The 144,179-nt window shown below is 28.7% G+C and overlaps 8 protein-coding genes across 8 annotated transcripts; 4 read left to right on the plus strand and 4 right to left on the minus strand.

Annotated features, from left to right (window-relative positions):
* Positions 1–230: 230 nt before the first annotated feature.
* LOC124911634 (vicilin Jug r 6.0101-like) lies at positions 231–2,101 on the plus strand. The gene is made up of 2 exons (XM_047452140.1): positions 231–649; positions 694–2,101. Exons 1-2 carry the CDS (start codon positions 231–233, stop codon positions 2,099–2,101), a joined length of 1,827 nt encoding a protein of 608 aa, XP_047308096.1.
* Positions 2,102–13,778: 11,677 nt separating this feature from the next.
* On the plus strand, positions 13,779–15,089 carry LOC124911644 (vicilin Cor a 11.0101-like). The gene has a single exon (XM_047452151.1). The coding sequence runs from the start codon at positions 13,779–13,781 to the stop codon at positions 15,087–15,089; it is 1,311 nt and encodes a 436-aa protein (XP_047308107.1).
* Positions 15,090–29,215: 14,126 nt separating this feature from the next.
* On the plus strand, positions 29,216–30,511 carry LOC124911655 (vicilin Cor a 11.0101-like). The gene has a single exon (XM_047452162.1). The coding sequence runs from the start codon at positions 29,216–29,218 to the stop codon at positions 30,509–30,511; it is 1,296 nt and encodes a 431-aa protein (XP_047308118.1).
* An 11,618-nt stretch (positions 30,512–42,129) lies between these two features.
* On the plus strand, positions 42,130–43,113 carry LOC124911663 (adenylate isopentenyltransferase 3, chloroplastic-like). Its single transcript, XM_047452175.1, has one exon. It carries the CDS (start codon positions 42,130–42,132, stop codon positions 43,111–43,113), a length of 984 nt encoding a protein of 327 aa, XP_047308131.1.
* A 9,364-nt stretch (positions 43,114–52,477) lies between these two features.
* Positions 52,478–53,173, minus strand: LOC124911673 (probable serine/threonine-protein kinase clkA). The gene has a single exon (XM_047452184.1). The coding sequence runs from the start codon at positions 53,171–53,173 to the stop codon at positions 52,478–52,480; it is 696 nt and encodes a 231-aa protein (XP_047308140.1).
* Positions 53,174–66,885: 13,712 nt separating this feature from the next.
* LOC124911682 (TBC1 domain family member 5 homolog A-like) lies at positions 66,886–67,902 on the minus strand. The gene is made up of 3 exons (XM_047452194.1): positions 67,879–67,902; positions 67,733–67,799; positions 66,886–67,658 (listed from the first exon to the last, which is right to left on the minus strand). Exons 1-3 carry the CDS (start codon positions 67,900–67,902, stop codon positions 66,886–66,888), a joined length of 864 nt encoding a protein of 287 aa, XP_047308150.1.
* Positions 67,903–81,319: 13,417 nt separating this feature from the next.
* LOC124911708 (TBC1 domain family member 5 homolog A-like) lies at positions 81,320–82,114 on the minus strand. The gene has a single exon (XM_047452221.1). It carries the CDS (start codon positions 82,112–82,114, stop codon positions 81,320–81,322), a length of 795 nt encoding a protein of 264 aa, XP_047308177.1.
* Positions 82,115–122,257: 40,143 nt separating this feature from the next.
* On the minus strand, positions 122,258–123,280 carry LOC124911718 (TBC1 domain family member 5 homolog A-like). Its single transcript, XM_047452231.1, has 3 exons — positions 123,257–123,280; positions 123,111–123,177; positions 122,258–123,036 (listed from the first exon to the last, which is right to left on the minus strand). Exons 1-3 carry the CDS (start codon positions 123,278–123,280, stop codon positions 122,258–122,260), a joined length of 870 nt encoding a protein of 289 aa, XP_047308187.1.
* Between the last annotated feature and the right edge of the window lie 20,899 nt (positions 123,281–144,179).

The following is a 144,179-nucleotide window of genomic DNA, read 5'->3' on the forward strand; positions in this document are numbered from 1 at the left end:
GAAACATTATTATAACCTTTGTTGTTTTCTTGTTTGTCCTGTCTCACTCAATACGCGGCGATCGTTCCTTAATTTACATGCATGATGACACCCGTTCTTCTACATGCATCAACCCTTACGTGTACTATTTCATCCCTATCCTTCTTTACTTTTTATGTATAAAATAAGAGAGCTTCATTCACTCTTAATCATTCATCACCCACTACCTGTACCTGTTCGATAAAGTAGCAATGACATCCAAAGCAAGGCTATCCCCCTTTGTTTTCTTCTTCATCTTCCTGGCGCTAGCTACTACTCTAGCTATAGCCAAGGAAGACCCTGAGCTGCAGCAGTGCAGAGAGAAGTGCCAATACCAAAGGGGTTTCGACCAGAAGCAGAAGGAACGGTGTGTAAGCCAATGTGAAGATTACAGCAGACACAAACACGGTGGTAGTAGCCATGATGACTTGTTGTGGGGGAAACAGAAAAGCCCAGCGGAGAAGCTGAGCGAGTGTCGTCAAACATGCGAGAGAAAAACTGATCAACAACGTCATGATTGCAGAGACCAGTGCTGGGAGGATTACAAGAGACAGGAAAAGAAACATGCCGGCAGCAGCAGCGATGCAGAAGAGTTTAATGTAATTCATCCCACAAGGGAACCCGAAAAAAGGTACTCTCTGATTTTGATCATAATATCTGCATGTTGTCTGATAGATACAGAGACAGATCTCTAATCATAATTCTAATTGTAATTGTTTCAATATATAGGTACAAGGAGTGTATCGAACAGTGCAAAAGTAAGGAGGGGAGAGACATAGAACTGTGCCATATCCGGTGCGATAAGCAGAGGAGAGAGGCGGGGAGCAAACATGAGAACCCAACTCACCGAGGAGAGGAAGAGGAAGGAGAAGGAGATAAGAGGGAGAGGAATCCATACGTGTTCGAAGATCAACACTTTCAGACCAAGTTTGAGACAGAGCATGGCAGAGTTAGGCTTCTTCAAAACTTTGCAGAAAGGTCAAAGCTACTCGTCGGCCTCATCAACCATCGCGTCTCCATCCTCGAGGCGAATCCCAGCACTTTCATAGCTCCATACCATACTGATGCCGACGGCCTCTTCTTCGTGGCCGAGGGTAAAGCAACTATAAGCTTGGTTCGTGAGGACAAAAGGGAGAGTTTCAATCTGAAGAGGGGAGATATCATCCGAATCCCGTCCGGTACAACAGTCTACATGATAAACAGAGCTAGAAACCAGAAACTCGTTGTGGTCAAGCTGTACCAGCCCGTCTCAACCCCAGGCTATTACGAGTCATTCACCGGTCCCGGAGGTAAAGATCCCGAATCCTTTTTCAACGTTTTCAGTCCAGAACTGCTCGAGTCTGCTTTCAACGTAAAGAGGGAGAAAATCCAGAGGGTGTTTGAAAAACAGAACCAAGGAGTGATCGTAAAAGCTTCTGAACAGCAGATTAAAGCCATGTCACAGCACGAGTCAGGTGGAATCTGGCCATTCGGAGGCGGATCGAAGGGTCCTTTCAATCTGTTCGAGAAGGCTTACGCCTCTCAATCTAAATCAAACCAATATGGACAGTTGTTTGAGGTTGCTGCCGATGACAACAAAGACTTGCGCGAACTGAACGTTGGCGTTTCCTTTGCCAACATCACCAAAGGATCGATGACAGCCCCATTCTACAATTCCAAGGCCACAAAGATAGTCTTAGTGATCCGTGGTGAAGGTTACTTCGAAATGGCATGCCCTCACTTGTCCAAATCTGGACAGCAACAGAAACAACAACAGCACTACGAAAGAGTGAAAGGGCAGCTGCGAAAAGGTGTCATCTATGTAGTACCTGCCGGACATCCTGTCATCACGGTTAGTCATGGCAGTCAGAACCTGGAACTTCTCTGCCTCGAAGTGAACGACTTGCAGAACGAGAAATATACATTAGCTGGACGGAGGAATATAATAAGGCAGCTGGAGAAGACTGCGTTGGAGTTGTCTTTCGGTGGGGTACAGGAGAAAGAAATCAGGGAAGTGTTCGAGAGCCAATCCGAAGAGTTTTTCTTCAAGGGACCATCTCAATCTCAGCAGATGCAGCAGGAAGATGGTTTTGCTGCTGAATGAATCAGTTTGAGTTTGGCCTAAGGTTTTGTGATCTTTCCTTTAAGCCTATGTAGTAATGTAATCATAAAGAGGGTGTGGTGTGTGTTCTTAGTTGATGAAAGCATCTCTACACATGTGTAATCTTCCATGATCTTCATGAACATAAATAAAATAGAGATGCTACTTTTTTTTCCTGCATTTGGGTGCATGTGAAGGAAGGAACTGAGAAGAAATTTTGTTGGAGGAAGAGATCATGCTATAGAAATAAACATTGTTCTACTGGTCATCTTACTAATATGCATAGATTTCCTTTTTCACAAATCACTTCAAAATTGATAAATATTTCATCTTTCTTTGATGAAGATGAATATATTAGCTGTGATAGTCATATAATTTATGTTAAGATATTATTTGGTTACTGGAAAAATTAATATCGTTCATTTTTTTTCATGTTTGGTATGGGTTTCAGAAGGAGGATTCTCTTTAGTCATAGCCTGATTTATTTCAATTCATGTTTTCTAAAGTACACTATATGCACAGCATTAGAAGCAAAGTATTTTCATCTTGCGATGAATTTTGAGAACTTCTCATCGTGCATCTATTTAACATCTTTCAGCTTCCTTTCGGATTTTCCAATGTGTTGTATATAGTGAACCTATCGATGAATATCTCAGCGGTTTCAACGAAGGTTTCGATCATGGCTATGTCCTGTTGGTGGTACTAATGAAGAGTCGAATCAGTGAGGTATCTTAGAAGTATTTGATGCATGATTTCTCTTACAAGTTGTAGGTGACCAAAGGTACCTACGTACATTTTCATGTACACTTGATGGTCCATTTTTCCATCAAATTTATCGAGCGACGACATTTTCAAATTACGGGGAATCAGAGCATTCTCGGCGTCTATTAGTCCAACCTTTGAAGTATCACGAACTCTTTTTTCCTTGCCCTTAGTCATCTTTTGGTACTGTTCTTGAACTTTAAGAGTTATAGATTCCAATTAAGTCATTTTCGTGTCATACATTTTTGTATATTCGTTGACCCGAGCAGTTAGGATTGGTAACGAAAGTGTCGGCATATTGTGCCTCATTCCTTTCTCCACGAGCTCCTCCCATTCCTTCTGGCCATGCTTACTCCGAAGTCGGTTGATAATTACTAATTTAATTACCGAATATCGAAGTGAGAGTTTTGACTACTGAATTTCAAAGAATCGGTAATCAAAACTCCAAATTAGCTGAAATTTGGTTGTAAAATTAATGACATGGATCTATTATTTATTTATTTATAAATTCCCGTAGATAATAAGTTAATAATGTTTGAAACCGTTAAAACAAAACCTCATTTTATACAACTAAATCAATAAAGAGCCCCAATTTATAAGGTTTGAAAAAAAGAGGTTTGCGATTTCAATTGTCTCCTGATAAGGAATTCCAATTTAACAATTCAGCCATTTATAAATATAGTTATCACGTAACATGACTTCTTAACGTGGTTTTGTTGTTTGGGCAGATCAAACAATGAGTCTGAATAATGTAACCATGTGAGTCTGAATAATGTAACCATGTTTTTGTTTCTAGTGACATTATAAGAGAGTATTTATTTACCGGTAGTGGATAGGGGTTAACACCACAATAAAATGGAAAATATAAAATAAATTAAGAGTTTTTTCTTATCTCTACAATGCTTACATCCTGAAGGACAACTCACATCGCCAAAAAGAAGAATCGGTCTTGTGCTTCTAGGTCTACATCTCACACCATCGCTCGAATAGAACATATCGTCATTCCATATGACGAATATTTGCACATATTTGAATAGATGTGTAAAGTGTATCTTGTAATACATTTGCTACACATCTTTAAGTAATAGGGTGTTTGTTCCCTTTGCAAATAAAGTCTCACGTAAATTAATTAGATATATAAGTTTCACATTTCTTTTACCTTTTTTTTTAAATGTAAAATAATTTTAAAATATGTTGAATGACCAAAAATTTATTTTGATCTAAGTGTCACGGGTTGAAACTCGACCCGTGTGGCACTAGGCTAGACCAACTCAGAGTCTAGCTAGTAAGCTTTTTTAGACAATGCAAAGAGAACTTAGAGAGAGAAAGAGCTTGAGAATACGATTTGTATTGATTGAATATTTTGTATTTATAAAGTACCTTTGAGATATTTATAGGGCTAATTACAACTACTACATTTATGATATTAACCAACTAGCATATTAATGATATAATACCCAACTACCTCATTAATGATATTCTCTCAAGTACCTCATTAATGGGCCTACTACCCAACTACTACATTAATTACTCTAGGACATTCCTTCTCCAATGCTTCTAGAATATTCCTTGTAGTGGACTTAGACGATTAGGCCTCCTTTGGGCTAGGGAGATTAGCGCACTGTGAGGCCAAGACTAAATGAACCTCTACATCCCATTGAATGAACCGTGACACTAATGGGCCATAACATTCTCCCCCACCTAAGTCGTGGCCGTCCTCGACTCGACCTTGGACCGGTACCCTTAAATCTTCTGTCTGAATTGCCACAAGTGATCCTTTCTTTCCTAGCTATTCTTGACATCGGATAGACCTTCCCAACACACTGCTCATTTTTAAACGGTCCCTCGTATCTGTGCACAAGCCCTTAAGCTCAGATTGTAGAGACTTACATTGTTGCGGGCATAATTTCCCCATTCCTCGACCCCCTCCTTAAACCCGACTGCACACCTCTTTAGATCTTCCCATTTCTTCATCTTCTTGGTGTCTTCTTATAAAGATGCCTGAGTAAGATCTACTTTCTCTCTTAAGGATTTGGCGAGAGTGAAGGTGGACTGAATTTGACCAACGTAACTTGTGGCCAAACTTTGTGGAGTTGATGGTTGTGTGGTGTCTTTGTCCTTGAGCCCTCTAAGGCCTCTACACACGCTATCTGGACTTTCTCGAGTACTTCATCTTTTCTCTTGAACCCGTCCTCATCATCCATCCTAACAAAAGTGGAAAATGTCTATTTCCCACGTTTGCGACCTCGGATGAACCGCATTACTAAGAGCATGTCCATTCCCTATAATTCTCTTCTTGTTGGTATCACACCAGTCTTCCTGTGATCCAAAATGATTAAGGAATTAGAATAAGGCATTATACAAGCATGTACCTGATTGAACTACTATAGTCCCAACACTACATCGTAGTCATCCATAAGGACTAACGTAAACGAGACTGTTCCCTTCTATTCTCTAATCCTGGTGTGCACTTTCTTAGCCTCTCGGTCATCAGCTTGATTGTTATATTCACGAACTTTACCATCCCTCTTGTTGGGTGGATGCGAAGACCCAACGCCTTATCCACTCCTTCTCGCATGAAATTATGAGTAGTTCAAGTATTCACTAGTGCTTTGATGTTCCTTTCCTCGATTAAGGCATCCACGAACATCGATCCCCTCTTTGTTTCCTTGATCGGTTCCGCAACACTAGCCTTCACAACATTGAGCAGTCTTAAGGATCCTATTTGAATCCCTTCCTCCTCATCGGAGGACTCAGTTTCTCGAACTGCCGCCACATTTTTACCTTTGAATGGGCACATGAACTTTATGTGGTTGGTAGCACCACAAATGTGAAAAGTTCTTGGCTCACCCGATTCGTCGGGTTGCCTTCTCGAATTGTTGTTTGGCTGCCAATTTTTCGGTGGGCGGTCTCCCCCACCTTTCTCATTATCATGTGGGCGGTCTCCCACACCTTTACTTCATCATGTATGATGAGCTATGGTCTGTCCACGGACACCTTGAGCTCGATCAGCCTCTTCACAATCGTAATTTCCTTAGAGACGTTCTACACTTTGGCTCTTTGCAGTTCTAACTATGTCCAAGTTTTTAGGCCATTAACAAACGTGAATAAAGCCTCCTATTCTGTTAGACTAGGTAACTCAAACATCAATTCTTGAAACTCCTTCACATACTATTTGAATGTCTTTTTCTACACAAGTTGACTTAGTTGTTTCCATGCCTCAAAATCGGCGTTCTCTGGGAAGAATTGACACTTGAACTCGATCTTGAAGTTTTCCCATGTTTCCATACTCAACATACCTCGTTCAATTTCTGTTTCACGCCTCTCCACCATAATAGTTCCATCTCTATCAAGAAGAAAGGGGTCGTCTGCAACTTGGTGCGATCATCAAGTATGTCTGATGCTCGAAAATGTCGTTCCATGTTCTAAAGGAAGTCCTCAACTTCCCTTGCACTCCTCGATCCTTTGAACGAAGTTGGCTTGGGAACATCCATTCAATGAGGTGCCGAACCTCAAAGTTGCCCTCCATTCCACCCAATCCGACCTTCCATCGCATCGAGCCTCCCCATCATTTCCCTTCAGAGAGCATTGATCATCGCATGGGTTTCTCCTTGGATTGTCTCGAGTCTTATTGTCGGATATCATTAACCTCCTCTTGAATCGATCCCAGCACTTCGTCACGAATGCTACGATTCGAATTTTTATGATCCCCATGACCTCATTCACCAACTTTTCACTTATCTCATCAAATAACGTCACTCTATCGGGCACCGCGCTAAACGCTTCGAGAGCTTCTTGGTGCTCGCTCATGCGTTCTTCAAGCAAGGTTACCCGCACTTCCATGACAACACCTCTTTCGACGGACTTATCCCTCTTGAATCCCTTGTCCTTATGTTTGCTGGTCGAAACCTTAGTGACGATAGTAGAACTTAAATCTATCTCTTGCAGCTTGAATGAGGAAGCACAACCTTGCTCTAATACCACTTATAATGGGTTGAAACTCTACCCGTGTGGCACTAGGCTAGATCGACTCAGATTCTAACTAATAAGGCTTTTTAGACAATACAAGAAGAACTTAGAGAGAGAAAGAGAGCTTGAGAATAAGATTTGTATTGATTGAATACTTGATGTTTACAAAGTACCCTTGAGGTATTTATAGGGCTAATTACAACTACTACATTTATGGTATTAACCAACTAGCATATTAATGATATAATGCCCAACTATCTCATTAATGACCCTACTACCCAACTACTACATTAACTACTCTAGGACATGCCTTCTCCAATGCTTCTAGAATATTTCTTGTAATGAGCTTACTTAGACGATTGGGTCTCCCTTGGACTAGAGAGATTAATGCACTGTGAGGTCAAGATTTCAATGAACCTCGACATCCCTTTGAATGAATTGTGACACTAATGAGGCGTAAAGCTAAGCCTCATAAGTTCCTAGCAGAGTCGCCAAAAAAGATATAACACCTTGATTTCTCAACTTTCTAATTTTTAAAATTTTATTTTTAAAAGTCTTTTTTCACGAATTAAATTTTGAGAATATTTTAAATAAATCGAGAAATCAACTTTTAATTATAGTGTCCCCACCGAATTTATAAAAATTAGGAAAATTATTTTCCGCGTATTTAGACGCATCTTTTAGAGATTCTGTTTTCCGGTTCGGGGTTGGTTATATTCGGGATAATACTTTCATGTTTATTCTTCCGTGTTCATAATAATGACGATCTCTACTTTAAATTTTTTTACTAGTTATTAAAATTTAGTATTTTACACTTTTTATTTTGATATTCTAAATCTTAATGATTGAAGATATCCAAATTTAGGGTTCTTCTTATATTTTTTTTAAGTATAGAAGTCCCAAGCATGCAACTTTCATTTTCTCTCTCCACTTGTTCCCCAACTAAGGAACTTTTTATTTTATTTTTTATTTTTTATTTTTTCGTTTATTTCATCAAAGGCCACGTACGCAACCCTTCTATCCAAGTTGATTCAACCAACCTTAGCCGCCTAAACATACACCTGCTTTACATTACATGCTGTGTAATGTGTTCTAGGTAGTTTCATTTAACCTTTTTTATTTTAATTTTATATTTATTTTGTCTTTAATTTTGTTTTAAAATATTTATATTGGAGATGTAAAAATTAAATGTCTACTTAATGATTATCTGATAATAGAATATTTTTTTTTATTGATTTGGCATGTTAGAAAAATCCTGAAGGGATAAATGATTTGATATAGATTTATGGTTAATGATTATGTTTTGTACTTTAATATGTTCATTATGTTTTGTACTTTAATTTGTTCATTTTATGTGTTTGAAAATTTATAATGTATTTTTTCTTGTAAGTTAAAACTTTTCATTAAGTATTTCATTGTGAAGGTTGTAAATATTGTAGGTGGATGGATATAAACCAATTAAACATAAGCTACAAGATTGAATGTCATAAGTTAATAAAAAAACATTTCTTTATGAATTTTTTTATTAATTAATTTATTTCCTTTTTTATTTTCAAGTTATTTCATCGACATGATTAAAGTCCTGTAGACAAGTTCTAACAATTTTTAAAATTTGAAAATGCTTAGCTTAGATTATGTAACTAGTTGATCTTTTTGTAATATCTACATTGAACTTGATTTGAATTTAAAAACTAGTATTTTCTTTGCATACTTGTGGGACTTGTGAATTTAAAAACTACATATGTGTTTTATTATTTTCTTGAATGTTCTCTTTATTGTTTTCATATATGGCAGTATCTAAAATCTTTTACTTTCTTTTCTAAGTTAGAAAAGTAAAATAAAAATAAAAAATTGTTAGAAAAATAATTAATAATGGCATAGATTATCCTAAGTAAATAACTTAAAAACACATAGCGTAAAATAGTATAAAATAAAATATGTTTATCAGCGTATTTAAATTTTACCGGCTCAAATTTAAGCGTCACTCCCACATTTTGTCTCATCCGACACTATATTATGCGCCGGTCAAACAATTTCCAACACACAAATCGCCAGTAAAGTCCCATTGTTGGGTCGAAAAAATCATTATCTTGTTTCAAACCATTGACAAAATTCTGAAATAGTCTGGAAAGCAGCGAAAAGGCACAATTAAATAAAAATATTCTCTCATGCAAAGGATTCTCACTTTATCATTTTTGCTTCAATTTTCCAGTTTCTCTGGTTTCGAATGCTTTAACACCGACAATGTTTTATTTTTTTACGAAGGCGAAGTCAATCACTTCTCTGGTTTCGAATGCTTTAACACCGACAATGTTTTATTTTTTTTACGAAGGCGAAGTCAATCACTGAAGAAGCCTACAAAATGTGTTTTTTCTCTAGAGTTTGTCCATCTTAAACTTAACAAGAATCATAAAATTGGTGAGTAAAAATATGTAGGGACAAATCTATATAGGGGTTCAGTCCATCCAAAAAAAAATTAATAAAAAATTATTTTGTACAATAAAAATGTGACAATACTCCTAATTTAAAAAAAAATCAATATAATTCACTATTTTATTTATCTAATTATTATATTTTGTTTAGTTAATTATTAAAAAAATAGTAAAACTTACTTTTATTCACTTATTTCATACAAAATTTTTTCGTTATTTATTTAAGCCACACTAAATGTTTTTCAAGTTCACTCCACCTTTGAATCCTGAGTCTGTCTCTGAAAATATGTACATTAACTTTTCAAACATGTATAATTTTGAAGAAATCGAATTCATAGGTTGCAACTTCACTACAATAAAACATATCTTCAACGACCCTTATATGTCAACGCATATTAAGCGTTGGTAAAAATCAAAAAAAGAAAAACCTTTGCCAACCCTTATACATTTACAACAACCTTTATTCATTTCTTTTATAAACATAGCTGACAACCTTATTTTAACTATACTAAATTTTAATACTAAATTTTAATATTCTTTATGTTTTATTTTTTAACTTTATAAATATTTTATTTCAATGTTTTATTTTTTTTTAAAATTAAATTTGACTTAAAATTTTATTTAAACTAAAATATAATTATTAAATTTTTATAACATAATTATTAAAATTTTATAACATTAATTTTTTTTTATTAACATCTATCTTTTAATTAATTATTATTTAAATTTAATTAAATAAAAAATAATATAAACTAAAAATAAATTAAATTTAAAAATAAAAATTTAACTTATAAACTTTTTTTAATTAGTAACCATCTCAGCCCAATTCTTCTTCTTTATAAAACTATACCCTCAACCCAATTCTTTTTTTTTTCCTCCCTCACTAAATCTTAATCTCACCCTATCCCAATTTCTTTTTTCTCCCTCTCTGTAAAACATTACCACTCTCTCGCGCCTCGTTCTTTCTTTCTGTTACCGAAATTCTAGGTTTATTTACCTGCCTATCTCTGAATGCATACTTATCTTGCGTTGATTATTTTAAGGTATGTGATTCTTCTTCTCGGTTTATTTACATGCCTATCTTTGAATGTTTACTTATCTTGCATTGATTATGTCTATCTTCTTTACATTTCTGAACAATATCCAATTCTCGTAAAAATAGGTTGCAACCACATCATCTTCTTAACAGCTTCTGTCACATCAACATACTTTGTCTCACAACTAGAAAGAGTAACATCCTTCTACAATTTTGAAACTCAACTAATTGCAGTACCTCCTAGAGTATAGACGTGCCATGTTGGGCTCTTTCTATTATCAACATCACCACCAATGTCAGCATCAACATATCCTTCCAAACTCATATTAAACTTTCAAAAACACAAAGCGAGACACATACTTCCTCTTAAATATCGTAGTATTCACTTTACTGCTTTCCAACATTGTCTACTTGGGTTTCTCATAAATCTACTAACAACTCTCACTACATGTGATATGTCTGGTCGTGTGCAAACTATCACATACATAATATTACCAATAACAGAGGCATGCAAAACAATGGTCATGTAATCTTTCTCATTCTCTATTGAATGCGACTGATCTTTGGATAGTCTAAAGTGACTAGCTAAGATGATAGTAATTGGTTTGCATCGTACAAGTTGAATCTGCTAAAAACTTTCTTCACATATTCTTCTTAGAAAAGTTTGAGAAATTCTTTATCCCTAAAAATCTTCATCCTAAAGATTTGTTTTGAAACACTCAAATCTTTCATTGCATACTTCTCAGATAACTATTTCTTCAGCTTGTTAATCTTATACGAGCTTCTCTAGTAATCAACATGTCATTAACGTAGAGAAGCAGAATAATGTAAGATTTATCAAATCTTTTGATATAACAACAATGATAAGTTTCACACCTTATAAAGTTGTTACCTTTCATTAAGCTATCAAATTTAACCAAATTACTTGGGAATGTTTAGAAATGCTCATATACTCATTTAGAAACTGATTTGGATCATTATTGGGTTGCAATTCTTGAATTAGAGCTCAAGAACAATAATCTATTTTTTTTTTTATTTTAAAATTGAAATTGAGTGGTTCTTGTTTTTATGAATGGATGCATTTTAATTCGACAGAAAGCTTCTAAATCATTACAGGATTGTTTTCAATCAACAAATTGAAAAATGACACAGTATATAAGAATACTCGAATTCAAGTGTATAAAATTTGATTTTTGTTTGTAACTTGTATTATAGATAGAATGAGAATTTACAATTGGAATACAATTAATTATATGAACTTATGGAAGCTTTTTGGTGAATTGGAAAAACACTTAAAGGCCTCATTCGAAAAAACTTCAAAAGCGAAAGCTTGAAGGTGACATTTATTGACGGATTTCTGTCTAAAAGTTTCTTCTTCCTCCGGAGTTCTCCTCCCTGTTTGGAATGATGATGAGAAACTTTTATAACAGTCGTAGCTCTGGATGTTCAGCCTACCCCCTTAAATTTAAAAAAACTTCAGTTGTAGTCTTATTTCTTCGAGTGCCACATTCTCTTCTGCCGGTCATCGTGAAACCTTAGGGGAACGGGGAAATAATCACATAATTATTTCCCTTTTTGAATCATGTTGTTTGATTGAGTATCCAAGGAGATACTTATTTTTAATAATTTTCAAATGGAGCATGCGAGATGAAACTACAGGTGAAACGACGCCGTTTTGGTGCTTGGGCGATCCCTTAGATGCAGGCGATGGCACATTTGTGCTGACATTCGGGCGATGAACGTTCCGCGTTAACCTGGGCTCTGTGCGCACTGAACTAGGGATGGCAATGGGTGTATGCCCGATACCTGTGGGTACCCGATAGTCGGGTTTGGTTATTTTAAATCGGGATGGGGTCGGGTCGGGCATGGGGAGGGGAAGAAGATACTCTGTCGGATACGGGGTCGGGGATGTGGAGTGTGCGAAACCCAAACCCGATACACGATTATATTAATATTAATTTTTCTGTTTATTAAAGTTTAATGTGTGTATTTTCAATTGCTTTATCATTACAATTATATCATAAATATATTATTTAATTTGATCTTATCCACATCGTCATAAATACACTGCACTCCAATTTTAAATTTCTTATATTCCCTAAAAGAATATTTCTTTATATTCAACTTCAACTTTTATTTTAATAACAAAATATTATTTCTCTCATGTTCTTCATGTTTAATCTCTAAACATTTTTCAATTTTTATTTTTTCCACTCTAGTTTATCTTTTTTTAAGACCTACAAAATATGTAGGTAAGTAATGTTTTTATTTGTAGTTTTAACATTTTATATTATTAATTTTAAAATTATTTATTAAAGTTTTGTTTCTTTTTTTCTAATATTTATAATTTTTAATCGGGTAATGGGGTACTCGTGGGATCGAGTACCCGACGAATCGGAGATGGGGATAGAAGTAGAGATATTCGTCGGGTTCGGGATCAGTAGTGAAATGAAAATCAAGTTCGAGGATGTGTACTTAACTACCCGTCGGTAGGGTATCCGTTGCCATCCCTACGTTGGACCCTTCAGCTACTTGACTTGCCTTTTTGCACCTTGAGTGACCTTCTTGGCTGGGTGTCTGGCAATGACGCTGTTTTCCCCATTTGGTTGGCTGTGGCCGGTTGCTCTCGGTGGTTCGGTGGGCGTGCATGGAGGTCGCCAAATAGTACGTATTTTATTTATTTTGGAATTCGATCAATAAAACAACGTTTTTTAATTTAATCTTGTGAATTGAGTCCCGTATATGAATTTTGTGAAAATAATTTGGTTAACTTTGAAATATTTACAAATTATAAGTGGAGAGATTATGTGGCCTCGACTCCCAAATCGCTTATCTGCATAAATGAAAATTTGGAAGTAAAAATATGAATGTATAGAGGAAGCATTCTTGGTTGAATTAAAAAGAGCTCTGTGTTCACTTTCAGGATTTCCTTTAATTTGTTGATAGAAAAGAAAGCCTATTTCTAAAGAGCAGAACTCAGAAGAAAAAAAAAAAAAAAAAAAAAAAAAAAAAAAAAAAAAAAAAAAAAAAAAAAAAAAATCTGTCGAACCAGTTTTGGTTTCTGAAAATAAATAAATAAATTTTGATAATTCAAAAACTTCAAAATAAAGTAATAAAATAATTAAGTATTGCATTCCAAACCATGTACAAATTAAAGACGTAAGTAATCTGGCATGCAAAGCAGGAACATATATCCTCTCCGGCTTAACATAGACGTGGGTCTGTCCAGATGCATACGCTAGCTCACGGATTATCTCTTTGTTTGTTTTCTAGCTTCAATTTATTGTTGTTTTGTTCTTCCGGCGGCGACAGCTGTTTTCCTCCATGCATGCAGTAGTAACCATCTACATTACGCGTGTAACTTAGATTTCATTCATATCCTTTCACTCTCTCTAGCTACTAGCTAGTCTCTCTCTCTATATATATATAGATAATGTTCTCGATCGATCAATATATCATCATCACCATCTAATTGGTAAAAATGGCAATCACAATTAGGAGCATATTTCTTTTCTTCTTCGTCTTCCTAGTGCTATCTACTTATAACCTAGTAGTTCATGGACAAGACAGGGAGGAGAGGAATCCCTACGTCTTCGAAGACCAACACTTTCAGACGAAGTTCGAGTCGGAGTATGGAAGAATTAGGCTTCTTCAAAACTTTGCCGAAAGGTCCAAACTACTCGCAGGCCTCAATAACCACCGCGTCTCCATCCTCGAAGCCAATCCCAGCACTTTCATAGCTCCATACCATTTAGACGCCGACGCCCTCTTCTTTGTGGCCGAGGGTAAAGCAACTATCAACTTGGTTCGCCAGCAGGACAAAAGAGAGACTTTCGGTCTAAGGAGGGGCGATATCATTCGAATCCCTTCCGGTACAACTGTCTACTTGATTAACAAAGATAGAAAAGAGAAGCTCGTTGTGATCAAGCTCTTACAGCCCGTCTCAACCCCGGGCCATTTCGAGGCATTCTCCGGTTTCGGAGGTAAAAATCCCGAATCCTTTTTCAACGTTTTCAGTCCAGAACTGCTCGAGTCTGCTTTCAACGTTAAGAGGGAGAAAATCCAGAGGGTGTTCGAAAAACAGAGCCAGGGAGTGATCGTTAAAGCTTCGGAACAACAGATTGAAGCCATATCAAAGGAGGAAGAGGCAGCTGGAATTCGTCGGCCATTCAGAAGAGGCAGTGAAGGTCCTTTGAATCTATTCGAGAAGCGTTATGCCTCTGAATCAAAATCAAACCAATATGGACAGTTGTTTGAGGTTGCTGCCGATGACAACAAAGACTTGCGCGAACTGAACGTTGGGGTCTCCTTTGCGAACATCACCAAGGGATCCATGACAGCTCCGCTCTTCAACTCCAAGGCCACAAAGATAGTCTTCGTGATCAGAGGAGAAGGTTACTTCGAACTGGCGTCCCCTCAATCTCATGACCACCAAAAGCAACAAGATGGCAGCACCAGCTACGAGAAAGTGAGTGCAAAGTTGCGAAAAGGAGTCATCTATGTAGTACCTGCCGGACATCCTGTCATCACGGTTAGTCATGGCAGTCAGAACCTGGAACTTCTCTGCCTCGATGTAAACGGCTTGCAGAACGAGAAAAATACATTAGCTGGACGGAGGAATATTATAAGGCAGCTGGAAAAGACTGCGTTGGAATTGTCTTTTGGCGGGGTACAAGAGAAAGAAGTGAGGGAAGTGTTCGAGAGCCAATCCGAAGAGTTCTTCTTCAAGGGACCTTCTGAGCAATCTCACCACAAGAAAAGGCAGCAGCAAGAGGATCAAGATCAGATCTAGAACTGTTTGAGTTTCACCTACCTAGCTAGTAGCTAGCTAGGGTTTTGTGATCCTTCGTGACCGCGTCACTCTTGAAGAGTAATGTTTTTTAAATAATGTCTTGTTTCTTAAAAAGTGGATAAAAAGTGTATGTGTGCACTACTTCATGATGTTGAACATAAATAAAATATAGATGGGCACGAAAATTCCAGCTTTCAGTTTAAAATAAAATATTTCCTCAATAAGCAAACAAGTAAACATAGTGTTTATAGATTAAGAACTCTTAAAATGCCAAAATGGGTTGTTCCTATGATTCTCACTTAGAACTATGTAAGCAGAGTAGAAGTAGCTAGGGTCAATCATTTACTGTTTTAGTAGTTGACCATTAAGAACTATTGATCCTGTTTTAGCTTATGCAAAACCTTGGTAGCATAAGAATCTGAAAGAAATTGGAGAATTAATTAAGGAGAAAATTAAGACATTATTTCAAGATATTATATAATTTATTAAAACAATATCTTATAGTAGAATGATAAGAGTGCTACTCAACAAGTGTAGACACCTCTTTTCACATCCAAATAATTAAAATAAAATAAATATATTTGACCATTTTTGTACTTGGACGGAAATCCTAGAATCCTGTTCATACGTGTCTGTCAATGATTTTATAAGAAATACCAATTGATAGTATTTTAACCAAACAACAACTAAGTATAGTATAATGTTTATACATAATAAGAACTAGACTAGAAATTTAAATTAAATTATTAATTCATAAACACGGCTCTTTTTAAATTATTAATTCATAAACACGGCTCTTTTTAGCGTATTTTGGGTTAATTCAAATATCACTTATTAAAAATGCTTAAAATTTAAGCAATAGACTTCCACGATGACTCGTTCAAAAAATTGTGAGGTTTGAGTATAATATTTCTTTTTGTGTTTTCGAGAAAAATGTTATCCCGGCCTATTCTTTGAAAGGATAAATTACAAATTTAGGACTTTAGTTGAAAAGTTTTGTAAAATTTAGAATTCTCTTAATTTGTTATTATTTTAAGGACTCTACTTATTATATTTGGTTAGATTTTAAGACTCCTTTTCTACTTTTAAAATAAAATTCTGTTAAAATAATATTTATATTATTTATTTAATATTTTATTTTACACGTCATTAACTATTATATAATTCTAATTTATTTATTTTTATAAATTCATCATTTGTTATATGAATTTAAATTTGTTGTTTTAAATGATATGTTGCATTATCTACTACTTTTACAAAAATTAATTATTTTAAAAAATAAGTCAAAAGTAAAAAAGAGAAGAAAAAATCACATATTATATTTTGTGAAGGTGGTACAAAATGAAACATAAATTTTGGAACAGTAGATATCATATGTTTTTCTCTCTCCGATTTTCCCTCCTCTCCAATTGGATCTTATTATATTATCAGAGGAGGCTTCACTTGCTGCAAGCACATTCTTGTTACTGCGCATGTGGTCTCATTAGAAACTACATTAGACATAGCCCGTCGCTTGAGCATCAGAAACTCGTCCTCGACCGTTCTATTTGTTATAGTTACCTCCGGTTCTGAGATCACAAACGGTTTCAGGTAGTGATCTCCAATCATTCTAGACATCACTACAATGCCAATCAGTCTTGCTTCGTCCTAGTATATAACGCCCTCGTCTGCTTTCTCGATCCAGCTCATCCGTACGATCAGGCTGGGAGCAGATTCAATTCAAAGATGAAGAGGATAATAACATGATAAACATTCGCAGCAGAACGGATCTCTCACCTTATGATCGGAAGATAGAGGAGTAGCGGCGACGTTCCTACACAGTACGACTCGAGAGTCGCCGCAATTGGAGATGACGATCTTCTCCGGCGTGAACAACGTCACTGCGGCGGTCAATCCAACTGCATCGCACCTAGGCAGTTGAAGCTCACATCGGCAGTTAGAACTCTAGACGTGAACCACCGCCTCCCAAGGCCGCCTATTAGGGCGGTGGCCAGGTCCCCAAAATTAAGAAGGCAAATTTTTTTTATGCAGTCCTATAAAAAAATTAGGTTTTATGTTTATTCTGCTCGGCTCTCTCTCAGTAGGTGACTCAAAAGTTTAATTAGATATTTGAATTTTAGGCCCCAAATCTTAGATCGCTCACTTGCCGCCTTCCTATCCATCCGCGAGAAACTCTATTTTTAAAATATAGGAGCAATGAGAAGAAGAAAAACGTGTCATTCCAAATACTTTAGGTTGAGCGTATGCGCCGATCAAACATGCATCAAAGGAGGGAAAGTGATTCATAGCCCACATAATTAGATCCAACCAATCAAAATGTGTTTCTATCGAATGTATTAATCGAAATGCATGGTAAAACTAAAGAGATTAAATATACAGAGAAAGGTGTTCTATAGAATGTCTATAACATACATTGTATCTTGGAATACCCATACTAGATTAACTCAAAACGACCATGAAAAAGAGAGTTTTAAGAATTATTGAGAGAATGATGCAAAATCTAATAGAAAAAAAAGGATGAGATGGTACAGTAGCAGGTGGAGGAGGGGAGTTGTTATTGGCTTGAGGTAATTAGGTGTCGGTGGGAGGAGAGAGAATGACAGAGGGCGGGTTGAAGACGGTAGAGCTGAGGTTGCTAGTGGATAATGAATTTGGTAAGTGAAATTTATTATTATATCTCTCAATGATGACATGTAAAATAAATATATTAAATAAATAATATAAAAAATATTTTAACAAAAATTTATTTAAAGTAATGGGGTTAAGAAGGGAGTCTTAAATCTAACCAAACATAAGTAGAGTTCTTAAAATAAAAATACATTAAGAGAGTCTTAAATTTGACAAAATCTTTCAACTAAAGTTCTAAATTTGTCATTTATCCCTTTGAATTCAAGGCGCGACTCTTCGTAAATTTTCAAAATTCGAGCAAACAGACACTTTATTGACGACCGACTCGAAAAAATGTAAAATTTTAGTATAATATTGTCTTTTACATATTTCAGGAAAACGCTCTAAAGGCCAAGAGAAGAAAATAATTTTTTTTTCGAATGATCGTCGGAGAACAACCGTGCACGGAAGTGAATGGTGGTCGGCACTAGAGCATGACGCTCACTTGTCGGGGAACGACGAACAATGGGTGGGGTCAAACCGAGTTGAACCTAAGTAAATCGGGCGTTTTAAGGTTGGTCAACGATGGTCAACCTTGAGTCAACCCACCAGGCTTGGTCAAAGATGCGGAGACCGCGTCATCTGCCTTCTATTGAGTCTCTTGGTTATTTTAGATGATTCAACTTGGTTTGGAAAGATGGGAAAGTGCTCTACAAAATATTTCAATCTGATTTTGTAATAAAATTTTCGAACTCAACAACATTTCGAAACCAGGGGAAATGGCCAAATTGGGATCCATTTTTAACACACATTCACTTAAAAATTCATAACTCGGGTTTTAGCGCTTCAAAATTAGTTAATCGACCATGTATAGAAAGCTAACACATATACCGTGTTGAGTTAATGAGCCTACACTTATAATAAACTCTACAATTGTTAATTAGAGTTTATTGGTTTTGTAGTTGGTTTTGGGTTTGGGCCTAACCAAGAGTTTTTTTTATGTTTTATTACAGTAATGTTTACCCTATAAATATGTGATTATTAAGAGTTTACATAAGTTAGACATAATTCTAGAGAGATAAAGTGTGAGGCAAAAACTCTGTATTCATTCTTCTTCTTCATAGTGAAATCTGGTGACGACTGAAGTGGACATAGCTCAATTTGAGTGAACCACTATAAATCTTGTGTCTTCTTGTGTTCTTCTTTCTTGAGTTTTTTTTTACAGATCGTTTCAAGTAGGTTGGATTTGAGAGATACAATTCCTAACAACTGGTATCAAAGCTTCTAGGCTAAATCTGAGCATTGGAAACGATGGCAAGAAAAAACAGTATAGGACATGGGATTGGAAGATTCGATGGGACAGATTATGTCTTCTAGAGGATGAAGATTGAAGATTATCTCTATGGAAAGAAGCTTCATGTTCCTTTCAGTGAGAAACAAGAGAAGATGGATGAAGCTGAATGAAACTCTTTGATAGATAGGTTTTGGGAGTTGTCCGATTGACGCTAGCCAAGACGGTTGCTCACAATGTAGCAAAAGAGAAGCACCATAGGTCTAATGAAAGCTCTTTCTGATATATATGAGAAACCATCTGCTAACAATAAAGTACAATTAATGAAAAAACTCTTTTAATTAAAAAATGGTTGATGATACTTGGTGATTGGAATAAAGTCCTGATTGTGAGAATGCATCTGATCCCTGCAAAACGAAACATAGATATCTAATTGAGGACAATAAATGATTCTAAATGATCAGTATCTTGTTTGTTTTTGTTTGATATTGGGTTTGTAAAGAGAACGGAAAGGAAGAAAGGTAGAGAAAGAAATTTATTTAATAATATTTTGTTTTTAGATATATTTATTTAATAAATTTTAAATATCATCGGATCGGTTTCGGGTATCCAAATTATTTTTGCCCGATCCATATATGATCCGGAAATTCGGTAAAAATATCGGATCGGATCGATATCCGAATCTGATCCATCGAATACTGATTTTTTCGGATCGGATCTTTCGGATCGGATTTTTTGGGCACCCATAGTCACTGATGCGTTATTTATGTCTGTTGATAACCCGATAGATTCATGGGTTTTGGAATCGGGAGAATCTTTCCACACCACTTTCCACAAAGAATTATTGGAGAATTATGTGGCTGGAAACTATGAGAAAGTTTATCTCGTAGGTGGTGAGCCACTGAATATTGTTGGCATGGAGGACATCAAATTGAAGATGACAAATGGTTCTGTTTGGAAGATTAATAAGGTGAGACACATTCCAAGTTTAATGCGCAATCTAATTTATATCACAACTTGATGAAGAAGGTCACAATTTTAGTTGTGGAAATGGTGCGTGGAAGGTGACTAAAGAAGCAATAGTTGTTGCTCGAGGTCACAAAACTAGAACGTTATACATGACTTCAATTTTCAAAGAAACAGTTGCTGCTATAGTTGATGACTCGAAGAACAATGAGTTGTGGCATTGCAGGTTGGGGAATATGAGCGAAAATGGGATGAAAATTCTTTTGAAGAATAGATAGATTCCATAACTAAAGTCTACTAAACATCAGTTATGTGAAAACTGCATTTTTGGAAAACAGAAACGGGTGAGTTTTTTAAAAATCGGGAAGGATCTTAAGAAAGAAAGGCTAGAGTTGGTACACACTAATGTGTGGAGACCTACACCAATTTTTTTCTATTGATGGATCACAATACTACGTGATGTTTATAGATAATTCGACAAGAAAAGTGGAAGGCTTTGGTTGAAAATGAAACAAATCAGAAGGTTAAGTGCTTGAGATCCGACAACAGAGGTGAATATATCAATTCATATTTCAAAGAGTATTGTGTTGTGAATGGGATCAGTATGGTGAAGACTATTCCCGAATTTTCTCAAGAGAATGGAGTAGCTGAACGAATGAATCGAACATTGAACGAGCATTCTAGAAGCATGAGATTGCATGCAGGGCTGTCTAAAACATTCTAGGAAGAAGTTATCAATACTACTGCCTATTTGATAAATATGGGACCATCTGTCCTCTTGAATTCAAACTTCCTGAAGAAGTCCAACGCAATAAAAAGGTAAACCTTTCTTATTTGAAAGTGTTTGGTTGTTTATCATATGTTCATGTTAATTAATGTGATAGGAGCAAGCTTGATCCAAAATCTAATAAATATTTTTTCATTACTTATGGTGATATTGAGTTTGGTTATCGTTTTTGGTATAATCAAAATCGGAAGATCATTCGTAGCAGAAATGTTATCTTCAATGAACAAGTTCTCTACAAAGATTGTGTTGGGAAGACATCTGATGATTCCAATTTGGAAGAGACTAGTATAGTCAATTTTAGAGAATTTTTAGCTGAATATATACCGATTGTCGAAAAAGACCAGTGTGTTGTTAAAGATAAAATCGTTGAGAATGTGGACCTAGAGGCAAATCAACAAACATCGGTTATACAGTTGAGAAGATCGTCAAGGAATCGAAAACCAGTCAAGAGGTGGTCTCCCTCTCTGAACTATATCTTGTTGACAGATAGAGGTGAACATGAATGCTATGAGAAAGTAATACAATCTAATGAATCAATTAAGTGGGAGTCTGCGATGAAAGATGAGACGGACTCTTTGATGTTGAATCAGACTTGGGAGCTCACTCAGGTACAAGGGAAAGAAAACGCTTCACAAAAAATGGATTTTCAGGATTGAAGAAGAACATGATAAAACCATGAGGTACAATGCATGATTGGTTGTGAAAGAATTTCAACAGAAAGAAGGTATTGACTACAATGAGATCTTCTTTCCAGTAGTTAAATTGATGACAATCATAATTATTTTGAGTTTGGTTGTTAAATAAGATCTTTATCTTCAACAAATGGATGTCGAAACTGCTTTTCTTCATAGTGATTTAGATGAAGAAATTTACATGCGACAACCAGAAGGATTTGAAATCAAAGAAAAGATGAGCTTGTGTGTAAGTTTCAGAAGAGTCTGTATGGTTTGAAATAGACTCCAAGGTAATGGTACAAGAAGTTCGATAACTTCATGAAAAGTAACAATTTTCTGAGGTGTGAAGCTGATCATTGCTGCTATATCAAGAGGCTTGATAAATCATACATTATTCTGCTCCTCTACCTTGATGACATGTTGATTGCTAGAGAAAGCTTGTATGAAATTAACAAGCTCAAGAAATAGTTGTCTGAAAATTTTGCAATGAAGGATTTGGGTGCTATAAAACAAATCCTTAGGATGAGAATTTTAAGGGATGAAGAAGTTCTCAAACTTTCACAAGAAGAATATGTGAAGAAAGTTTTTAGGAGGTTCAACTTGTATGATGCAAAACCAGTTACTACCCCCTTAGTTAGTCACTTTAGAGTATCTAAAGATTAGTCACCTTCAATAGAGGAGGAGAAAAATTACATGGTCAATGTTCCGTATGCCTCTGTCATTGGTTGTATTATGTATGCGATGGTTTGAACAAGACCAGACATAGCTAATGCAATGGGAGTTGTTAGCAGATTAATGAGAAACCCAGGTAGACAACATTGAGAAGAAGTAAAGTGCATACTACGATACTTAAGAGGAAGTACGGGTCTCGCTTTGTGTTTTCCAAATTCTAATATGGGTTTGGAAGGATATGTTGATGCTAATAATGGTGGTGATGTTGATAGTAGGAATAGCCACAACATGGTAAATTTATACTCTGGGAGGTACTGCAATCAGTTATGTTTCAAAATTGCAGAAGATTGTTGTTATTTTCAGTTGTGACGCAGAGTATGTTGATGTGACAAAGGCTGTTAAGGAGATGATGTGGTTACAACCCTTTTTGCGAAAATTGGGTCAAGACTACGAGGGAAGTGTGTTGCGATGCAATAGTCAGAGTGTCATTCATTTGGCAAAGAATCCAGTTTATCATGGAAGGACAAAGTATATACAGATTCGTTATCATTTTATTCAGTCAGCTTTAAAAGATTGAGTATTAGCTCTTGAGAAGATTCCTAGGAGTGAGAATCCAACTGATATGTTGATGAAAGATGTGACAAATAAAAAATTGAAGTTGTGTGCAACTTCAGTTGGTCTTCTTCGTTAAGACACCGAATGAAAAAACGCTACTGATTGAGAGATGATGAAGTTAGTCTCCAAGTGGGAGATTGTTGAGTTATAGAGCCTACACTTATAATAAACTCTACAATTATTAATTAGAGTTTATTGGGTTTGTATTTGGTTTTGGGCTTGGGCTTGACCAAGAGTTATTTATGTTTTATTATCTGATTGTTTACCCTATAAATATGTGATTATTAAGTGTTTACATAAGTTAATCATAATTCTAGAGAGATAAGGTGTGAAGCAAAAACTCGGTATTCCTTCTTCTTCTTCATAGTGAAATCTATTAGCAACTGAAGTGGACGTAGCTCAATTTGAGTGAGCCACTATAAATCTGTGTCTTGTGTTCTTTTTCTTAAGTTTTTTTACAGATTGTTTCAAGTAGGTCGGATTTGGGAGATACAAATCTTAACATACCGATCGAATGACACATGTCTCAGGTTGTCACTCAATCTCTAGGAGGCCTTCCATGTTGACACAAATGGACCTATGTGCACTAGTCGAGAGCTCGGGAGCAAAATGACTATAGGCTTCACTTAAAAATTCATAACTCAAAATTTACTCAACCTTTTGGGATGAATGAGCTACCGTTGAAAAATCTACGATGCCAACTTTTGTTTGATAACAAGAAGGACTCGTGATTCTATCTACAACCCACGCTAAAATCTTATAAATTTTAATACATCCCCACCACCACACACATGAACTTTAATAAATTATAGTTTTAATAAGATTTTAATTGTTTTTAATGATATTAATAATTTATATATATTCTATTTTTAACTGTTACATTTAATGATAATTCAAATTAAATATTTTTAAACAATAGTTTTATTTTTAAAATTTTAATAGTATTAAAAATGTTAATTTATATATAATTTTATTTTGAATAATTTTATTTATAAAAGATTGTTATTTAAAATGTATATAATTTAATTTTCTTATTTATTAGAATAAGTTTATAATATAAAAAAGTATTATATATTTTAATAATGTATTATCAGAATTATTAATTTTATTGAAATATTTGAAAAATCAAATATTTTAATTTTATTGAAAACAATTAAAATAATATAAATTAAGTTAATTATTAGTTATTTTTGCTTAAATATAAGCATGTATTTATAGTCCCTATATATATTAATTAAGTTTAAAATATCTCCCTATTTATTTTTGTTTGAGTTGTTCATTATAAATTTATTTTTATTTGAAATTGTTCCTTATACATTTATTTTTGTTTGAATTTACCATCTAAATATTTAAAATCATTTAAAATATTATAAAACCATTAATTTAGGTTGAAAACAAGCACACATCCCACTTATACGTGGTATATCTATTTTCTATTTTCTAAAGTCTACTACGAATAAAACATTACATTCGTCTTAAAATGACTTCTTCATCTCCATTCTCAAACGACGATGTATCTATTCTGTTTCATTTCCACACAAAGAAGTTGTAGACTAAGGTGACGACGATGTTGTTACTCATTCATCTCCTCCATATTTAGGTATTGTGTGTTTGTGTTGTGTTGCTAATTTTATCTTTTTCAGAATACACGTAAATTTATTATGACTATACAATCAAAAAGTAATTTACAAAATATACTAAAATATTAAGTAAAGTCAAAAAGAAAAAAAATCTTCTTGTATTGTTCTAAGACTTGTGATAATCACACTTCCCTTAAAACATTTCTATTGTCTCCCATTTGTACTAGAGATTTTTTTCGCCAGTGACGGCTTCCCAGCGTACAACAAAACCTGCAATGGTTTAGTATAAAAAAATCACTATATAACTATAACCCCGGGAAAATCCCTATAGGACCCGTAGCTTAACACGTGTTTGGAGTACACGTGGCAATACAGGGGACCTAGGGTGGCTCAATGTACGATGATTTCAACCTTGATTTACATGCCAGAAATCTGTAAAATAAAACATTAATATTAAAGATTTTGATAGTACCTATCAACTTTTAAAATTAATCATATAAAATTAATTAATTTTTATTCAAATTTTAATAATCTAGAGATTTTTTATAATCAAATGATACTCTGATTTGAAACCCGATTTAAATTAATTTAACATAATTAATTTAAGAAAATATTTTTATTTGAAGACAGAGTTGCCAATTGATTTTAGAAAAATCAATAAAAAAAAAGGTTTACGTATACAAACGTACTTTATACTAGAGTTTCATTTTTTGTTCAAAGTTTGGTGATAATCGAGAAAGGACTTTCGTGTTTCATCATCCATACCCATCCGAAAACAGTATATACTTATAAAGTTTCTTTTAAAATCGATTGTATCACGTTTTAGTTTTAACCGATTATTCTTCCGGTCCTAGTCATGCTTCTAGATTTTAGCTTTATCTAAAATATTGAAACATAAATATTTAAATGCTGGTACTTGTTGCGGATGATAACTAGGGAGGAAATACCTGAAGAATAACAGTCATTTTTAAAGGCATTAGGGGTTTGGAAATAAACACCAAACAAGCCTTTGTTGAAATATTTTTTTGAAAATATTCCAAAAATATTAAAAATGCATTTTCTAATTTTTTTTTTGGATTTTTAGAAAATGATTTGAAGTTCCAAAATTACAAAAATAATTTTAGATTTTAAAAAGTGGAACCAAACATGCATTAGGACCGGAGTCCTAAGGCTTGGGTCTAATGTTATTGATCGGGGTCCGGAGACACCCGGACTGGGCTCGGGATCTCTTGGTTTGAGTGTCGGAGTCTCTCGGTCGAGGTGTTAAGGACTCTCGGTCCTTAGCTAATCTTACTAGTTTAGGTGTAAAAACATATCGGTCTTGGACTAGCCTAGGGCTAGGTTTCACGGTCGAGGTGTATAAACCACTCGGTACGGGGTTATCTTTAGGCTAAGTTCCTCAGTCCTTGGTCTTTGGGAGGCTTGGTCCTTGGTCTTCAAGAGGCTCGATCCCGAGTCTAGGATTCTTGGTCCTAGGTCCTAGGAATCTAGGTCCCATGTCAAACCTTTTGGTCCTACGTTTGAATTCTATCGGTCCTAGGTCCGACCTCTCGGTCCCAAGTGAGGATTGTTAGATTTCTCGGTCCTAGTTCAAGAACATCAGTCGTAGGTCTCGATTCTAACTTAAGAACACCAATCTTAGGTCTCGGTCCTAACTCAAGAACACTGGTCCTAGGTCTCGGTCCTAGTTTGTTTTTATCGGTCCTTGGTCTAATACTTTGATCCAAGAGCTTGGGTAGCTTCACAATGCTCCTAAAATAGATTGATCATCATCTCAATGTATGGATCGACCCGAATGATGATTAATTTGTTCAAAACAGTTTATGATCAAAATTTGAGTTTTTTATTTTAAAGTTATTTTGAGGTGAAATGACATATGCACTAGCTTCCCTAAATCACATATACTTGATTAGTACCAAAACAAGAATATTAGCGGTTCGTTTTGACCAATTCAAGAACATCAAATTTTTTATTTTATTTGAAAATTTTGATTTTGTTCAAACATTATCAGAATGGATCAAACATGATCCAAATAATTGTCCAATATCATTACAATCATGTTGGGAAACTTTCTAGGCTATGATTTGATCAAATTAACCCAAAAACAACAAACCCATTTTTTATTTTGAAAATTTAAATTTGGGTTTTTGTTTATTAGATTTTTTCATCGATTTGATCATGTCTAAATAATTTATAAATGATCATAGAATCAATATTCAATCATCAAATCACATAAACACCAAGCATACAAGCTTCTATAATTTGAAATATAAAAATTTCAAATTTAAACTGTAAATATGAAATAGATGATGATTGGAACATTACCAAGGAATGAAGAACCCTCCTTGATCCTAATGTAAGCTTTCTGGATGCACAGATCCAAGCTTCCTAGCCTTAAACAGAAATTTCGAAAAATTCGAAAGCTTCAAGCTTGCTTTAATAGCGAATTTTGAATTTCTTTGATTTAAGAGAGTTGTCTTGGTTGGTTGGCTTCAGAATGTCTTAGGGAAGGTATACTACTCCTAAGTCGATTCACGAATCCTAGTGGCTTGAATCGGCCAAAAATCATTAATGACTTTTGACTATTCTTGGCAAGTGGTTGCAAGAGTAGGGTGATTCATCCCTATTTTCGTAGGGGAGAATGATCACACTCGTATGATGATCATTCTAGCTTTTGAATAGTCAAAACCATTAACAAATGGATAAGTTCTAAGAAGCCAAAATCGATTTGGTGTTCTTCATCCTTATCTGCTTGGTGATCGCGATGAAGACAAAGAATAGGGCCAAAACGATGTTGTTTGGTTGGAGTCATTGCGCTCCGTTGACATTACATTAGGCACTGGCATTTTCGGCTAACGGGATCAACGACCCATTAGTTGATCCGGTGCATCACGTGAGCGCTCCTCCTTGGTTACAACCGACTACATGGAAGGCTCTAGCGCGTTGGATGAGGACCTGACATTCATCCGATTGACGCGGCTCCTGCTGCATTGAATTCATCTATTTTTGGCTAAACCGATTATATATATATATATTATTTTTATTTAAAACCTTAAGGGTTTATTTGAAATAGATATTTCTTTCACTCTTTATGGCTTTAATTTTGATCTTTTTAAATACACAAAATATTAAAATAAATATGGAAAATATTTTATCAATTTATTTATTTATTATATTTTTAAGATTTAAATAAATAATTCTTTTAAGTGAATTGGATACAAAATTCACTCTTATTTATTTATTTTTGTCTTTTATTTTTTTAAAATTTATTTTGAGACATTATGGATACAACATTTATCACAAATAATTTTATTTCTTTTATTTTGGCCTTAACTCTTAGTTAATTTGATTAATTAACACATTAATTAATCCTAATTAATTGTTTTAAATAGGTTTTTGGTCATGGAGCTAATTATTTTGATCTTATTTATTTAAAAAAAATTCAAAATAATTATATTAATATTATAAATTGAGATGTAAATTTTTAGAGTCAGCGAATTTCAACAGAAAAATATAGAGTCAAGAACTCGAAGAACACAAAATAAAATAAGGACAAAGGCTATTGGAATTTTAGAGTGTGAAAGGATGAGATGATGTGCAGAAAAGAATTGGAGTGATAAGCTATATATAACCGAAAAATAAACCATTAAAATTAAGACATTTGAAGTGAGTTCTAATGGTTTTGCAATGAGAATCAAGTATATGAGAAGACTAAATACATAAGAGTTAGTTTCAAATGATACAGTGTTCAATTTGGTGGGAGCGCAAAGTGGTTCTTCTTCGTGTGATATTTTGTGTGGGTAAGATATAGATAATTTTAAGGTTAGTCATTGCTACTATTTAATTACGGAAAATACTCCTTACGATCTCATATGGGGAGAAGTTGTGGTACTCTAAGATCCCATCGAATACCTTGTTTTTTGGATGAAATGTAATGCATGGAGGAATTTTTATAGATGATAAATGTATGAAAAAATGATATATTATGGCGAGTCGTTGTAGAATGTGTCATAAAGAGATGGAGTCGTGTCTAACTTGCTCTTACACTATGATATGAAGTGGTTGTGATTTGGATATTATTATGGAATACGAGTGGTATTCAGTGGGCTATGCCAGAATCTATCGTTAGCGGTTGGAAAATGTGGATATAGACGGTGAGCTCGGTCGGTGTGAGTCGTTGAACCTCTATCCTACTTATCTTTTGGTGGATCATTTGTTTTGAAATGAACAGTAGAACGTTCAATGATCGATGTCGACCGATGCATTTAAAACATAATTATATTATTATAACAATCAAGAAAGTTTCATTGGATAAACCGGTTAAGGTGGTCGAAAAATTCATTTATCTTCTCGAGTACCTCTGTGCTCGTTAAATTTGTTTTTTGTTTATTTCTTGTCTATTGGTGAATTTTTTGTGTTAGTGTTTTATAAATGTTATTTATTTTATTTTTGGTAGCACTACTCTCATTTATATAATTTTACAAAAGAAAAATCATTTTCAAAAACTTTCTTCATATACATTAAATTTTGGTTTCCAACAAAAAAATTATCATTAAAATTGATAAAGCAAAACTTCGAAATAAAATAAATCAATATTTATTCAAAACCACATACAAATTCAAGACGTAAGTAATCAGGCATGCAAAGCAGGAACATATATCCTCTCCGGCTTAACATAGACGTGGGTCTGTCCAGATGCATACGCTCACGGATTATCTATTTGTTTGTTTTCTAGCTTCAATTTATAGTTGTTTTGTTCTTCCGGCGGCGACAGCTGTTTTCCTCCATGCATCCACATTACGCGTGTAACAATTTTATTTCATTCATATCCTTTCACTCTCTCTAGCTACTAACTACTAGCTAGTCTCTCTCTCTATATATAGATAATGTTCTCGATCGATCAATATATCATCATCACCATCTAATTGGTAAAAATGACAATCACAATTAGGAGCATATTTCTTTTCTTCTTCGTCTTCCTAGTGCTATCTACTAACCTAGTAGTTCATGGACAAGACAGGGAGGAGAGGAATCCCTACGTCTTCGAAGACCAACACTTTCAGACAAAGTTCGAGTCAGAATATGGAAGAATTAGGCTTCTTCAAAACTTTGCCGAAAGGTCCAAGCTACTCGCAGGCCTCAATAACCATCGCGTCTCCATCCTCGAAGCCAATCCCAGCACTTTCATAGCTCCATACCATTTGGATGCCGACGCCCTCTTCTTCGTGGCCGAGGGTAAAGCAACTATCAACTTGGTTCGCCAGCAGGACAAAAGAGAGACTTTCGGCCTAAGGAAAGGCGATATCATTCGAATCCCTTCGGGTACAACAGTCTACTTGATTAACAAAGATAGAAAAGAGAAGCTCATTGTGATCAAGCTCTTACAGCCCGTCTCAACTCCGGGCCATTTCGAGGCATTCTTCGGTCCTGCAGGTAAAGATCACGAATCATTTTTCAACGTTTTCAGCCCAGAACTGCTCGAGTCTGCTTTCAACGTTAAGAGGGAGAAATTCCAGAGGGTGTTCGAAAAACAGAGCCAGGGAGTGATCGTTAAAGCTTCGGAACAACAGATTGAAGCCATATCACAGGAGGAAGAGGCAGCTGGAATTCGTCGGCCATTCAGAAGAGGCAGTGAAGGTCCTTTGAATCTATTCGAGAAGCGTTATGCCTCTGAATCAAAATCAAACCAATATGGACAGTTGTTTGAGGTTGCTGCCGATGACAACAAGGACTTGCGCGAACTGAACGTTGGGGTTTCCTTTGCGAACATCACCAAGGGATCCATGACAGCTCCGCTCTTCAACTCCAAGGCCACAAAGATAGTCTTCGTGATCAAAGGAGAAGGTTACTTCGAACTGGCGTCCCCTCAATCTCATGACCAACAAAAACAACATGCCTACGAGAAAGTGAGCGGGCAGTTGCGAAAAGGTGTCATCTATGTAGTGCCTGCAGGACATCCGGTCATCACGGTCAGTCATGGCAGTCAGAACCTGGAACTTCTCAGTCTGGAAGTGAATGGGTTGAAGAACGAGAAAAATACATTAGCTGGACGGAGGAATATAATAAGGCAGCTGGAGAAGACTGCGTTGGAGTTGTCTTTCGGTGGGGTACAAGAGAAAGAAGTGAGGGAAGTGTTCGAGAGCCAATCCGAAGACTTCTTCTTCAAGGGACCCTCTGAGCAATCTCACCACAAGAAAAGGCAGCAGCAAGAGGATCAAGAACAGATCTAGTGTTTGAATTTCATCTGCTATCAACTAGCTAGGGTTTTGTGTGATCCGAGCAGTGTATTATAAATAATGTGTTGTTTCTTAATTAATGAATAAAAAGTGTATGTGCAGCACTACTTCATGCATGATGTTGAACATAAATAAAATATAGATGGGCAAGAAAATTCCAACTTCACTTTTATAATTAAATATTTTCCTCAATAAGTAAAATAAGCAAATACACGGATTAAGAATTTTGAAATTGCTAAAATGTGTCTTGAGAAAGTTACTCTCACTATTCCGATTTTTATTTTTATCTCATGTAACATTAATACTGTAAACGGTGGTGGTGGGTGTAGAGTTGAAGCTAGGTATTTTTTTTTTTTGTTTTTTTTTGTTGGGTTTCTGATTAGGTTTGGTATTAATAAGTGTAACTGAAAAATTGATTTTAATTTATAAGTTTATTTTATATATATTAGCTTTATAATATTATATTATATAATTTAAATATATTTTTTTATTGAATTAAAATTTAATTAATATTTAATTATAAAAAATTATATAATAAAAAAGTTAATTTTATTACAATTCTTTAATATTAATTATTAATTTCATTTAATATTTATTATTAATGCAATTACAATAGCAAAATTATTAATGTACACGAGTTTTCTAGGTCACCAAAATTTGGAATTTAGTGAATCTATAAATACATGTACACATTTTTGCTCCCTCGTTATGATGCATGTTTTTTTTCAAAATATAGTCATTATCATAATTATCATCGTTAGAGTGATCGTCTTCGTTATTGTTATCTCCACCTTTATCAATAACATGACGTCTCACAAAATTAAAATTATTTAAAATATTTAATTGTCAAAGTATGTCGATAATGATACTCTTTTAATTTTATTTTAAATATAATTTTTTATTTTTTAAAATAATTAAGGTAATAAACCGATGAGATGGAAATTGAAAAAAAAAATTGAAAGGGAAAAAAATAATTAATATGAGAGATGAGAGAGATAGATAGTTACTTGGATGAAGTATGTATAATTTAAATAAATTAATAAATAATATAGACATGTAATTCATGTGGTATGCCACTTAACTTAATTTTTAATGTTTATGTCCATATTTATGTTAGTTTAAATAAATTTGTTATATTTTGTCAAGTATATAAACAAAATATTTTCTGGTACATATATATTTGAAAAAATTATTTCCTACATTAGCAGACAAGGAATGATTTGATTTTTTTTTTAATAGAAATGACTTATAGTCATTTAATTAATAAAACTCAATAAGAGAAAGTGAGTTCAAGAGTTTTTTTTATGAAGATAAAAATATACTTTTATCCTAATTTGAATCAAACAATAAGCAGCAAACATTACAGCAACAAACATTAATAACCATAAAACAGCAAACTAAAAACATCCATGTTTGGTTTTTAAGACTTCCTCAAATGTAATTTTCTATTGTTGACATAATTCCAAATTTGCCGAAGTTATAGGGATGCTCCGCCATGTGTGAATTATGGTTAGACCATCAAAGAAAACATATTCGTTCTTCATTCTTTCTAGTCCTTCAAAATATTCTACAGTTTCTTTCGACGCAGATTTAATACATTATTGCTCCATAGAAACATTTGAATACATTAGCTTTGAATGTATTTCCTTTAGTCTTCCTTAGCACAACCTTCTTAATAAGATTTCAATCCTTGGGAAAGCTACCAAAACTGAAGTTATTAGCATTTTTTTCCAAAATACTTTCGTATATATATATTCCCCGAGGATATGAGTTATTGTTTCCTCGTGTGTTCGAACAGAGTACAAATCTTGTACATGGAAAAGTCAAAAACTTGCTGATCTTATCCCTTGGCAATGACTATTTGTCTCAACGCTAGCCAAAGAACAATTCGATACCGGGGTATATAATTTTAGTAGACCAAATTAAACACGATGCCTCCGAGGTTTTGGAATATGTATAACAGTACTTTAAAATTTAACGTTTTTTTAATTCTTACCTATTTTTATTTTATTTTTTATTTTAATATTATAACTTATTATTAAATATATTCCAAATTTAAATATATATATATATATATATATATATATATATATATATATTCAAATTATGATTTATATATAATATAATAAATATTATCCTCACTTAATATTTTTATAAATAATTAATCAATACATAATTAATTTAAAATATCTTAACATTTACACCATAATAACTTCATAATTAATAAAAATTATTACAATAATCATATTTTAAAATGAGTGGTGATCTTGGTGAAAATATCACTACCTCTCATACCAATTTTTTTGTTGACTACAAATGATGATAGTGAGTTATTTATCTTAGTTCAAAGAGAATCGTTTTGATCATATTTATTTTTCTTCTGAAAGTAGTTTTTTAAAGTACTTTTATTTATTAATAGTAGATTTGATCATGTCAAAAAATAATTAATTTTATAATATGATTATAACTTATTATAATGTATTTAAAATTTACAAATATTAAAAATAAAAATATAAAATTATAAGTTATGATAATAATTATATTATATACTGTATCATAGTATACAAAAATAAAATAAAAATAAATGTATAAATATAAATATAAATATAAATATAAATATAAATATAAATATAAATATAAATATAAATGTAAAATATAACATAGCCAGTACATGATCGGCCGAGAATCATAGTCTATGTATTTGCTAAATTTGACCACCCAAGTACTCGTGACAATACAAACATTTTGAACAAAATAATCATGATTAGCAACATTAATCATTATTATAAATTTTAGTGTTGTATACATGTAGTGACATTTCAAACTAAAATAAAAGACTACCATGTTTACTCATAAACAAAGAAAAATGAAATATAGATGTGTTGAGTTCCCATTTAACTTTTATGGAGCCTTTAAACCTTAAACATATTCCTCATCATTACCCAAAAGATGGAAACAACCAAATATTCAATTTTGACCCTTCAAAAGTGAAAAATAGAACCTTGATCATGAAAAGGGTGGTATATGTAGCTAGGTAGGGTAACAAATAGGTGGCTACCTCAATTTCCTCAACATTAATTTATATATCAAGTAATATGAATTTGACATAGACTCATGAGTTAATAAAAATGATGACATGACTTTTATCGTGGTTTAACAAGATAAAATTTGGCTACGTCCACTAGAATAAAGAATCTTATTTAGGTGAACAAAATAGAGATTACAACATGATAGTCTATGGTTATGACACGACTTTATATAACACTCGGTCCTCCAAAACCCTAATAGATATAAAACTGGAACTGAAAACGATGCTTTCAAGACAAAGACTTCAACTTTCTAAAAGTGTTCAACTACACTTTTAAATAAGCCTCAACTATGTCAACACTAATATCTTGGCAAAAACTCTCCAAAATATTATAACAATATTTTTTTAGTTATATTATCATAATAAAATATCATATTTCCTTTTGTGTTAATCTTATTTCCTTAAATCAAGATTATACACTAAAAAATATATTTTCTTTTTCTTCAATATTCTCTTTCATTGTACCATCAATTCAAGACAACTCAACAAATCTTCACATTTACTTAAATTCCCTAAATACATTAATCAATGCCTAGATATTCTATCTCCTCCTTCTCTAATCTAGAGTTGGCTTAAATAATTAATTAATAGATGCATTCGTCAATGTTGGATGGCCTAGATGCATTCGTCAATGTTGGATGGCCTAGATGCATCCATCAATGCTGGATTACTCAAATGTATTTGTCAATGTCGAATGGTTCTGATACATTATTCAATTACAAATGGCCCAGATGTTTTAGTCAAAGCCGAATGGACCAGATTCATTCGTCAATTCCAGAGATGGTCTAGATGCATTAGTCAATTCCAAAGGTGGCCTAGATGCATTAGTCAATGTCATATGTGGCTCAGATGCATTAATCAATGTTAGAGGTGTCCTAGATGCATTGGTCAATGCTAGAGGTGACCTAGATACATTAGTCAATGTCAAAGGTGGCCTAGATGAATTAGTCAATTCTAGAGGTGACCCTTATGCATTAGTCATTGTCAAAGGTGGCCAAGATACATTAGTCAATACTAGAGGTGACACAAATGTATTAGTAAATTCCAAAGGTGGCCCATATGCATTAGTCAATGTTAGAGGTGACCCATATGCATTAATCAATGCTAGAGGTGGCCTAAATGCATTGGTCAATGTCAAAGGTGTCCCAAATGCATTAGTCAATACCAAAGGTAGCCTTGATACATTACACAATTTCAGAGGTGGCCAGATACATTAGTCAATGTTAAAGGTGAACTAGAGGCGTTAGTCAATGTTAAAGGTGGTCCATATACATTAGACAATGTCAAAGGTGGCCTAGATACATTAGTCAATGCTAGAGGTGGCTTAGATGCATTAGTCAACACCAAAGGTGTCCTAGATGCATTAGTTAATGTTAGATGTGGCCAGATGTATTAGTCAATGCCAAAGGTAACCCTGATACATTAGTTAATGTCAAAGGTGGCCCTGATGTGTTAGTCAATACCAAATGTGGCCTAGATGTATTTGTTAATGTTAGAGATGGTCCAAATGCATTAGTCAATGTTAGAGGTGGGTGAATATCCCCAGCCTCCATGAGATCCTAGGTTCGAGCCCGTCAGGCGACAAGTTCTACGCCTAGTTAAATGGTTAAGTGTGTTTGCGGGTTATGTGCTTAACCCAAGGGAATTAGTCACACTCTAAAAGAGAATCGAAACTCAGCGTTCTAAAAAAAATGTTAGAGGTGACTCAAATGCATTAGCAAATGCTAAAGGTGACCTAGATGCATTAGTCAATGTTAGATGACCTAGATGATTTATCGTCTCTCACTTCTAGATCAAAAGTTGTCTCTAACACAACTTAACAACTTCTTTATTAACCCACATATTCAAGTCTACTAAAAAAATCTCCACTTTGACTTGAATACTTTAAGATATCTCATATGTATTTAGGGACAGACCAAAAAAATATATGTAGGTAGACTTAAAATAAAATTAAATGACGAGGGAAAGATGAGATTTAAAAATATCATTGCGGGTAGGAAAATATTGTTATTATTATTACTTTTAAAATATTGGTATATGTCATATTCATGATGTTAATTTTTTTTTAAAATTAATTATTTATTATAAATATTATTTAGACATAAAACAAATAAACACAATTTGAGAAATAAAAAACTTAAACAAAAACTATCATCTAAATAATTATAATCAAAGAAACTTTAAAATATATATACATTAATAATAATATGAAAACATATCAAAGTTTGTTTTCTTCGAAATTTTTATCCAAAATTTAATATTTTTCACATTTCACATTATTTATCTAATCATTTCTTTTATCCATAAAATAGTAAGATACTTTTTATTTAATATTTTTTATTTTATCTATATATTTTATATATTTAAAAGTATAATTTTATCTTTTTATCTGATGTATTTAAAAGATAAAATGATTAACAAAATTTTAAAAACTAATATAAAAACAAATAAAATCAAATAATTTTTTTAATACAAAACTCAGCTAAAACTAAATCAAACAAACTTTCCCTCAAATCTCACATAAATATTAATTCTCTCTTCAATTCTAATATACAGATTCAGCTAAAAATTTATTCTCTATATATTTGATGCTTTATATATATATATATATATATATATATATATATATATATATATATATATATATATATATATTTGGGGTGGGCTTAAGCCCACCTAAGCCCAAGCGTCCATCCGTCCTGTGTATTACTCTTCTTTTTTACCCCGATGATGACATCATCTACAAGACACAATATAACATTTGAATGTACCTTTTCATCTAGAATAACAAACTCATAACAAACTCATCGGTTGTCCTGCTCCTATTGAAAACTTCAGCAACCCTTATAAGATTTGTTGTTTCATCCGAGCTCATATTTTGATATATCAAACTACTCCTCAATAATGACCATCTCAACGGTTATTTTTGTTCCTGTCAATAACTTCAACAACCCCATAAGCCCAATTATTTAAGTAGAGTCTGAATCTTGATCTGTCATACTTCTTCTCGAGAATGACCATCTCAATTATAATTTCTACTCCTACCAACAATTTTAGCAATCTCATAAGCCCTGTTATTTCAGGAGATTCAACATCTTGATATTTCATACTACTCCTCGAGAATACCATCTTCACGGTTATATTTTCTTCTATCGACAACTTCAACAACCCTATAAGACCTATTGTTTTAATAGAGCCCATATGTTGATCAATTATTTTATTCCTCCAGCATGACCATCGCAACAGTTCTGCTCCTATCGACGACTTTAGCGACCTTATAAGAAATGTTATTTTAGAAGATCCCGCATCTTGATCTTCCACATCTTTTTTTTCACCAAAATTCGTCGATCTTAATTCGTACTATTGTTGTCTCAATTAAAAACAAATCATCGAATTTAACTTCGTCTCTAATACTATTTTATTGTAACGGGAATGCGTGAGACGACGTCAGAAATAAAAAGGATGACATGACTTTTAACGTGATTCACCAAGATACAAACTTGGCTACATTCACCAGGAGATAGAATCTTATTAAGGAGAACGAAGTTGACATTATAACATGATAGTATAGGGTTATGACACGAGTTTATATAACACATGATCTCCAAAACCCTAACAGATACATAATTGAGACTGAAAACAGTGCTCTCAAGACAAAGACTTTAGCTTTCTAAAAGTGATCAATTACACTTTTAAATAAGCCTTAATTAGGTAAACACTAATATCTTGACCAAAAAATCTCCAAAATATTGTAACAATATTTTCCTAGTTATATTTTTAGTTGGGGAAAACGGTTTAGCAATATTTCACTAAGAAGCCCAAAAAGTGAAAGGGTCAAGAATCAAAACTAGACAAACTCTAACTTTGATTATAAGATGACAAACAAACGACCTTAGAGTTTCTGAATTGTAACAATCAAACAACATTACAAAAAAAATAATACAATTAACGTTCTCAATCTTTGTTGTTATTTCCATATTCGCCTAGTAGGCCATGTTTCTTTCTTGCACGTTTCATTCCTCGCTCATAATTCACGAAATTTGATTGAATTGTAGCAGATGATGATGCATGTTTACTCCCATTGTTTAGCCTACCTCTGTATGAACATGTATTGATTTGATAAATTGAATTCGTTTTTAGAATTTCAAAGTTTTTACCAATATTTTCCTTTACTTCACTTTTGCGTGTTTGAGGATCAACAACCATAGTTTTCTCATCACTCTTCTCCTATATATCATTTGCTTTCTTCTTTTGTTTGTTCCACTTCCTTATCTTCAGATTGAACTTCTTTAACATCATATGTTTCTTCAATTTCATTGATTTATTTTTTTCTTCTGATTATTCATTCTTTCTTTCTCTGCGTTTTTCTCATTTTTGTCTTCTTTTATCATTATAATTAGGGGTGTTCATCGGTTCGGTTTTCGGGTTATTCGAGTTTTCGGTTCGGGTTCTTCGAATTTTTATTTTTTTAAGCAAATTCGAAAACCGAACCGATTTGAATAAATTCGAATTCGGTTTATTCGAATTCGGTCGGTTCGAATTCGGTCGGATATTCGGTTTAGACCAAATATAGAACATCACCTACCCATAAGATATTTTTTTTAAAAAGAGTTAACAAAATAAATAAGTTGTTAAAGAGATCTTATCTACTTAAATTATAAAAAAAATATAAATCACGCAAACTTAGCTTAACGCTAATATATATTCGACAATTAAACGACGAAAATAAAATAGTGTCGCCGACGACAATATATGGCGGTTGAGACGTGTTGACAACTAGAGAAATTGGAAAATGAATTAGGGACTATGGATTTAATGTAGGGATCTAGTAGGAGGTCCATGATAATTTAATATAAATATGTAATAAGTTATATAATATATAATAAAAATAAATAATAAAAATGAATTCGGTTTTCGGTTTGGTTTTCGAGTTGAAACATAAACTCGAAAACCAAACCGAAAACCGTATTTGAATTCGAATCGGTTTAAAATTCGATTCGAAAACCGAAAATGTATTTCGAATTCGGTTTATTCGAATTCGGTGAATTCGAATTCGGTCGGATATTCGGTTCAGACCAAATATTGAACACCCCTAATTATAATTGACTTTTCAAAATATGCTCTTTCATTCTTGATTTTTTTTCCGTTTTATTTTTCTGTTTTTTCACTTCCTAAACTTTCAAGATTCTTTTTTATTTTAATTTTATTTCCTTAAATCAACCTTTTACCTAATATATATATATATATATATATATATATATATATATATATATATATAGATAAATTTGGTTCAATATTTTCTTTCCTTACCTACCATCAATCTAAGACAACTCAACAACTTTATTTAAACTTCCACCTAAATCAATTGGCCCATTGAAGCCACTAGTGGAAAATAATACTAACGAATTCACTTTTATCATAATAAGTATTTTACCAATTATTATAAAATTTAGACTAGAACACTCATTTATATTAAATAACTTTCATCTTAACTAGCATACACACTCTTCCTATATAATTCGGATTTGTCTAGAATTAGTGTCAATTTGCAATTCTAGCTATTATCTAATTAACTAGGTTTAAAAAAAAAAGAGAAAAAAGAAAGATATATATATACTAAGCCTCTAATTAAAAACCTAAAACACAATCATTTAATTTAACTTATATATAATTACTTTCATGTACAATCCATATTCATTATTTATTAAGCCTCTCATTTCAGGATTAATATATAACAAAAAGGCTTTGAACGATGAACATGTGATAATTCGTGTAATAACTTGATTTGTAATAGTATTGTGTTACTCTACCGTATATAATATTTTGGTGGAGTTGTAGTTTAATGAAAAATAGTCATTTTTTCAATAAAAATAAATCTGGAATGTCTCAATCAAATTAAAGGTTACCATAAGAAGTCGGCTCAAAACTCTTTAAGGTCTAAGAAGACTATATTTTTTTCTACTAAGTTAAGATTTTTTTGAACTTTATTGCGCTCCTATCTCCACTAAAAGATTAAGAAGAAAAAAAATAAGAATATAATGATTTGACTTCCATTATAGCACATATCATACAAATGATTATCCTCTTACTTTTTCTAGTCTTTTAGTACTCATCCCACAAAAGAAAGTTATCACTTCTCATGGTGGAAATGGTGGGTTAATGATCAGCTGAGTGAATGATGGATACAATTTCCCCTATCTTCTTATATTTAAAAAAAATTGCAATAATCCCATTATATATATATTTATAACATAAGTTTCGATTCAATATTAGCCTCCCTGGATATCCTAGATTCGAGACCGTCAAACGCTAAGTTCTGCTTATCTGTTGGATTGTTTAAGTGTGTTTACGGGTGATTACTTACTTACCAAAAAAAAAGGAAAAATAAATAAAAATAAAAATCAATTCAATGTTATGACTCATCTAACCGGCTTAATTTGTTTTTGTTTTTATTTTTTATTTTTTTATGTAATTGAACTCGTAACATTTCAGTCTTTTAAGTCAACTCTTACCAATAGGCTACCTTAGTGGGATCTAACCGACAGACTTAATTAGTTATTAACAAAAACAAACTCATTATAATAATAAAGTTGAAAAATGAAACATTTAGTCGACAATCAGCCGTTTGTAAGAGAAGTTTATTAATTAAATACCATCTGATCTAATCATTAACGCGTGGGGTGACTGAACATGCTAACAATTAACATGAATTTTATCGAATAACAAAATTTTCTAAACACCATGCTTTAGTTTAAATCATATTGTCCCTTCATGAGCATTAACCTTGAACATTAAACTATAATCAAGGTAGAGAGGGCGTGCCTCTGTCAACAGTTTTGTTGGAAACAAAACTTTTGTCTTTATATTGATCATCGATCATGCCATAAAATGGTGCCAGCATGTAAATCCATTATAACCTAAGTTAATTACTAATATAGGACGCCACTACCAAAAAAAAAACAGCTTCAACAGGCGTGATCAACTTACCTGGAGCATTACTGACAAAATTAATTAATTATTCAAAATAATATAATACACTTACTTGAAATGAGCATCTTCTCAATTTTGTTTTATGTATGTAACAAAAAATAAATTAAATAATAATATGTTTAATAGACATGTACTTAATACCTAATTAAATCTAAAATAAAATTATTAGGGTTGTTAGCAACTTTATTCCAAACATCAATTACTTGCCCATTTTTCAATCTATTTTCAAATTTCTTAGTTAGTGATTATAGGTTTAATCAGAAACAAAATTAATATTCTTTGTCATATTTTAAATAATAATAATATGTTTAATAGACATGTACTTAATACCTAATTCAATCTAAAATGACAATTATTAGAGCATCTCCAGCGCATGACCTGTGCCCGCATCGTAAAGCGTGGAAAAGGGCAAGTCATTGGTTTTTTTCATTTTTTTTTTGCATTGTAGATAAAAGAAAAAGAGGGTGTCCGGTCATGCCCTCTTCTGACTTTTTCATAATTATATAATATAATATATTATATAATATAGGAATATTAGTTATATATTTAATTATAATATTTTTTCCTACTATTTTTAAGTAACATTATAATAACGTTAAATAAATATATATTCTAAAGTTTTACTATAAGATAGGAATATTAATTATATATTAAATTATAATAAAATTAATTATATATTTAATTATAAAAATATTATAATATATTTTAAATTATAAAAATATATATTTTAAGGGTGAAAATTTTAAATTCTCCTATAATATATATAATACAGGAATATTACTTATATATTTAATTAATAAATATATATTTTAAATAAATTAATATATTTTTTATTAATTATATTAATTAAGACGTGAGTTTAAAATCAAATTAGTTATTTATTTAAAATAGTATAAATAAAATTTATTATTTAGATAAAAGGGCGGAAGCATTGGATTGTTTTGGCCAAGTACAATATGTGCCCGCTTTTCTGCTGATGTGTAATATTGATTTCACAAAATAAGAGGGCAGAGGTCTTGTGATGCTCCTAGGTTGTTAGCAACTTTTTCCAAACATCAATTACTTGCCCATTTTTCAATTTATTTTCAAATTTCTTAGCTAGTGATTATAGGTTTAATTCGAAACAAAATTAATATTCTTTGTCATATTTTAATGAAGCTTAAGCTTGACTCGATAACACGTGTAAAAGTTTTACTTTTCAAGAAATCATCAAAAGACTGATTTTATTAAAAATAAATGTAGGGGGTGTTTAATTAATTAAACCTCCATCATTCAACATATTTTTATAAGCATGGGGACTAGAGATAAATAAAATAAAAATATATGTCCTTTTAAAATACATCTTTTTAAAATCCACTCGTGCAACTAGCAAATGAAAATCAATATATAGAGAGATTCGTTATATAAATAGCTAGAGGTTGCTCTCATAAGAGCATCAATCTTGACTCTTTCTATATCTTTCCATGCAGATTCTTTAATTCACGTCAAACATTTCATTTTTCTCAATCTCTTATAAGTATCTAGTTATTCGAAAATGTCGACGAGTATCATGTGCAAACAAATGATTAAACCTTTGTTGAACATTACCTCTGGTGGTGTCGGAGGAACCCTAAACCTACAACTCCTCCGAGCTCAAAAGCCGAAAGAGAAGGTGGTGGTTATCATGGGAGCAACGGGAACTGGCAAGTCCCGACTATCAATTGATCTCGCCACACGTTTCCCCGCCGAAATAATCAACTGTGATAAAATTCAGGCATACCGTGGCTTAGAAATAACAACCAACAAGATAACCGACGAAGAAACGCGTAACATACCTCATCATCTCCTCGGAATAATCCACCCGAACGAAGATTTCACCGCTAATAACTTTTGCAGCATGGCCTCAACTGCGGTCAGATCCATAACAACACGTTCCATGCTCCCCATCATCGCTGGAGGATCAAATAACTATATTGAAGCCCTAATTAGCGACCAAGAAAACCAATTTCATTCCAAATACGATTGTTGTTTCATATGGGTAGATGTGTCCTTGCCCGTTCTTCATTCCTTCGTGTCCAAACGAGTGGACACGATGGTCGAGAAGGGAATGGTCGAGGAAGTGAGAAACATGTTTGACCCAAGGGCAGACTATTCAATTGGAATAAGGAGGGCGATTGGCGTGCCCGAGTTCGATACATATTTCAGGATGGAACATTCTCTTGATCACGATGAAGAAACCAAAATCAAGATTCTAGATAAAGCTATAGCCAATGTCAAAAGCAATAGTTGTAAGTTGGCTAGCCATCAGACCGACAAGATTAATCGGCTCAAGAATGTTATCGGTTGGAAGCTACACCGAATAGATGCCACAAATGTTTTCATGAAGAAAGGAATAGAAGCGGATGAAGAATGGGACAAGCTTGTACTCGGACCAAGCAGCATGATTGTGCGCAAGTTTCTTTTCGGTTCTGGTTACATGGTCCATCCTGGTTTAAGACAAGCCATGGCGGCTGCGAGATCAGTAGAGATGGTTAAATAAAATACTAGTTATAAATGCATCCAGAATCGAAGGGGATGAAGTATGGGAGAAGCTTGTACTTGGACCAACCAGTGGATTGTGCGCAAATTTCTTTTCGGTTCTGGTTACATGGTCCATCCCGGTTTAAGACGAGCCATGGCGGCTGCGAGATCAGTAGAGATGGTTAAATAAAATACTAGTTATAAATGCATCCAGAATCGAAGGGGATGAAGTATGGGAGACGCTTGTACTCGGACCAACCAGTGGATTGTGCGCAAGTTTCTTTTCGGTTCTGGTTACATGGTCTATCCCGGTTTAAAACGAGCCATGGCAGCTGCGAGATCAGTAGAGATGGTTAAATAAAATACAAGGACTTATAAATGCAGGCATCGAACAGTTTTGTGATGTTTTGTTGTCTAAAGTAATGGTAGTTCATATGAGTATATGACACATGCATGCATTTAAAAGATTTTTAGGGTGTTTATTGATTATCTACTCACCACCAATTGTGTATCACATAGGTTTGGGGAAAATATGGGAGAAAAGTCAAATGTAGAAAAAAAAAAGAAAAAAAAAGTTTGTGGAAATTGTGTAGACATGAAGAAGAATTTTAAGGTCTCTATCACCTGGAAAAGAAATATTTGTTGGAAAGTAAGTTTGCATATCCATTATTAACTCGTTTTTATTTTATTTTTAATAATTTGTGTGATAACTTGTTTCAAACATATTTAGATGTTTCAATTTTTTGTCACAATAAAAAATTACTTATCATGAAGTAATGAAAATAATTCCAGCCTTTTAAAAAAAATGTGATTAGTGTAGTTACTCATAATCTATATGAAATGTTCAATAATTTGCCAATTAATTATGTTTATACCAAATAGAGCAGCACACTTCTGTATATCTACAATATAGTTGAGCATGTATCAATCCAAGTTAAGGCTTTTATTTGATACCTCTTCATGATGAATAACACATCTTCTTGTAATCTATATGATTTGAAGTTCTTTTACTTAAATGTTATAAAATAAAACTAGATATCACTTCATATTTTTAAATATTCATGGAAAATTATATAAATATTAGTTATTTAAGCTTAACGATATAAAATATTTTAAGAAAAATTATTACATTTTTTTAGAACTCTGGGTTCCGTTTCACTTTTGAGTGGATTAATCATAATGAATTAAACATATACTTAACAAATTAACCAGACGAATGAAACTCGAACTTAAAACCTCATGGAGGCTAGGGATATCCACCTATTTTTGTTGCTAAGTTAGAAGAGAGAATAACTAAAAAATGTTAACCATTGACCAAAGGAAAAAATAAATAAAAAGAACACATTTTAACGAGAATAAAGGTCCTCGAGAAGTTCAATAAATTATCTAACTGTCTCAACCGGTTTATCCAATGAAATATCACCGGTTATCATAATAATATAATTATGTATTGAACGTATCAATCGACAATGATCACTGGACATTTTGTGGTTATTTTAAAACCAAATGATCCACCGGAAGATAAGCGGGGTAAGGTCCAACGGCTCCGACCAACCGAACTCACCGTCTCCATCCACATTTTTCAACCGCTAACAATAGGTTCCGGCATAACTTAAAAATAAAGTCAGATATTACTTTATATAAATTAAAAATACAAATTATAATAAATACAAATACAAATAAGTAAATAATATAAGATCAAACCAGTGAAAACTCAAAATTTAATTAAATAAAAACATAGAATAAATCTTTTACTGCGATTTTAAAAGTATGTTACAATAAAAGAGGGAAGAAAGTCTTATTCATTGTAAGAAATTTGAACTAAAATAATATATTATAAGGTTTTAAGTTCATTTTTATCATTCCGAGTGATTGAAAATATCCATGGGTAAATATTATTTCACATGGAATAAATCTTTTATCAGATCTACCACCACAATGGAATCCTTATAAAGCTTTTGAGACCCTACTAATATAATGAAAAAATGAGTTCGATTTAGTTTGCTGTTCAAATAACAGCTTTCTGATTAGAAACAAAAAAAAAAGCCTTGGCTATCTTTAAACCTCATAAAGTCTGATTAGAAAGAAAGGTTAAAAAGGTGAAAGAAGTTGATTTATTTTCAAGTAGACAATGATTAGTGGCGTTCGCATGACTTATAATAGTAATAGCCAATTTCATATGTGCAAATTGATGAGGATGATTAATAATTCCAGCACCACTATCACAAAATAACCATTTTTTGCTGTAAAAAAACCTTCAATATAGTTCATCTTTCTTTTACAAAAATATAAGTAGGATTCAAATAGCTGCATGCACTAATTAAGACTATATATATGAGTCTGGCTAGCAATAAAGTCTGATTTGATTAAGATTGAACCATTGTCAATCAAACCATCATATATTTCTCATTGGAAATCACATGGCCAATATGTTATATGTGCATGGAATCCAATATGAAACCCTCTAAAAGTCTAACTAAATTATCCATTTGTTATCAACTTTTCATAGTAATCATATTGTTCATTTTAAGAATTAACTTGTAACATTCTTTTGTGTAGAATGAGTAATGTTGGAGGTAAACACGACTTTCTAAAATATTTGTGTGGAACACTGAATGTTAGGGCTAAAACGTGGGTCCATATGGTAAAGAAATCACAATCAGGACTTCGATGATTGAATTGTAAAAAGATTTATTAGAAAAATGAATAAAATCTTTATAGAGATAAAAAAATTGAATGAAATTCTGTCTATTAAACTTGTGAAATAAGAACACGATCACAAATTATATATAGTAAAACAAAACCTAGACATTAAATAAGAGAACAAGACTTTCTAAAATATTTGTGTGGAACACTGAATGTTAGGGCTAAAACGTGGGTCCATATGGTAAAGAAATCACAATCAGGACTTCGATGATTGAATTGTAAAAAAGATTTATTAGAAAAATGAATAAAAACTTTATAGAGATAAACAAATTGAATGAAATTCTGTCTATTAAACTTGTGAAATAAGAACACGATCACAAATTATATATAGTAAAACAAAACCTAGACATTAAATAAGAGACTTGAAGAGTCTCATTTACTAGAGATAATTCAAAAAATATGGATAATCGAAGAGACTCTTGAATAATGAAAAGACACGTTTATTATTATTATCACTTTAGCTTCTAACACTCCTCTTTAAAGTGATGTCCGATGAAAATAGTCCCAACTTAGATCGTAGATCTTCAAAAGGACCTTTAAGTGCTTTCGTGAAGATATCAGCAACATTATCTTCACTATTTACTATAACAATCTCAATGATTCCCTCTAATGTGTTTTGTCCTCGCATGAAACACAGGACTTGAAGCCAATTTAATAGCACTCAAATTATCTCCATGGATAGGAACTGGCTGATCAAACTTGACATGAAGGTTCTTGAAGAGTCTATGAAGTCATATGCACTCATGTGATGTGTGGGCTGATGCTTTGTATTCCACTTTTTTCGTAGATAAGAATATCGATCCTTACTTACTACTACTCCAAGATATGCTAGTATTGTTGTTTTTTGGCACAATTAGAATGTCACATCGAAAGATGATGAGAGTGAAATTAGTTTCTTAGTATATAAAAGAAATTATATTCACAATTAGAATAAATCTCATTTCGGAAGATGATGGGAGTTGGGGAAGTTTCTTTTAAGTTTCTTAGTGTATAAAAGAAACTCTCCCCTCTTTGGTTTATTGCACCCAATATTTGTATCTCTTCTTCCTTATTAATTGACAGCCTTAGTGCTCAGAAACGTATGCAACATTTTGGCCGAACCCGTTATCAAATTTTATTAGTGTATTCTTTCGTTTGTTTCTTCTTTTGTTTCTATCAGGGTTTTTCCCAACAAGTGGTATTAGAGTCGAAGGTTTGTCTTTGGCATGGCAACTGAGTCTTCAAAAGGGATGTCAACTCTTTCGTCATCCTGGACGAGGACACCGATGTCGAATTTGAAGTTTGCGGTGGAAATCTTTGATGGAACTGGGCATTTCGGCATGTGGTAAGGTGAGGTTCTAGATTGTCTTTTTCAACAACGTCTAGATGTTTCTATTGAGGTCGGAAATACATATGGTATAGAAGAAAAAGAGTGGAGTATCATGAATCGATTGACGTGCGGAACAATTCGATCATGCATGTCTAGAGAGCAAAAATATGCTGTGAAGAATGAAATTTATGCACAGAAACTGTGGCAAGTATTGGAGGACAAATTTCTGAAGAAGAGTGGTCAGAATAAGCTCCTTATGAAGAAGCGGTTGTTCCGGTTTGATTACCAGTCATGTACTACTATGAATGAACATATTACTAAGTTTAATCAATTAGTAATAGATTTGTTAAACCTTAATGTTATGTTTGAGGATGAAGATCTTGTTTTGATGTTGCTATCATCCCTTCTTGATGAATTTGAACACTTAGAAACAACGTTACTTCATGGGAAGAGAAATGTTTTTTTGATGTTATAAGTTCTTCTTTATATATTCATGAATTGATAAAGTAGGATAAAAGGAAAAACAAAGTAGGTACAGAAGATGAAGCATTGATGGTAAGGGGTCGTCAGCAATGCAAATAAAAAGGGAAAGAAGGAAGATCTAAAAGTATAGTTGCCAAAGATGAATGTGTTTGTTGTCATGAGAAACGACATTGGAAGACTAACTGCCCAAAGTTGAAGAAGAAATAGAAAAATTATGAAGATGCAAATGTTACAGAAAACAAAGGTGATGTAGATTCAGAATACTCTTTATCGATGTCACACACAACATCACATCCTAACGCGTGGATATTGGACTCAACATGCATTTATCATATGACACCAGTTCGAAAGTGATTTTTGACTTTAAGGAACTAGATTGTGGAGTTGTTTACATGTGAGATGCTAGTCATGTAAAATAAAAGGGATAGGTTTAATCAAGCTGAGAAATGATGACGGATCCACCAGAATTATCAAATGTTTGGTACATACCAAATATGAAAAAGAATCTCATTTCTTTGGGGGCCCTGGAGTCAAAAGGCCTACATGTGAAATTGGAAAATGGAATTCTTATGGGTAATATTTGGAGCGCTAGTGATGTTGAAAACTATCAGAAAAAGTAATAATTTGTATTACTATCAAGGTAGTACAGTTAATGGGACAACAAGTGTATCAACTTCTGGGAGCAGTAAGGAATTAAAAACAACAAAGCTATGGCATATGCGATTGGGGCATGCTAGTGAGAAATCTATGCAAAATCTTGTCAAACAAGGATTGTTGAAAAGTACAAAAGTTTGTAAATTAGATTTTTGTGAACATTGTATTCTGGGAAAACAAAGGCGAGTAAAATTTGGCACTGCTATCCATAACACCAAGGGTATTTTGGATTATGTGCACTCAGATGACTGAGGATCTACTAAGACCCCTTCTCTTGGAGGTAGATATTATTTTGTTATTTTTATTGATGATTTTTTACAGAAGAGTATGGGTGTTTACTATGAAGAACAAAGATGAAGTGTTTGAGATTTTTCTTTAAATGGAAAACTCAAGTTGAAGACGAGACATAAAGAAATATCAAAATTCTCCGAACTGATAACGGTGGAGAATACAAGAATGATCCATTCCTGATAACGGTGGAGAACTATTCTCATATAATTCATCAGCATGATGAAAAGAACTCATACTCGATGATGTATTTGGCAAAGAATCAATAGGAGCATCTTCTTCATTTTTTAGAACTTCATCCATAATTTATGGCTTCTACTTCCTGGGATTGGTAAGAGACCTGCGAGTTCGTCTATCAGACCTAGCCTTGCTGCTTGTCGATGGCCCCTTCAGCACATTCTTAGGATCATCAGAGAGGACTTGAAGGACGCCCCTTTCCCGATTAACAACACTGGACGGGCGTGTACCAGTCATTGGAAAGATCAAGCGCAAACTGCCTAATCTTCAAATCAACCACAAAAGTTGGAATTTTACAGCAAAGGATGGGCGCAAACAGCACGATTGGAAACCAATCGCATCGGAACAGGGGCTTGAAGATAATTGCTCAAACAAAAAGGGTTTAAGCAATTTTGGAACGATTTGTAGCTACGAAAGCTTCCTCCAGACCGAACACTTTATTCAAACGGCGAGAAAGAAGTTCAATGGAGATCTACCCGCGCCTCACAGTGTAGTTTGATGTCCCGACCGAGATCCGAACTAACCTATAAGCGAAAAGTGAGGAGAGGAGGGCGACTGACGCCGATTCGACGTTAGGTCTCTATAGAAGGGGGTTTTGACGAAATGCTCCGATCGACAGTAGGAAAGAGACGCACCTGCTGGAGAAATTTGAGATCATTCCGACGTCGGAAGCTCTGGAGGCGTTGATGTGCCAGTCGTGCCCGAAGTGAGAAAAAAATTCTCCAGAGAAAATTTCTCTCTTTAGATGCGTTTTTCGAATGTGATTTGATATATTTAGTCAATGTAGTTAGCATCTACTTGATAAATTTAGATAAAGAATATTTAAAAACTGTTTAGTGGATATTAAGTTATTTAAGAAGTTCGACGGACGTTCAATTAGAGTTTAAGAAGATTAGATATAGAATTGTCAGTTATGTCAACTCTTTTCTTCTGAGTTATCAAAGCTACTCTACCTAATATACATATATATTTTTTTTTCTCTTTTTCTTTTATTTTACTTTCTTAAATAAATAAATATTTAAAATTATATAATTATTATATATTAAAATTAAATTAGGAAAAAAATATTTTTAATTAAATAATATATATATATAAATAAAGAGAAATTTGAGAGAGAGAATGATGTGTCACTACATATCACTATCACTGGTTGAAAAAAGGATCAAATGTGAGGAGAGAGAAGAGAGATAAATTATATTATTTTTTTGATTAATCAAATTGCGCCACATCATTTTCTCCCAATTCACTCCCTCAAATTCCCTCCCCAATCATTTCTCAAAATAAATATATATAATAATTTTTAATTTAAAGTAATTTCTCTATCTAAATGTATTTATCTTAATAATTATGTTCTCTTTCCTTTAATATATATATATATATATATATATATATATATATATATATATATATATATATATATATATATTTCTTAATATATCTTTTTTAAATTGTTTTAAAAAAAATGTAAAACGATATCATTATTATATATCGGAAAATAAATTATGAGATAAATATTTTTATATATATATATATATATATATATATATATATATATATATATATATATATATATATATATATTGAGAAAAAAATGAAAATAAAAAAATTATTTTTTTAATAAATTTATATAATATATTGAGAAAAATTAGGATAAGTAATTAAGGTAATTTATTTTTTCTAATTTTTTTAATTAAAAAAATAAATTAATTAAGAAAAAGGAATGATGATAGTAAAAAATAATCTTATCATCAATATTATATAAATATTTTTTCTCTTAATATATGTATAAATAATTATTTTTTTAACATATTCAATTAAAATATGATATACATATAAATCAAAATCAAAATATGATATACATATAAATTAAAATATATATAATATATATATATATATGATAATAGAAAATATATATAGATAAATATAAATATAAAACTCAAAAATTTAATTAGTATTTAAAAAAATAGTATGAAAAAGTATGATATAAATATTTATATATAATAAATAAATATGTAACATTTTATATTTATTATATATTAAAAAAATAGGAGAAATATTTTTATTTGAATTAGATATATATATGAGAAAAAAGTTAAATTTTATTTTTATTAATAAATGTATATAATATATTAAAAAGAATTATGATAAAAAATTTAATTATTTTAATATATAACAAGAAAATATTTTTTATTTAATATTAGGATAAGTGATATAATTATTTTTATTATATTTTGTATAAGTATGAAAAATTTATATAATATATATAGTTATTCAAAATTTAAATTATAAAATATATATATAAATAATTTCAACCTCTTACGTTTAATTTGGGTAAAATAAATACAATATTTTAAACTCAAATTATTAATACAATATTTTTATTTAATATTAAGATAAAAAAATATAATTATTTTTATTATATATATATATTAAATATGAAAATTTTATATAATATATAATTATTAAAAATTTAACTTATAATTTATACATAAAATTATAAACACACCCTGATCAGAAAAACTAAAGATTTACTCGAGTAATATAGGGCCTAAGTCCAAGATCATGCCAAGATGTGAATGACTAAGTACAGTTGGAATTGAGAATGCTCAGTTAATAATGTTTATTGAAAGATAGTTTAAATGATATATATGAGTGCTAAAGATTTAATAATTCATTTTTTTTGTTAGCATTAAAATTATTATTTATTTATGTATATATATATATAAACTATAAAATATAATAAATATTTGTTATTTTAATTATATTTTTCTATATAAATATGTTAAGTTTTAAAGTAATCAAGATTTTTTTATTTTTTTATTTATTATTATACAAAACAAAATAAATTATTATATAATTGAAATAATATTAATTACCATATCTTTTTATATTTAGTTATATATATTTATTTAAAGGTTGGTAATGTTTGAAATGAAATTAATAATAATAAAGTTCGAAAAAATGATATTGGTGGTTAAAATATATAAATCATGTTTGCCCCAATTAAAAATATTTAAAAAAGAATGAATATTAATATTTAAGGGTACTAATATTAATATATTTTAAATAATTTTGAATGTACATTTATATATATATATATATATATATATATATATATATATATATATATATATATATTTATATTTATATTTATATATATATATATATATATATATATATTATAACATTATTTAAACTAAAAAAAAATATTATGTATTTGAAATAATATTTTATAAATACATAATATTTTATAATTGATTAAGAATATAAAAATAAAATATAAATTACTATATATTTTTTATATTAATTATTTATATATAAATATTTTAATTACTAAAAATCTATAAAATATAATAAATAGATAATATATATTCAAATAATAAAACTAAAAACTATATTTAATATTATATTTTGAAATATTTTAAATATATACTAAATATTATTTATTTTAATTTATATTATTCTCTATATTTTTTACACAAAATACTCGAGTATTAAATTTTTATTATTTAATAAATTTTATTTTTTAATAAATAAAAAAATAATAAATATATATTTTTAAATGTATTATTAAACATAACATGATATTAAATAAAGTTTGAAATTCAAAATGAAGTTGTTCATGCATGCATGCATGCATCTAATTAATTAAATAAATAAAGGAAAATAAAAACCAAATGAAGTAAATTTATGATGATGAAGATGATCACATAATGAAGCAACCATCTGGATTCTGATCATTATTGTTATAGCCGCCGCCACTGCCACTGCCACTGCCGCCGTGACCACCCATGTTATTGTTGTTATATGGCATCTGATTTCCCCCAGTCGATGGTGGCTGCTGGTAATTATAATCAGAAGAAGAAGAATACTGAGCTGGTTGATTGTTATTATAATTATCAGAAGAAGAAGAATACTGAGCTGGTTGATTGTTATTATAATCAGAAGAAGAAGAATACTGAGGCTGATTATAATTATTATAATAATCAGAAGAAGAAGAATACTGAGGAGGCTGATTGTTATTATAATAATCAGAAGAAGAAGAAGAATACTGAGGAGGCTGATTGTTATTATAATCAAGGTATGGATTCGGATAGTTATTTCCAGAGGCATATTGATGTTGATCATAATTAGTGTTGTTGTTGTTGTTGTTATATGGGGGATACTGCACCGAAATAAATTGGTCATTTGGGCCAATTGGAAAATCAACAGGACGTTGTTCATATACAGCAGATGGAGGAGGACGGGGAGGTGGGAGAGGATCGAAGAAGTCTTCTTCTTCATTTGCGCCGCCAGCAGAGGAAGAAGAAGCACCCTTCGATTTGGACATGGATTTGGATTTGGATGACTTGATCTTCAAAGAAGACTCGCAGTGTGCATTTATATCAAAATACGTCTGCATGTATCTTATCATCTCTTCCGGTTTCATCTTCGCCGTTATTATTATGCGCCGCTTGTCATCCAAAATTTTGACATCGTACACCTCTACACAAACAAATATCATTACGGTTTTATTATATAAAAAATATATTTTCAAAAGATTTTAGTATAGGAATTTACCATCGAGACTTAACAGCGCAGCCTTAAGTGTTTCATTGTTCTTGGCAGGGTCCAGGGTATAGATAGCCTTTTGATAGTAACAATTACAATAACAATAATAAATAAAATATCTTAATAAAATAAATAAACTTAAATAAGAATATTACCTCATAAGTAGAACGTTTAAACATTGTAACAAAATTAATAAGGTTAACTGATGGTTGATGGTGAAGAGTAATAATGAAAGAAACCATATTTATAAAGAGGGATATAGTTATTTTTGGCACTAAATATATATTTTTACTTTATTTAAGAATATTGTTTTGAATATAAACCATACTAATGAATAAAATAAAATTAATATATATTATTATAATTAGAGAAATCAATAAACAATATTCTAATTAGGTTTATTTTGTATCCTAAATTAAACTTTATATTTAAAAGATTATATACAAATTTTTCATTTTGACTATATATAATATATATAAGAGCAAATAATATTTTATATATTTAAAACAATAAAATCAAATACAATTCTCAAATAATTTTTTTTTAAATACTATAATTTTAAGATCAAATTCAAATATATTTTCATGTACCTAGTTAATATTTCTCGTATAGCTATTTTATTGATGTTTTTATTATGTATGTATTAGTTGCAAAAGATTCAGTTTAATATATAATAGTTTAATGACATTTTTTAAATTTACTATTTAATAAAAAAATATTAACTTTAATTAATTAATTGTAAGAAATTAATTAAAAATAAAATTAATACATATATTTTTTACTTAAGATAATCAAGTTCATCATTATATTTATACATCTTATTTTTGCAAAAACAAAATATGATAACAAGTCAATTAAAATAACGTTTTAAATATTTTATTTTGTATCCTAAAATACTAATTAGAAAAGATTTACATATTAATTTTAAAATATACAATTTAACTGTATAATAATAAATAAATATTATTTTATTTTTATTCATTAGAAATTCTCTAATATTTTTTAATTGAAACATCAATTTTTATGGTGTACAAGCAGTCAAGCACATATAATTTTATAATATTCTTCCATAAAATTCACATCGCGGGGTGAAGGTTCGATACGTTTCAACTTTGCTTTGTGTGTCAGGTGTCTTTTAAAAGAAAATATTATTTTAAATGATTTTTAAAATAATATCGGGGAGTTTTTGAACTTAATCATCATGTAAAACTAATTAATTTTGTTCAAATTTTAATAATCTAGGGGAATAACAATTTGGTTAAAACCCGGTTTAAATTAATTAAACATAACTAATTTAAAAGATTATTTATTTGAAATTAGGGTCGACAAATGATTTTAGAAAATCAATAAAATGATATGTGTATAAATGTATTTATATTAAAATTTATGTAAAGGGGTTCGTATTTTTAGTTACACTCAGGAAAGGGCTTTCGCGATATGTCATTCGCACCCGTCAAAGGGCAGTTTTAAAATTTTAAAATAAACAAAGTCTAATTATTTAAGATTTATTTTCTATAATTAGTAGTCTGTGGTCCTAAATAAGGATATATTTAGATTACGTAAATAATTGTATAAAGTTATTTAAAAGGCGTACTTGCGATTCCGTTAATATAATACTGAGTTAAAATCTTGAAAATATCATAAAAGTGTTAGAATTTATAAATAAATTTCAAACAGGGACTTAGCCAAAATATTGGTTTATGAAATATTCTAAAAATATTTAAATATCATTTTCTAACATTTCGGGATTATTTAAAAATGGATTCGGTATCCAAAATTACAAAAATAATTATGAATTTTAAAAATTGGAACCAAACAGGCCTTAAGACCGGAGTCTTAGGGTCTAGGTCCGGTTTTGGCGATCTGAGCTCGGACGGGCTCGGTCGAGACCGGGGTGGTCTAGACCAGGACTCGGGAGCAAGGGTCAAGGGATCGAAAGTCTCGATCCTAGTTCGAGAGGCTCAATCACAAACTCGGTCTGCTCGTTAAGGGACCGGAGGGCTCGGTCCTAGTGTTCAGGAGGCTTGGTCCTGAACTCAGGTTGTTCGGTCCATTGTCTGGGAGGCTCGGTCCTAGGTTTAGGTTTCTTCGGTCGTGGACTTAAGAAACTCGGTCCCATGTCAAACCTCTCAACAACTCAATTAATTATGGTTAGTCGTATGTGTCACGAGAAAGTTAAATCGACAACTTAATTAATTTTGCATTGTCGAGGGGTGATTAGTATATGGAGTATTACTAGGATTTATTGAGTGATGCATAAGTATTTTGGTAGATGTTGAAAAACTTGGATTAATAGGACTAATATGGTAAGCCTACATATTTGAATTATTTTTTAGTGGACTATATATTTAGAGAAAAATCGTCATAATTTTAATGATCGTATAATTTTAATATGCATATACCTAAATAAAATTAATAAATAAATAAAAATAAATAAAAAAAATAACAAAGAAGTAATAACCCTGACTTCCACTCTATATATTAAAATTATGAAAAGATAGTAAAATATTATTTAAGTTGGTAGACTTTCTCAATTGTTAAAACTAATACTTAAGAACATTGTTCAAAACTATGATTATCTATTATATAAGTGAAATAAGTAAATAATATTACAGACTCAGTCAATTATGAGACCCATATTAAACATTAAATATATATAAATTATAAAAATATAAGATTGCGGTTTGTTCATTAAAGAATTTCCAATATGACATTTAAAGAAAAAAAACATACTAGTCATATTATTGCTCTCATATTTTAATTCAAGTGGAAAGGACTTTTTATAAATATATGTTGATGATATATCTATTTATAACTTTATTAAACTTTAAAGTTAAATAAAGACCAAAAATTTCTATTTAAGACAAAAATGCCTGTAGGTGAGGGTTTTGTTCGAAGAGGGTTTAAGGTTTTGAACCTTGAAAAATTCTTTTTGATTTATTTATTAGTATAAAAAAAAACAAAATCAAACATTGTATACTTGAAATAATATTTAGAATTTATGATGAATTTTACAAGAAAAATATTAATTATCACATCTTTATATTTATATTTATATATTTATATATATATATATATATAATATGTTTGAAATGAAATTACTAATATTTGAGTTCTAAAAAATGATATAGGTGATTAAAATATATAAATTCTAGTTTTCTCCGAGTAAAAATATCTAAAAAATAATTAATATTAATATTTAAGGATAATAATATTAATATTTAAGGTTATTAAAATTAATATTTTTTAAAATAAAATATATTTGCATGTTTTAAATAATTTTAAATGTATCTATATATATATATATTTTAAAACATTATTTAAACTAGAAAAAAATAATATTTTTGATTTATTTAAAACAAAATAAAAATTATATACTTGAAATAATATTTTATAATTTATTAAGAATTTAATTTTTTTTTTTATAAATTACTACATATTTTTTATATTCATTATATATATATATATATATATATATATATATATATATATATATATATTATTTATAATTTTTGAGATGTTAAAAAATTGTAAAAAAGTGAGGTACAAAATAAATATGATGAGAGGTACATTTTTTGAAAATGATATTGGTTGATTTAACAATGGTAATATTTAATAAAAATGTTTGAAAAGAGAGGATACATATAAATATTTAAGGTAACTAATATTAATGTTTTTTAAAATAAAATTTTAAACAATTTTTTTTTAACAATTATTAATATTATTTTTTAATTATAAGATGTTTTATAATAAAGAATTATGAAGTAAAATGATATTTTATATTAATTAAAATAGAACTTTTTTTGAAACTATATCTTTAAGATCAAATTCAAATATATTTTCATATACTTACTTAATATTTTCGTATAACTATTTTATTGATAATTTTTTTTTTTGTGAAAGACGATGTAGCGTCAATAAAATAAAAGGCACAAAAGGGAAAAGGAGTTACCTGAGTTCAAAGTAAATCAGACTAAAAACAACCGATTGAAGTAAAAAAAAAGATAAAAGATAACATATGAGTATTAAGAATTAAAGTGGAATGAAATTAGTGGTTATGGTGACTTTCTCGTAAGCGATGTTCCAATTTTTACTGATTAACCAATTCTTCTCACATGTAGGAATACACATCCACGTTCGGATGATAGAGTTGTCGTCGGTGATAATATTATTTCAGACTGTAGTTGCATTGTTGCGGACTCCTGAGAAGGCTCCAGCGTTCCTCTCCATCTAAATGTGATAAACAATGTTGACGAAAAAACACTTGAAGATATTGGAGCTGAAGTAATTGTCTTTGGTCTTTATGATGGCGAGGTCCTTGATGTCGGTCAATTCGTTTGGGAAGTTGAGAAGGCTCATAGATGCGGAGAATCTACACCAAAGCAAGGAGGTAAAAGGGCAGTACCCAAGGAGGTGTTCAATGAACTCATCATTTCCCAAGCAAATTAGGAAATTAAGATCCGGGATGCTCATGTACTTCTTGATTCGATCATGGGTATTGAGTTTCTCACGGAATGTGAGCCATAAAATGAATTGGTGTCAATGGAACACTTTGGTAGACCACACTAAGTGGGAACGTGGGACAATGTCCTTATGATCATGAACACAATCCCAACTAGACCCTGAGTCAAATCTTCCATTGTTCTTTACACTTCAAACACGAGAATCCTCATGGTTATTTAGATGATAGGATGAAAGTGCATCAAAGATTCTCACACCTTCTAGAATAGTCCTTAGAAAGTTGTTCCAATCACCGCTTTTGACTTATTGAAATGTGGTCAATTAACATTCTCGCTTGATTTGAGTGATGGAGAAGACACTATTATGAAGGATGGGTCTATTTTTGAACCGAGGGTCATGCCAGAACAGAGTGCTATTATTGTTTTCAATTTGAATATTGATCATCTTGCTCGCGCTGTCTCTGAGCTTCAGAATTTTTTTAAGGGACCACGCAATATCCATTATGATCTTGCATGTACATATACTGATGTCTTTTTATATGAACCTCTACTGTGCACATCATGTTTCTTTTCCAATGCCCAAAAATGCTTCTAGGTGAGAGTTTTGTTCTAGGAGACATTATCATTGATACCGATTCTGCCTTCGTTTTTGGGCTTGCATGTGTCCGTCTATTTGATCTTTTTTCTACCACACCTCTGAGTTTCCCAAATAAAATTTCTCATAAGTTGATTCAATTCTATCAAGACTTTCTTCAGGAGGACGATCTGCGCTCAGTATCCGTTAATTTTATTGATGTTTTTATTATGTATTACTTGAAAAAGATTCAGTTTGATATATAATAGTTTAACCACATTTTTTTAATTTACTATTTAGTTAAGAAAATATTAACTTTAATTAATTAATTGTAAAAAATTAAATAAAAATAAAATTGATACATATATTTTATTAATTAAGATAATCATCATTAAATTTATACATCTTATTTTTACATAAAAAAAAATATGATAGTAAGTCATGAATTACAATAACGTTTTAAATATTTTATTTTGTATCCTTCAAAACTAATTGTAAAATATTTACACATTAATTTTAAAATATACTGTTTAACTCTATAATAATAAATAAATATAATTTTATTTTTATTCAATAAGAATTATCTAGCATTTTTTAATTGACACACTAATTATTATGGTGTACAAACAGTCAAGCGCATATAATTTTATAATATTCTTCCATAAAATTCACTGAATTAAATATACAAGAAAATTAAATTTAACTTTGTAACTTCAGGAATCGCTCCCTCATCCGCAGCTTAGAATGGACACGTGGGTATATGGGGAATATCATTAAGTGGTTCAAAGTTCGATGTGTTTCAACATTATTTTGCATGTCAAATTTCTTTTAAAAAAAAACATTATTATAAATGATTTTTTAAATAATACCTAGACGTTTTTTAAATTAATCATGTAAAAATAATTTATTTAGTTCAAATTTTAATAATATTAGGGAATAACAATTTGGATGAAATCCGGTTTAAATAAATTAAACATAACTAATTTAAAAGATTATTTATTTGAAATTAGAGTCGTCGAATGATTTTAAAAAAACTAATAAAATAATACGTGTATAAACATATTTATAATAGAATTTCTGTAAAGGGATTCATATTTTTGTTTACGCTCGGGAAAGAGTTTTCGCACTATGTCATCTGCGTCTGTCAAAGGACGATTTTAAAATTTTAAAATAAACAAAGTTTGGTTATTTAAGATTTATCTATAACATTTATTTACTCAAAGGTCCTAAACAAGGATAAGTTTATATTACGTAAATAATTTATACAAAATTATTTAGAAGGGCGTACCTACGATTGTGTTGATATATTACTAAGTAAGAACCCTAAAAATATTATAAAAGTGTTAAAATTTAAAAATAAATTCCAAACAGGGCCTTAGCCAAAATATTGGTTTAGGAAATATCTCAAAAATATTTAAATATTATTTTCTGATCTTTCGGGATTCAGTATCCATAATTATAAAAATATTTTTGGATTTTGAAATGTAGAACCAAACAGTCTTAGGGTTTTGGTCCGGTTTTGGCGATCTAGGCTCGGTCTAGACCGGGGTGGTATGGACCAACGCTTGGGGGCAAGGGTCAAGGGAATGGAAGGCTTAATCCTGGGTTCAAGAGGCTTAGTCACGAACTCAAAGTGCTCGATAAAGGTACTGGAGGGCTCGGTCCTAGGGTTCAGGAGGCTTGGTCTTGAACTCAGGCTGCTCGGTCCTAGGTTTGGGAGGCTCAGTCATAGGTCTAGGTTTCTTCGGTCATGGACTGGGAAGCTCGGTTCCAGGTCAGACCTCTCAACAACTCACTTAATTATGGTTAGTCGTATGTGTCACGAGAAAGTTGAATCGACAACTCACTTAATTTTACATTTTCGATGGGTGATTAGTATATGAAGTATTACTATGATTCATTGGGTGATGCCTAAGTATTTGGGTAGATGTTGAGAAATTTGGATTAACGCGACATATATGGGAAGCCTACATATTTGAATTATTTTTTGGTGAACTATAAAGTTAGAGAAAAATCGTTGGACTTTTAATGATCGTAGACGTAATCGTCCGATGCGTATCATTCATAATTCTATTATTATTATTATTATTTTTAAAATTCATTTCAGAAAGGCAGTAGATTGAGGAGTTAATTAGTTTTCTAGATTACTTATAGAGCTGGGCAAAAAATCGGAAAACCGGTAACCCAACCGAACCGATAGTTAACCGGTTTCATTTTAATGGTTTATTGGTTAACTAGTTCTAACGGTTCCAATTAATCTGTTTTTTACCTATTAAACGGTTCGGTTTTCGGTTTCCCTATTTTTCTAATCGTTTAACCGGTAAACCGGTAATAATTTAATTATATATTTTTATATTTTATAATTTGTATTAGTCATTTTATAAATAATTTTTATAGAATAATTTTTAAAAAACATTATAATTTATATAAAATTTTAAAAAAACATTATAATCCATAATTCAAAGTTCAACTTCACTTTGTGTTTTAACTTTCTCTCCAACACATCCAATACGGAAATACATAAAATCAAAGTTATAAATTATAATTTACCGATTCTATTTCCCGTTCTATCGGTTGAGAAGGAGATTCTATCATATTCGCTTATACATGGTTGGTCAAAGACTAATCGACATAATGAATTTAAATTTTCTCAAGAAACATATAAAAACCTAACAGAATAGCTATAAAATATATTATATTGTTACAATAAAATTATATATTATAACATATTCCTAAATATATAAATAAAATATATTATTATAATATAATATATTTATATTATATTATAATAATAATATAATATATTATAATAGAGACAAAAAAGATGGAGAATAGTATAATAGAAAAAGGCAAACAATAATTTTAAAAAATATATTTTATAAATTTATTACTTAATTTAAAAAAACTGAACTATCGGTTCCTGGTTAAACCCGGTTAATCGGCCTGAACCGACCAAAACCGGTAGAACCAGAACCGATAAAACTGATACCATTAAAGGCCGATTAACCGGTTTGTAAAATAAAAGCCAAAACCGGTTTTAACCAGAACCGTTTAACTAGTTAACCGGCCGGTTGAACACCCATAATTACTTAAAAACTCGATAACTTATTTAGTAAGTTCTTTTTTTATGTTTTGTTGTTTTGCTTAAACGATTTTGATCAATTTTAATATGCATAAACAAATATAGTGAGAAACCTAAAGGTTCGCCCACGGAGGTGATTATGATTAGGTTAATGAAAAATAATTTAAATAATATATATGGGTGCCAGATATTTTAATAATTCATTTTCATTTTCTTTTAAGTATTAAAATTATTAATTATTTATATAAATATACATATAAAAAATTCATAAAATATAATAAATATTCAATATTTTAATTTATAATGTTTATATATATATATATTAAAAATTTATGAAAGTAAAAAATAATCATTATCAGCATTTATTTTATAAAAATATTTTATTCTCTTATTATATTTATATATAAATAAAAGTTTAACATATTAAATCATAATATTATATATATATAACTTTAAAATAAAAAGAAATATATATATATATATATATATAAATATAAAACATAAAAAAATATTTAGTATTATTTTTAATTTGTTTTAGTTAGGAAAAATATGATAAAAATATTTATTTAAAATTTTTTTATAAATAAATATGTAAAATTATATAATTATTATATTTTGAAAAATAAATTAGAGAAATATTTTTAATTAAATATATATATATATATATATATATAATATGTGGCCACAAGGGGTTAAACATATATACCGCAAACACACTTAACCATTTAACTAGACACATAATTTGTCACCCGACGGGTTCGAACTCAAGACCTCTCAAAGAGGGTGGGGATATACTTCTTATTGTCGATAGGCTAGAAGATGTGATTGTAACCCTCGGGAATCACTCACCGCAGCTTAGTACGTGTTTGGATGTCATGTGGCAATAGAAGGAATATCGTAGGGTGGCTCGAAGTTCGATGCGTCTTAACCTTGGTTTGCATGTCAAGTATGTTTTGAAAATAAAATATTATTTTAATATTTTTTTTAATACGTGGTAGCTTTTAAAATTAATTATTAAAATAATTAATTTATTCAAATTTTAATAATCTAGGATCAAATGTTTTTTATTTAGACCCGGTTTAAATTAATCAACATAATTAATTTAATAAAAGATTATTTATTTGAAAATAAAGTCGCCAAATGAGTTTAGAAAAATTAATAAAAGGGTGTACGTGTACAAACGTACTTTATACTAAAGTGGATTTGGAATTTGGTTACGCTCGGAAAAGACTTTCACGCTATGTCCTCTACGCCCGTTAAATAACAATTTTATTTTTTAAATAAAAGTTTGGCTATTATAAGTTTGATTTATAACAATTATTTTCTTCGATTAATAGTCCGGGTACTAAACTAGGGTATGTTTGAATTATATAAATAATTGTACAAAATTATTTAAAAGGGCGTACCTACGATTGCGTTGATATAAGATTAAATAAAAAAACCCTGAAAAATATCAGAAAAAAAGTGTTAGAATTTAAAAATAAATTACAAATAGGGTCTTAGTCAAATATTTGTTTAGGAACTATCCCGAAAATATATAAATATCATTTTCTAACCTTTCGGATTTTTTGAAAATGGATTGGGGTTCCAAAATTACAAAAATAATTTTAGATTTTGAAAAGTGAAACAAAACAGGTCTTAAGGTCGGAGTCTTAAGGTCTAGGTTCAGTTTTAACCGATCTGGGCTCGGGTGGCTCGGTTTAGACTAGGATGGTCTGGATCATGGCTAGGAGCACATAGTTGAGAGACCGGTGGGTTCGGTCCTGGGATTCGGGAAGCTCGGTCCTAAACTCAGAGTGTTCGGTCCTAGGTTTGGGATGCTCAGTCTCAGGTCTAGCTTTCTTAGTCGTGAACCTAGGAGTCTCGGTCTTAGGGTTAGACCTCTCGGCCTGAGGCTAGAATCCTCAATCGGATTTCCTCAGTCGTTGCTCAAGAACATCGGTCATAGGTCTCAGTCCTAACTTAAGAACATCGGTCATTGGTCTCGGTTTTAGGTCGGTTTTCTCGGTCTCGATCCTGTAGGACACGTTCCCTTAGGACCGAGTGTTCTTGAATTGGTCAAGAATTGCAAGTCTTGTAACTTTTGATACAGATCATGAAATCATGATCTATAAGTTGCAATGAACTCATATGATTGTAGGGAATAAAAGTTCTAATCTTAATCATGATCAATCGATCTCTATAATGATCAATTTCTAAAAACCATTTTTAGTTCAAAATTTGAGATCTTTTTAATTAGGACATCACAAAGCCTCATTCTTATTCCATTAGCTTTGAAATGATGAACATAGTCAAACACAACCCAAACAAGAACATCATTAAAGCTCTGTAACAACTTTTGAAATCAAAATTCAAACCCAATTTTTTTCAAATTTTCAGTTTGATAAAACACGATTGAAATGTTGTTTTAATGATCTGGGAATCATCCTAACATGTTTACAAACATGTTTAGAAACTATTTGAATCAAAAATTCAAGAATAAAGCTAAATAACATTAATTTCAAAAAATCAAGAATTTCTATCTAATTTTTCGTTTTTTTAGTTAAGGTTAATTTGATCAAATCTCTTTCAAGAGAATGTTCATATAACATCTAGGGAATGATTCTAAACAAATAAATCACATAATTAAACCCTAAAATAGATCAAACCGATCAAACTTAGTAAAAACCAATTTTCAATCACAAATTGAATTACAAAGTAGATCGATGCTTACAAACGGTTGGAGAACACTCCAATAATGTATTAGAAGCTTTTCCAAAGTCTAGATAAAAGCTTTGATCACCAGAGATGATTTTCACACAAAAATCAGTATGACCGAAATCTTTGATCTGTATGTAATATGTGATAATTGTTTGATGTCTTGGTAGATGATCACCTAAGAACTATTTATACTATGTTAGGTCATTTGAGAGGGATTAATTCAACTTAAATTTTCCCATTGAAGTTCTTATCCCTAATTTTAATCATATCTTTGGCAGCCTAGTTCTAGGCTAAGGTGGAGATCCTCGATATAGGGCTAATGATCGCAAAGATAAGGCGAGCACATGCGCTAAAAATGAGAGGATAAGGATGGTTGACGGATGAGTTGGAGCTTCTAGAAGAATCGTTGGCAACCGATCGCGTTTTCGGCGATCCCCTATAGCAGCGAATAAGAAAGGCCAAAACGACTTCTTTTTGTTTAAAAAAATGCATAGTTGGAGGTCTGTTGGAGATCCATCCACGTTTGGGCGTTTTGGCTAACAAGTTTGATATCCCGTTAGTTGCTTCCATGTGGATCGGGAGCGTGCGTGCTTCAACTACAGCAGGGTGCGTGGTATCCTCCTAGGCGTATGATGATGCCTAGGTGCTCATCTGATGGCCCAGGATCCTGCTGCAATTTAATTTCCCATTTTCGACTATACCCGATTATCAATTTTTTATTTTTAATAAAAGAGCTATTTGAAATCAAATTTTAATCACTTTCTTACGATTTCCTTTACCAAAAACTTAACAAAAAATATTCTTGGAAACATATTAAATATTATGTTCATTGTTCTTATTTTTGGATATTTATTTAATTGTTTTAATCCATTAAATTATACATAATTTATGTTTTAAAATCTTAATTAAATAATTTCAACCCCATCTTAAGTTTAATATGGGTAAAATAAATACAATATTTTAACCTCAAATTATTTTTGAATTTTTATTTAAATTTCCTAATTAGTATATAATTATCAAAATAATTAACACTTATTTTATTTTTAATCTCTTTTTGGTTTATTTTGAATTTAAAAATTCAAAAAATTATTTTAATATTATTATAAATTAATAATATTATTTATAACTTATGGTATGTCAAATTTTTAGGTTTACATGGATATATAAATATCATTATTAACTAGAAAATATTATTTATTTAATATTATGATAAAAGTTATAATTATTTTTATTATATTTTTTTATAAGTATGAAAATTTTATATAATACATAAAGTTATTAGAAATTTAATTTATAAAATATATATGCATACCCAAAATTATAAAACAAAAAATGATGAGAAAACCTACATATTCGTCCACGAGTGATTTAGGGCCTAAGCCAAAGATCATGCTAAAAGGTGAATGTTTAAGTATGGTTAGAATTGAGAATGATTATGGTTAATAATACATCCAAAAATAATTTAGATGATATATATGGGTGTTAGAGATTCAATCATTTGTTTTTTATTTATTTTTAGTATTAAAATTATTAATTATTTATAATGGTTCATAAAATATAATAAATATTTGTTATTTTAATTTATTATTTTCTTATATATGAGAATTAAAATTATAATTAACTAAATATGTTAAGTTTTAAAATAATTGAGAAATTTTTTTTGATTTATTTATTATTATAAAAAAAATATTATATACTTAAAATAATATTTAAAAATTATGAATAATTTAACCAGAAAAATATTAATTACATCTTTTTATATTTAGTTATATATATATATATATATATATATATATATATATATTAAGGTTAATAATGTTTGAAATGAAATTAATAATTTTAGAATTCGAAAAGATGATAGGAGTGGTTAAAATATATAAATTATGATTTGCCAGAGTAATTTTGATTATTAATATTAATATTTTTTTATAAATAAAATAATTGACATGTTTTAAATGATTTTAAATGTACCCCTCTATATATAATATATTTTACATTATTTAAACTTGAAAAAATTAATATTTTAAATTTATTTATTATAATAATAATAAAATAAAACATTATATACTTAAAATATTTTTTTATAATTTATGTAAGAATATAAAATAAAATGTAAATTGTTACATAATTTTTAAATTAATTATTTATTTATATATATATTATAATTTTTTAGATGTTAAAAATTTGCAAAAAGTGAGGTAGAAAATAAATATTATGAGAGGTGCATTTTTTAAAAAATGATATATGTTGATTTACATATGGTAAAAATTAATAAAAATATTTGAAAAGAGAGGATGCATATATTATTAATATTTAAAGTAACTAATATTATTATTTTTTTAAATAAAAATTTTAACAATTATTAATATTATTTTTTTATAATAAGATATTTTATAATAAAGAATTATTAAATAAAATGATATTTTAAATTAATTATATTTAATATTATATTTTGAAATATTTTAAATATATACTAAATATTATTTATTTTAATTTATATTATTCTCTATATTTTTTACACAAAATACTCGAATATTAAATTTTTATTATTCAATAAATTTTATTTTTAAATAAATTAAAAAATAATAAATAAATATTTTTAAATGTATTATTAAACATAACATTATATTAAATAAAGTTTGAAATTCAAAATGAAGTTGTTCATGCATGCATGCATGCATCTAATTAATTAAATAAATAAAGGAAAATAAAAACCAAATGAAGTAAATTTATGATGATGAAGATGATCACATAATGAAGCAACCATCTGGATTCTGATCATTATTGTTATAGCCGCCGCCACTGCCACTGCCACTGCCGCCGTGACCACCCATGTTATTGTTGTTATATGGCATCTGATTTCCCCCAGTCGATGGTGGCTGCTGGTAATTATAATCAGAAGAAGAAGAATACTGAGCTGGTTGATTGTTATTATAATTATCAGAAGAAGAAGAATACTGAGCTGGTTGATTGTTATTATAATCAGAAGAAGAAGAATACTGAGGCTGATTATAATTATTATAATAATCAGAAGAAGAAGAATACTGAGGAGGCTGATTGTTATTATAATAATCAGAAGAAGAAGAAGAATACTGAGGAGGCTGATTGTTATTATAATCAAGGTATGGATTCGGATAGTTATTTCCAGAGGCATATTGATGTTGATCATAATTAGTGTTGTTGTTGTTATATGGGGGATACTGCACCGAAATAAATTGGTCAGTTGGGCCAATTGGAAAATCAACAGGACGTTGTTCATATACAGCAGATGGAGGAGGACGGGGAGGTGGGAGAGGATCGAAGAAGTCTTCTTCTTCATTTGCGCCGCCAGCAGAGGAAGAAGAAGCACCCTTGGATTTGGACATGGATTTGGATTTGGATGACTTGATCTTCAAAGAAGACTCACAGTGTGCATTTATATCCAAATACGTCTGCATGTATCTTATCATCTCTTCCGGTTTCATCTTCGCCGTTATTATTATGCGCCGCTTGTCATCCAAAATTTTGACATCGTACACCTCTGCACAAACAAATATCATTACGGTTTTATTACAAAAAAATATATTTTTAAAAGATTTTAGTATAGGAATTTACCATCGAGACTTAACAGTGCAGCCTTAAGTGTTTCATTGTTCTTGGCAGGGTCCAGTGTATAGATAGCCTTTTGATATTAACAATTACAATAACAATAATAAATAAAATATCTTAATAAAATAAATAAACTTAAATAAGAATATTACCTCATAAGTAGAACGTTTAAACATTGTAACAAAATTAATAAGGTTAACTGATGGTTGATGGTTGATGGTTGATGGTTGATGGTTGATGGTGAAGAATAATAATGAAAGAAATCATATTTATAAAGAGGGATATAGTTATTTTTGGCACTAAATATATATTTTTACTTTATTTAAGAATATTGTTTTGAATATAAACCATACTAATGATAAGATAAAAATAATATATATTATTATAATTAGAGAAATCAATAAACAATATTCTAATTAGGTTTATTTTGTATCCTAAATTAAACTTTATATTTAAAAGATTATATACAAATTTTTCATTTTGACTATATATAATATATATAAGAGCAAATAATATTTTATATATTTAAAACAATAAAATCAAATACAATTCTCAAATAACTTTTTTTTAAATACTATAATTTTAAGATCAAATTCAAATATATTTTCATGTACCTAGTTAATATTTCCCGTATAGTTATTTTATTGATGTTTTTATTATGTATGTATTAGTTGCAAAAGATTCAGTTTAATATATAATAGTTTAATGACATTTTTTAAATTTACTATTTAATAAAAAAATATTAACTTTAATTAATTAATTGTAAGAAATTAATTAAAAATAAAATTAATACATATATTTTTTACTTAAGATAATCAAGTTCATCATTATATTTATACATCTTATTTTTGCAAAAACAAAATATGATAACAAGTCAATTAAAATAACGTTTTAAATATTTTATTTTGTATCCTAAAATACTAATTAGAAAAGATTTACATATTAATTTTAAAATATACAATTTAACTGTATAATAATAAATAAATATTATTTTATTTTTATTCATTAAAAATTCTCTAATATTTTTTAATTGAAACATCAATTTTTATGGTGTACAAGCAGTCAAGCACATATAATTTTATAATATTCTTCCATAAAATTCACATCGCGGGGTGAAGGTTCGATACGTTTCAACTTTGCTTTGTGTGTCAGGTGTCTTTTAAAAGAAAATATTATTTTAAATGATTTTTAAAATAATATCGGGGAGTTTTTGAACTTAATCATCATGTAAAACTAATTAATTTTGTTCAAATTTTAATAATCTAGGGGAATAACAATTTGGTTAAAACCCGGTTTAAATTAATTAAACATAACTAATTTAAAAGATTATTTATTTGAAATTAGGGTCGACAAATGATTTTAGAAAATCAATAAAATGATATGTGTATAAATGTATTTATATTAAAATTTATGTAAAGGGGTTCGTATTTTTAGTTACACTCAGGAAAGGGCTTTCGCGATATGTCATTCGCACCCGTCAAAGGGCAGTTTTAAAATTTTAAAATAAACAAAGTCTAATTATTTAAGATTTATTTTCTATAATTAGTAGTCTGTGGTCCTAAATAAGGATATATTTAGATTACGTAAATAATTGTATAAAGTTATTTAAAAGGCGTACTTGCGATTCCGTTAATATAATACTGAGTTAAAATCTTGAAAATATCATAAAAGTGTTAGAATTTATAAATAAATTTCAAACAGGGACTTAGCCAAAATATTGGTTTATGAAATATTCTAAAAATATTTAAATATCATTTTCTAACATTTCGGGATTATTTAAAAATGGATTCGGTATCCAAAATTACAAAAATAATTATGAATTTTAAAAATTGGAACCAAACAGGCCTTAGGACCGGAGTCTTAGGGTCTAGGTCCGGTTTTGGCGATCTGAGCTCGGACGGGCTCGGTCGAGACCGGGGTGGTCTAGACCAGGACTCGGGAGCAAGGGTCAAGGGATCGGAAGTCTCGATCCTAGTTCGAGAGGCTCAATCACAAACTCGGTCTGCTCGTTAAGGGACCAGAGGGCTCGGTCCTAGTGTTCAGGAGGCTTGGTCCTGAACTCAGGTTGTTCGGTCCATTGTCTGGGAGGCTCGGTCCTAGGTTTAGGTTTCTTCGGTCGTGGACTTAAGAAACTCGGTCCCATGTCAAACCTCTCAACAACTCAATTAATTAAGGTTAGTCGTATGTGTCACGAGAAAGTTAAATCGACAACTTAATTAATTTTGCATTGTCGAGGGGTGATTAGTATATGGAGTATTACTAGGATTTATTGAGTGATGCATAAGTATTTTGGTAGATGTTGAAAAACTTGGATTAATAGGACTAATATGGTAAGCCTACATATTTGAATTATTTTTTAGTGGACTATATATTTAGAGAAAAATCGTCAGAATTTTAATGATCGTATAATTTTAATATGCATATACCTAAATAAAATTAAAAAATAAATAAAAATAAATAAAAAAAATAACAAAGAAGTAATAACCCTGACTTCCACTCTATATATTAAAATTATGAAAAGATAGTAAAATATTATTTAAGTTGGTAGACTTTCTCAATTGTTAAAACTAATACTTAAGAACATTGTTCAAAACTATGATTATCTATTATATAAGTGAAATAAGTAAATAATATTACAGACACGGTCAATTATGAGACCCATATTAAACATTAAATATATATAAATTATAAAAATATAAGATTGCGGTTTGTTCATTAAAGAATTTCCAATATGACATTTAAAGAAAAAAAAACATACTAGTCATATTATTGCTCTCATATTTTAATTCAAGTGGAAAGGACTTTTTATAAATATATGTTGATGATATATCTATTTATAACTTTATTAAACTTTAAAGTTAAATAAAGACCAAAAATTTCTATTTAAGACAAAAATGCCTGTAGGTGAGGGTTTTGTTCGAAGAGGGTTTAAGGTTTTGAACCTTGAAAAATTCTTTTTGATTTATTTATTAGTATAGAAAAAAACAAAATCAAACATTGTATACTTGAAATAATATTTAGAATTTATGATGAATTTTACAAGAAAAATATTAATTATCACATCTTTATATTTATATTTATATATTTATATATATATATATATAATATGTTTGAAATGAAATTACTAATATTTGAGTTCTAAAAAATGATATAGGTGATTAAAATATATAAATTCTAGTTTTCTCCGAGTAAAAATATCTAAAAAATAATTAATATTAATATTTAAGGATAATAATATTAATATTTAAGGTTATTAAAATTAATATTTTTTAAAATAAAATATATTTGCATGTTTTAAATAATTTTAAATGTATCTATATATATATATTTTAAAACATTATTTAAACTAGAAAAAAATAATATTTTTGATTTATTTAAAACAAAATAAAAATTATATACTTGAAATAATATTTTATAATTTATTAAGAATTTAATTTTTTTTTTATAAATTACTACATATTTTTTATATTCATTATATATATATATATATATATATATATATATATATATATATATATATATAATTTTTGAGATGTTAAAAAATTGTAAAAAAGTGAGGTACAAAATAAATATGATGAGAGGTACATTTTTTGAAAATGATATTGGTTGATTTAACAATGGTAATATTTAATAAAAATGTTTGAAAAGAGAGGATACATATAAATATTTAAGGTAACTAATATTAATGTTTTTTAAAATAAAATTTTAAACAATTTTTTTTTAACAATTATTAATATTATTTTTTAATTATAAGATGTTTTATAATAAAGAATTATGAAGTAAAATGATATTTTATATTAATTAAAATAGAACTTTTTTTAAAACTATATCTTTAAGATCAAATTCAAATATATTTTCATATACTTACTTAATATTTTCGTATAACTATTTTATTGATAATTTTTTTTTTTTGTGAAAGACGATGTAGCGTCAATAAAATAAAAGGCACAAAAGGGAAAAGGAGTTACCTGAGTTCAAAGTAAATCAGACTAAAAACAACCGATTGAAGTAAAAAAAAAAGATAAAAGATAACATATGAGTATTAAGAATTAAAGTGGAATGAAATTAGTGGTTATGGTGACTTTCTCGTAAGCGATGTTCCAATTTTTACTGATTAACCAATTCTTCTCACATGTAGGAATACACATCCACGTTCGGATGATAGAGTTGTCGTCGGTGATAATATTATTTCAGACTGTAGTTGCATTGTTGCGGACTCCTGAGAAGGCTCCAGCGTTCCTCTCCATCTAAATGTGATAAACAATGTTGACGAAAAAACACTTGAAGATATTGGAGCTGAAGTAATTGTCTTTGGTCTTTATGATGGCGAGGTCCTTGATGTCGGTCAATTCGTTTGGGAAGTTGAGAAGGCTCATAGATGCGGAGAATCTACACCAAAGCAAGGAGGTAAAAGGGCAGTACCCAAGGAGGTGTTCAATGAACTCATCATTTCCCAAGCAAATTAGGAAATTAAGATCCGGGATGCTCATGTACTTCTTGATTCGATCATGGGTATTGAGTTTCTCACGGAATGTGAGCCATAAAATGAATTGGTGTCTGGGAACACTTTGGTAGACCACACTAAGTGGGAACGTGGGACAATGTCCTTATGATCATGAACACAATCCCAACTAGACCCTGAGTCAAATCTTCCATTGTTCTTTACACTTCAAACACGAGAATCCTCATGGTTATTTAGATGATAGGATGAGAGTGCATCAAAGATTCTCACACCTTCTAGAATAGTCCTTAGAAAGTTGTTCCAATCACCGCTTTTGACTTATTGAAATGTGGTCAATTAACATTCTCGCTTGATTTGAGTGATGGAGAAGACACTATTATGAAGGATGGGTCTATTTTTGAACCGAGGGTCATGCCAGAACAGAGTGCTATTATTGTTTTCAATTTGAATATTGATCATCTTGCTCGCGCTGTCTCTGAGCTTCAGAATTTTTTTAAGGGACCACGCAATATCCATTATGATCTTGCATGTACATATACTGATGTCTTTTTATATGAACCTCTACTGTGCACATCATGTTTCTTTTCCAATGCCCAAAAATGCTTGTAGGTGAGAGTTTTGTTCTAGGAGACATTATCATTGATACCGATTCTGCCTTCGTTTTTGGGCTTGCATGTGTCCGTCTATTTGATCTTTTTTCTACCACACCTCTGAGTTTCCCAAATGAAATTTCTCATAAGTTGATTCAATTCTATCAAGACTTTCTTCAGGAGGACGATCTGCGCTCAGTATCCGTTAATTTTATTGATGTTTTTATTATGTATTACTTGAAAAAGATTCAGTTTGATATATAATAGTTTAACCACATTTTTTTAATTTACTATTTAGTTAAAAAAATATTAACTTTAATTAATTAATTGTAAAAAATTAAATAAAAATAAAATTGATACATATATTTTATTAATTAAGATAATCATCATTAAATTTATACATCTTATTTTTACATAAAAAAAATATGATAGTAAGTCATGAATTACAATAACGTTTTAAATATTTTATTTTGTATCCTTCAATACAAATTGTAAAATATTTACACATTAATTTTAAAATATACTGTTTAACTCTATAATAATAAATAAACATAATTTTATTTTTATTCAATAAGAATTATCTAGCATTTTTTAATTGACACACTAATTATTATGGTGTACAAACAGTCAAGCGCATATAATTTTATAATATTCTTCCATAAAATTCACTGAATTAAATATACAAGAAAATTAAATTTAACTTTGTAACTTCAGGAATCGCTCCCTCATCCGCAGCTTAGAATGGACACGTGGGTATATGGGGAATATCATTAAGTGGTTCAAAGTTCGATGTGTTTCAACATTATTTTGCATGTCAAATTTCTTTTAAAAAAAACATTATTATAAATGATTTTTTAAATAATACCTAGACGTTTTTTAAATTAATCATGTAAAAATAATTTATTTAGTTCAAATTTTAATAATATTAGGGAATAACAATTTGGATGAAATCCGGTTTAAATAAATTAAACATAACTAATTTAAAAGATTATTTATTTGAAATTAGAGTCGTCGAATTATTTTAAAAAAACTAATAAAATAATACGTGTATAAACATATTTATAATAGAATTTCTGTAAAGGGATTCATATTTTTGTTTACGCTCGGGAAAGAGTTTTCGCACTATGTCATCTGCGTCTGTCAAAGGACGATTTTAAAATTTTAAAATAAACAAAGTTTGGTTATTTAAGATTTATCTATAACATTTATTTACTCAAAGGTCCTAAACAAGGATAAGTTTATATTACGTAAATAATTTATACAAAATTATTTAGAAGGGCGTACCTACGATTATGTTGATATATTACTAAGTAAGAACCCTAAAAATATTATAAAAGTGTTAAAATTTAAAAATAAATTCCAAACAGGGCCTTAGCCAAAATATTGGTTTAGGAAATATCTCAAAAATATTTAAATATTATTTTCTAATCTTTCGGGATTCAGTATCCATAATTATAAAAATATTTTTGGATTTTGAAATGTAGAACCAAACAGTCTTAGGGTTTTGGTCCGGTTTTGGCGATCTAGGCTCGGTCTAGACCGGGGTGGTATGGACCAACGCTTGGGGGCAAGGGTCAAGGGAATGGAAGGCTTAATCCTGGGTTCGAGAGGCTCAGTCACGAACTCAAAGTGCTCGATAAAGGTACTGGAGGGCTCGGTCCTAGGGTTCAGGAGGCTTGGTCTTGAACTCAGGCTGCTCGGTCCTAGGTTTGGGAGGCTCAGTCATAGGTCTAGGTTTCTTCGGTCATGGACTGGGAAGCTCGGTTCCAGGTCAGACCTCTCAACAACTCACTTAATTATGGTTAGTCGTATGTGTCACGAGAAAGTTGAATCGACAACTCACTTAATTTTACATTTTCGATGGGTGATTAGTATATGAAGTATTACTATGATTCATTGGGTGATGCCTAAGTATTTGGGTAGATGTTGAGAAATTTGGATTAACGCGACATATATGGGAAGCCTACATATTTGAATTATTTTTTGGTGAACTATAAAGTTAGAGAAAAATCGTTGGACTTTTAATGATCGTAGACGTAATCGTCCGATGCGTATCATTCATAATTCTATTATTATTATTATTATTTTTAAAATTCATTTCAGAAAGGCAGTAGATTGAGGAGTTAATTAGTTTTCTAGATTACTTATAGAGCTGGGCAAAAAAATCGGAAAACCGGTAACCCAACCGAACCGATAGTTAACCGGTTTCATTTTAATGGTTTATTGGTTAACTAGTTCTAACGGTTCCAATTAATCTGTTTTTTACCTATTAAACGGTTCGGTTTTCGGTTTCCCTATTTTTCTAATCGTTTAACCGGTAAACCGGTAATAATTTAATTATATATTTTTATATTTTATAATTTGTATTAGTCATTTTATAAATAATTTTTATAGAATAATTTTTAAAAAACATTATAATTTATATAAAATTTTAAAAAAACATTATAATCCATAATTCAAAGTTCAACTTCACTTTGTGTTTTAACTTTCTCTCCAACACATCCAATACGGAAATACATAAAATCAAAGTTATAAATTATAATTTACCGATTCTATTTCCCGTTCTATCGGTTGAGAAGGAGATTCTATCATATTCGCTTATACATGGTTGGTCAAAGACTAATCGACATAATGAATTTAAATTTTCTCAAGAAACATATAAAAACCTAACAGAATAGCTATAAAATATATTATATTGTTACAATAAAATTATATATTATAACATATTCCTAAATATATAAATAAAATATATTATTATAATATAATATATTTATATTATATTATAATAATAATATAATATATTATAATAGAGACAAAAAAGATGGAGAATAGTATAATAGAAAAAGGCAAACAATAATTTTAAAAAATATATTTTATAAATTTATTACTTAATTTAAAAAAACTGAACTATCGGTTCCTGGTTAAACCCGGTTAATCGGCCTGAACCGACCAAAACCGGTAGAACCAGAACCGATAAAACTGATACCATTAAAAGCCGATTAACCGGTTTGTAAAATAAAAGCCAAAACCGGTTTTAACCAGAACCGTTTAACTAGTTAACCGGCCGGTTGAACACCCATAATTACTTAAAAACTCGATAACTTATTTAGTAAGTTCTTTTTTTATGTTTTGTTGTTTTGCTTAAACGATTTTGATCAATTTTAATATGCATAAACAAATATAGTGAGAAAACCTAAAGGTTCGCTCACGGAGGTGATTATGATTAGGTTAATGAAAAATAATTTAAATAATATATATGGGTGCCAGATATTTTAATAATTCATTTTCATTTTCTTTTAAGTATTAAAATTATTAATTATTTATATAAATATACATATAAAAAATTCATAAAATATAATAAATATTCAATATTTTAATTTATAATGTTTATATATATATATATTAAAAATTTCTGAAAGTAAAAAATAATCATTATCAGCATTTATTTTATAAAAATATTTTATTCTCTTATTATATTTATATATAAATAAAAGTTTAACATATTAAATCATAATATTATATATATATAACTTTAAAATAAAAAGAAATATATATATATATATATAAATATAAAACATAAAAAAATATTTTAATATTATTTTTAATTTGTTTTAGTTAGGAAAAATTTGATAAAAATATTTATTTAAAATTTTTTTATAAATAAATATGTAAAATTATATAATTATTATATTTTGAAAAATAAATTAGAGAAATATGTTTAATTAAATATATATATATATATATATATATATATATATATATATATATATAATATAATATGTGGGCACAAGGGGTTAAACATATATACCGCAAACACACTTAACCATTTAACTAGACACATAATTTGTCACCCGACGGGTTCGAACTCAAGACCTCTCAAAGAGGGTGGGGATATACTTCTTATTGTCGATAGGCTAGAAGATGTGATTGTAACCCTCGGGAATCACTCACCGCAGCTTAGTACGTGTTTGGATGTCATGTGGCAATAGAAGGAATATCGTAGGGTGGCTCGAAGTTCGATGCGTCTTAACCTTGGTTTGCATGTCAAGTATGTTTTGAAAATAAAATATTATTTTAATATTTTTTTTAATACGTGGTAGCTTTTAAAATTAATTATTAAAATAATTAATTTATTCAAATTTTAATAATCTAGGATCAAATGTTTTTTATTTAGACCCGGTTTAAATTAATCAACATAATTAATTTAATAAAAGATTATTTATTTGAAAATAAAGTCGCCAAATGAGTTTTGAAAAATTAATAAAAGGGTGTACGTGTACAAACGTACTTTATACTAAAGTGGATTTGGAATTTGGTTACGCTCGGAAAAGACTTTCACGCTATGTCCTCTACGCCCGTTAAATAACAGTTTTATTTTTTAAATAAAAGTTTGGCTATTATAAGTTTGATTTATAACAGTTATTTTCTTCGATTAATAGTCCGGGTACTAAACTAGGGTATGTTTGAATTATATAAATAATTGTACAAAATTATTTAAAAGGGCGTACCTACGATTGCGTTGATATAAGATTAAATAAAAAAACCCTGAAAAATATCAGAAAAAAAGTGTTAGAATTTAAAAATAAATTACAAATAGGGTCTTAGTCAAATATTTGTTTAGGAACTATCCCGAAAATATATAAATATCATTTTCTAACCTTTCGGATTTTTTGAAAATGGATTGGGGTTCCAAAATTACAAAAATAATTTTAGATTTTGAAAAGTGAAACAAAACAGGTCTTAAGGTCGGAGTCTTAAGGTCTAGGTTCAGTTTTAACCGATCTGGGCTCGGGTGGCTCGGTTTAGACTAGGATGGTCTGGATCATGGCTAGGAGCACATAGTCGAGAGACCGGTGGGTTCGGTCCTGGGATTCGGGAAGCTCGGTCCTAAACTCAGAGTGTTCGGTCCTAGGTTTGGGATGCTCAGTCTCAGGTCTAGCTTTCTTAGTCGTGAACCTAGGAGTCTCGGTCTTAGGGTTAGACCTCTCGGCCTGAGGCTAGAATCCTCAATCGGATTTCCTCAGTCGTTGCTCAAGAACATCGGTCATAGGTCTCAGTCCTAACTTAAGAACATCGGTCATTGGTCTCGGTTTTAGGTCGGTTTTCTCGGTCCCGATCCTGTAGGACACGTTCCCTTAGGACCGAGTGTTCTTGAATTGGTCAAGAATTGCAAGTCTTGTAACTTTTGATACAGATCATGAAATCATGATCTATAAGTTGCAATGAACTCATATGATTGTAGGGAATAAAAGTTCTAATCTTAATCATGATCAATCGATCTCTATAATGATCAATTTCTAAAAACCATTTTTAGTTCAAAATTTGAGATCTTTTTAATTAGGACATCACAAAGCCTCATTCTTATTCCATTAGCTTTGAAATGATGAACATAGTCAAACACAACCCAAACAAGAACATCATTAAAGCTCTGTAACAACTTTTGAAATCAAAATTCAAACCCAATTTTTTTCAAATTTTCAGTTTGATAAAACACGATTGAAATGTTATTTTAATGATCTGGGAATCATCCTAACATGTTTACAAACATGTTTAGAAACTATTTGAATCAAAAATTCAAGATTAAAGCTAAATAACATTAATTTCAAAAAATCAAGAATTTCTATCTAATTTTTCGTTTTTTTAGTTAAGGTTAATTTGATCAAATCTCTTTCAAGAGAATGTTCATATAACATCTAGGGAATGATTCTAAACAAATAAATCACATAATTAAACCCTAAAATAGATCAAACCGATCAAACTTAGTAAAAACCAATTTTCAATCACAAATTGAATTACAAAGTAGATCGATGCTTACAAACGGTTGGAGAACACTCCAATGATGTATTAGAAGCTTTTCCAAAGTCTAGATAAAAGCTTTGATCACCAGAGATGATTTTCACACAAAAATCAGTATGACCGAAATCTTTGATCTGTATGTAATATGTGATAATTGTTTGATGTCTTGGTAGATGATCACCTAAGAACTATTTATACTATGTTAGGTCATTTGAGAGGGATTAATTCAACTTAAATTTTCCCATTGAAGTTCTTATCCCTAATTTTAATCATATCTTTGGCAGCCTAGTTCTAGGCTAAGGTGGAGATCCTAGATATAGGGCTAATGATCGCAAAGATAAGGCGAGCACATGCGCTAAAAATGAGAGGATAAGGATGGTTGACGGATGAGTTGGAGCTTCTAGAAGAATCGTTGGCAACCGATCGCATTTTCGGCGATCCCCTATAGCAGCGAATAAGAAGGCCAAAACGACTTCTTTTTGTTTAAAAAAATGCGTAGTTGGAGGTCTGTTGGAGATCCATCCACGTTTGGGCGTTTTGGCTAACAAGTTTGATATCCCGTTAGTTGCTTCCATGTGGATCGGGAGCGTGCGTGCTTCAACTACAGCAGGGTGCGTGGTATCCTCCTAGGCGTATGATGATGCCTAGGTGCTCATCTGATGACCCAGGATCCTGCTGCAATTTAATTTCCCATTTTCGACTATACCCGATTATCAATTTTTTATTTTTAATAAAAGAGCTATTTGAAATCAAATTTTAATCACTTTCTTACGATTTCCTTTACCAAAAACTTAACAAAAAAATATTCTTGGAAACATATTAAATATTATGCTCATTGTTCTTATTTTTGGATATTTATTTAATTGTTTTAATCCATTAAATTATACATAATTTATGTTTTAAAATCTTAATTAAATAATTTCAACCCCATCTTAAGTTTAATATGGGTAAAATAAATACAATATTTTAACCTCAAATTATTTTTGAATTTTTATTTAAATTTCCTAATTAGTATATAATTATCAAAATAATTAACACTAATTTTATTTTTAATCTCTTTTTGGTTTATTTTGAATTTAAAAATTCAAAAAATTATTTTAATATTATTATAAATTAATAATATTATTTATAACTTATGGTATGTCAAATTTTTATGTTTACATGGATATATAAATATCATTATTAACTAGAAAATATTATTTATTTAATATTATGATAAAAGTTATAATTATTTTTATTATATTTTTTTATAAGTATGAAAATTTTATATAATACATAAAGTTATTAGAAATTTAATTTATAAAATATATATGCATACCCAAAATTATAAAACAAAAAATGATGAGAAAACCTACATATTCGTCCACGAGTGATTTAGGGCCTAAGCCAAAGATCATGCTAAAAGGTGAATGTTTAAGTATGGTTGGAATTGAGAATGATTATGGTTAATAATACATCCAAAAATAATTTAGATGATATATATGGGTGTTAGAGATTCAATAATTTGTTTTTTATTTATTTTTAGTATTAAAATTATTAATTATTTATAATGGTTCATAAAATATAATAAATATTTGTTATTTTAATTTATTATTTTCTTATATATGAGAATTAAAATTATAATTAACTAAATATGTTAAGTTTTAAAATAATTGAGAAATTTTTTTTGATTTATTTATTATTATAAAAAAAATATTATATACTTAAAATAATATTTAAAAATTATGAATAATTTAACCAGAAAAATATTAATTACATCTTTTTATATTTAGTTATATATATATATATATATATATATATATTAAGGTTAATAATGTTTGAAATGAAATTAATAATTTTAGAATTCGAAAAGATGATAGGAGTGGTTAAAATATATAAATTATGATTTGCCAGAGTAATTTTGATTATTAATATTAATATTTTTTTATAAATAAAATAATTGACATGTTTTAAATAATTTTAAATGTACCCCTCTCTATATAATATATTTTACATTATTTAAACTTGAAAAAATTAATATTTTAAATTTATTTATTATAATAATAAAAAAATAAAACATTATATACTTAAAATATTTTTTTATAATTTAGGTAAGAATATAAAATAAAATGTAAATTGTTACATAATTTTTAAATTAATTATTTATTTATATATATATTATAATTTTTTAGATGTTAAAAATTTGCAAGAAGTGAGGTAGAAAATAAATATTATGAGAGGTGCATTTTTTAAAAAATGATATATGTTGATTTACATATGGTAAAAATTAATAAAAATATTTGAAAAGAGAGGATGTATATATTATTAATATTTAAAGTAACTAATATTATTATTTTTTTAAATAAAAAATTTAACAATTATTAATATTATTTTTTTATAATAAGATATTTTATAATAAAGAATTATTAAATAAAATGATATTTTAAATTAATTATATTTAATATTATATTTTGAAATATTTTAAATATATACTAAATATTATTTATTTTAATTTATATTATTCTCTATATTTTTTACACAAAATATTCGAATATTAAATTTTTATTATTTAATAAATTTTATTTTTAAATAAATTAAAAAATAATAAATAAATATTTTTAAATGTATTATTAAACATAACATTATATTAAATAAAGTTTGAAATTCAAAATGAAGTTGTTCATGCATGCATGCATGCATCTAATTAATTAAATAAATAAAGGAAAATAAAAACCAAATGAAGTAAATTTATGATGATGAAGATGATCACATAATGAAGCAACCATCTGGATTCTGATCATTATTGTTATAGCCGCCGCCACTGCCACTGCCACTGCCGCCGTGACCACCCATGTTATTGTTGTTATATGGCATCTGATTTCCCCCAGTCGATGGTGGCTGCTGGTAATTATAATCAGAAGAAGAAGAATACTGAGCTGGTTGATTGTTATTATAATTATCAGAAGAAGAAGAATACTGAGCTGGTTGATTGTTATTATAATCAGAAGAAGAAGAATACTGAGGCTGATTATAATTATTATAATAATCAGAAGAAGAAGAATACTGAGGAGGCTGATTGTTATTATAATAATCAGAAGAAGAAGAAGAATACTGAGGAGGCTGATTGTTATTATAATCAAGGTATGGATTCGGATAGTTATTTCCAGAGGCATATTGATGTTGATCATAATTAGTGTTGTTGTTGTTGTTATATGGGGGATACTGCACCGAAATAAATTGGTCATTTGGGCCAATTGGAAAATCAACAGGACGTTGTTCATATACAGCAGATGGAGGAGGACGGGGAGGTGGGAGAGGATCGAAGAAGTCTTCTTCTTCATTTGCGCCGCCAGCAGAGGAAGAAGAAGCACCCTTCGATTTGGACATGGATTTGGATTTGGATGACTTGATCTTCAAAGAAGACTCGCAGTGTGCATTTATATCAAAATACGTCTGCATGTATCTTATCATCTCTTCCGGTTTCATCTTCGCCGTTATTATTATGCGCCGCTTGTCATCCAAAATTTTGACATCGTACACCTCTACACAAACAAATATCATTACGGTTTTATTATATAAAAAATATATTTTCAAAAGATTTTAGTATAGGAATTTACCATCGAGACTTAACAGCGCAGCCTTAAGTGTTTCATTGTTCTTGGCAGGGTCCAGGGTATAGATAGCCTTTTGATAGTAACAATTACAATAACAATAATAAATAAAATATCTTAATAAAATAAATAAACTTAAATAAGAATATTACCTCATAAGTAGAACGTTTAAACATTGTAACAAAATTAATAAGGTTAACTGATGGTTGATGGTGAAGAGTAATAATGAAAGAAACCATATTTATAAAGAGGGATATAGTTATTTTTGGCACTAAATATATATTTTTACTTTATTTAAGAATATTGTTTTGAATATAAACCATACTAATGAATAAAATAAAATTAATATATATTATTATAATTAGAGAAATCAATAAACAATATTCTAATTAGGTTTATTTTGTATCCTAAATTAAACTTTATATTTAAAAGATTATATACAAATTTTTCATTTTGACTATATATAATATATATAAGAGCAAATAATATTTTATATATTTAAAACAATAAAATCAAATACAATTCTCAAATAACTTTTTTTTAAAATACTATAATTTTAAGATCAAATTCAAATATATTTTCATGTACCTAGTTAATATTTCTCGTATAGCTATTTTATTGATGTTTTTATTATGTATGTATTAGTTGCAAAAGATTCAGTTTAATATATAATAGTTTAATGACATTTTTTAAATTTACTATTTAATAAAAAAATATTAACTTTAATTAATTAATCGTAAGAAATTAATTAAAAATAAAATTAATACATATATTTTTTACTTAAGATAATCAAGTTCATCATTATATTTATACATCTTATTTTTGCAAAAACAAAATATGATAACAAGTCAATTAAAATAACGTTTTAAATATTTTATTTTGTATCCTAAAATACTAATTAGAAAAGATTTACATATTAATTTTAAAATATACAATTTAACTGTATAATAATAAATAAATATTATTTTATTTTTATTCATTAAAAATTCTCTAATATTTTTTAATTGAAACATCAATTTTTATGGTGTACAAGCAGTCAAGCACATATAATTTTATAATATTCTTCCATAAAATTCACATCGCGGGATGAAGGTTCGATACGTTTCAACTTTGCTTTGTGTGTCAGGTGTCTTTTAAAAGAAAATATTATTTTAAATGATTTTTAAAATAATATCGGGGAGTTTTTGAACTTAATCATCATGTAAAACTAATTAATTTTGTTTAAATTTTAATAATCTAGGGGAATAACAATTTGGTTGAAACCCGGTTTAAATTAATTAAACATAACTAATTTAAAAGATTATTTATTTGAAATTAGGGTCGACAAATGATTTTAGAAAATCAATAAAATGATCATATGTGTATAAATGTATTTATATTAGAATTTATGTAAAGGGGTTCGTATTTTTAGTTACACTCAGGAAAGGGCTTTCGCGATATGTCATTCGCACCCGTCAAAGGGCAGTTTTAAAATTTTAAAATAAACAAAGTCTGATTATTTAAGATTTATTTTCTATAATTAGTAGTCTTTGGTCCTAAATAAGGATATGTTTAGATTACGTAAATAATTGTATAAAGTTATTTAAAAGGCGTAATTGCGATTCCGTTAATATAATACTGAGTTAAAATCTTGAAAATATCATAAAAGTGTTAGAATTTATAAGTAAATTTCAAACAGGGACTTAGCCAAAATATTGGTTTATGAAATATTCTAAAAATATTTAAATATCATTTTCTAACATTTCGGGATTATTTAAAAATGGATTCGGTATCCAAAATTACAAAAATAATTATGAATTTTAAAAATTGGAACCAAACAGGCCTTAGGACCGGAGTCTTAGGGTCTAGGTCCGGTTTTGGCGATCTGAGCTCGGACGGGCTCGGTCGAGACCGGGGTGGTCTAGACCAGGACTCGGGAGCAAGGGTCAAGGGATCAGAAGTCTCGATCCTAGTTCGAGAGGCTCAATCACAAACTCGGTCTGCTCGTTAAGGGACCGGAGGGCTCGGTCCTAGTGTTCAGGAGGCTTGGTCCTGAACTCAGGTTGTTCGGTCCATTGTCTGGGAGGCTCGGTCCTAGGTTTAGGTTTCTTCGGTCGTGGACTTAAGAAACTCGGTCCCATGTCAAACCTCTCAACAACTCAATTAATTAAGGTTAGTCGTATGTGTCACGAGAAAGTTAAATCGACAACTTAATTAATTTTGCATTGTCGAGGGGTGATAAGTATATGGAGTATTACTAGGATTTATTGAGTGATGCATAAGTATTTTGGTAGATGTTGAAAAACTTGGATTAATAGGACTAATATGGTAAGCCTACATATTTGAATTATTTTTTAGTGGACTATATATTTAGAGAAAAATCGTCAGAATTTTAATGATCGTATAATTTTAATATGCATATACCTAAATAAAATTAAAAAATAAAAAAAATAACAAAGAAGTAATAACCCTGACTTCCCCTCTATATATTAAAATTATGAAAAGATAGTAAAATATTATTTAAGTTGGTAGACTTTCTCAATTGTTAAAACTAATACTTAAGAACATTGTTCAAAACTATGATTATCTATTATATAAGTGAAATAAGTAAATAATATTACAGACTCGGTCAATTATGAGACCCATATTAAACATTAAATATATATAAATTATAAAAATATAAGATTGCGGTTTGTTCATTAAAGAATTTCCAATATGACATTTAAAGAAAAAAAAACATACTAGTCATATTATTGCTCTCATATTTTAATTCAAGTGGAAAGGACTTTTATAAATATATGTTGATGATATATCTATTTATAACTTTATTAAACTTTAAAGTTAAATAAAGACCAAAAATTTCTATTTAAGACAAAAATGCCTTTAGGTGAGGGTTTTGTTCGAAGAGGGTTTAAGGTTTTGAACCTTGAAAAATTCTTTTTGATTTATTTATTAGTATAAAAAAAAACAAAATCAAACATTGTATACTTGAAATAATATTTAGAATTTATGATGAATTTTACAAGAAAAATATTAATTATCACATCTTTATATTTATATTTATATATTTATATATATATATATATATATATAATATGTTTGAAATGAAATTACTAATATTTGAGTTCTAAAAAATGATATAGGTGATTAAAATATATAAATTCTAGTTTTCTCCGAGTAAAAATATCTAAAAAATAATTAATATTAATATTTAAGGATAATAATATTAATATTTAAGGTTATTAAAATTAATATTTTTTAAAATAAAATATATTTGCATGTTTTAAATAATTTTAAATGTATCTATATATATATATTTTAAAACATTATTTAAACTAGAAAAAAATAATATTTTTGATTTATTTAAAACAAAATAAAAATTATATACTTGAAATAATATTTTATAATTTATTAAGAATTTAATTTTTTTTTTTATAAATTACTACATATTTATAATTTTTGAGATGTTAAAAAATTGTAAAAAAGTGAAGTACAAAATAAATATGATGAGAGGTACATTTTTTAAAATGATATTGGTTGATTTAACAATGGTAATATTTAATAAAAATGTTTGAAAAGAGAGGATACATATAAATATTTAAGGTAACTAATATTAATGTTTTTTAAAATAAAATTTTAAACAATTTTTTTTTAACAATTATTAATATTATTTTTTAATTATAAGATGTTTTATAATAAAGAATTATGAAGTAAAATGATATTTTATATTAATTAAAATAGAACTTTTTTTAAAACTATATCTTTAAGATCAAATTCAAATATATTTTCATATACTTACTTAATATTTTCGTATAACTATTTTATTGATAATTTTTTTTTGTGAAAGACGATGTAGCGTCAATAAAATAAAAGGCACAAAAGGGAAAAGGAGTTACCTGAGTTCAAAGTAAATCAGACTAAAAACAACCGATTGAAGTAAAAAAAAAGATAAAAGATAACATATGAGTATTAAGAATTAAAGTGGAATGAAATTAGTGGTTATGGTGACTTTCTCGTAAGCGATGTTCCAATTTTTACTGATTAACCAATTCTTCTCACATGTAGGAATACACATCCACGTTCGGATGATAGAGTTGTCGTCGGTGATAATATTATTTCAGACTGTAGTTGCATTGTTGCCAGGGCCGGCCCTGAGATTTTGGGGCCCTATGCAAATTTAAATTTTGGGACCCCCTAAAAGAGTAAAAAAAAATTTAAATTTAAATTAATAAAATAAAATATAAATAATTAATATATTATAATACGAGACTAAAAAGGAGATATAAAAATTATTTTTATAATATATATTTAATATTAAAGGAGAAAAAAGAGGAAAAAATAATATTAATAATATTATATTATTAGATATAAAAAAATGAGGGCCCTATAAAAGTGGGGGGCCCTATGCAAGTGCATTGGTTGCCTTACCCGAGGGCCGGCCCTGATTGTTGCGGACTCCTGAGAAGGCTCCAGCGTTCCTCTCCATCTAAATGTGATAAACAATGTTGACGAAAAAACACTTGAAGATATTGGAGCTGAAGTAATTGTCTTTGGTCTTTATGATGGCGAGGTCCTTGATGTCGGTCAATTCGTTTGGGAAGTTGAGAAGGCTCATAGATGCGGAGAATCTACACCAAAGCAAGGAGGTAAAAGGGCAGTACCCAAGGAGGTGTTCAATGAACTCATCATTTCCCAAGCAAATTAGGAAATTAAGATCCGGGATGCTCATGTACTTCTTGATTCGATCATGGGTATTGAGTTTCTCACGGAATGTGAGCCATAAAATGAATTGGTGTCGGGGAACACTTTGGTAGACCACACTAAGTGGGAACGTGGGACAATGTCCTTATGATCATGAACACAATCCCAACTAGACCCTGAGTCAAATCTTCCATTGTTCTTTACACTTCAAACACGAGAATCCTCATGGTTATTTAGATGATAGGATGAAAGTGCATCAAGGATTCTCACACCTTCTAGAATAGTCCTTAGAAAGTTGTTCCAATCACCGCTTTTGACTTATTGAAATGTGGTCAATTAACATTCTCGCTTGATTTGAGTGATGTAGAAGACACTATTATGAAGGATGGGTCTATTTTTGAACCGAGGGTCATGCCAGAACAGAGTGCTATTATTGTTTTCAATTTGAATATTGATCATCTTGCTCGCGCTGTCTCTGAGCTTCAGAATTTTTTTAAGGGACCACGCAATATCCATTATGATCTTGCATGTACATATACTGATGTCTTTTTATATGAACCTCTACTGTGCACATCATGTTTCTTTTCCAATGCCCAAAAATGCTTGTAGGTGAGAGTTTTGTTCTAGGAGACATTATCATTGATACCGATTCTGCCTTCGTTTTTGGGCTTGCATGTGTCCGTCTATTTGATCTTTTTTCTACCACACCTCTGAGTTTTCCAAATGAAATTTCTCATAAGTTGATTCAATTCTATCAAGACTTTCTTCGGAAGGACGATCTGCGCTCAGTATCCGTTAATTTTATTGATGTTTTTATTATGTATTACTTGAAAAAGATTCAGTTTGATATATAATAGTTTAACCACATTTTTTTAATTTACTATTTAGTTAAAAAAATATTAACTTTAATTAATTAATTGTAAAAAATTAAATAAAAATAAAATTGATACATATATTTTATTAATTAAGATAATCATCATTAAATTTATACATCTTATTTTTACATAAAAAAAAATATGATAGTAAGTCATGAATTACAATAACGTTTTAAATATTTTATTTTGTATCCTTCAATACAAATTGTAAAATATTTACACATTAATTTTAAAATATACTGTTTAACTCTATAATAATAAATAAACATAATTTTATTTTTATTCAATAAGAATTATCTAGCATTTTTTAATTGACACACTAATTATTATGGTGTACAAACAGTCAAGCGCATATAAATTTATAATATTCTTCCATAAAATTCACTGAATTAAATATACAAGAAAATTAAATTTAACTTTGTAACTTCAGGAATCGCTCCCTCATCCGCAGCTTAGAATGGACACGTGGGTATATGGGGAATATCATTAAGTGGTTCAAAGTTCGATGTGTTTCAACATTATTTTGCATGTCAAATTTCTTTTAAAAAAAACATTATTATAAATGATTTTTTAAATAATACCTAGACGTTTTTTAAATTAATCATGTAAAAATAATTTATTTAGTTCAAATTTTAATAATATTAGGGAATAACAATTTGGATGAAATCCGGTTTAAATAAATTAAACATAACTAATTTAAAAGATTATTTATTTGAAATTAAAGTCGTCGAATGATTTTAAAAAAACTAATAAAATAATACGTGTATAAACATATTTATAATAGAATTTCTGTAAAGGGATTCATATTTTTGTTTACGCTCGGGAAAGAGTTTTCGCACTATGTCATCTGCGTCTGTCAAAGGACGATTTTAAAATTTTAAAATAAACAAAGTTTGGTTATTTAAGATTTATCTATAACATTTATTTACTCAAAGGTCCTAAACAAGGATAAGTTTATATTACGTAAATAATTTATACAAAATTATTTAGAAGGGTGTACCTACGATTGTGTTGATATATTACTAAGTAAGAACCCTAAAAATATTATAAAAGTGTTAAAATTTAAAAATAAATTCCAAACAGGGCCTTAGCCAAAATATTGGTTTAGGAAATATCTCAAAAATATTTAAATATTATTTTCTGATCTTTCGGGATTCAGTATCCATAATTATAAAAATATTTTTGGAATTTGAAATGTAGAACCAAACAGTCTTAGGGTTTTGGTCCGGTTTTGGCGATCTAGGCTCGGTCTAGACCGGGGTGGTATGGACCAACGCTTGGGGGCAAGGGTCAAGGGAATGGAAGGCTTAATCCTGGGTTCGAGAGGCTCAGTCACGAACTCAAAGTGCTCGATAAAGGTACTGGAGGGCTCGGTCCTAGGGTTCAGGAGGCTTGGTCTTGAACTCAGGCTGCTCGGTCCTAGGTTTGGGAGGCTCAGTCATAGGTCTAGGTTTCTTCGGTCATGGACTGGGAAGCTCGGTTCCAGGTCAGACCTCTCAACAACTCACTTAATTATGGTTAGTCGTATGTGTCACGAGAAAGTTGAATCGACAACTCACTTAATTTTACATTTTCGATGGGTGATTAGTATATGAAGTATTACTATGATTCATTGGGTGATGCCTAAGTATTTGGGTAGATGTTGAGAAATTTGGATTAACGCGACATATATGGTAAGCCTACATATTTGAATTATTTTTTGGTGAACTATAAAGTTAGAGAAAAATCGTTGGACTTTTAATGATCGTAGACGTAATCGTCCGATGCGTATCATTCATAATTCTATTATTATTATTATTATTTTTAAAATTCATTTCAGAAAGGCAGTAGATTGAGGAGTTAATTAGTTTTCTAGATTACTTATAGAGCTGTGCAAAAAAATCGGAAAACCGGTAACCCAACCGAACCGATAGTTAACCGGTTTCATTTTAATGGTTTATTGGTTAACTAGTTCTAACGGTTCCAATTAATCTGTTTTTTACCTATTAAACGGTTCGGTTTTCGGTTTCCCTATTTTTCTAATCGTTTAACCGGTAAACCGGTAATAATTTAATTATATATTTTTATATTTTATAATTTGTATTAGTCATTTTATAAATAATTTTTATAGAATAATTTTTAAAAAACATTACAATTTATATAAAATTTTAAAAAAACATTATAATCCATAATTCAAAGTTCAACTTCACTTTGTGTTTTAACTTTCTCTCCAACACATCCAATACGGAAATACATAAAATCAAAGTTATAAATTATAATTTACCGATTCTATTTCCCGTTCTATCGGTTGAGAAGGAGATTCTATCATATTCGCTTATACATGGTTGGTCAAAGACTAATCGACATAATGAATTTAAATTTTCTCAAGAAACATATAAAAACCTAACAGAATAGCTATAAAATATATTATATTGTTACAATAAAATTATATATTATAACATATTCCTAAATATATAAATAAAATATATTATTATAATATAATATATTTATATTATATTATAATAATAATATAATATATTATAATAGAGACAAAAAAGATGGATAATAGTATAATAGAAAAAGGCAAACAATAATTTTAAAAAATATATTTTATAAATTTATTACTTAATTTAAAAAAACTGAACTATCGGTTCCTGGTTAAACCCGGTTAATCGGCCTGAACCGACCAAAACCGGTAGAACCAGAACCGATAAAACTGATACCATTAAAGGCCGATTAACCGGTTTGTAAAATAAAAGCCAAAACCGGTTTTAACCAGAACCGTTTAACTAGTTAAACGGCCGGTTGAACACCCATAATTACTTAAAAACTCGATAACTTATTTAGTAAGTTCTTTTTTTTATGTTTTGTTGTTTTGCTTAAACGATTTTGATCAATTTTAATATGCATAAACAAATATAGTGAGAAAACCTAAAGGTTCGCCCACGGAGGTGATTATGATTAGGTTAATGAAAAATAATTTAAATAATATATATGGGTGCCAGATATTTTAATAATTCATTTTCATTTTCTTTTAAGTATTAAAATTATTAATTATTTATATAAATATACATATAAAAAATTCATAAAATATAATAAATATTCAATATTTTAATTTATAATGTTTATATATATATATATATATATTAAAAATTTATGAAAGTAAAAAATAATCATTATCAGCATTTATTTTATAAAAATATTTTATTCTCTTATTATATTTATATATAAATAAAAGTTTAACATATTAAATCATAATATTATATATATATAACTTTAAAATAAAAAGAAATATATATATATATATATAAATATAAAACATAAAAAAATATTTAGTATTATTTTTAATTTGTTTTAGTTAGGAAAAATATGATAAAAATATTTATTTAAAATTTTTTTATAAATAAATATGTAAAATTATATAATTATTATATTTTGAAAAATAAATTAGAGAAATATTTTTAATTAAATATATATATATATATATATATATATATATATATAATATGTGGCCACAAGGGGGGTTAAACATATATACCGCAAACACACTTAACCATTTAACTAGACACATAATTTGTCACCCGACGGGTTCGAACTCAAGACCTCTCAAAGAGGGTGGGGATATACTTCTTATTGTCGATAGGCTAGAAGATGTGATTGTAACCCTCGGGAATCACTCACCGCAGCTTAGTACGTGTTTGGATGTCATGTGGCAATAGAAGGAATATCGTAGGGTGGCTCGAAGTTCGATGCGTCTTAACCTTGGTTTCTATGTCAAGTATGTTTTGAAAATAAAATATTATTTTAATATTTTTTTTTAATACGTGGTAGCTTTTAAAATTAATTATTAAAATAATTAATTTATTCAAATTTTAATAATCTAGGATCAAATGTTTTTTATTTAGACCCGGTTTAAATTAATCAACATAATTAATTTAATAAAAGATTATTTATTTGAAAATAAAGTCGCCAAATGAGTTTAGAAAAATTAATAAAAGGGTGTACGTGTACAAACGTACTTTATACTAAAGTGGATTTGGAATTTGGTTACGCTCGGAAAAGACTTTCACGCTATGTCCTCTACGCCCGTTAAATAACAATTTTATTTTTTAAATAAAAGTTTGGCTATTATAAGTTTGATTTATAACAGTTATTTTCTTCGATTAATAGTCCGGGTACTAAACTAGGGTATGTTTGAATTATATAAATAATTGTACAAAATTATTTAAAAGGGTGTACCTACGATTGCGTTGATATAAGATTAAATAAAAAAAACCCTGAAAAATATCAGAAAAAAAGTGTTAGAATTTAAAAATAAATTACAAATAGGGTCTTAGTCAAATATTTGTTTAGGAACTATCCCGAAAATATATAAATATCATTTTCTAACCTTTCGGATTTTTTGAAAATGGATTGGGGTTCCAAAATTACAAAAATAATTTTAGATTTTGAAAAGTGAAACAAAACAGGTCTTAAGGTCGGAGTCTTAAGGTCTAGGTTCAGTTTTAACCGATCTGGGCTCGGGTGGCTCGGTTTAGACTAGAATGGTCTGGATCATGGCTAGGAGCACATAGTCGAGAGACCGGTGGGTTCGGTCCTAGGATTCGGGAAGCTCGGTCCTAAACTCAGAGTGTTTGGTCCTAGGTTTGGGATGCTCAGTCTCAGGTCTAGCTTTCTTAGTCGTGAACCTAGGAGTCTCGGTCTTAGGGTTAGACCTCTCGGCCTGAGGCTAGAATCCTCAATCGGATTTCCTCAGTCGTTGCTCAAGAACATCGGTCATAGGTCTCAGTCCTAACTTAAGAACATCGGTCATTGGTCTCGGTTTTAGGTCGGTTTTCTCGGTCCCGATCCTGTAGGACACGTTCCCTTAGGACCGAGTGTTCTTGAATTGGTCAAGAATTGCAAGTCTTGTAACTTTTGATACAGATCATGAAATCATGATCTATAAGTTGCAATGAACTCATATGATTGTAGGGAATAAAAGTTCTAATCTTAATCATGATCAATCGATCTCTATAATGATCAATTTCTAAAAACCATTTTTAGTTCAAAATTTGAGATCTTTTTAATTAGGACATCACAAAGCCTCATTCTTATTCCATTAGCTTTGAAATGATGAACATAGTCAAACACAACCCAAACAAGAACATCATTAAAGCTCTGTAACAACTTTTGAAATCAAAATTCAAACCCAATTTTTTTCAAATTTTCAGTTTGATAAAACACGATTGAAATGTTGTTTTAATGATCTGGGAATCATCCTAACATGTTTACAAACATGTTTAGAAACTATTTGAATCAAAAATTCAAGATTAAAGCTAAATAACATTAATTTCAAAAAATCAAGAATTTCTATCTAATTTTTCGTTTTTTTAGTTAAGGTTAATTTGATCAAATCTCTTTCAAGAGAATGTTCATATAACATCTAGGGAATGATTCTAAACAAATAAATCACATAATTAAACCCTAAAATAGATCAAACCGATCAAACTTAGTAAAAACCAATTTTCAATCACAAATTGAATTACAAAGTAGATCGATGCTTACAAACGGTTGGAGAACACTCCAATGATGTATTAGAAGCTTTTCCAAAGTCTAGATAAAAGCTTTGATCACCAGAGATGATTTTCACACAAAAATCAGTATGACCGAAATCTTTGATCTGTATGTAATATGTAATAATTGTTTGATGTCTTGGTAGATGATCACCTAAGAACTATTTATACTATGTTAGGTCATTTGAGAGGGATTAATTCAACTTAAATTTTCCCATTGAAGTTCTTATCCCTAATTTTAATCATATCTTTGGCAGCCTAGTTCTAGGCTAAGGTGGAGATCCTAGATATAGGGCTAATGATCGCAAAGATAAGGCGAGCACATGCGCTAAAAATGAGAGGATAAGGATGGTTGACGGATGAGTTGGAGCTTCTAGAAGAATCGTTGGCAACCGATCGCATTTTCGGCGATCCCCTATAGCAGCGAATAAGAAGGCCAAAACGACTTCTTTTTGTTTAAAAAAATGCGTAGTTGGAGGTCTGTTGGAGATCCATCCACGTTTGGGCGTTTTGGCTAACAAGTTTGATATCCCGTTAGTTGCTTCCATGTGGATCGGGAGCGTGCGTGCTTCAACTACAGCAGGGTGCGTGGTATCCTCCTAGGCGTATGATGATGCCTAGGTGCTCATCTGATGACCCAGGATCCTGCTGCAATTTAATTTCCCATTTTCGACTATACCCGATTATCAATTTTTTATTTTTAATAAAAGAGCTATTTGAAATCAAATTTTAATCACTTTCTTACGATTTCCTTTACCAAAAACTTAACAAAAAAATATTCTTGGAAACATATTAAATATTATGTTCATTGTTCTTATTTTTGGATATTTATTTAATTGTTTTAATCCATTAAATTATACATAATTTATGTTTTAAAATCTTAATTAAATAATTTCAACCCCATCTTAAGTTTAATATGGGTAAAATAAATACAATATTTTAACCTCAAATTATTTTTGAATTTTTATTTAAATTTCCTAATTAGTATATAATTATCAAAATAATTAACACTAATTTTATTTTTAATCTCTTTTTGGTTTATTTTGAATTTAAAAATTCAAAAAATTATTTTAATATTATTATAAATTAATAATATTATTTATAACTTATGGTATGTCAAATTTTTATGTTTACATGGATATATAAATATCATTATTAACTAGAAAATATTATTTATTTAATATTATGATAAAAGTTATAATTATTTTTATTATATTTTTTTATAAGTATGAAAATTTTATATAATACATAAAGTTATTAGAAATTTAATTTATAAAATATATATGCATACCCAAAATTATAAAACAAAAAATGATGAGAAAACCTACATATTCGTCCACGAGTGATTTAGGGCCTAAGCCAAAGATCATGCTAAAAGGTGAATGTTTAAGTATGGTTGGAATTGAGAATGATTATGGTTAATAATACATCCAAAAATAATTTAGATGATATATATGGGTGTTAGAGATTCAATAATTTGTTTTTTTATTTATTTTTAGTATTAAAATTATTAATTATTTATAATGGTTCATAAAATATAATAAATATTTGTTATTTTAATTTATTATTTTCTTATATATGAGAATTAAAATTATAATTAACTAAATATGTTAAGTTTTAAAATAATTGAGAAATTTTTTTTGATTTATTTATTATTATAAAAAAAATATTATATACTTAAAATAATATTTAAAAATTAAGAATAATTTAACCAGAAAAATATTAATTACATCTTTTTATATTTAGTTTTATATATATATATATATATATATATATATATATATATATATATATATATATATATATATATTAAGGTTAATAATGTTTGAAATGAAATTAATAATTTTAGAATTGGAAAAGATGATAGGAGTGGTTAAAATATATAAATTATGATTTGCCAGAGTAATTTTGATTATTAATATTAATATTTTTTTTATAAATAAAATAATTGACATGTTTTAAATAATTTTAAATGTACCCCTCTCTATATAATATATTTTACATTATTTAAACTTGAAAAAATTAATATTTTAAATTTATTTATTATAATAATAAAAAAATAAAACATTATATACTTAAAATATTTTTTTATAATTTATGTAAGAATATAAAATAAAATGTAAATTGTTACATAATTTTTAAATTAATTATTTATTTATATATATATTATAATTTTTTAGATGTTAAAAATTTGCAAAAAGTGAGGTAGAAAATAAATATTATGAGAGGTGCATTTTTTAAAAAATGATATATGTTGATTTACATATGGTAAAAATTAATAAAAATATTTGAAAAGAGAGGATGTATATATTATTAATATTTAAAGTAACTAATATTATTATTTTTTTAAATAAAAAATTTAACAATTATTAATATTATTTTTTTATAATAAGATATTTTATAATAAAGAATTATTAAATAAAATGATATTTTAAATTAATTATATTTAATATTATATTTTGAAATATTTTAAATATATACTAAATATTATTTATTTTAATTTATATTATTCTCTATATTTTTTACACAAAATACTCGAATATTAAATTTTTATTATTTAATAAATTTTATTTTTAAATAAATTAAAAAATAATAAATAAATATTTTTAAATGTATTATTAAACATAACATTATATTAAATAAAGTTTGAAATTCAAAATGAAGTTGTTCATGCATGCATGCATGCATCTAATTAATTAAATAAATAAAGGAAAATAAAAACCAAATGAAGTAAATTTATGATGATGAAGATGATCACATAATGAAGCAACCATCTGGATTCTGATCATTATTGTTATAGCCGCCGCCACTGCCACTGCCACTGCCGCCGTGACCACCCATGTTATTGTTGTTATATGGCATCTGATTTCCCCCAGTCGATGGTGGCTGCTGGTAATTATAATCAGAAGAAGAAGAATACTGAGCTGGTTGATTGTTATTATAATTATCAGAAGAAGAAGAATACTGAGCTGGTTGATTGTTATTATAATCAGAAGAAGAAGAATACTGAGGCTGATTATAATTATTATAATAATCAGAAGAAGAAGAATACTGAGGAGGCTGATTGTTATTATAATAATCAGAAGAAGAAGAAGAATACTGAGGAGGCTGATTGTTATTATAATCAAGGTATGGATTCGGATAGTTATTTCCAGAGGCATATTGATGTTGATCATAATTAGTGTTGTTGTTGTTGTTATATGGGGGATACTGCACCGAAATAAATTGGTCATTTGGGCCAATTGGAAAATCAACAGGACGTTGTTCATATACAGCAGATGGAGGAGGACGGGGAGGTGGGAGAGGATCGAAGAAGTCTTCTTCTTCATTTGCGCCGCCAGCAGAGGAAGAAGAAGCACCCTTCGATTTGGACATGGATTTGGATTTGGATGACTTGATCTTCAAAGAAGACTCGCAGTGTGCATTTATATCAAAATACGTCTGCATGTATCTTATCATCTCTTCCGGTTTCATCTTCGCCGTTATTATTATGCGCCGCTTGTCATCCAAAATTTTGACATCGTACACCTCTACACAAACAAATATCATTACGGTTTTATTATATAAAAAATATATTTTCAAAAGATTTTAGTATAGGAATTTACCATCGAGACTTAACAGCGCAGCCTTAAGTGTTTCATTGTTCTTGGCAGGGTCCAGGGTATAGATAGCCTTTTGATAGTAACAATTACAATAACAATAATAAATAAAATATCTTAATAAAATAAATAAACTTAAATAAGAATATTACCTCATAAGTAGAACGTTTAAACATTGTAACAAAATTAATAAGGTTAACTGATGGTTGATGGTGAAGAGTAATAATGAAAGAAACCATATTTATAAAGAGGGATATAGTTATTTTTGGCACTAAATATATATTTTTACTTTATTTAAGAATATTGTTTTGAATATAAACCATACTAATGAATAAAATAAAATTAATATATATTATTATAATTAGAGAAATCAATAAACAATATTCTAATTAGGTTTATTTTGTATCCTAAATTAAACTTTATATTTAAAAGATTATATACAAATTTTTCATTTTGACTATATATAATATATATAAGAGCAAATAATATTTTATATATTTAAAACAATAAAATCAAATACAATTCTCAAATAACTTTTTTTTAAAATACTATAATTTTAAGATCAAATTCAAATATATTTTCATGTACCTAGTTAATATTTCTCGTATAGCTATTTTATTGATGTTTTTATTATGTATGTATTAGTTGCAAAAGATTCAGTTTAATATATAATAGTTTAATGACATTTTTTAAATTTACTATTTAATAAAAAAATATTAACTTTAATTAATTAATTGTAAGAAATTAATTAAAAATAAAATTAATACATATATTTTTTACTTAAGATAATCAAGTTCATCATTATATTTATACATCTTATTTTTGCAAAAACAAAATATGATAACAAGTCAATTAAAATAACGTTTTAAATATTTTATTTTGTATCCTAAAATACTAATTAGAAAAGATTTACATATTAATTTAAAATATACAATTTAACTGTATAATAATAAATAAATATTATTTTATTTTTATTCATTAAAAATTCTCTAATATTTTTTAATTGAAACATCAATTTTTATGGTGTACAAGCAGTCAAGCACATATAATTTTATAATATTCTTCCATAAAATTCACATCGCGGGGTGAAGGTTCGATACGTTTCAACTTTGCTTTGTGTGTCAGGTGTCTTTTAAAAGAAAATATTATTTTAAATGATTTTTAAAATAATATCGGGGAGTTTTTGAACTTAATCATCATGTAAAACTAATTAATTTTGTTTAAATTTTAATAATCTAGGGGAATAACAATTTGGTTGAAACCCGGTTTAAATTAATTAAACATAACTAATTTAAAAGATTATTTATTTGAAATTAGGGTCGACAAATGATTTTAGAAAATCAATAAAATGATCATATGTGTATAAATGTATTTATATTAGAATTTATGTAAAGGGGTTCGTATTTTTAGTTACACTCGGGAAAGGGCTTTCGCGATATGTCATTCGCACCCGTCAAAGGGCAGTTTTAAAATTTTAAAATAAACAAAGTCTGATTATTTAAGATTTATTTTCTATAATTAGTAGTCTTTGGTCCTAAATAAGGATATGTTTAGATTACGTAAATAATTTTATAAAGTTATTTAAAAGGCGTACTTGCGATTCCGTTAATATAATACTGAGTTAAAATCTTGAAAATATCATAAAAGTGTTAGAATTTATAAATAAATTTCAAACAGGGACTTAGCCAAAATATTGGTTTATGAAATATTCTAAAAATATTTAAATATCATTTTCTAACATTTCGGGATTATTTAAAAATGGATTCGGTATCCAAAATTACAAAAATAATTATGAATTTTAAAAATTGGAACCAAATAGGCCTTAGGATCGGAGTCTTAGGGTCTAGGTCCGGTTTTGGCGATCTGAGCTCGGACGGGCTCGGTCGAGACCGGGGTGGTCTAGACCAGGACTCGGGAGCAAGGGTCAAGGGATCGGAAGTCTCGATCCTAGTTCGAGAGGCTCAATCACAAACTCGGACTGCTCGTTAAGGGACCAGAGGGCTCGGTCCTAGTGTTCAGGTGGCTTGGTCCTGAACTCAAGTTGTTTGGTCCATTGTCTGGGAGGCTCGGTCCTAGGTTTAGGTTTCTTCGGTCGTGGACTTAAGAAACTCGGTCCCATGTCAAACTTCTCAACAACTCAATTAATTAAGGTTAGTCGTATGTGTCACGAGAAAGTTAAATCGACAACTTAATTAATTTTGCATTGTCGAGGGGTGATTAGTATATGGAGTATTACTAGGATTTATTGGGTGATGCATAAGTATTTTGGTAGATGTTGAAAAACTTGGATTAATGAGACTAATATGGTAAGCCTACATATTTGAATTATTTTTTAGTGGACTATATAGTTAGAGAAAAATCGTCAAGAATTTTTGATCGTATAATTTTAATATGCATATACCTAAATAAAATTAAAAAATAAATAAAAAAAAAATAAAAAAAAAATAACAAAGAAGTAATAACCATGACTTCCACTCCTATATATTAAAATTATGAAAAGATAGTAAAATATTATTTAAGTTGGTAGACTTTCTCAATTGTTAAAACTAATACTTAAGAACATTGTTCAAAACTATGATTATCTATTATACAAGTGAAATAAGTAAATAATATTACAGACTCAGTCAATTATGAGACCCATATTAAACATTAAATATATATAAATTATAAAAATATAAGATTGCGGTTTGTTCATTAAAGAATCTCCAATATGACATTTAAAGAACAAAAAAACATACTAGTCATATTATTGCTCTCATATTTTAATTCAAGTGGAAAGGACTTTTTATAAATATATGTTGATGATATATATATTTTTAACTTTATTCAACTTTAAAATTAAATAAAGACCAAAAATTTCTATTTAAGAAAATAAAAAGATAATGTGGAAAATAAAATAAAAACGAGAGAATACTCTAAAATCAGAAAATAATGGATTACACTCCTTCACACTTAGATAAGGTCTCCATTCCATAATACTGTCAACAATTATATATATTTTTTTTTTTCAAGAATGAGAATATTAGTAATAATGTTGATTCCTTCTAGATGCTTTTAATCAAAAGCTTGTTTGATAGGGTTATTTGTTTTCTTTTAATAAAAAATTGTAAAATTTTTGTTAGATGAAATAAGTGATTATTTGGATTTTTAATTGGTTGAATTATTATAATATATTTATTTTTAAAATTTAAATTTTACAAAATTAAGATAAAAATATTTTATATTTTTATTAATGAATTAAATTATTTAATGGTTGAATATAAAAAATTTAGATAAAAATTCTCAAATAACAGATTGGGCATATATATATAAAGTTTTTAGAAATATTTTAATAATACTCACCGTATTAAGTCAGGTTGAGATAAATCTAAAAATAATCATTCTCCTCGTTTATTTTTTAATATATATATATATATATATATATATATATATATATATATATATATATTCCTTCATAATAATTATATTATATATATAACACTTAATTATAAAAAGATAAATTATAGCTCTTTTTTTTAATTATATATATATATATATATATATATTAACATTTGTGACACTAGACTACACACCCTAGACCTGTTTAGTGGGCTCAATTAGCGCACTTAAATTGAAAATTTATTGTACAATTAACCTAACTAAATTAACTCAATTTTAAAAGAAATATAATAATTATAATAATAAATAACACAATAATATATTTTAAAATTTCGTCGACATTTTTATTGTTTTTAATTTCTTTTTCAAACGATAAACCTTCTTGACATAGCATTAGCAATTATATAAATAAATATATATATATATATATATATATATGATAAAATTGATAATCAATTAGAAGAAATACAAATTCTTTTATTATTATTGAACCCATATTCAAATCAATATAATTGATCGGCTCAAGATTTGTTAATTATTAGTATAATCGATTAAACAAACAAAATCCATTTCAAGTACAACTACTAGATTGATCTAAAATTGGAAAATCAGCAAATTACTAAAGTTAAATCCATTTATGTTATTAACAAATAATGAACTAATTATCTTAATTTGATTTTTTTTTTTTTTAAAGTTAGGCCTGATTAAATAATTCAAATCACTTTAATATAATTTTATTCTCGTGACTTAATTTATTAATTAAAATATTAAAATATTTTATATTTTAAATTATTATTTTATAAAATTAAAATCCAAACCAACCCTTAAGAAAAAAAAATTAATGTTAACCTCAGTTTGAAGCCTGAACTGAAATGTATAAGTACTTTTCTTTATTTTTTATTTTTATTTTTTAATTTTATTTTGTGTAAATTTAAAATGTTAGCATGACACTTTACCTTCGTTTCTTCTACCCATAGGTGAGAAAAATTACCGATATTAAAGCTACTAGTATGAAACCCTACGTTGTACGGGAAAAATATAAACGAAATTTTTATAAAATATTTAATTTAATAAAATAGAATATATTTATATGAAGAGAAAATATATAATATATATATATATATAATTAGAGAAAAAAATAGAAAAAATAATTATTATTAATTGTTTCATAATATAAGTAAATTGTATAAAAATAAATAATAAACAAATAATATATAAATAATTGTGGAAAAATTATGTAAGAAAAAATATATTTATATAAAATTAATTATGAAATATATACATGGAGAAAAAAGAATGATTGATTAAAACTGAAAATAATAATAATATAATACAAACCAAAAGGCTTGATTTAATTTAAACTATTAAAAGCAAAATAAAAATTTAAGTTAACACAATATTAAACAAAAATTCATAAAAAAATAAATGTATAACTCTAGTATAATTTAAGATATCCCATATTATAATAATAGTTAATAATGTATACTAATAAAAAAACAACTTCCATAAAATGAAATTAAAAAATTGTAAAATAAAAAATAAAAACTAAATTTTTTGTCATATCTCTTCAACAACTTTGTCGGTTACTCCTCCCTAATAAAATTTAATTAACATATAAAACATATTTCAAAAACTTAAATAAGACATTAAAATAGATAATAAAAAAAACAATTTATTTGATCACAAAAAATTGAAAAAGTACCTCTTTAACAGTTTTGTTTGAAATTGATGATCCTCCCTAATAAAATTTAATCAAATATATATAAACCTTTCAAATATTAAGACATTAAAATAGATTAAAAAAAGAATTTATTTGATAAAAAAATTGAAAAAGTACCTCTTTAACAATTTTGTATAAAATTGATACTCCTCCCTTAACAAAATTTAATTTAATATATAAAACACGTTTCAAAGTTGAGCATAAAGATATCCAAAATATGTTTACCTGTTGAGTAATGAGTGATTGACTTGGATCAAACACGTTTATAATTGTAAAATTGTGTGATTTTTTCTTGAGGTTGTAATCAGTAATTTTAACTTGGAACACAAGTTTTCGCGATGACATTGATGATAACGGCAATGGTAAATCTTTGTCACAACTCGGATGTAATTGTAACAAATCTGAAACAGTTAGATTAACTAACTTATTTACAACTCTATCAAAAAGCACAAATAGTGCAGCTCCTGACTCGTCACCAACCTCAATCTCTAATTTATATCTAAAATAGATACAAAATAATTAATGAAAAAACAAAATAGTTATAATTAAATACATGAATATAGTTTGTTAATGATCAAAGAGACAAAAATAAACACCTTGGAGTAGGATTTTTTGTAACTTTAACACATGAGTTGCAAAAAAAAGCATCGCCCTCGAGCGTTACTTTTCTGCGACAATCATCACAAGAGTAGTAAAACCAACCATTGTAGTTGCATACATTATTGATTGTCGCTTCAACGGTACGTATACATTCCTATTAACCAATAAACCAGTAAGATAACTATAAAAATATTGAAATACCAATTTTACCAACCTTGCTTTCCTCATTTGACAATAAGTTGTATAATTCCTCAATTGTGTGTCGATCTTTCATCATCTCATCTTGTAAAGACATCAAACTTTCAACAGTATCATCCAACAAACATACTTGAGATGGATGGACAGCAAATCTACAATTAGTTGAGTAAAGGTGGCACAAAAATAATAGTCATTAAAACAACAAATATTTAAACAAAGAGTATTGTTTAAAGAAAGACAATATCAACCTTTCTCGCATAGTCACCACCTCTGGAATCATTAGATTTTGAAAAACTTGTGTGGTCGTTGTTGAAGAAAAGACATGATGACCTATTGAAAACACATAAAAATGGTTAACACAAACATATTAAGACATAAACATATTTTTTTTTACAATTCATACCTTGGTATAACTTGACAAGAAAGTCGGTCACAACTATTACAATAGGATCTTGGTTGTTAGATCCTTCAACAAATTCAAATTTTTCGGCTATGTTTCCCCATAAAGTTAGATTAATATCTTCTCCACTATAAAATAACACATAGAAAAGGTAAAAATTAAAATATTTAATAGAGTAAAAAAAACAAAGAACTCATTTAACTTATAGATTTATAAATGACCAACCTATCAAATTGAAGTTTAAACCACGTTTTGCAACTGTGTTATATCCAGTTTTGCTAAAAGTCTTAGAGCCCAAACTGATAAGACGAGATATAATAACTATAACATAAAAAAGGAAAATGTAAGTTAAAAATTAAATGAAAGACCATAGTTAATCAAAACACTACCTGTTAGTTGTGAGCAATTGTCACTTCTAGAAATAACCTCCTTGTAATTAGAAAAATTAAATTTATATCTCGGAATATTTAGAATCTCAGAAAGTAGCTAAACAAAATTTTCAAAGAGTTTGGAACTGGTTTGTACTGAGCGTTTGACTTGACAACTCGAAAATTTTGAAATATGCACATGTTACCCTCCTTTAATAAGTTTCGATGTCTTGGAAAAAATTGACGATCGATGCTGACGTGAATAACCGCACCCTATAAATTACATGTTAGTTTGCACTAACATACATTAATATATAACAAAATATTAAACACACTTACCTCCTTGTCTATTAATAAGAAATCAACACTTAGCAATTCATTATTTTTTTTTAGTATTTATTGCATCCCACATGTACATAACTCTTGCAACTAAATGTTTGTAGTTGCCATCCGTAGTCAAATCTAGAATTCCAATCCAATGGAGGCTTGTGTCCATTTTCTGATATTTTGATATGAATTGACATTATAATAGTTAGTATAAAATATAAACATAAAATAAAATTTAAAATAAAAAAAGTAAAAATAAAAACACTTTAAAAATATTTATATGTAAATATAGATTGAATAATAATAAAAAATTAAATAATATAATATATTAAATATGAGAATAAAGACAAATATTATAAAATAATGAGAAATAATAAATATAATATATTTAAAAAAATTCTTTTATGATTAAAAATAAATATCGTGTATTAGCTTTTAATAGATTCACCATCTTCTGAAAAAATAGTTATTTATTTTTATGAAAATTTAATATATTATGCAAAACATTTTTTATATAAAAACATTAAGAATATTTAAGTGAATAATTGGATTGTTATAATTAACGAAAATATATGTGAAAAAATGACCAAATATTTAAAAATTAAATGTTATGGACATAACAAACACATTTATTATAAAAAAAGTATTTATATATCATATGTTAATAATAATAATAAATTATTAATATAATATGAATATATTAAAAATGAGAATAAAGATAAATATTGAAAAATAATGGGAAATAATAAATAATTAATTGAATGTTATAATAATATTTCAAAAAAAAATATTTATTTTTTTTGTGATTAAAAATAAATATTATTAAATACATTAAACTTTATTATGTGAAATTGTTTGGAATAGAAAAAAAATCTTATACTCAAAAGATATAGATCATCTTTTTTTAACTAATAAAACTATATGTATTTAAAAAAATTAAATATATTTAACATAAAAAAACATTTTTATTTTATTAAATCATAAAATATAGTCATTACTCCTACTTTGACTCAAAAGAAGGATGAATATTTTATTGATTAACTTCAACTAAAGTAATTTTAAAAATATTTAGATTGAATAATAATAAAAAGATTATTAATATAATATAAATATATTAAATATGATAAATATTATAAAATAATATGAATAATAAATTATTTAATTAAACGTTATAATAACTAATAATAATATTTAAAAAAAATTGGAGAATAGAAAAAAAATATTAGGCTAAGAATAAAGAGATTATATGTATTTAAATTTTTTATTTTATTAATTTGTCATAAAATTTAATCAAAAGATAGGACGTTGTTGCAGCGGCTGAAATGATCAAATTCCTGGAAAAAAATAATGAACAATAGATTGGTGAAACATAACATATTACCAATTTAATTATTGAATGAAATAATAATGTTGATAGAGAAATTGATGTTAATATAATTTAATTATTACTCATTTTAACCAAGATGGAATTCAAAAGATAGGACGTTGTTGCAACGGCCTGAAATGATCAAATTCCTGAAAAAAAAAACAATGAATAATAGATTGGTGAAACATAACATATTACCAATTTAATTATTGAATGAAATAATGATGTTGATAGAGAAATTGATGTTAATATAATTTAATTATTACTCACTTTAACCAAAATGAAATTCAAAAGATAGAATGTTGTTGTAGTTGCTTAAAATGATAAAATTTGTGAAAAAATGACCAAATATTTAAAAATTAGATGTTATGGACCTAACAAACACATTTATTATAAAAAAAAAGTATTTATATATCATATGTTAATAATAATAATAATAAATTATTAATATAATATGAATATATTAAAAATGAGAATAAAGATAAATATTGAAAAATAATGAGAAATAATAAATAATTAATTGAATGTTATAATAATATTTCAAAAAAAATTATTTATTTCTTTTGTGATTAAAAATAAATATTATTAAATACATTAAACTTTATCATGTGAAATTGTTTGGAATAGAAAAAAAATCATATACTCAAAAGATAGAGATCATCTTTTTTCAACTAATAAAACTATATGTATTTACAAAAATTAAATATATTTAACCTAAAAAATTATTTTTATTTTATTAAATCATAAAATATAGTCATTACTCCTACTTTAACTCAAAAGAAGGATGAATATTATATTAGATAACTTCAACTAAAGTAATTTTAAAAATATTTAGATTGAATAATAATAAAAAGATTATTAATATAATATAAATATATTAAATATGACAAATATTATAAAATAATATGAATAATAAATTAATTAATTAAACGTTATAATAAGTAATAATAATATTTTAAAAAAAATTGGAGAATAGAAAAAAAATATATTATGCTAAGAATAAAGAGATTATATGTATTTAAATTTTTTATTTTATTAATTAGTCAAAAAATTTAATCAAAAGATATGACGTTGTTGGAGCGGTCTGAAATGATCAAATTCCTGAAAAAAAAACAATGAACAATAGATTGGTGAAACATAACATATTACCAATTTAATTATTGAATGAAATAATAATGTTGATAGAGAAATTGATGTTAATATAATTTAATTATTACTCACTTTAACCAAGATGGAATTCAAAAGATAAGACGTTGTTGCAGTTGCCTAAAATGATAAAATTCCTGAGAAAAACAAAACAAAACAGTGAAAGCCGCAAAAGGAGACCGAATAGGCAGAATATCACTCTTCTCTCTTAAATTTAAACCGAATAGGCAAAATAACACTCTTCTCTCTTAAATTTAACCTTGTTGATGTAAAATTATTTATAGGAAAACAAATATTTAGATGGAAAAGAAGATGAAAAGTTGGGTTGATTTATTATATTGATTTAATTGCAGTTACACTGTTTATGTTTTTCATAATTATTGTTTTTGTGTTAAATTTTATAATTATTATAATATGATAACTGAAAGTTAAGTTTTATATTATAATTAATATAATATAATAACTGAAAGTTAAATTTTATAATTAATATAATATATTGAAATTCTTAATTTTATTGTAGGTTTTAATGTTTTATAATTAGTATTTAATGCTAAACATGATAACTATATATTTTTTTTCTATTTTATAATTAATATAATGGGATAACGGAAAGTTACATTTTATAATTAATATAATATTTGAAATTCTTGATTTTATTGTAGGTTAAGTTTTATATTATAATTAATATAATATGATAACTGAAAGTTAAATTTTATAATTAATATAATATATAATTGAAATTATTAATTTTATTGTAGGTTTTAATATTTTGTAGTTAGTATTTAATGTTAAACATGATAACCTTTTTTTTCTATTTTATAATTAATATAATGGAATAACTAAAAGTTACATTTTATAATTAATATAATATATATTTGAAAATTTTGATTTTATTGCAGGTTTTAATATTTTATAATTAGTATTTAATGCTAAACTCAATTAATATAGATAAATATTTGATTTAATGTGTATATGTAAAATATTAAATTTTAATATATTTTAATAATAATAATTATAACATTAATATATATATACAAATTAAAATTAATTAATATATTTACAGCGAGGGAAACAAAAACAATTAATAAATGAAGAGAGAAATATGAAAAAATACCTTGTGATATGAGAATTATTTTGGAGAGAGCGTGAAGTATACCCTCAACATTTCAAATTAAGCGTTATTAGATATATATAGATATCAAAAATACCGTACCGCAATATATCGAAAATATCGATTTTTAAGTTATACCGAGAAAAAGGTAAGGTATGATACCGATACCGAAATTATTGGTCCGGTAAAGGTAGGAGATTTTTAAAATTTTAGTATATCGAGATATACCGAAATACCGAAATAGTATTTATAAATTAATATATATATATATATATATATATATAATACTTTTAAGGAAATAATTAAATATATTTGATACTAATTTAATTATATAAATATATATTTTTTTAATAATATCAAAATATAATTATACTCAAATATTATTCAAAATCTCTACCTTATCGGTGAGATTGATTTTTTTTAAGTTAATATATTTTTTAAGTATCAAAGGTATAATACCGATACCGTGCCGAAATTAAAGTATATTGAAATCAATATAAGGTAAAGGTATGCATTTTTTGCATACCGAAATTTTAGTTAAAATATATAAGATATGGATAAAACACTAAGGTATACTGTACTGACTCACTCCTACTTCTACCTCAATTTAAAAAGTTTTAAGTGAGACTTTTGATTTCTTAAGAATACTCTTCACTACCTTACCTTAACGAGGGAGGTATATGTGCATAGGACTAAAAATTTTGTTTGAAATTTTAGACTAAGATTAATGTGAGCTGTTATTGTTATTTTTTGAATTAGTGGGTCACCCGGGCTACCACTAGCCTAATAAATATATCGGCCAACAAATCTACAAATATCTAAAACAAATCTAATATTTTGCTTCATGGCCATCTTGGAAAATTCGATTCAAATATATATAACTTTATGACTTAAATGTTATGTGCTAAAAGTAGTGCTTCAAACTGCCAAAGAGTCACAATTATCTATTAAGTGAACTGCCAACATACAATAAAATTGACGGGTCATTTATTATGGGCTTTTTTCTCATATATAATCTAGACCTAATTAAGCCCATCATAATAATACTATGAATCCACTCTCATATCCAATTCGAATTATTCCATTTTTACGGGTTTTCCTCGTTGATACATTTATCCCCCAACCAAAAACATATTTTGTTTGATAAATAGTTAATTCTTTGAATCCATATAAAAAAAAATTAATCTGTAAATAATATTTAACACTCAAAACAACTAAATAAGAATTTATATGTTAAATATATAACAAATTGTAAAAATTAAAAATTGAGTGTAGTAGGATCGAAATAATGATAAATTAATACAAATGAAGAAAGTATACCATAATAAGGCCTTCAAATATTACTCGTTATTAAACAAACAAAAAAAATCATATCTGACAATTTAATCTCCTTTTATTACTAAAAGATTAAGTATTTACAATCAACCAAAAGCTATTATTCGAATTATAAATATACGATAATGAAACTAAATAATATAATAAGTTAAACAAAATACAAAACCAACTCTAACATTATTGTAAGAAAGAGAGAAAAAAATCATTTTAACCTTTTTAAAAATATTTGTTGAGAGAGAATGAAATTAATTATACTTTAGTAAGTAAACATTAAAATGTGAATGAAATTCTAAATAAATAACATCATCACAATCAATAAATAAAAAACATGGATAAAAACATACACATAAGAAAAAGCTTCATTCTAGCTAGCTAGTTACAGTGTTCTCTAATCAAAACTAAAGAATCAAGAACAGGGGCGTGAAGATAATTCTCAAACAAGAAAGGGTTTAAGCAATTTTAGAACGGTTTGTAGCTACGAAAGCTTCCTTCAGATCGAACACTTGATTCAAACGGCGAGAAAGAAGTTCAATGGAGACCTACCTGCACCTTGCGGTGTGGTTTGATGTCATGACCGAGGTCCGAACTAATCTGTAAGCGAAAAGTGAGGAGAGGAGGGCGACTGACGCCGATTCGATGACAGGTCTCTACAGAAGGGGGTTTTGACGAAATGCTCCGATTGACGGTAGGAGAAGATGACCGTGTTCATTCCTTACACAACAGAACACGTTTCAGATGGCGCACGACAACCGATCGAAGGTGCTAGAGGATGGCGGCCGATTTCCAATATAGAAGCGCGGTCGCGACGAGAATTTGTGTCGTTTGCGTCGTTCGTGTCGATCGTGCCGATTGTGTCGTTCGTGCCGATTGTGCTGATTTAATCGCCGCTTTTGACTTGTTGAACTGTGGTCAATTGACATTCTCGTCTAATTTGAGTGATGGAGAAGACACTATTATGAAGGATGGTTCTGTTTTTTTAAACCAGGGGTCATGCCAGAACAGAGTGTCATTACTGTTTCTAATTTGAATGTTGATTATCTTGTCCGTGCTGTCTTCTAGCTTCAGAATTTTTTTAAGGGACCACGTCATATCCATTCTGATCTTGCATGTCCAGATGCTGATGTCTTTTCTGATGAACCTCGAGTGTATCCATCATGTTTCTTTTCCAATGCCCAGAAATGTCTGTAGGTGAGAGTTTTGTTCCAAGAGGGTTTAGGGTTTTGAACCTCGAGAAATTCTTTTTGATTTATTTATTATTATAAAAAAACAAAATCAAACATTGTATACTTGAAATAATATTTAGAATTTATGATGAATTTTACAAGAAAAATATTAATTACCACATCTTTATATTATATATATATATGTTAGGATCTAGGTCGCGGCTGGAGGACTGGGGTTGGGCCGGTTAGTGCGTTTCACTCAAAGGGTGGTGATTAATCCTGTTAGAGATTAACACCGGGGTTTCAATACTACACAAACTGTCACAAACCCTTGAACCAGGTTCAAGCGCGGAAGAGGTTTGTTTCAGGTTGAAGCGGCACACTCTTAGGATAGGCAGAACCGGTTTTTTAGTAGGACAGGTTTGGAAGTTGATGGGTCGGTTTTTGTAACTTGGTGATTCAGTTTAGATAGTGTAGAGTCGGTTAGAGCGGTGTAGGTAGGTTAGTACAGGTCGGTTAGAATGTAGAACCAGCAGAAAGTAAATAACAAGACATATTTTTATGGATGTTCGGAGATAAAGCTCCTATGTCACCCCTTCCTCTCGAAACCGCGAGAAGGATATTCACTAAGGAATACAAATACAATCCGATCGAGACTTATTTCCTGCTCGATAACACTCGTACAATTTACACCCAAATTGTAAATACACTTCAACTTTAGCACTTAGGCTTTTCTAGAGATAAAACACACTTTTATTAATTTCTCATTGTGTCTTTCTTGAAATCTCTTGTGTCTCTTGTATCTCACTTGTCCCGTTTTGTCCCCCTTTTACTCTTCTTCAGTTGCTCCTTTTATATGTGAAATATGCCAACGGTCATATTTTACTTCCTTGAATTTGATTGGCTGAGCAGAGGTTCAGTGATACAGACCTGGCGGTCAACTTTACAGACTTGGCAGTCTGTTCTTCCAGTGTGTAAGACAAACCTGCTAGGTTTGTCTTTTACTCGATGTGGTGACTGTCTGTTAGACAGTTGTCTGTGATTGGAAGATTGCCTCTGATTTATCCTGAAGTGGAAAGATCTTGTAGGACTGTCTTCTGCAGCCTGCAGACTTTCCTCAGACTTATATGGATATGAAAGTGTTCAGTCTGTTCCTTTGGTATCATTCTCAACAGATACCCGAAGTATCTTCTTATGCTGGTCGGTTATTCGACTTTTCACCGGATGGCTTCCGGTGTGATTGGTTTTAACCGGACAGCTTCCGGTTATTCCTTTGCCTTCTAGCTGATCGGTTGTCTGGTGTTTCCGGTTTTTAGTTTTGGCCGATCCTTTCTTTGTGCGGTCATGTTCCGAATGTTCCTGGTTGGTTTAATAACTTGACCGGTTAATCTTTTTAACCGGTTCATTTGTTTGACCGGTCCGGTTCCTTGTTCCTGCATGGAAGGTTTATTTTTGTTAAGTTCTGTGAACCGGTCAAATTTTATCTAACAATATATATATATATATATATATGTTTGAAATGAAATTACTATTTGAGTTCTACAAAATGATATCGGTGATTAAAATATATAAATTCTAGTTTTCTCCAAATAAAAATATCTAAAAAAGAATTAATATTAATATTTAAGGGTATTAAAATTAATATTTTTTAAAATAAAATATATTTACATGTTTTAAATAATTTTGAATGTACCTATATATATATATATATATTTTAAAACATTATTTAAACTAGAAAAAAATAATATTTTTGATTTATTCAAAACAAAATAAAAATTATATACTTGAAATAATATTTTATAATTTATTAAGAATTTAATTTTTTTTATAAATTACTACATATTTTTTATATTCATTATATATATATATATATATTTATATATATATATATTATTTATAATTTTTGAGATGTTAAAAAATTGTAAAAAATTGAGGTACAAAATAAATATGATGAGAGGTACATTTTTTGAAAATGATATTGGTTGATTTAAGAATGGTAATATTTAATAAAAATGTTTGAAAAGAGAGGATACATATAAATATTTAAGGTAAATAATATTAATGTTTTTTAAAATAAAATTTTAAACAATTTTTTTTAACAATTATTAATATTATTTTTTAATTATAAGATGTTTTATAATAAAGAATTATGAAGTAAAATTATATTTTATATTAATTAAAATATAACTTTTTTTTAAAACTATAACTTTAAGATCAAATTCAAATATATTTTCATTTACTTACTTAATATTTCCGTATAACTATTTTATTGATAGTTTTTTTTTTGAAAGACGATGTAGCGTCAATATAATAAAAGGCAAAAAATGAAAAAGGAGTTACCTGAGTTCAAAGTAAATCAGACTAAAAACAACCTAATGAAGTAAAAAAAAATTAAAAGATATCATATGAGTATTAAGATATAAAGTGCAATGAAATCAGTGGTTATGGTGATTTTCTCGTAAGTGATGTTCCAATTTTTACTGATTAACCAATTCTTCTCACATGTAGGAATACGCATCCACGTTCGGATGATAGAGTTGTCGTCGGTGATAATATTATTTCAGACTGTAGCTGCATTGTTGCGGACTCCTAAGAAGGCTCTAGCGTTCCTCTCCATCTAAATGTGATAAACAATGTTGACGAAAAAACACTTGAAGATATTGGAGCTGAAGTAATTGCCTTTGGTCTTTATGATGGCGAGGTCCTTAATGTCGGTCAATTCGTTTGGGAAGTTGAGAAGGCTCATAGATGCGGAGAATCTACACCAAAGCAAGGAGGTAAAAGGGCTGAACCCAAGGAGGTGTTCAATGAACTCCTCATTTCCAAGCAAATTAGGCAATTACTATCCGGGATGCTCATGTACTTCTTGATCCGATCATGGGTATTGAGTCTCTCACGGAAGGTGAGCCATAAAATGAATTGGTGTTTGGGGAACACTTTGGTAGACCATACTAAGTGGGAACATGGGACAATATCCTTATGATCACGAACACAATCCCAACTAGACCCCGAGTCAAATCTTCCATTGTTCTCTACACTTCAAACACGAGAATCCTCATGGTTATTTAGATGATAGGATGAAAGTGCGTCAAGGATTCTCACACCTTCTGGAATAGTCCTTAGAAAGTTGTTCCAATCACCTCTTTTGACTTATTGAAATGTGGTCAATTAACATTCTCGCCTGATTTGAGTGATGGAGAAGACACTATTATGAAGGATGGGTCTATTTTTGAACCGAGGGTCATGCCAAAACAGAGTGCTATTATTGTTTTCAATTTGAATGTTGATCATCTTGCTCGCGCTGTCTCTGAGCTTCATAATTTTTTTAAGGGACCACGCAATATCCATTATGATCTTGCATGTACAGATACTGATGTCTTTTCTGATGAACCTCTAGTGTGCACATCATGTTTCTTTTCCAATGCCCAAAAATGCCTGTAGGTGAGAGTTTTGTTCTAAGAGACATTATCATGGATACCGATTCTGCCTTCGTTTTTGGGCTTGCATGTGTCCGTTTATTTGATCTTTTTTCCACCACACCTCTGAGTTCCCCAAATGAAATTTCTCATAAGTTGATTCAATTCTTTCATGACTTTCTTCCGGTGGACGATCTGCGCTCAGTATTCGTTAATTTTATTGATGTTTTTATTATGTATTAGTTGCAAAAGATTTAGTTTGATATATAATAGTTTAAAGACATTTTTAAATTTATTATTTAATTAAAAATATATTAACTTTAATTAATTAATTGTAAGAAGTTAAATAAAAATAAAATTGATGCATATATTTTTATTAATTAAGATAATCATCATTATATTTATACATTTTATTTTTGCAAAAACAAAATATGATAATAAGTCATGAATTACACAATAATGTTTTAAATATTTTATTTTGTATCCTAAAATACAAATTATAAAAGATTTACATATTAATTTTAAAATATACACAATTTAACTATATAATAATAAATAAATATAATTTTATTTTTAATCAATGAGAACTAGCATTTTTTTAATTGACACACCAATTTTTATGGTGTACAAACAGTCAAGCACATATAATTTTATAATATTTTTTCATAAAATTCACTGAATTAAATATAAAAAAAATTAAATTTAACTTTGTAACTTCAGGAATCGCTCCCTCATCCGCAGCTTAGCATGGACACGTGGCTGTACGGGGAATATCGTTAAGTGGTTCGAAGTTTGATGTGTTTTAACATTATTTTGCATGTCAGATTTATTTTAAAAAAACATTATTATAAATGATTTTTTAAATAATACCTAGACGTTTTTTAAATTAATCATGTAAAAATAATTAATTTTGTTCAAATTTTAATAATATTAGGGAATAACAATTTGGATGAAATCCGGTTTAAATAAATTAAACATAACTAATTTAAAAGATTATTTATTTGAAATTAGAGTCGTCAAATGATTTTAGAAAAATTAATAAAATGATACGTGTATAAACATATTTATAACAGAATTTCTGTAAAGGAATTCGTATTTTTGGTTACGCTCGGGAAAGGGTTTTCGCACTATGTCATCTGCGCCCGTCAATGGACGATTTTAAATTTTTAAAATAAACAAAGTTTGGTTATTTAAGATTTATCTATAACATTTATTTAGTCAGGGGTCCTAAACAAGGATATGTTTATATTACATAAGTAATTTATACAAAAATATTTAGAAGGGCGTACCTACGATTGCGTTGATATATTACTGAGTAAGAACCCTAAAAATATTAGAAAAATGTTAAAATTTAAAAATAAATTCCAAACAGAGACTTAGCCAAAATATTGGTTTAGAAAATATCTCAAAAATATTTTAATATCATTTTCTGATCTTTCGGGATTCGGTATCCAAAATTATAAAAATAATTTTGGATTTTGAAAAGTAGAACCAAACATTCTTAGGGTTTGGGTCCGGTTTTGGCGATCTAGGCTCGGTCTAGACCAGGGTGGTATGGACCAAGGCTTGGAGGCAAGGGTCAAGGGAATGGAAGGCTCAATCATGGGTTCGAGAGGCTCAGTCACGAACTCAAAGTGCTCGGTAAAGGGACTGGAGGGCTCGGTCTTAGGGTTCAGGAGGCTTGGTCTTGAACTCAGGCTACTCGGTCCTAGGTTTGGGAGGCTCAGTCCTAGGTCTAGGTTTCTTCGGTCATGGACTGGGAAGCTCGGTTCCTGGTCAGACCTCTCAACAACTCACTTAATTATGGTTAGTTGTATGTGTCACGAAAAAGTTGAATCGACAGCTCACTTAATTTTACATTTTCGATGGGTGATTAGTATATGAAGTATTACTATGATTCATTGGGTGATACCTAAGTATTTGGGTAGATGATGAGAAATTTGGATTAACGCGACATATTTGAATTAATTTTTGGTGAACTATAAAGTTAGAAAAAATCGTTGGACTTTTTAATGATCGTAGACGTAATTATCCGATTCGTATCATTCATAATTCTATTATTATTATTATTTCTAAAATTCATTTCAGAAAGGCAGTAGATTGAGGAGTTAATTGTTTTTCTAGATTATTTACAAACTCGATAACTTATTTAGTACGTTCTTTTTTTTATGCTTTGTCGTTTTGCTTAAACGATTTTGATCAATTTTAATATGCATATACCTAAATATAATTAAAATTAAATAAAATTAAATAAAAAAATAAAAAAAATAACAAAGAAGTAATAACCATGACTTCCACTCCTATATATTAAAATTATGAAAAGATAATAAATATTATTTAAGTTGGTAGACTTTCTCAATTGTTAAAACTAATACTTAAGACTTTGTTCAAAACTATGATTATCTATTATCTATTATGATACGTGAAATAAGTAAATAATATTATAGACTAGGTCAATTATGAGACCCATATTAAACATTATATATATATATATATATATAAATTATAAAAATATAAGATTGCGGTTTGTTCATTAAAGAATCTCCAATATGACATTTAAAGAAAAAAAACATACTTGTCATATTATTGCTCTCATATTTTAATTCAAGTGGAAAGGACTTTTTATATATATATATGTTAATGATATATATATTTTTAACTTTATTAAATTTTAAAATTAGATAAAGACCAAAAATTTCTATTTAAGACAAAAAAAAAAAAAAAAAAAAAACTAGATAATATGGAAAATAAAAACGAGAGAATACTCTAAAATCAAAAAATAATGGATTACACTCATTCACACTTAGATAAGGTCTCCATTCCATAATACTTTCAACAAATTTTTTTTTTTCAAGAATGAGACATTAGTAATATTGATTCCTTCTAGAGGCTTTTAATCAAGAGCTTGTTTAGGGTTATTTGTTTTCTTTAAATAAAAATTTTCAAAAACTTTGTTAGATGAAAAATGTGTTTATTTGGATTTTTAATTGGTTGAATTATTATAATATATTTTTATTTTTAAAATTAAAATTTTAATCTTACAAAATTAAGATAAAAATATTTTAATATTTTTATTAATAAAATGATTGATTCAATAGTATTTTATTTTATAAAATATAAAAAATTTAGATGAAAATTCTCAAATAACCTAAATTGGGCGTTTATAAATAGACAAATTCTCATGATTAAATAGATAAATTGAATTAATATATATAATATAAAAATATATATTAATATAAAATATTAGTGATAAAACCAAAGGGTTCCTCCTCAAAAGAAATGTCGGGCTTAAGTTAAACAAAAATATATGAGAGTAAAAAATAATCTCTATCAGGATTTTATATAAATATTTTATTCTTTTATTAAATTTATATATAAATAAAAGTTTTAACAAATTATATTCATATAACTTAAAAAATAATAAAATATATATATATATATGATAAAAATATATATTAATATAAAAACATTGGTGATAAAACCAACGAGTTCCTCCACAAAAGAAATGTTGTCTTAAGTAAAACAAATACAGTGAGAAAACCTAAAGTTCGTCCATGAAGGATAGGATGATTATGATTAGGTTTATGAAAAATAATTTAAATAATATATATGGTGCTAGATATTTTAATAATTCATTTTCATTTTTTTAATTATTAAAATTATTAATTATTTGTATATATATACACATATAAAAAATTCATAAAATATAATAAATATTCGTTATTTTAATTTATAATGTTTATATATATATATATATATATATATATATATATATATTTAAATTTTATGAGAGTAAAAAATAATCTTTATCAACATTTATTTTATATAAATATTTTATTCTCTTATTATATTTATACATAAATAAAAGTTTAACATATTAAATCATAATATTATATACATATAACTTCAAAATAATAAAAAAAAAAAAACACACATATATATATATATAAAACATAAAAAAATATTTAGTATTATTTTTAATTTGTTTTAGTTAGGAAAAATATGGTATAAATATTTATTTAAAATTTTTTTATAAATAAATATGTAAAATTATATAATTATTATATTTTGAAAAATAAATTAGAGAAATATTTTTAATTAAATTTATATATAAATATATATATATATATATAATATAATATAATATAATATGTGGCCACAAGAGGTTAAACATATATACTGCAAACACATTTAACCATTTAACTAGACACATAACTTGTCACCCGACGGGTTCAAACTCAAGACCTCTCAAAGAGGGTGGGGATATACTTCTTATTGCCGATAGGCTAGAAGATGAGATTTTAACCCTCGGGAATCACTCACCGCAGCTTAGTATGTGTTTGGATGTCATGTGACAATACAAGGAATATCGTAGGGTGGCTCGAAGTTCGATGCGTCTTAACCTTAGTTTGCATGTCAGGTATGTTTTGAAAATAAAACATTATTTTTTTTTAAATACGTGGTATCTTTTAAAATTATTTATAAAAATAATTAATTTATTCAAATATTAATAATCTGGGATCAAATGTTTTTTTTATTAAGACCCGGTTTAAATTAATCAACATAATTAATTTAATAAAAGATTATTTATTTGAAAATAAAGTCACCAAATGAGTTTAGAAAAATCAATAAAAGGGTGTACGTGTACAAACGTACTTTATACTAAAGTTTCTTTAATGGGTTTGGAATTTGGTTACGCTCGGGAAAGACTTTCACGCTATGTCCTCTACGCCTGTCAAATAACAGTTTTATTTTTTAAATAAAAGTTTGGCTATTATAAGTTTGATTTATAATAGTTATTTTCTTTGATTAATAGTCCGGGTACTAAACTAGGGTATGTTTGGATTATATAAATAATTGTACAAAATTATTTAAAAGGGCGTACCTACGATTGCGTTGATATAAGATTAAATAAAAAACCCTGAAAAATATCGGAAAAAAGTGTTATAATTTAAAAATAAATTACAAATAGGGTCTTAGTCAAATATTTGTTTAGGAACTATTCCGAAAATATATAAATATCATTTTCTGACCTTTCGGATTTTTTGAAAATGGATTGGGGTTCCAAAATTACAAAAATAATTTTAGATTTTGAAAAGTGAAACAAAACAAGTCTTAAGGTCGGAGTATTAAGGTCTAGGTTCAGTTTTAACCGATCTGGGCTCGGGTGGCTCGGTTTAGACTAGGATGGTCTGGATCTTGGCTAGGAGCACATAGTCGAGAGACCGGTGGGCTCGGTCCTAGAATTCGGGAAGCTCGGTCCTAAACTCAGACTGTTCGGTCCTAGGTCTAGGATGCTCAGTCTTAGGTCTAGCTTTCTTAGTCGTGAACCTAGGAGTCTCGGTCTTAGGGTTAGACCTCTCGTCCTGAGGCTAGAATCCTCAGTCGTTTCTCAAGAACATCGGTCATAGGTCTCAGTCCTAACTTAAGAACATCGGTCATTGGTCTCGGTTTTAGGTCGGTTTTCTCGGTCCCAATCCTGTAGGACACGTTCCCTCAGGACCGAGTGTTCTTGATTTGGTCAAGAATTGCAAGTCTTGTAACTTTTTATACAGATCATGAAATCATAATCTATAAGTTGCAATGAACTCATATGATTTTAGGGAATAAAAGTTCTAATCTTAATCATGATCAATCGATCTCTATAATGATCAATTTCTAAAAACCATTTTTAGTTCAAAAATTGAGATCTTTTTAATTAGGCCATCTCAAGGCCTCATTCTTATTCCATTAGATTTGAAATGATGAACATAGTCAAACACAATCCAAACAAGAACATCATTAAAGCTCTGTAACAACTTTTGAAATCAAAATTCAAGCTCAATTTTTTTCAAAATTTCAGTTTGATAAAACACGATTGGGATGTTGTTTTAATCATATGGGAATCATCCTAACATGTTTACAAACATTTTTAGAAACTATTTGAATCAAAAATTTAAGATTAAAGCTCAATAACATTAATTTCAAAAAATCCAAAATTTCTATCTAGTTTTTCGTTTTTTTAGTTAAGGTTAATTTGATCAAATCTCTTTCAAAAGAAAGTTCTATAACATCTAGGGAATGATTCTAAACAAATAAATCACATAATTAAATCCTAAAATAGATCAAACCGATCAAACTTAGTAAAAACCAATTTTCAATCACAAATTGAATTACAAAGTAGATCGATGCTTACAAACGGTTGGAGAACACTCCAATGATGTATTAGAAGCTTTTCCAAAGTCTGGATCAAAGCTTTGATCACCAGAGATGATTTTCACAAAAAAATCAGTATGATCGGAATCTTTGATCTGTATGTAATATGTGATAATTGTTTAATGTCTTGGTAGAGGATCACCTAAGGACTATTTATACTAGATTGGAGGAGGATTAATTCAACTTAAATTTTCCCATTGAAGTTCTTATCCCTAATTTTAATCATATCTTTGACAGCCTAGTTCTTGGCTAAGATGGAGATCCTAGATATAGGGCTAATGATCGCAAAGATAAGGCGAGCACATGCGCGAAAAATGAGAGGATAAGGATGGTTGACGGATGAGTTGGAGCTTCTAGAAGAATCGTTGGCAACCGATCGCGTTTTCGACGATCCCTTATAGCGGCGAATAAGAAAGGTCAAAACGACCTCTTTTTGTTTAAAAAAATGCGTAGTTGGAGGTCTGTTGGAGATCCGTCCACGTTTGGGCATTTTGGCTAACAAGTTTGATGTCCCGTTAGTTGCTTCCATGTGGATCGGGAGCGTGCGTGCTTCAACTACAGCGGGGTGCGTGGTATCCTCCTGGGTGTATGATGATGCCTAGGTGTTCATCTGATGGCCCAGGATCCTGCTGCAATTTAATTTCCCATTTTCGACTATACCCGATTATCAATTTTTTATTTTTAATAAAAGAGCTATTTGAAATCAAATTTTAATCACTTTCTTACGATTTCCTTTAACAAAAACTTAACAAAAAATATTCTTGGAAACATATTAAATATTATGTTCATTGTTCTTATTTTTAGATATTTATTTAATTGTTTTAATCCATTAAATTATACATAATTTATGTTTAAAAATCTTAATTAAATAATTTCAACCCCATCTTAAGTTTAATATGGGTAAAATAAATAAAATATTTTAACTTCAAATTATTTTTGAATTTTTATTTAAATTTCTTAATTAGTATATAATTATCAAAATAAATAACCCTAATTTTATTTTTAATCTCTTTTTGGTTTATTTTGAATTTAAAAATTCAAAATATTATTATAAATTAATAATATTATTTATAATATATGGTATGTCAAATTTTTATGTTAGATGGATATATAAATATCATTATTAACTATAAAATATTATTTATTTAATATTATGATAAAAGTTATAATTATTTTTATTATATTATTTTATAAGTATGAAAATTTTATATAATACATAAAGTTATTAGAAATTTAATTTATAAAATATATATGCATACACAAAATTATAAAATAAAAAATGATGAGAAAACCTACAAATTCGTCCACGGAGTGATTTAGGGCTTAAGCCAAAGATCATGCTAAAAGGTGAATGTTTAAGTATGGTTGGAATTGAGAATGATTATGGTTAATAATACATTCAAAAATAATTTAGATGATATATATGGGTGTTAGAGATTCAATAATTCATTTTTTATTTATTTTTAGTATTAAAATTATTAATTATTTATAATGGTTCATAAAATATAATAAATATTTGTTATTTTAATTTATTATTTTTTTATATATGAGAATTAAAATTATAATTAACTAAATATGTTAAGTTTTAAAGTGATCGAGAAATTCTTTTTGATTTATATATTATTATAAAAAAATATTATATACTTAAAATAATATTTAAAAATTATGAATAATTTAACCAGAAAAATATTAATTACATATTTTTATATTTAGTTATATATATATATATAAATATATATATATATATTAATTAAGGTTAATAATGTTTGAAATGAAATTAATAATCTTATAATTCGAAAAGATGATAGGAGTGGTTAAAATATATAAATTATGATTTGCCAGAGTAATTTTGATTATTAATATTAATATTTTTTTATAAATAAAATAATTGACATGTTTTAAATAATTTTAAATGTACCCCCTCTCTATATAATATATTTTACATTATTTAAACTTGAAAAAATTAATATTTTAAATTTATTTATTATTATACTAAAAAATAAAACATTATATACTTAAAATAATCTTTTATAATTTATTAAGAATATAAAATAAAATGTAAATTGTTACATAATTTTTAAATTAATTATTTATATATATATATATATTAATTAATTATAATTTTTGAGATGTTAAAATTTTGCAAAAAGTGAGGTAGAAAATAAATATTATGAGAGGTGCATTTTTTTTAAAATGATATATGTTGATTTACCTATGGTAAAAATTAATAAAAATATTTGAAAAGAGAGGATGTATATATTATTAATATTTAAAGTAACTAATATTATTATTTTTTAAAATAAATTTTTAAACAATTATTAATATTATTTTTTTATAATAAGATATTTTATAATAAAGAATTATTAAATAAAATGATATTTTAAATTAATTATATTTAATATTATATTTTGAAATATTTTAAATATATACTAAATATTATTTATTTTAATTTATATTATTCTCTATATTTTTTACACAAAATACTTGAATATTAAATTTTTATTTTTTAATAAATAAAAAAATAATAAATATATATTTTTAAATGTATTATTAAACATAACATGATATTAAATAAAGTTTGAAATTCAAAATGAAGTTGTTCATGCATGCATGCATGCATCTAATTAATTAAATAAAGGAAAATAAAAACCAAATGAAGTAAATTTATGATGATGAAGATGATCACATAATGAAGCAACCATCTGGATTCTGATCATTATTGTTATAGCCGCCGCCACTGCCACTGCCACTGCCGCCGTGACCACCCATGTTATTGTTGTTATATGGCATCTGATTTCCCCCAGTCGATGGTGGCTGCTGGTAATTATAATCAGAAGAAGAAGAATACTGAGCTGGTTGATTGTTATTATAATTATCAGAAGAAGAAGAATACTGAGCTGGTTGATTGTTATTATAATCAGAAGAAGAAGAATACTGAGGCTGATTATAATTATTATAATAATCAGAAGAAGAAGAATACTGAGGAGGCTGATTGTTATTATAATAATCAGAAGAAGAAGAAGAATACTGAGGAGGCTGATTGTTATTATAATCAAGGTATGGATTCGGATAGTTATTTCCAGAGGCATATTGATGTTGATCATAATTAGTGTTGTTGTTGTTGTTGTTATATGGGGGATACTGCACCGAAATAAATTGGTCATTTGGGCCAATTGGAAAATCAACAGGACGTTGTTCATATACAGCAGATGGAGGAGGACGGGGAGGTGGGAGAGGATCGAAGAAGTCTTCTTCTTCATTTGCGCCGCCAGCAGAGGAAGAAGAAGCACCCTTCGATTTGGACATGGATTTGGATTTGGATGACTTGATCTTCAAAGAAGACTCGCAGTGTGCATTTATATCAAAATACGTCTGCATGTATCTTATCATCTCTTCCGGTTTCATCTTCGCCGTTATTATTATGCGCCGCTTGTCATCCAAAATTTTGACATCGTACACCTCTGCACAAACAAATATCATTACGGTTTTATTACAAAAAAATATATTTTTAAAAGATTTTAGTATAGGAATTTACCATCGAGACTTAACAGTGCAGCCTTAAGTGTTTCATTGTTCTTGGCAGGGTCCAGTGTATAGATAGCCTTTTGATATTAACAATTACAATAACAATAATAAATAAAATATCTTAATAAAATAAATAAACTTAAATAAGAATATTACCTCATAAGTAGAACGTTTAAACATTGTAACAAAATTAATAAGGTTAACCGACGATGAAGAATAATAATGAAAGAAACCATATTTATAAAGAGGAATATAGTTATTTTTGGCACGAAATATATATTTTAAGAATATTGTTTTGAATATAAACCATACTAATACTAATGAATAAGATAAAAATAATATATATTATTATAATTAGAGAAATCAATGAACAATATTTTAATTAGGTTTATTTTGTATCCTAAATAAACTTTATATTTAAAAGATTATATACAGATTTTTCATTTTGACTATATATAATATATATATGAGCAAATAATATTTTAAATAATAAAATCAAATACCATTCTCAAATAACTTTTTTTAAATACTACAACTTTAAGATCAAATTCAAATATATTTTCATGTACCTAGTTAATATTATCGTATAGCTATTTTATTGATGTTTATTTTAAAGATGACGTAGTGACAATAAAATAAAACGCACGAAAGGGCAATGGAGTTACATGATTTCAAAGTAAATTATAGTAAAAACACTAAATGAAGTAAAAAAAAAAAGATGACAAATAAGAATTGAGAATTAAAATACAATGAAATCAGTGGTAAAAGGTGACTTTCTCGTAAGCGATGTTCCAATTTTTATAGATTAACCAATTCTTCTCGCCTGTAGAAATACGCCTTCACGTTCGGATGAGGGAGTTGTCATCGGTGATAATATTGTTTTAGAATGTAGCTGCATTGTTGCTAACTCCTGAGAAGGCTTTAGCGTTCCTTTTCATCCAAATATGATAAACAATGTTGGCGAAAAAACACTTGAAGATATTGGAGCTGAAGTCGTTGCCCTTGGTCTTTATGATGGCAAGGTTCTTGATGTCGGTCCATTCGTTTAGGAGTTGAGGAGGCTCATTGATGCGGAGAATCTACACCAAATCAAGGATGCAAAAGGGTAGTACCCAAGGATGTGTTCAATGAACTCCTCATTTCTCAAGCAAATTAGGCAATTAGGATCCGGGATGCTCATGTACTACTTGATCCGATCACGGGTATTGAGTCTCTCACGGAAGGTGAGCCATAAAATAAATTGGTATCTGGGGATCACTTTAGTAGATCACACTAAGTGGGACCATGGGACAATGTCCATATGATCACGAACACAATCCCAACTAGACCCCGAGTCAAATCTACCATTGTTCTCGACACTTCAAACACAAGAATCCCCATGGTTATTCAGATGATAGGATGAAAGTGCATCAATGATTCTCGCACCTTCTAGAATAGTCCTCATAATGCTGTTCCAATTGCCGCTTTTTACTTGTTGAAATGTGGCCAGTTGACATTCTCGCCTGATTTGAGTGATGGAGAATACACTATTAGGAAGGATCTGTCTATTTTTGAACTAGAGGTCATGCCAGAACAGAGTGCCATTACCGTTTTCAATTTGAATGTTGATCATCTTGCCTGCACAGTCTCTGAGCTTCAGATTTTTTTTAAGGGACCACGCCATATCCATTATGATCTTGCATGTCCAGATGCTGATATCTTTTCTAACGAACCTCGAGTGTATCCATCATGTTTCTTTTCCAACGCCCAAAAATGCTTGTAGGTGAGAGTTTTGTTCCAAGAGACATTATCATTGATACCGATTCTGCCTTCGTCTTTGGGCTTGCATGTGTCTGTCCATTTGATCTTTTTTCACCACATCCCTGAATTCCCCAAATGAAATTTCTCATAAGTTGATTCAATTCTTTCATGACTTTCTTTCGGAGGACGATCTGCGCTCAGTATCGGTAGGGGTGTTCAACCGGCCGGTTAACCGGTTAACCAGTTAAACGGTTCCGGTTAATACCGGTTTTGGCTTTTATTTTACAAACCGGTTAACCGGTCGTTAATGGTATCAGTTTTACCGGTTCTGGTTCTACCGGTTTTGGTCGGTTCTGGCCGGTTAACCGGGTTTAACCAGGAACCGATTATTCAATTTTTTTTAAATTAAGTAATAAATTTATAAAATATATTTTTTTTAAATTATTGTTTGCACTTTCCTATTATACTATTCTCCATCCTTTTTTTTGTCTCTATTATAATATATTATATTATTATTATAATATAATATAAATAAATTATATTATAATAATATATTTTATCGATATATTTAAGAATATGTTATAATATATAATTTTATTGCAACAATATAATATATTTTATAGCTATTCTGTTAGGTTTTTATATGTTCCTTGAGGAAATTTAAATTCATTATGTCGATTAGTCTTTGACCAACCAAATATAAGCGAATAGGATAGAATCCCTTCTGAACCGATAGAACAGGAAGTAAAATCGGTAAATTATAATTTATAACTTTGATTTTATGTGTTTCTGTATTGGACGTGTTGGAGAGAAAGTTAAAACATAAAGTGAAAGTTGAACTTTGAAGACATCAAATTTTAATTTGCTTAACTATTTTGATTTTGTTAATTTATAATTCCTAAAAACAATTTTATATATTTTAATAAAATTATTTCAATTTGTTTTTAATTTATTTTTTGTAAAATTTTATATAGATTATAATATTTTTTAAAAATTATTTTATGAAAATTATATATAAAATAACTAATACAAATTATAAAATATAAAAAAAATATAATTAAATTATTACCGGTTTACCGGTTAAACCGTTAGAAAAATAAGGAAACTCAAAACCGAACCGTTTAACCGGTAAAAAACCGATTAACTTAAACCGTTAAAACCGGTTAACCAATAAACCGTTAAAATGAAACCGATTAACTATCGGTTCGATTGGGTTACCGGTTTTCCGGTTTTTTTTTACCCTTAAGTATCGGTTAATTTTATTGAAGTTTTTATTATGTATTAGTTGCAAAAGATTGAGTTTCATATATAAACATTTTTAAATTTACTATTTAATAAAAAATATATTAACTTTAATTATTTAATAGTGAAAATTAATTAAAAATAAAATTGATACATATATTTTTTTAATTAAGATAATCAATTTCATCATTATATTTATACATTTTATTTTAAAAAAAACAAAATATGATAGCAAGTCATGAATTACACAATAACGTTTTAAATAGTTATTTTATATCCTAAAATACAAATTAGAAAAGATTTACATATTAATTTTAAAATATACAGTTTAACTATATACTAATAAATAATTATAATTTTACTTTTAATAAATGAGAACTACCATTTTTTTAATTGACATATCAATTTTTATGGTGTACAAATAGTCAAGCACATATAATTTTATAATATGTTTATATATATATATATATATATATATATATATATATATTATTAGAATTTTTTATTATTTAATATTAGAATAAAAAATATAATTATTTTTATTATATATTTTTTATAAGTATGAAAATTTTATATAATATATATAAATATTAGAAATTTAACTTATAAAATATATATGCATACACAAAATTATAAAACAAACAATGATTAGATAACCAAAAGATTCGTACATGGATTGATTAGTATGGTTAGATTTGAAAATGATTATGGTAAATAATGAATAATTGAAAGATAATTTAGATAATATATATGCGTGCTAAAAAATTATTAATTTATTTTTTTAATTTTTAACATTAAAAATATTAATTATTTATGTATATATGCATAAAAAATCCATAAAATATAATTAATATTTGTTATTTTAATTTATAATTTTCCTATATAAAATATTTTAAAAATATATAATTATATAAGAAATTTAAAGATATATATTTAACTAAATATGTTAAGTTTTAAAACGATCGAGAAATTCTTTTTGATTTATTTATTATTATAAAAAACAAAATCAAACATTGTATACTTGAAATAATTAGAATTTACGTAAGAATTTTTACAAGAAAAATATTAATTACCACATCTTTATATATATATATATATATATTAAAAGGTTGGTAATGTTTGAAATGAAATATTACTAATATTTGAGTTCTAAAAAATGATATCAGTAGTTAAAATATATAAATTCTAGCTTTTTCCGAGTAAAAATATCTAAAAAAGAATTAATATTAATATTTAAGGGTATTAAAATTAATATTTTTTAAAATAAAATATATTGACATGTTTTAAATAATTTTGAATGTACCTGTATATATATAGGTAGGTATATATATTTTAAAACATTATTTAAACTAGAAAAAAACAATATTTTTGTTTTATTTAAAACAAAATAAAAATTATATACTTAAAATAATATTTTATAATTATTAAGAATATAATTTTTTTATAAATTACTACATATTTTTATATTCATTATTTATATATATATATATATATATATATATATAAATTATAATTTTTGAGATGTTAAAAAATTGAAAAAAAGTGAGGTACAAAATAAATATGATGAGAGGTACATTTTTTTAAAATGATATTGGTTGATTTAACCATGGTAATATTTATGGCTGAAAATGAGACGAGCTGTTCGTGAGCTGCTCGCGAGTAGCTCGGTTAAAGCTCGACTCGAGCTCGGTCAAACTCGAGCTTGAGCATGCTCGAGCTCGACTCGTTATATAATCGAGCCGAGTTCGAGTAGTTATATACTCGGCTCGAGTACTCGACGAGCTACTCGAATATATATAATTTATATTAATATATTTTATATTTAATTTATATTTTATATTTTATATATATTTTTTAATTTATATTTTATATTTTATATTTTATATTTTATATTTTATATTTTATATTTTATATTTTATAATATAAAAATTGTAATACTTTAATTAAATATAAAATATGAGTATTAAAATATAAAATATAAATTTATACCTTAAATGTCTAAATCCCTAACGGGCACCCTCCCTCTTCATTCTTCTCCAGTTCTCCTCCAAAGTCCAAAATCCCTAACCCTAACCTTTCTCCTCCAAAATCCCTAACCTCTTCTCCTCCATAGTTCATTCGGACAGCCGCCAACAAAGAACTAGGTTTTCATCAAACGAGAAAGCAAATGTCACCAAGGAGCTCAATGCAAAGCACCGAAAGGTTTTCATCGTTTTCCCCTTTTTTATTTTCATTTCAATTTCTTCTTTATTCTCTTTCGATCTTGCATAGATTCGATATGTTATACTTCCGATCTGTCAACAAAGAACTAGATTATCTTCAATTTAATATCTGCATTTAAGAATCTTACTAATATGAATATTGTAATACTGCATTTAATTCTGTACTCGGTAATACCTAAATCCCTAAAGACCACTTATGTAATACTGTAATACTGTCCCAAATCAAAGGTTGAACGAAATTGGTATGAGTTATCTTCAATTTAATGTCTGTACTCTATATGTTTATTCATTTTGTTGTGATCTTTTGATATATTGAAAGTGTGAAACTATTTAGTTGATATGTTTTAATTTTGTATGTTTCGAGTCGAGTTCGAGCTCGAGCTATAAATCGAACTAATCGAGTCGAGCTCGAGCCGAGCTCTTGAGCTCGGTAAAATTCAAGCTAATCGAGTCGAGTTCGAGTCGAGCTCGAGTACTTGTTTTGAGTTCGAGTTCGAGCTCGAGCTTTAATTTTGATACTCGATCGAGCTCGAGCTCGAGTTCGAGCCGTTGAAATTTTTTCGAGCTCGAGCTCGACTCGACTCGTTTTCAGCCCTAGTAATATTTAATAAAAATGTTTGAAAAGAAAGGATAAATATAAATATTTAAGTTAAGGTAACTAATATTAATGTTTTTTAAAATAAAATTTTAAACAATTTTTTTTTAACAATTATTAATAATATTTTTTAATTATAAGATGTTTTATAATAAAAGAATTATTAAGTAAAATGATATTTTATATTAATTCAAATTTAACTTTTTTTAAAACTATAACTATAAGATCAAATTCAAATATATTTTCATATACTTACTTAATATTTTCGAATAGCTACTTTATTGATTGTTTTATTTTGATTGAATGACGATATAGCGTCAATAAAATAAAAGGCACACAAAAGGGAAAAGGAGTTACATGAGTTCAAAGTAAATCAGACTAAAAACAACCGAATGAAGTAAAAAAAAGATAAAAGATGACATATGAGAATTAAAGTGCAATAAAATTAGTAGTTTTGTTGACATTCTCGTAAGGGATGTTCCATTTTTTATAGATTAACCAATTCTTCTCGCATGTAGAAATACGCATTCACGTTCGGATGAGGGAGTTGTCATTGGTGATAATATTGTTTCAAACTGTAGCTACATTGTTGCAGACTCCTGAGAAGGCTTTAGCGTTCTTTTTCATCCAAATATGATAAACAATGTTGGCGAAAAAACACTTGAAGATATTGGAGTTGAAGTCATTGCCCTTGGTCTTTATGATGGCAAAGTTCTTGATGTCGGTCCATTCGTTTGGGAGCTGAGGAGGCTCATTGATGCGGAGAATCTACACCAAATCAAGGAGGCAAAAGGGCAGTACCCAAGGAGGTGTTCAATGAACTCCTAATTTCCCAAGAAAATTAGGCAATTAGAATCCGGAATGCTCATGTACTTCTTGATCCGATCACGGGTATTGAGTCTCTCACGGAAGGTGAGTCATAAAATAAATTAGTGTATGGGGAACACTTTGGTAGACCACACTAAGTGGGACCATATGACAAATTCCCTATGATCATGAACACAATCCCAACTAGACCTCGACTCAAATCTACCATTGTTCTCTACACTTCAAACACGAGAATCCTCATGGTTATTTAGATGATATGATGAAAGTGCGTGAAAGATTCTCGCACCTTCTAGAATAGTTCTTAGAAGGTTGTTCCAATCACCGCTTTTGACTGATGAAATGTGGTCAATTGACATTCTCGCGCTGATTTGAGTGATGAAGAAGACACTATTATGAAGGATGGGTATATTTTTGTACCAAGGGTCATGCCAAAACAGAGTGCTATTACCGTTTTCAATTTGAATGTTGATCATCTTGCTCGCTCTGTCTCTGAGCTTCAGAATTTTTTTAAAGGGAACACGCCATATCCATTATGATCTTGCATGTACAGATGCTGATGTCTTTTCTGATGAACCTCTAGTGTGCACATCATGTTTCTTTTCCAATGCCCAAAAATGCCTGTAGGTGAAAGTTTTGTTCTAGGAGACACTATCCTTCATGCTGATTTCGTCTTCGCCTTTGGGCTTGCATGTGTCCGTCCATTTGATTTTTTTTCACCACGCTCCTGAGTCCCTCAAATGAAATTCTTCATAAGCTGATTCAATTCTTTCATTACTTTCTTTAAGAGGACGATCTGCGCTCTTTAATTTAATGGATATTTTTATTATGTATTAGTTATAATAGTTTATCGACATTTTTAAATTTACTATTTAATAAAAAAAATATTAACTTTAATTATTTAATTATAAGAAATTAATTTAAAATAAAGATACATATATTTTTTTAATTAAGATAATCAAGTTTATTATTATATTTATACATCTTATTTTTTCAAAAACAAAATATGATAGTAAGTCATGAATTACACCATCACGTTTTAAATATTTTATTTTGTATCCTAAAATACAAATTATAAAAGATTTACATATTAATTTTAAAATATACAGTTTAACTATATAATAATAAATAAATATAATTTTATTTTTAATCAATGAGAACTAACGTGTTTTAATTGACACACCAATTTTTATGGTGTACAAGCACATATAATTCTATAATATATATATATATATATATATATATATATATATATATATATATATATATATATATATATATATATATATTAACTAGAAAATGTTTTTTTTATTTAATATTAGAATAAAAGATATAATTATTTTTATTATATATTTTTTATAAGTATTAAAATTTTACATAATATATATATAGATATTAAAAGTTTAACTTATAAAATATATATATACATACACAAAGTTATAAAACAAACGAGAAAACCTAAAGATTCGTACATGGATTTATTTAGGGCATAAGCCAAAGATCATGCCAAAAGGAGAATGCTTAAGTATGGTTGGATTTGAAAATGATTATGGTAAATAATGCATCATTGAAAATAATTTAGATAATATATATGAGTGCTAGAGTTTTATTAATTAATTTTTTATTTTTAGCATTAAAACTATTAATTATTTATATATAAAGAAGCATAAAATTCCATAAAATCTAATTAATATTTGTTATTTTAATTTATAATTTTCTTATATATATAAATATATTAAAAATATATAAATTATATAAGAAATTTAAATATATATATATATTTAATTAAATATATTAAGTTTTAAAGTAATCGAGAAATTCTTTTTGATTTATTTATTATTATAAAAAAACAAAATCAAACCTTGTATACTTGAAATAATATTTAAGAATTTACAAAGAATTTAACAAGAAAAATATTATTTATCACTGTTTGAAATAAATTACTAATATTTGAGTTATAAAAAATAATATCGGTGTTTAAAATATATAAATTCTAGTTTTCCCCGAGTAAAAATATCTAAAAAAGAATTAATATTAATATTTAAGGTTATTAAAATTAATATTTTTTAAAATAAAATATATTAACATGTTTTAAATAATTTTGAATATATATATATTTATATATATATATATATATATATATATATATATTAAAACATTATTTAAACTAGAAATTTTTTATATTTTTGATTTATTTAAAACAAAATAAAAATTATATACTTGAAATAATATTTTATAATTTATTAAGAATATAAAAAGAATTTATAAATTACTACATATTTTTTATATTCATTTTTTATATATATCTACTTCCTTAAGTGTGCACATCAGGTTCCTTTTCCAATGTCCAAAAATGCCTGTAAGCGAGAGTTTTGTTCTAGGAGACATTATCATTCATATCGATTATGCCTTCGTCTTTGGACTTCCATGTGTCTGTAAATTTGTTCTTTTTTCCATCGCACCTCTGAATTCTCAAAATGAAATTTCTCATCCGCTGATACAATTTTTTCATGACTTTCTTCAGGAGGACGATCTGCGCTTAGTATCCGTTAATTTTATTGATGTTTTTATTATGTATTAGTTGCAAAAGATTCAGTTTGATATATAATAATTTAACGAAATTTTTAAATTTACTATTTAATTAAAAAAATATTAACATTAATTAATTAATTGTAAGAAATTAAATAAAAATAAAATTGATACATATATTTTATTAATTAAAATAATTATTATTATATTTATACATCTTATTTTTGCAAAAACAAAATATGATAGTAAGTCATGAATTACAAGAACGTTTTAAATATTTTATTTTGTATCCTAAAATACAAATTATAAAAGATTTACATATTAATTTTAAAATATACTGTTTAACTATATAATAATAAATAAATATAATTTTATTTTTATTCAATAAGAATTATCTAGCATTTTTTAATTGACACACCAATATTTATGGTGTACAAACAGTCAAGCACATATAATTTTATAATATTCTTCCATAAAATTCACTGAATTAAATATACAAGAAAATTAAATTTAACTTTGTAACTTCAGGAATCCTCCCTCATCCGCAGCTTAGCATGGACACATGGATACGTGGCTGTACAGGGAATATCGTTAAGTGGTTTGAAGTTTTATGTGTTTCAACATTATTTTGCGTATGTCAGATTTCTTTTAAAAAAATATTATTATAAATGTTTTTTTAAATTATACCTAGATTTTTTTTTAAAATTAATCATGTAAAAATAATTAATTTTGTTCAAATTTTAATAATCTTAGGGGAAAACAAGTTGGATGAAATCCGTTTTAAATAAATTAGACATAACTAATTTAAAAGATTATTTATTTAAAATTAGAGTCGTCGAATGATTTTAAAAAAATTAATAAAATGATGCGTGTATAAACATATTTATAACAGATTTTCTGTAAAGGGATTCATATTTTTGGTTACGCTCGGGAAAGGGTTTTCACAGTATGTCATCTGCGTACGTCAAAGGACGATTTTAAAATTTTAAAATAAATAAAGTTTGGTTATTTAAGATTTATCTATAACATTTATTTAGTCAGGGGTCTTAAACAAGGATAAGTTTATATTACGTAAATAATTTGATAGAAAAATTAAGTAAAGTTTATTTTTTGGAAGCCGCCAAAAAAACTAAACAACTATTAACTTCTATGTGCAGGAACAGATCGAATTGCACAAACCGGCTGAAGAACACTTCAAAGAAATTCAGTTCCAAGTGATCAAGTCAAGATCAAGAGGAACCGGTTTCAACATTCTCAAGAGACCGACTAGCAAAGACAAGTCTACATTCCAGCCGGACTATACTGTGTAAGAATCAACCGGAAACTAAAATCTACAGAGATGACGTAATATGACGAAATAGACGCGTCTCGAAGAGATAAAAGAAGATAAGATCCGATCAAAAGCATGCGAGAAAAACAATGATGATTTACTGATCCGACTTCGACAGTCGGAGGGTGCATGCCTGACACGTGTTCGAATCTGCAAACCGGCTACGTCATCTTTTCCTGAGAAGTGTCTACATGCTTGCCAAGTGTTGAGGAAGGTGAAACGTGCAAGCAACCTCTCTACACCGGCGTGACTCTGGATTAACCAATCCACGGTGAGAGAAGAAAGTGACCATTGGAACGCTCTTCACTATAAAAAGAAGACGAAGCGACCTCATTAATGACAAGTTACGAAAATCTTAGAGAGATAAAGAAATCTCACGCGCGATCCAAAACCGTTGTGTCATTTACCGAAAGCTATTGTTGTGTTGTGTTATTGTATTACATCAAGAGTGAGTTGGTGTAACCGGCGAGTAGTGAGTTAATGCTCGACCGACTGTGTAACCGTTGTAACCTTGAAAGTTAGTGGAAATCCTTCTCATAACCTGAGAAGAAGGGGTGACGTAGGAGGGTTTGCTCCGAACATCCATAAAAATCTTGTCTCGTATTATTTTCTTTATTTCCTGCTTACTCACTTAACCTAACCACAAACCAAGACAATCTTACTCCTTAAATCAAAAACCGGTTCATACACTCCATCCAACCGAATCCTTATTAATCTCATCAAAACTAAGTTGCATACGTTGCTTCAGACTGAAACAGACATTTCCGCCCTTGAACCCGGTTCAAGAGTCTGTGACAGTTTGTGAAGTGCTGAGAACGGTTATAGTCTCTAACCGGACTATCACCAAAGTGTGTTGTGTTGTTGTAAGCGGCCTCCCTTCCTAAAACCGGAAACACCCCGGTCCTCCAAGGGCGTCCCCGGTCCTAACATAATTTATAAAAAATTATTTAGAAGGGTGTACCTACAATTGCGTTGATATATTACTAATTAAGAACCCTAAAAATATTATAAAAGTGTTAGAATTTAAAAATAAATTTCAAACAGGGCCTTAGCCAAAATATTGGTTTAGGAAATATCTCAAAAATATTTAAATATCATTTTTTGATCTTTCGGGATTCGGTATCCAAAATTATAAATCTAATTTTGTATTTTGAAAAGTAGAACCAAATAGTCTTAGGGTTTGGGTCCGGTTTTGGCGATCTAGGCTCGGTCTAGACCGGGGTGGTATGGACCAATGCTTGGGGCAAGGGTCAAGGGAATGGAAGGCTCAATCCTGGGTTCGAGAGGCTCAGTCACGAACTCAAAGTGCTCGGTAAAGGGACTGGAGGGCTCGGTCCTAGGGTTCAGGAGGCTTGGTCTTGAACTCAAACTGCTCGATCCTAGGTTTGGGAGGCTCAGTCATAAGTCTAAGTTTCTTCGGTCATGGACTGGGAAGCTCGGTTCCAGATCAGAACTCTCAACAACTCACTTAATTATGGTTAGTCGTATGTGTCACGAGAAAGTTGAATCGACAACTCACTTAATTTTACATTTTCGATGGGTGATTAGTATATGAAGTATTATTATGATTCATTGGGTGATGCCTAAGTATTTGGGTAGATGTTGAGAAACTTGGATTAACGCGACATATATGGTAAGCCTACATATTTGAATTATTTTTTGGTGAACTATAAAGTTAGAGAAAAACCGTTGGACTTTTAATGATCGTAGACGTAATCGTCCGATGCGTATCATTCATAATTCTATTATTATTATTATTATTTCTAAAATTCATTTCAGAAAGACAGTAGATTTAGGAGTTAATTAGTTTTCTAGATTACTTATAGGGCTGTGCAAAAAAAACGGAAAACCGGTAACCCAACCGAACCGATAGTTATCGGTTTCATTTTAACGGTTTATTGATTAACCGATTCTAACGGTTCCGGTTAATCGGTTTTTTACTTGTTAAACGGTTCAGTTTCGGTTTCCCTATTTTTCTAATCGTTTAACTGGTAAACCGATAATAATTTAATTATATATTTTTATATTTTATAATTTGTATTAGTCATTTTATAAATATTTTTTATAGAATAATTTTTAAAAAACATTATAATTTATATAAAATTTTACAAAAAAATATTATAATCTATAATTCAAACTTTAAACTTCACTTTATGTTTTAACTTTCTCACCAACACGTCCAATACGGAAATACATAAAATCAAAGTTATAAATTATAATTTACCGATTCTATTTCTCGTTCTATCGGTTGAGAAGGAGATTCTATCATATTCGTTTATACTTGGTTGGTCAAAGACTAATCGACATAATGAATTTAAATTTTCTTAAGAAACATATAAAAACCTAACAGAATAGCTATAAAATTATATATTATAACATGTTCCTAAATATATCAATAAAATATATTATTATAATATAATGTATTTATATTATATTATAATAAAGACAAAAAAAAGATGGAGAATAGTATAATAGGAAAGTGCAAACAATAATTTTAAAAAATATATTTTATAAATTTATTACTTAATTTAAAAAAATTGAACTATCGGTTCCAGGTTAAACCCAGTTAATCGGCCAGAACCGACCAAAACCGGTAGAACCAGAACCGTTAAAACTAAAACCATTAAAGGCAGATTAACCAGTTTGTAAAATAAAAGCCAAAACCGGTTTTAACTAGAACAGTTTAACTGGTTAATCGGCCAGTTGAACACCCATAATTACTTACAAATTTGATAACTTATTTAGTAAGTTCTTTTTTTATGTTTTGTCATTTTGCTTAAACGATTTTGATCAATTTTAATATGCATAAACAAATATAGTGAGAAAACCTAAAGGTTCGTCCACGGAGGGTGATTATGATTAGGTTAATGAAAAATAATTTAAATAATATATATGGGTGCTAGATATTTTAATAATTCATTTTCATTTTCTTTTAAGTATTAAAATTATTAATTATTTATATAAATATACATATAAAAAATTCATAAAATATAATAAATATTCAATATTTTAATTTATAATGTTTATATATATATATATATATATATATATATAATTTATGAAAGTAAAAAATAATCTTTATCAACATTTATTTTATAAAAATATTGTATTCTCTTATTATATTTATATATAAATAAAAGTTTAACATATTAAATCATAATATTATATATATATATATATATATATAAAAACATAAAAAATATTTAGTATTATTTTTAATTTGTTTTAGTTAGGAAAAATAAATTATAGAAATATTTTTAATTAAATATATATGTAAATATATATATATATATATAAATATATATATATATATATAATATGGCCACAAGGGATTAAACACATATACCGCAAACACACATAACCATTTAACTAGGCACATAACTTATCACCCGACGGATTCGAATTCAAGACCTCTCAAAGAGGCTGGGGATATACTTCTTATTGCCGATAGGCTAGAAGAAGGGATTGTAACCCCCGGGAATCACTCACTGCAGCTTAGTACGTGTTTGGATGTCATATGGCAGTACAAGGAACATTGTAGGGTGGTTCGAAGTCGATGTGTTTCAACCTTGGTTTGCATGTCAGGTATGTTTTGAAAATAAAACATTATTTTAATTTTTTTTGAAAATACATGGTAGCTTTTAAAATTAATTATAAAAATAATTAATTTATTCAAATTTTAATAATCTGGGATCATATGTTTTTTTATTAAGAACCAATTTAAACTAATCAACATAATTAATTTAATAAAATATTATTTATTTGAAAATAAAGTCGCCAAATAATTTTAGAAAAATCAATAAAATGGTGTACGTGTACAAACATACTTTTTACTAAAGTTTCTTTAATGGGTTTGGATTTTGGTTACGCTCGGGAAAGACTTCCACGCTATGTCCTCTACGCCCGTCAAATAATAGTTTTATTTTTTAAATAAAAGTCTGGCTATTATAAGTTTTATTTATAACAGTTATTTTCTTCAATTAATAGTCCGGGTACTAAACTAGGGTAGGTTTGGATTATATAAATAATTTTACAAAATTATTTAAAAGGCGTACCTGCGATTGCGTTGATATAAGATTAAATAAAAAAACCCTGATAAATATCAGAAAAAAGTGTTAGAATTTAAAAATAAATTACAAATAGGGTCTTAGTTAAATATTTGTTTAGGAACTATCCCGAAAATATATAAATATCATTTTCTGACCTTTCGGAATTTTTTGAAAATGGATTAGGTTCCAAAATTACAAAAATAATTTTGTATTTTGAAAAGTGGAACCAAACAGGTCTTAAGGCCGGAGTCCTAGGGTCTAGGTTAGGTTTTAACCGATTTGGGCTCAAGTGGCTCGGTTTAGACTAGGATGGTATAGATTAGGGCTCGGAGCACCTAGTCGATAGACCGGTGGGCTCAATCCTGGGGTTCAGGAAGCTCGGTCCTAAACTCAGACTGTTCGGTCCTAGGTCTGGGATGCTTAGTCTCAGGTCTAGCTTTCTTAGTCGTGAACCTAGGAGTCTTAGTCTAAGGGTTAGACCTCTCGGTTCGAGGCTAGAATCCTCATTCGGATTCCTCAGTCCTTGCTCAAGAACATCGTTCATAGGTCTCGGCCCTAACTTAAGAACTTCGGTCCTTGGTCTCGGTCTTAGGTCGGTTTTCTCGGTCCTAATCCTGTAGGACACGGTCCTTCAGGACCGAGTGTTCTTGAATTGGTCAAGAATTGCAAGTCTTGTAACTTTTGATACAGATCATGAAATCATAATATATAATTTGCAATGAACTCATATGATTTTAGGGAATAAAAGCTTTAATCTTAATAATGATCAATCGATCTCTATAATGATCAATTTCTAAAAACCGTTTTTAGGTAAAAAAATTAAGATCTTTTTAATTAGGCCATCTCAAGGCCTCATTCTTATTCCATTAGCTTTGAAATGATGAACATAGTCAAACACAACCCAAACAAGAACATCATTAAAGCTCTGTAACAACTTTTGAAATCGAAATTCAAACTCAATATTTTTCAAAATTTCAGTTTGATAAAACACGTTTGGGATGTTGTTTTATTGATCTGGGAATCATCCTAACATGTTTACAAACATGTTTAGAAACTATTTGAATCAAAAATTCAAGATTAAAGCTCCAGAACATTAATTTCCAAAAATCCATAATTTCTATCTAATTTTTTGTTTTTTAGTTAAGGTTAATTTGATCAAATCTCTTTCAAGAGAAAGTTCATATAACATCTAGGGAATGATTCTAAACAAATAAATTACATAATTAAATCCTAAAATAGATCAAACCGATCAAACTTAGTAAAAACCAATTTTCAATCACAAATTGAATTACAAAATATTTCGATGCTTACAAACGCTTGGAGAACACTCCAATGATGTATTATAAACTTTTCCAAAGCCTGGATCAAATCTTTGATCACCATAGATGATTTTCACAAAAATTCAGTATGACCGGAATCTTTGATTTTGTATGTAATATGTGATAATTGTGTGATGGCTTGGTAGAGGATCACCTAAGGACTATTTATACTAGGTTAAGTCATTTGAGGAGGATTAATTCAATTTAAATTTTCCCATTGAAGTTCTTATCCCTAATTTTAATCATATCTTTGGAAGCCTAGTTCTAGGATAAGGTGGAGATCCTATGTATAGGGTTAATGATCGCAAAGATAAGGCGAGCACATGGGTAAAAAATGAGAGGATAAGGATGGTTGACGGATGAGATGGAGCTTTTGGAATAATCGTTGGTAACCGATCGCGTTTTCGGTGATCCCCTATAGCGGTGAATATAAAGGTCAAAATGATCTCTTTTTGTTTAAAAAAAAGGCGTAGTTGGAGGTCTGTTCGAGATCCGTCTACGTTTGGGCGTTTCGGCTAACAAGTTTGATGTCCTGTTAGTTGCTTCCATGTGGATAGGGCGCACGCGCGCTTCAACTACAGTGGGGTGCGTGGTATCCTCCTGGGCGAATGATGATGCCTAGGTGCTCATCTGATGGCCCAGGATCCTGCTGTAATTTAATTTCTCATTTTCGACTATACCCAATTATCAATTTTTTATTTTTAATAAAATGGTTATTTGAAATCAAATTTTAATCACTTTCTTGCGATTTCCTTTACCAAAAATTCAACAAAAAATATTCTTGGAAACATATTAAATATTATGTTCATTGTTCATACTTTTGGATATTTATTTAATTGTTTTAATCCATTAAATTATATATAATTAATGTTTAAAATCATAATTAAATAAATTCAACCCCATATTAAGTTTAATTTGGGTAAAATAAATATAATATTTTAACCTCAAATTATTTTTAGATTTTTATTTAAATTTCCTTATTAGTATATAATTATCAAAATTATTAACCCTAATTTGATTTTTAATCTCTTTTTGGGTTATTTTAAATTTAAAAATTCAAAATATTATTTTAATATTAATATAAATTAATAATATTATTTATAAATTATGGTATGTTAAATTTTTATGTTTACATGGATATATAAATATCATTATTAACTAGAAAATATTTTTTATTTAATATTATGATTAAAGTTATAATTATTTTTATTATTTTTTTTTTATCAGTATAAAAATTTTATCAAATACATAAAATTATTAAAAATTTAATTTATAAAATATATATATACATATATAAAATTAAAAAATAAAAAATATGAGAATTTAGGGCCTAAACCTAAGATAATGCTAAAAGAATAATGTTTAAGTATGTTTGGAATTGAGAATGATTATGGTTAATATTGCATCGAAAAAATAATATACATGATATATGGGTGTTAGAGATTCAATAATTCATTTATTTATTTATTTTTTTAGTAATAAAATTATTAATTATTTACCATGGTTTTAAGTTTTAAAGTGATCGAGAAATTCTTTTTGATTTATTTATTATTATTAAAAAAATAAAATAAAATATTATAAAATTGAAATAATATTTAAAAATTAGGAATAATTTAACCAGAAAATATTATTACTGCATCTTTTATATATATATATATATATATATATATATATATATATATATATATATATATTAATTAAGGTTCGTAATGTTTGAAATGAAATTAATAATATTAGAATTCGAAAAGAAAAGATGATATGAGTGGTTAAAATTTATAAATCATGATTTGCACAATTAATTTTGATTATTAATATTAATATTTTTTATAAATAAAATAATTAACATGTTTTAAATAATTTTGAATGTACCCTTCTCTCTGGGAAATTTGATGAAATGGCCCCCATAACAGGGGAAATTCCAAAAAGGGCCCCCGCCTACTAAAGTTGGCAAAAAGGGTCCTTTTGCCCTGCGAAATGTCTGAAATACCCCTTCGGCGCCAGTTTTTACGCTCATAGACGCGAATTACCAATCACGCGATTTAATCTAAATCGCGTGAGTTCATCACCGCGATTTAGATGAAACGTGTGATTGGTAATTCGCGTTTTTAAATGTACGCGATATACCATGCACGCGATTTAATCTAAATCGCGGTGATGAACTCACGCGATTTAGATTAAATCGCGTCCATGGTAAATCGCGTCTTTAGTCTTATATATTACTTTTCTGCCCTAATTTAAAACAAAACCTCCCCGATTCTCCCTCCCACTCCGACTGCGGCCGACTTTCCATTCCCACATCCATCAAGATCATCGTTCCTCAACATCAGCGTTCCTCAACATCATTGTTCCTCAACATCATCGTTCCTCAACATCATCGGGATCCTTCCAACATCATCGTTCTTCAACATCATCAGGTCAGTTTAGGGCTTAAGGTTTAGACTTAGGTTTTGATGTATATTTACCGTTTATATTCATGGATATGGATGTATTTAGGGTTAAAGGATTGGTTTTTGATGTATATTATGTCGTTTCCTATGTATATCGAAGTATTTAGGTTTAGGGTTAGGTTTTGATGTATATTTACCGTTTATATTCATGGATATTGGTGTATTTAGGGTTAAAGGTTTGGTTTTGATGTATATTATGCCGTTTCCTATGTATATCGAAGTATTTGGGTTTAGGGTTAGGTTTCGATGTATATTCTGCCATTTATATGTATCTATTTAGGTTTAGGGTTTGGTTTTGATGTATATTATGCTGTTTATAATGGATATTGATGTATTTAGGTTTAGGGTTAGGTTTCGATGTATATTTTGCCATTTATATTGATAGATATTATAGTATTTATGTTTAGGGTTAGGTTTCGATGTATATTCTGCCATTTATATTCATGGATATTGTTGTATTTAGGGTTTAAGGTTTGGTTTTCCTATATATACTGATTGATTGTTGATTTTCAATTACATGAATATTGTATGGTTAGCTATTGATGTATATTCTGCTATTTATAATGATGGATATTGTAGTATTTAGATCAGGAGCTGCCGTTGTGGTTTTCTCAGTTCGTTCAACAAAATGGTATGTATTAAAATGGTTGTTAATAAAATTGTTTTCTCAGTTCGTTGAACTCCTTTTTTTTTATAATATGCAGGCAACAAACACTGTTATGACCTTATGTCCCAATCAATTATCACCTGAAAATAATGTATGTTCTATTCTCTCTACTATGTCCATATTAACTAGTTTTGTATGTAATAACCATTATATTATTGTTTTACACAGTTGTTGATAGTTGAATTTGCTCGCACTTTTGGTGCAAGGGTGTCTCCGAAGTGGAGAGAAGATGTAACCCATGTTATTGCTTACACTGATCCCAATGGTGCATGCGGCCGAACTCAAAAAGTATTGAAGGCAATTCTGAATGGGAAATGGGTCCTTAATATTGATTGTGAGTCTCTGTTAACACGATTATTTTCATACATATGTCTGTTAAATTAATTTAAAAATTGCTTTGTTTAGGGATAACATCATCATTGAAAACCCAAAACTGTGTTGATGAGGAACCTTATGAGGTTAAACATGATAATCATGGAGCCCAAGGTGGTCCTAGAAAAGGCAGACTTCTGTTGTTGAATAATGTGAGTTTGGTCTTATTCCTCCTATCTCTACTTTTTCTTATTTTGCATGATAACTGAAATTATCTTCTTTGTTGGTTTTTCAGCGGTCGAAACTGTTCGACGGTTACATTTTTATATTTATAGGTAATTTCAACACACTTTACAAACAGGATCTCATTGAGTTAATAGTTGCTGGAGGTGGTAGTATTAAAGAATCGGATAATCCAGATTATCCATTTGCTGAGCCAAGGGATGCGAAAACTATAATAGTATATTTCGAGATAGACAGCAGGTATCGACCAATTGAAAAGGATTTTGATGTTCTCCCCGACAATTGGCTTTTTGAGACAGCGGCTGCTATGTCACGCATATTGGATGAACATGTTGTTCCTCATACAAAGTTGCTTCAATCTGTTGCTGCTTGTGATTTGCAGCATTTGCTTACTTAATTTGGAGTTGTTTAGACTTAACGTTCTTCTATTTATGATTTATTTATGATATTTATGGTTTATAACAATACTTAATTTGGATATTTATGATTTATGGTGGTTTATATTACTGAATATTCTTCTATTTATGGTTTATTACTTATGTTAACAATAGCATAACTTATCCTCATAACTCACGCGTATTGTGTATAATCAAACAACAAGGAACAATGTTGTTATTCGCCACATAACTCAAACAACAAGGAACAAGGTTGAAAGGTTGTTATTCACGCATATTCGCCACATAACTCAAACAACAAGGAACAATGTTGATATTCACGTGTTTCATCTAAAACGCGTGAATAAACTCATGCGATTTAGATGAAACGCGTGAATGCATTTCATGTAAAACGCGTGAATAAACTCACGCGATTTAGATGAAACGCGTGAATACATTTCACGTTAAAACGCGTGAGTTTATTCACGTGTTTTAGATGAAACACGTGAATAACAATTCACGTCTTTCATCGTATATATTATTTTCGTGCCCTAATTTATAACAAAACCACGAATCCATAATTTCCCCTTCTCTCTTCTCTTGCTTTCGCCACTCCGACTCGACCCTCCCCTGAAGAACTCGACCACGAGCAGCAGCAGCGGACGACTACGACGACACCACGTTACCCTGAAGAACTCGACCACGAGCAGCAGCAGCTTACCCACTACTCTTCATTCTCAAAATGGGTATGTTTATTTAATATTGAGTTATTGTCTTATCGAGCAGCAGCAGCTTTGTTTTAGTTCTTAGAAAGTCTTATTGAGTTATTGTCTTGGAATTTGTTGATCAGTATGCTGTTTAAGTTCCACAGTTCTTATAGTTACAGGACCTTTTTGTTTAAGTTCCACAGTTCTTGAGTTATCTTGTTATTCTAGTATTAAGGTTTAGGGTTCGCATGCTGGCATAGTGTAGCTGATTTCACTCAATACTATCTTGTTATTCTAGTATTAAGGTTTAGTGTTTGCATGCTGGCATAGTGTAGCTGATTTCACTCAATACTATTTTGTTATTCTAGTATTGAGGTAGAGTTTACTGGTATGTTTCGTGGAGATACAATGTTCCAAGAATTAACCACAAGTTTGCTTCAATGGACCTATTGGATAGGGAGCTCTTATCCCATTAGAT

The sequence above is a fragment of the Impatiens glandulifera genome, chromosome 1 (genome assembly GCF_907164915.1).
Source record: "Impatiens glandulifera chromosome 1, dImpGla2.1, whole genome shotgun sequence".
NCBI classification, from domain to species: domain Eukaryota; kingdom Viridiplantae; phylum Streptophyta; class Magnoliopsida; order Ericales; family Balsaminaceae; genus Impatiens; species Impatiens glandulifera.

Coding starts and splice junctions, on each gene's coding strand:
- LOC124911663 (XM_047452175.1), top strand. CDS start 42,130: ATGTCGACGAGTATCATGTGCAAACAAATGATTAAACCTTTGTTGAAC.
- LOC124911682 (XM_047452194.1), bottom strand. CDS start 67,902: ATGTTTAAACGTTCTACTTATGAG. Junction 67,800..67,878: donor TTAAACGTTCTACTTATGAG/GTAATATTCTTA, acceptor TAATATCAAAAG/GCTATCTATACACTGGACCC. Junction 67,659..67,732: donor TGCACTGTTAAGTCTCGATG/GTAAATTCCTAT, acceptor TTGTTTGTGCAG/AGGTGTACGATGTCAAAATT.
- LOC124911718 (XM_047452231.1), bottom strand. CDS start 123,280: ATGTTTAAACGTTCTACTTATGAG. Junction 123,178..123,256: donor TTAAACGTTCTACTTATGAG/GTAATATTCTTA, acceptor TAATATCAAAAG/GCTATCTATACACTGGACCC. Junction 123,037..123,110: donor TGCACTGTTAAGTCTCGATG/GTAAATTCCTAT, acceptor TTGTTTGTGCAG/AGGTGTACGATGTCAAAATT.
- LOC124911644 (XM_047452151.1), top strand. CDS start 13,779: ATGGCAATCACAATTAGGAGCATATTTCTTTTCTTCTTCGTCTTCCTA.
- LOC124911634 (XM_047452140.1), top strand. CDS start 231: ATGACATCCAAAGCAAGGCTATCCCCCTTTGTTTTCTTCTTCATCTTC. Junction 650..693: donor ACAAGGGAACCCGAAAAAAG/GTACTCTCTGAT, acceptor GTTGTCTGATAG/ATACAGAGACAGATCTCTAA.
- LOC124911708 (XM_047452221.1), bottom strand. CDS start 82,114: ATGATATTTGTTTGTGTAGAGGTGTACGATGTCAAAATTTTGGATGAC.
- LOC124911655 (XM_047452162.1), top strand. CDS start 29,216: ATGACAATCACAATTAGGAGCATATTTCTTTTCTTCTTCGTCTTCCTA.
- LOC124911673 (XM_047452184.1), bottom strand. CDS start 53,173: ATGCAGACGTATTTTGATATAAATGCACACTGCGAGTCTTCTTTGAAG.